This window comes from Chiroxiphia lanceolata, chromosome 2 (genome assembly GCF_009829145.1).
Source record: "Chiroxiphia lanceolata isolate bChiLan1 chromosome 2, bChiLan1.pri, whole genome shotgun sequence".
In the NCBI taxonomy this organism is placed as follows: Eukaryota; Metazoa; Chordata; class Aves; order Passeriformes; family Pipridae; genus Chiroxiphia; species Chiroxiphia lanceolata.
Window position 1 is genome coordinate 91,820,087 of NC_045638.1, and position 116,910 is coordinate 91,936,996.

The window sequence follows — 116,910 nt, forward strand, 5'->3', positions numbered from 1 at the left end:
AGAGAGACCAGGCACATGTCTGAGCAATGAGAACGTGCAGGCTGGTAAAAGGCAATGCTAAAAGTATTACACACAGGAGGAGAGAGCATCCCATTGTGTATGAGAAGAGAGAGCAAACTGCTGTGAGGCATTGAGAGAATATGATGTGGTCCTGATGAATATTAGACAGCTCTTTAGCCCCACTGGGACTCACCCATCTTTTCTCTATCTCCAAAACATCTGGCAGAGAGAGGGGATTGAGCTACAGATCAGTCCAACCTTAAAAAAAAATTGCAGTATTATCAATTGCCTAGGAAAATTCTGGTGCCAAGCTGGATTGTCGTGTGTTTTGTTGGTTCTGACTGAAATTATATGGGATGGTTGAAGCAGACAGGTCTACCTCGTGGCTCTGCTGCATTTCTCTAGGACTCAGTGGAGAAATGAGTGTCATTTTCAGTAAAATACACGGCTAACTGTTTAGCTAAAGAGCTGTGGAATCCAGACATGCTCTTCAGAGTGGGCCAGTTGTGACTTTTTGGATGCTGCTCCACTACCCGCACTCTGAGGATCCCAAAGTGCGTTTGCTAGCTGTGAATGCAGCTTCCCTCTTGGAAAGGGAAGGTGAAAGCTACACACCGTATGCCTGGTGAAATAATGAAAATCTGGCATGCTACTGATCCCTCTTATGCAAGTCAAGAGAACCTTTCATCTTGAATATTGAGAGCTTAATTTTTGTTCCGCTGCCCCCTTGAGCAACCACAACCTGGGGACCCATATGGGAGACACCACATGTGTGGCTCTCTTTATTAGTGAGCTTTCTTCTGGGGTGGCATGTAATGGCTGTTCAAGAGCAGTACTACAGTCCTCCCTGGCTTTTCAGAGAGGAGGTGAAGAGCGTTCTCTGACTACATGAAAGCTAAACACATTAAAGGTCTCGAGAGATGGGACCTGGTAGACTCAGACTTACATTACTAAATACATCCTTAGCAGGAGGAGAGTGACAGAGAGCCCTAACATCAGTTGTAGATCTTTCAGGAACATGTGAGAACGAAAGGAATAAATGAATGAATGAACAGGGACAGCCAGACGGGAGAAAAAGAAACTAAAAAAGACTCTGAAACACAGTAAAAGGGAGAGACTGAACCTGTGATTCTTCTCTAGTGGCATTTAATTTCCCCTTTCCTGCTGTGAAAATGTCAGAAATGAACAGGTGACTTCAGTAAAACAGAACTGAAAGAGAAAGAGAAGGCAGCAAAGGCCTTAGAAATGGCTTCACACAGGCAGAGGTACACCCAGCACTGTCAAATAGGCACAATCCCCCATAAGCACATACAGGGACCAGCAGGCTTTTTTGTCACATAGATTTATTTTCAGTTCTAAAATGAGTTTCTAATAAGTTAAAATGCTCAAAATATGCAACAGGGCAGTGATCAGGGAAGTGCGGGCAGAGGGAGAAGAAAGCAAGCAAGGGGGGCAGAAAACACCATCAGGCTGCAGGAAAGACAGATTCCAGCCATCTCCTGCATCCTGGTGTTCCACCAGAGAAAGACTGTGAGAGGAGCCACGGAGGAGAGGCAAAGAGTAGGCAGAGATTTGGCACTAAAGCAGGCAATAGCTACTGGCTCAAATACTCCCAATAGCTCCAAAGCATCTGTGCTGCTCGCCACCTTACTGCAGCAGTGAGGCTTGCCTTGCCCTGGTAGACAGCTCCCAGCCCCTCTGCAGATACAGAGCTCCCAATGCCTTCTGCATTGTTCATGCCATCCCTAGACCCCCCTGACAGGTCTGCATGGCGCCCATCTCTCTGCAGCACGGCACACAGATTTTCATCCTCCCATGCAGACTAGCCCTGGTGTCCCTGCTCCTGTCAGCACTCAGTTTGTTGGATCTTCCCTTTCTGGTTTTCCTTCATCGACTTCCACGGCCCAGGGACTGCAATCATCCCTTCCAGTGCTGAGAAGGCAGGAGTCTGTGCCTGAAAGGGAAAAAAGAGGCAACATCAGGTATGGGAGGGAGACTGAATGGCATGGTAGACTGGGCTTCTCCTTGCCATGGAAGACATGATCCTACTGCTTGTAACCATAAGGCTCCCATTCCCTCCTAGAGCCAGGGAAGAAGCCACTCTCTGAGACCTGCAGTTTCTTCTGGGGAGTGCTGTCCCAACATGATCCTCAGTGATGTTATGGGTATAAGGAATAACAAAGACAGGACATGCTTAAGGGAGAGCAAAGAGTGATCTGGGCCAATGTCAGGTTTGATGGTATGCCAGATTTTACACCACCTTTTCAGAGAGAAGTAGTAAAGGCGTGAAGGATTGTGCAAAATGAGATAAGAACAAATTAAAGACAGAACTACTTTCACAAGTGACTTTCTAGACAATGGAAAAGATGTAGATCTCAGGGCTTCTGACAGCATAGAAGTATAGGGCAACACGCAGACAATCAGTTCAGCAAGAAGGATGAGATTAGTTGGAGAATAGCATGGTAGGTGTAATCCCAGCTAAGAAGGGACTGCGATTTTGCTGGCATGTTTCTGTCAGGCTGTAGGGAAATGATAAGCACAAGTCTTCAAAGATCAGTCATTATTGGCATAGAGAGTGTGAAAGTGCTAATGAGTTAGGTAGCTGATAAAGCTGAGGAGACTCATTTGGAAGAAAGAGGATGAAAATATCACACAAGACCCAGATATTTTAGGAGAACAGAGCACTAAACTGAGTGACAGGATGAATGAAATGCAACAGTACCAATGGCACGTTGATAGGCTCAGGGGATCAGAATAGGAATTCCTAATGTGTGGGCAACAGCCCATCGAGTGCACATGATACACTGCGGTGAGCATCCGGTGTCCAGCTAATGCAAGGAGAGCAAACGTCATCTCTGAGGATGCCAGCAGAGAGAGGGAGAGAACCAGAGAAGAGCTGACATCTTTGCTTGAGGCATCTCATCTGCACTCTGACAGAGGATGAGCCCAGTAGGGAGTCTGTGCAGAGAAGGGCATGAATCACAGATTCACTGGATGTTGGTGTTGAAAGGGAGCTCTGGACATGATTCAGTCCAAACACCCTGATAAAGCAGGGCCACCCAGAGCTGGTTGAGGACCACCTGTGGATGGAGGACCTGTGCTGCAACACAGGAGCCTTGCTTACTCAGCAAAGCACGGCCATGAGGGCATATGCAAATGTTTTAGGGTGGTAGATATCCTGGCTGCATGAGACTTTAACTAACAGCTGGACACCCAGGTGTCCTATTTCCTGCTTGCTGAGGCCTTAGAATTACACTGCCAAGGGATTTCTCCCAAGGTTTTTGGCCAGAAAGGGTGGTTCTGATCATCTTGTCCCGGACTTGCACAGTCCAGAGAGTCACACAGAAACTGTAGATTTCTGCCTCAGATTATCCTTTACCATCAGTGATGATTAAGGATGGATGATGAAGAACCTGTCATGAGCTGCTCTAGTGATACCCACAGTGGTTTTTAAAAATTCCAACCTTGATTTTGTTCCTATGCTGCTTGTCTTCAGTCTCCAGCCACTGGGACTTGCTAAGACTTTTTATCAGTGCTAACACATCCCTTGTCTTCAGCTCAAGGCAATTCCAAGGCTCCCAGCTCTTTCACCGGGACAAGGTCTTCTGAATTTAGACCGCTCCAATCCCCCAGCCCCCTCTGCACTAGATGGGGTTTTTCACTGTGGACCCTTTCCAAGAAGTTAAGCAGAAGGCAACTACATCACACCTACACTCGAAAGGTGTCTCTTGTCAACAAAAGGATACCTTGAAGGATGAATTTGCCACGTAATTAACTTGCAGAGCAACAGTATGAAAACTGCAGAGCAACGGTCTGACTTGTTTGCATAGCTTTTTTTCTGGGGACATGCTTGGGAACCATTAGCCCTGGCCTGGTCTTTGGGATCATAAAGGTAAGGTAGAGTTTTCGGAGGATGAGATACTGGAACAAGCTGAGCAAAGAGAGGTCAGTAAGTTGCCAGAAGCAGAGGCTGAGATGTGAAGGCTGAGCCAGAAACAACAGCCCTGCATTGAGATCTGTTTCTGGGCACCAGTAGGCATTCATATAGAACAGGAGATTGTTACATTAAAGTGTCCAGATAAGGAATAAGAGAGACAACATATACAAAAGCCTGGAAATTAACCCTTCTCTAGCACAGCGTGGCTTAATCTGTGGGAGAATAAACATGAAGCTTTTCAAGGCTGGGCTGTGGTTGTTTCTTAGGAGGTTTCATCCCTCCTCTGAGGTGTCTGACCTGCCTCCAGACAAACACCATGGTTAGCCAGAGCTGCCAAATAAGGTCAAATAAGGGTTGGTGTACAGGAAAAATAACAGAAATTGGGTGATGGACACTTACCCTTTTCTGTAGGGCCAGAGCCACAACACAGACAGCAAGCAGAAGGAAGAGGGTGAGTGTGAGCCCAAAAGTAACCTGCCCACTGAAGATAGCAGGAGGGCTGGAGACCTGGGCACCTGTGAGGAGGAACCACAGTTAGGAAGGAAGGGAATGTCAATTTTGCACTGGGGTAAGGCTGGGAATGGGCAAAATGGGAAAGAGTGCAGGGAACTGGAAGGAGCAACATAAGGGACTGGTGAGAGCTAAGACAGGATGACAAGAAGATGGGATCCAAGTGGTCCAAGGGAAGAAGGACAGGGTGAAAGTGAGACAGGAAAGGCACCAGGGAACTGAATAGGGCAAGAAGAGATTGGTTACAAATACATGGGGAACAGTACTTGTGATCTGCAGCTCGTACTCCACTCCTCCCAGTTGTCCTTCTGGGCCATATACACTGCATTCCCATGTCCCCGTATCCTTTTGTGACACTTTGGGTATTTTCAAGATAGGTCCCATCTGGGCACTGCTGCTCTCCACGTTTTGGGGGGTGGCCACAGCCAGCTTGCTCTTAGTGGGGACTGAGCCAAGGTGCTTCCACTGGAAACGTTCATGTCCCCGGGAGTGTGTGAGGCTGCAGATGAGCAGCAAACGACTCCCCTCAGAAACTGGTCCTTGGATACTTGGAGTCACTGCAGCAAAGGAAAAAAAATACCCTCAGGAAAGACTACAGACAGGTCCACATCTCTTCTTCATCCATCCTTCTTCTATTACATCCCTTCTTTATTATTTCCTCTAATTTATTTTTTTGTCTTCCCTAGTTTTAAGAGGAATAATCAGGTCACCAAGGAAAACTGATTTCAGCAGACTCCAGTGCAGTGCAGTGCCCTCAATAGAGATCTTGTTTCTCACCCCGAGGTGGGAACTCATGATCAAGGAGCTACCCACACTCACTGCACTAACATGTGGGGAGGTTTATCTGTAAGCACTGGGGGACCCCAGAGGGGTAATGCACCTCCTTGTCTCTCCTCTCACCTGTAACCACTGCCAAGGTCACCTCCCTGCTGATTGTTTTGTGGCCCACAGAGACAGCACAGCGGTACTGCCCTGCATCACCCGGCCCCACCGCAGGGAGATGCAGGGGGAAGTTTCTGTTACTCAGATTTGGGAAGATGTCCCAGTCTTGCAAGTGTCCTCCTGCAAGGTGGCTCCAGTGGGCTGTCACCGTATTTATCTGAAAGGAACTGGGAAGGTAGCTCAGGCTGCATGGTAGATGGGCTGCAGAGCCAGCTGCAGCATAGACCACAGGGTTGGTTGGGCCATCAAAACCTAAGCCAGAGAAAGAGCACAATGTGAGATGGTGGCCGGAAAGATGGGAGATGACTGACCTGGGAAGTGAGGACAGGGTGGGAGCTGGGAAGCTGGAGCTACTGGGGTTAGTCAGTCACATCAAAGGGATTAACTTGGGGATGCTGGAATATCAACACAGAGGTTGAGGTCACCTAGAATTTGCAGGTTGTATGTGGCAGAAATTATCTCGTTATCAGAGTATCGAAGCTGGCAGCGCCAGGAGCCCGCATCACTCATGGCTGGCCGCAGGATGGAGAGAGCCCCAGGTGAAGAGCAGAAGGTCCTGGAGGGGGGGCCCAGGTGCCCGTTATGGAACCAACATATCTCCACAAGGCTGGCCCGGTAGCTGGAGTTGCAGCTCATCAAGAGCAGCTCATTTTCTTCCACAGGATTGGGTGGACTGAGGGTTACTGCAAAAAAACAAAGTGTTGGGATGGGGGGTGAGCTAAGATCACAGGGGAACTACCAACACAACCCTTTGTGTCCCCCTGTCCTAGCCTTGTCCCACAGGCAGGCACCCCTCCAGAACTGAGAGCGGACAGCAGGAAGCTGTGCGCTTTCAGGAGGATGCTGCCTGTACTCTAACCTGCCCAACCAAACACAGCATCCCTACCCCATCCCACCTTTACAACCTCCCCGATCCTAAAATCAACATTCTCCAGGTTTTCTATCTTCTCCTACCTGTAACTACCCCCAGCTCCACATGGCAGCTATGGACCTCTGAGTTGTATTGCACCCGTGCCTCATACAGCCCAGCGTCCTCGCTCCTGACGGGTTCAATCCGCAGGGAGAAATTGCCATTGTGTAAGGCAGAGTCCTGGAGTGACACCCGGGGCTTCATGAGCAGTGCCGTCTTCTGGAGGCCCGAGTACCCCACCTCCAGTACCCCATGTGACTCCTGGTGGACACTGGAAGTGGGATAAGTGAGCGGCTCATCCCAGAGGCAAATGTTAGATCAAGGGAGGGGGTAGGAAGGAGGGAAGATGGGGAAAGAGAAAAGGGGCTCAAAATGTCTCCCACCCTCTCCAGTCCCCCCAGAAGGACTGGAATTTCTTTTGACCCTGACATACCTTCCCCCATGCCTCTTCCACTGCACAGATGTCTTGTCGGGCAGCTGCTTCAAGCTCTTTCTCATTTTTCTGGGGCTCAAGTGGCAGGGCAGCACAGCTGAACTCCCCTCTCTGACCCATATTTTCTGCTCCCTGCTTTCACCCTCCGCTAATCCTGCTAGGATGTGACCAGCTGTAACAAGATAAAGAGCTGAGCAAAGAGTGGGGATGCTGCGTTTGCCAGGGCAAGTTAGAGAGCAGGGCAATATCTGGCCATCTTTGGTGGATTGGAAGGGCACAAACTCTCCCTTCCAGTCTTGTCAGGGACCAAGTAACACCCAGGCTCAGCTTACTGAGCTACACTGCCCTCCCCAATAGGTTCAGCCCCTCTTACCACTGAAAGCCAGCAGGACAAAGGTGAGGAACAGCACCAGGGACATCGGCCTCATGGTGGCATCCAGGAAAGGCGAGGGGCTGCCACCTGCTTGGGTTCGTGCTTGACAAGGTCCAAAGCTTGAAGAGATCAGCAAAAATGAGGCATGGGCAAAGAAGGTGCTAGAGGTTGGTGGGTAAGCAAAGAGGGGTCAGTGGGATGTGCTTGCTCTCATGCTGTCTCTCTCTCTGATCAAAGCACTTCACTAAATGCCCTTATATTGCAGGTGGGCAGCAAATTTCCTCATATCACTAAGAAGATGCGTCACCACCAAGAAACCAGTATAAGCCTGAGGCACGTGAGAGCAGAGGAGGGAGGGACCAGAGACACAGCTGTAAGCATCTTTTAGTGGAAATTCTTTGAGTCGCTGTTGTTTTTCTTACAAATTTCGCTTCTACATAGCCAGTGGAAAAAGTGTAGAAGACACTTCCCAGCAAGTGCCCTTCATGTTTTTCTTTCATCTCTTACCTTTTTTGGTTTGATCTTTCCGTCTCTTACAGCTTCCCTCTAATTGTTTCAGGGCTTTCGAGAACATGATGGTCTTTATTTCTGCTGTTCTTTCTTCTTGGTTTTTTTTTTTCTTCATCTTCTTTTTCCTTCCTTCTTTAATACTCCAAATGAGCTAATTTCTTGGCTTTTTCTCATTGGTCAGTTCACAGGCAGCGTGAGGAAATGGTCTGTGGTGAGCTCCAAGTAGGGCACATGTGACTCATCAATCTAGAGTCCAGGGCCAATATGGGACAAAGCCCGGGTGGTCCAAGGAGATAGAGAGGAGCATCCAGAAGAAGGAATCAGAACTGAAAAGAGGGGCTGAATACTGTGGCATGAAGAGGAGTGTGAGGAAGGGACCCTCCTCCTCCAGCAGTTCTGGGAAAACCCACTCAAGCTCATGCACAGAGGGGGCTCAACCTAGCTGCCATTAAGCTACTGACCTTTACATAGGGCAATACATTTCCATCCATGTGCCTCATCCTGGGACCCATTTTGTCTCAGAGAACCCCCACTGTTGTGGTTCACACTTTCCAGCAGCCCACTGCTCTGACTCTTTCGGACTTAATCAGCCCTTCGTGACATGTGTCAGACACCCAAGCCCCTCGGTGGCTCATCCCCCAAGTGTTGGGGCTTTTCCTCAGGCTGGGGGAAGGGAGGTGACTCATAGTGGCCACTTTTCAACTGTGGAAGGATCCTTGTTTGCTCTCTGGTTTTCCTCAGCTGGGTGGTGAAGGTGGAGGACAAAAGAGGGCCAGTGCTATGCCTCGCTTCAGCAGACCCCTGTTGTAGTGACAGCTCTCATCTCTTTCATCACACATGGCTCTCCAACCTCCTGAGGAGTGGGATTGGTGTGCAGGTGCAACCTCATGTGCCTCCATGTCACTGAGGGACTGCTTTGTAGTGTTCCCACATGCCCTCTTGTGTAAAACAATCCATGGGATCACATGAGAGAGAAAGAGAGGAGCAAAGATAAGGGAGAACTTGTGACAGTTGTCAGGAGGTGTTTTTTTCCTACTGTTCAAGAAAAACAGTTTGTGGTGACCAGTTCAAGCAGAAAGCATCAACCTCTTCTTTCCCTTGAATCAGCAGTGCAAGAATGGTGTGAGTGTGTGGGTGAAGGTGAGAGAGAGAGAAGGGAGTTGGAACCATGGTGGGGAGACACATAGATTGCTGCAGTCCAGCATCATCTTCTTCCCCTCTCCTGGCTTCACTGAGGGGCACACTGAGCTCATTGCTCTCTCCCTCCATCTCAACTCTCTCTGCTCTTGTAGCCTTGGCACCCTGGCACTATTCCACTCTAGCCCTCAAAACCACTTTTAAAGGAATCCATGCTCTAGGAAATGCTTATCTCTTCTAAGACTCAGCAAAGCAGAGGACGTAGTCCCATCCTGCTACAGCTTCCCAAGAGGTGGTCACAAGAGACTGATGGAGAGCTTAGGAAAATGACAGGAGCTGCCTGGCACTGGCACTGGGGAGGGGTGTTTGGGGCCGAGGGGTTATTATGCTGAGTGAGCATGTTGTAAAAGGAAGATTTTAGAGGCACTGTTTTACTCAGCACCAGGCTATCTTTAGCAAAGACACTGTGACGTTTCTCTCTAACGACCCATTTTAAATGCTGACTCCCTCGAATGGCATTTTCGTCATCTCCCAGAATGGGACCCCGAGGCACAGATGACAGTGACCACAGAGAGATCAGCACAGGGACATCTTCTCAGAACTGCCCACGTGGGTCCCCTGGGCAGAGAGGCTGACAGGGATGTGTGAGACCCTGGCAGAGCCATGGGGGATGAGGGGCAGGCTGCAACAGGAGTAGCCAAGGGCAGGGACGTAAAAGCCCAGCTCACTAAATGCTCCTTTGTCCATGTTAGGCATTAGTAGCTTCAGCCAGGTTCCAGACTTCACCGCAGCAGTCGTCTTGTGCACAGCCTTAATACATTGCTCTTCTTGTCTCTCTTGGTATGTCTTATGGATGTAAACTACACTCACCAAGAAAAATAGGAATAGAAAACACTGTTCTGCAGTATCATTGAGTTAGTCTTGCTGAAGGAATTTTCCACTGCGTTTCCAGATTTCTGTAATACCGTGTTTTTCTCTGAGTGATTCCACTTTCATGTTTTGGTCCTTGCACCATCAAATCTGAAAGTAGTCACAATCTTCCACTTTATGCTGACTTTCTCAGGTGCTCTAGAATTTATTTTCAGACTTCAGCTGATCCAGGAAACCATACCATGACTTGAAGACGGGGTTATCAGCTTGTCTGGGCGTTCCTGAGATAGAGTGCTTGCCAGAAGGACCTCATGTAAAACATCCTGATTGCTGTTTGTCCAGTGCTAAAGCAAACACAGCAGGCAAAACCAAGTTCCTTACTAATGGGAGATAACTAATAACTTCATGGCAAGGAACTGTAAACAAAAAGCAGCCACACCTGGGGAAACAGAAGGGAAGGTCTGGCAAGGATGTGGTGTGAGCAAGAGCTGCTGGGCAGGTTGGTACCCAACAGACACCTGCACAGGCAACAAGGTTTTCAGGGATCAGACTGGGATTAACTGTGAGACTTCTGGCACTGACTGGGAAGCTTAGGCAACTAAAAGAAATCTAAGCTCAGCTGCAGAGAGGAAGTAGTGGAGCTGCCCTTCTCTGGGCACTTGGGACAGATGCAGTGGTTCCCATGTCAACACCTTGTTGCTGCAGAGAGGTCAAGCAGCAGAACCGTGAGGCAGAAAGAGCTGGTGTCCACAGCTTGGCAGGCTTTCTGTGAGATGCACAATAGGGTAATGCATCAAAATAGGCACCCCTGAGGTAGAGGAATGCAAGCCACTTTTCCCACACAAAGGGCCATGGTGCCAACCAGAGGTGCATTCTGTATATGAAATTAAGTCCAGGGTGGATACCAAACATGCTTCATGATGCCTGGAAGTGGCATGTTATCTCCCCAGGGGTTGGGTACATCACACATCAACACATCAGAGGGTGGTCTTGGAGAAGTGACGCATTCATCTGAGATGACAGGTCCCAAAAAGCAGTGAGGAGAGGAGCACCGGAAAAGAGAAAGTTTCCATCTCCCAGTAGATCTGGGTAAAACCAAAATGTGCCACTGCAGAAGTGCTAGGAGGAGGCAGAGTGATTGGCTGCCTGACTGGGAGGCTTTTTTGAAAGGGTCCTTTTTAGGGGGGCAGTGCCTGAGTTACCACAGATCTCTGATATGGCACTGAGGAGAGTCTAGCAGTGCCCTGCTTCCCAGAATCCCATGAGAGCACCTTTAAGAAAACATAGCTTTATGGGGTCTTTGGACAAATCTGCAGTCTCTTTCTTTACAGTGCTAGAAGGTGAGTACTCTTTGTATGACAATACTCAGCTCTGAATTAGAAAGTCAGAAACAACATTGGGGGGATCTGAGTAAAGTTGTGGGCTGCATTTCTGCTAAAAACCCCTCCCAAAACATAACAAAAACCCCAATGATTTAATTACTGAAGAAAATCTGCAGCATTCATGGGCATATTTGGCATCTGGCATCTTGTAACTGGCCAGCATTTGCTGTGGAGGACTGTGTAACTATTCTCTTTCAGAAGACCTCCAGATTCTTCCTCAAGGAGAGATGGGACACTTACAGAATCCTTATTGGTCATCACAGCTACCTGTGGAGATGGTTATGGCTATCAGTACCTTGGCCAATACCTAGTTAAGTGATATTTTTGATGCCACAACCTCTGTGTTTTGCAACACAGAGGGTGGGGTGGATTAAATACAAAAATCCATGCAGCAAACTAGGTTATATTTCGACTCCCTTCTCATTGCAGTGTTCAAGCTTCTAATACAATCAAAAAATATGCAATAGCCTCCCAAACATCCCAGGGCTGCACTGGGTTTCCTCAAGAGCAAAGAGGGATGGGAGACACGTGCCAGCTTTGCTCTTAGTTACAGTGACCTTGACACTGAGGTGAAGGAGTCAGGCACTGACCCAACGTGTTGCTGAGAAGCTGGGGCAGCAACTGAGTGGTCCTGATAGATTGCCTTAACTCAGGTATGAGCTGAAGAGTACTTTGATGGGAGCTGAACCTTGGTCTGAGAGTGGGACTCCCAAAATGTGTTTTTCCTGGGGTACCTGGAGAGAAAGAATCTGACCATCTGCAGGGTCCTTGGGATCCAGTGGACTGGAAGCTCCAGTGCCCACAGCAGAGTTGGATGACATACAAGTGCTGGACACCAGGGATAGCCCAGAAAGCAGGTGAGCATTAGCAGAAATATCAAGCAAACAAAATCTCTGAAAATGCCATAAAAGAGAGAAAGGCCAATCCACATGTTCCAGGCTCATATCCTTATTGCTGCTGTTGCTCTCAACTGACAGTACAGTATCCCTTCAGAGAAAAACTGCCACAGAAGGATGTGCCTTCTGCTCATGGGGCTCAAATCCTCTCTGTGTTCTACTCTGGAAAGTAACCTGGGTTTCTCCAACAGAGAAGAGGCACTTTATCATGCTGGAGGATGAGCATTGCTCAGAGCACAGAGGGGTCTGGCTCTAGGCGTATTTGCCTGTGTCCCCAGGAACAATGAAAAAGTGGGTCTGATCCACATGCTGTGTTTTCATGGTGCATCATGGCAGGAGAACAGGAGCCCATATCTCATGGTACATTGGAACTCTGGAAGCTGCAGGCTAAATAGAGAATATGTTGTTTCTTTCTTAGTGGGAAAGCTAGATATGAAAAAGTAGAGGGTAACTAAAGGAGCAGTGATGCTATGAAAAATCATTTGCAGAAGAATACAATCGCTGGGAAAGTTGCTGTGGATGATGGCACAGCAAGGAGGGGCACAGCAGTGCTCCAGAGTAGTCCTGAAGAGAATAAAGTCTCTGATTTGGTGATCCCCAACCACTTTACTTTGAACAAAAAATTGCTAGGGAGGGAGATGGTGCATTTTTAAACTGAAAGGGCTCATTGTAAATCAAAATGGATTTATTCCTTTATAGTTTAGTTTTCAGCTGGATCAATTCTCTGCTGCTCATCAGTGTTGACAAAAGAGAGGCAGCAGGAGAGATGAAAGGGAAGATGGGATTGCCCCTCTCTGCAACACTACGCATTTGTGCTGGATTAACACAATTGTGTGCCAGACTGCAATTCAGAATGTAGTGGCAACTGAGCTGTTTTTTCAATTTCCTCTCCACTTGGCACCTCATGGCAGGTAGCAGCCTACATCCTTTTGTAAGATATCTTCTACTGCCTCACTAAGAAAAACACCACAAAATCAAATAAACCCACTTGTTTGTTAGTCACAGTATCACAGGAAGATTCAGGTGGGAAAGGACCTCTGGGGCTCTATTTCACCCCTCTGCTCCCAGCAGAGTGACTCTCAGACTAGACTGGGTTGCTCAGGGCCAGGCTCAGGAAAATCCTGAGCACTTCCAATTATGGATAATCACTGCTTGCTGTGTTCTTGCCTTTAGCACTGCAAAGAGACCCCTCTGGCTCTGGAGCTACCCCCATTCTCACTGTGCTGGCACATACAGCATGCTTTCTTGGTGTAAGATCTAAATCTTCCTTACCCTCAAAGGAGGCTGGGACCAAACAGATGGAACTATAAATGGACTTCAAAATTCCCAAGAAGGGGTGAGACCTCCTGTGTCACAAGGAGGGCTGGGAGAGGTCTGGTTTTCCAAGACAGAGAGCCAACTAAATGTTAGGAGGTTCTGCCAGGAGCTGGTCACTGTGGTGCAATTGAGGCCACATGCAGAAAACATGGGTTTAAGCTTGATTTTTTTTTTGTTTGTTTGGTGCCATTGATAATTTTCCCTGGTGCTAAGAAGTTTCTGTTTGCAGGTGTCAGGTCCCATTCTACAGGAGATGAACATTCCATGCTGAGCAGAGCTCTCTCCACTCTTATAGGCTTCTCTGCCAGGTTTTTCTCAGAAAGCCACAAAAGACCAAAGGACTCTCTTTAGCTGCACAGCATGTGTGAGAGTAGAAGATAAAGCAGCTAATGCTTTTGTGTTCTGCGTAAATACTTCAGACGCTTTGCTGATGAGATGAAAGTGTCCTAGAAATTCAGACTACGTGAGCTTCCAGTGCTAGGCTGTCACATGATCTGCTCAACATCTAAATGCTTTCTGATGTTCATGGATGTCTTACAATGACAAAATATGGTTAGGAGGGCTCTGCAGGTGTGACTGTCTCTCCTGGCACGGTGCATATATTTGGCCAAGTTAATGGGAAGTAACTACCTCCTAAAACCTCTGGTAAAATCACGCTTAGAATTAAAACATAAGGTTCTACATGGAGGAGCAAAGTATGTGGAATCACACTTCCGCAACATAATACAGTATCCTGGGAAGACAAGGCTCCAGGGAGGGAGATAGATGATACATGCTGTATTAAATGGGATCTCACGGAGTGAACAGATTGCGTTACCTCTGTTTACAGCACAAGTTACTGGAACGTGTCCATATTTTGAAAATGGATGTGGGAAAAGGATTTAGCAGAGTGGTACAAAAATAAAACCAAACCAACTCTGACTTGGGAGCCTGAAGATCTTGCTTTGAAATGAATAAACTTGAGATGCTTGATCTCTTTTACCTAATCTGAAGGAAACAGTGGTGAGGTCAGGCAGCAATTTTACTGCAAACAAGAGGAAATTCATTTTGCATGTCACAAAGACAGCGTAATTATTGTTAGAGGATGTTAGGATGTTATGGAGAGCAGGAGTATAAATGAGTTCAAATACAGATTAGGTAATTTGTGGAGGATCAGTTCCTCACTGGCTTTTGAATGTGATGAACTGGTATGACTGCCAGCTCAGGATGTCCTTGACTGTTGCTTGCAGGAAGCTTCTACATGATGCCTTGATTCTCAATGTCTTTCCTTAGGGATCTTGTATTGGCCATAGCAGAGCACCATAGAGAGACCATTGGTACGACCATTTTTATGCTCTTACAATCCATCTTTGATGTTTTCTTCCCATGAGAAGAAGATGTGAAATAGAGGTAGATTCTCTACTCCAGCAGAGGAACATAAGGAGGACCAGAGGCTCAAAATTAAAACCAAAAATCTGGCTGAAAATTAGGTACGTGTTTTTCACAGCAAGGCCTTGACATGGGAAGAACTCTTGTAGTGGCCTATTCACCACCTGCAGAGTGCTGGCGTGAGAAATGGTCGATGGCATCCTCTTGCTCAGCCCTAGGATATGAGACTCTCTGCAGGAATGAGGGAGCCAAGCTTGATGATCACCATTATGAGAATAAAACACTATCTATTCATATTTCCCTAGGTTTTTCCCTTACTCACAGCCCTGATGAGAGGGCTTCCCTTAGAGTTCATGAGTGCCTTTTTTAAGACTCAAAAATAAAAGCCAGCCGGTCTTGCTCTGCAAGAAAACTCCAGTAGAGGAAAACAGTGGAGGAGCATAACTCCTGAGCTGAGGCACATAACCCACAGGGAAAAGGAAGGAAAAATCTCCTGGACTTAAATGAACTGAGGTGGTGATGGCATGTGGGTGTGGGGACTTTCCCCTGAGTTTGGCAAGGACTGGTTGTTTTTTCCCTAGATACAGGTGCTTAGAGGGCTCATTTTTTCCAGACTTGAAGGAGATAGAGGAGTTTCTATTTTTTCTTTTTCTTTTTTTTTTTTTTTTAAATTACTATAATTTTCTTCTGTGTGTTGCTTATTAAGTCAAAATAAAAGTCACTCTGAAGGACTGGTAACCCCAAGGGCTCTGTATGCCCCCTGTTTGAACTGTAAGACCAGATGAGCTTCTACAGAGGAGGAAATATGGGCAATATGGTCCAATCATGAGCCAAAGTAAAGTTCAGAAGCCTTAATAATGGAAAAAGAGGCTACAGTCATACTGGCTCAAGAGTAGTTATTCAAAAGGAAAAAAAAATAACCATACCAAGAGTAACAGCATTTCCTGGTCTGTGAAAAACAAATGTTTGGGGTGGATATAAAAAACAGAGACATCCTCAAAGTGAAGGGGCATGCTCATTGAAGGGTCAGAAGATAACTTGGAAACTTTGCCAGGTGCTCAAGGATGAGATTCCACCTTACAGCTGCTCTCATGAGGAAACTGACCCAAGAGATTCTTCCAAATTTGCCTTCCTGTCTCAGTGCCACTGGGAATGACAGCCCCTGGCTACATACTCACTGTCCCCTGAACAATTCCTGAAATACGGCTCTTCATGGGGTTCTAAGACAGACCAGTATATAATTTTGGTATTAAAGGAGGAAGAGAAGAAAGTGTGAGTGTGTAATTAGAATAGGGAACAACTAAAATTACTTCTATGGCAGGTTCCCACAGGTAGCTGCCTGAGCACAACTGAGTGGATGAGAAACTGTACTAAGGGTGGAAAGGACAGAAAACTTTCAAAATGCTATTGCTGTCACATAGAATTACACTCAATATGTGGCCGATATCTGTAAATGGCTCTGGGAGAAGTGGAGTGTCCAAGCAGTGTCCTAAAGTGCAATGCAGTGCAACACTGATACTGGGGACAATTGCTGTGAATGTCTGGGGACTTGTGAACCTTCCAGCTAAACCCAGAAGTTTGTTTCCCCAAGGCAGTTCTACAACTGACAACCCTAAAACAGGTTCTCCAGAAAGTTGCAGTGATTTCAGGAGCCTATTCTGCTGTTGGGTGTCCAATGTAGGTTCTTCATAACCAACCAGATTTGTAGACAGTGAGAAAAACGGGCCCCTACTTCCTAAGGACAGACACACTCCAAGGCTCTACCCAGGGGATCCAATAAGGGAGGGAATGCTACTCAGAAAGGGACCAAAATGTATATGTGTCTTTCTAGTGGAGGTCCCTTAGACTTGCCTTGGACTCTCTAGGCAAAGAACCATGTCTCCTGGAGGATAGAGAGGCACTCGTGTGTGTTCAAGTCGACTTGCGGACACTCAGCCAAGACAAATCAGATTGTAACTGAACACACACAGACTTCTCGGTTCTACAGGTTCACCAGCGGTGTGATCAGAGCCATTCCCGATTCCTCCACTCTGAGAGACAGCTAACAGCATGCCCCGTGCTTGGCGTTTTGAGTACAGAGACACGCAGATGAAGGCTTCTGACAATTCTTCGGTTAAGTATTTACAGACATGTCAGATTTTGTGCCACCAGGGGGCCCTTGAGGCAAGAAAGTTATGCTTAGACTCCAGCGATCCCTCTCCCAGTAATAAATCCGTTCGAGAAGATCAAGAAAAGCAACAAAAGGTGCGCCCTCCACGCTGAGAGGTATCAGTCTGAGCTATGTTTGGTTGTGCTGCCTGTTCTCTCAGTGTGGTGCCCTTTTTCAGCACAAGCAGGTCTTGAAAGAAGAGATTGGGGTTCAGCCTTTGTGTTCCAAGTTAAGGGAGAAGGACTTGCTCCTGCTGGAGGTCCCCGTCGGAGTCCTCAGTGAGGAGAACATGTACAGCACTAAGATGTTCTGCTGTATAGCATTTGGGACACTACAGGTGTCACTCTGCATCCCAATTCCATAACACCAGTCTTCCTTTTTTGTCTGCAGTCTGGGATCTCATCAGTGATCTGTCAGCTTTTCACTCTTGGAAATAAAAGCAAAAGCAGCACTGGGGAATACTGGGAACACCTATAGGGATACTGCTGCAGATGGTAGACCTTTAGCCAGGATTTGATCTTTGAACCCTTTCAAGCATAGAGAAACTGAGGTGGAACTGGATCTTCTCCCAAAGAGAAACTACAACAGCACTGTTAGCAGTGCTCTACAAGAATGCTTATTTCTACAGTTATGGAAAGGGATTCACAGACCCTGAAGCAATCTGCATTTTCTTTAGTTATGAGCAAAACCTCCAGACTCATTTGAATTACAAGGTTGGTTTCCCAAACATCCCTACTGAGTCTTCTGTGAAATTTACTTTGTGAAAAAACCAGCTGAAATCTGGGTTCATATTTACCATGCTGCTGCCCTGAAAGCTCAGAAGGTTTGTTGGAGCCATATACAACAGCTTCAGCTGCTTTATAGACTGAATCTGACACAGGAAAAATTTATAAGCACTTTTTAAGAAACTGTCCTTCCCATGAGAAAGCATCAACCAGCTACAAGTTTTCAGATGGGATTTCTGGTGTGCTTATGGACAAACCTAATGGGGCGCTACCTGGGTTCATATTGGGAAGTGCTGCCCAGCAAAGACCTTTTTGTCAAGTCATTTGGATATGCAACAACAGAAAAGCTGCTGAAGGATGCTTCAAGTAAGGGGCTTTGAAAATTTTCATTGCAAATTATGTAACCTAATAAATGCATCCTAAAATGATGCATGACTTGCTGTAAGACCTGGGAAAGTCTAAGACATGACTCTACTGAAGCTGCCAGAGAAGTAGACAGACAGATAATCACAGGGCTCTGGAAACTGACTATTTTTGCTACATCTTACAGCCTTCACTGGCTTCAGGATCTTCCATCTTGAATGCAGGAAGCCCCAGTAACATTTTGGATTTAGGGATAATATTCTCCGTTGCAGGACATGTGGCCAAACACCTTGCTGACATAACACCACTTCATAGATTAAGTGACTAAATTGAGAATAAAACATCTTGAACCCAGATAGGACATTAGAAAAGCTGAATTGGACTTCTTGATATGAAGTGTTTAAGATACACGGTAGAGAATGGGAACAATAAACATAATTTCAAAATACCAGAGGTCTATAGAACATACGGCTCCTACAGCCCCCTGGTGACAAGTAGCATCAGTCAGATGTCATCCACAGCACACACATGGGTCATGTGCTCTTCTGACCTCTCTAATGGTTGACTTGCAAAAAGTCACTGAGCCATCTGCCATAGCCTGTCTGCACAGATACACCTGACAAGGTGAAGCTTGTCTGGTCCAATATCCCAGTTCTATGAGGCTCAGATGAGTAACTACTGCAGTGCATAGATACTTCCAACTGGGATTCAGGCTTCCTGAACAGCCTGAGACTTGAAAGCATCATCTTCTGTGTCTGATAGAAAATGCCCCCCACAAGAGCAAAGCTGTATTTGATGGCACCATACTGGGCCTTTAAGCCATCTTATGTGGCTGATACCCTTGAATACTCACACCTTAGGTCTCTCCTCACCCCTATGACTGCTCATGTTTTGCTAAACCCATAAAAGCTCACCAGGAAATAGTACTGGGTTTGCGTGGCAAGCTGTTAGTCATGGAGGGGCTGCAGGGCTGGTTTCTGTGAAAGCTGCTAGAAGCTTTCCCCGTGTCTCATAGAGCCAATGCCAGACAGCTCAAAGACAGACCCACCCTGGCCAAGGCTGAGCCTATCAGTGACGGTGGTAGAGCCCCTGGGATATCACAGTAAAGGAGTGTGGGGGATGAAGGGTAACTGCAGTGAGAAAGAGGAATGAAAGAGAATATGTGAGAGAAACAGCCCTGCAGACACCAAGGTCAGTGCGAAAGGAGGGGGAGGAGGTGCTCCAGGCATCAGAGATTTCCCTGCAGCCTGTGGGGAAGATCCTGGTGAGGCAGGCTGTCCCCACTGCAGCCCATGGAGGTCCATGGTGGAGCGGAGATCCACCTGCAGCCTGTGGAGGACCCCACAGGTGGATGCCTGAAGGAGGCTGTGACCCCGTGGGAAGCTCATGCTGGAGCTCCTGGCAGGACCTGTGGATCCATGGAGAGAGAAGCCCACACCGGAGCAGGTTTGCTGGTGGGATTGGTGACTCCACAGGGGATTCACACTAGAGCAGTCTGTTCCTGAAGAAGTGCACCCTGTGGAGGGACCTCGCACTGGAGCAGTTAATGAAGAACTGCAGCCTGTGGGATCGACTCCCATTGGAAGAGTTTGTAAAGGACTGTTTCCCATGGGTAGGACCCCACGCTGGAGCAGGTGAAGAGTGTGAGGAGTCCTCACTCCGAGGAGGAAGGAGCAGCAGAGACAACAAGTGATAAACTGACTGCAACTCCCTGCGCTGCTGGAGGGAAGGAGGTAAAGGAAATCAGAAGCAAAACTGAGCCCAAGGAGAAGGGAAAGGTAGGAGGAAGGTGTTTTAAGATTTGGTTTTATTTTCTCATCACCCTACTTTGATCTGATTAATAATAAATTAAATTAATTTTCCCCCAAGTTAAGTCTGTTCTGCCTGTGACAGTAATTGGCGAATGATCTCTCTCTGTCCTTATCTTGACCCATGAGCCTTTTGTTATATTTTCTGTCCCCCATCCTGCTGAGAAGGGGAGCATTAGAGCAGCTTTAGTGGATGTCTGGGGTCCAGCCAGGGTCAACCTACCACTGAAAGAAAACCCAAACTCATCCACTGATGATATACAGCACTCCCATCCTGTCCATCTGCAATATGTCCTGAGTCTGAGCCCACACACGTAAACATAGACTTCTTCCCTGAGAAAACACACAGACTGGATCAGCCATGAGTGTGTCTTTGACTCCACTCTTGAAATAAGGCAGAGAGGTGGGAGGGAACAGTACACAGGCTTCTTAAGGATCTGGGAAGACAAGTTGTTTTGGTTTCCCATATGGCAAATGGGAAGTGGCTGAGCAATATGTCTCCGAACCAGAGGGACTAAAGAAGCCCCTGATCCCAGAGGAAGCAGTGTGTATGTGGGAGAGATAATTGATCTTCACTTTTTTTTTAAAGCTAGTGCAAGGAGGTGATTATGGACTTTCCTGAAGCAAGAAACGTTTTCCTCCCAGACCAGCAGTAGCTGGAGGGTTCACTTTTTTCCAGGTCTGAAGGAGAGTTCATGACTCTTGCCTGTGCGATGGTTTTGATTATGCCAGTCTTGTATCATCTATTGGCTTAAAACTGGTGTGAAAGACCAAGGAGACTGAGTGGAAGGGATCATTCGCCCAAGGGGAAGCGAGGAGGTAACAGCTAGAAGATACAAAGAGCATTCATTTCTGGGCTCAGAAATGAAAATTTCTTCAGGCTCAGCTCAAATTTTCCGTGGCAGGCCTCTATTTCTTCATGTATCGCAAAAATTCGTAGGTGGATAGGGACATCTGAAGATCTCTAGCTGAACCCCCTTAGTCACATCAGAGCTGATTACAAAGCTATGTCAGATTGCTCTGCTTAACCAGAAGTGTCAACTGTTTTTCACCCAACACAACAGCTTTGTTGTTCATCTGCAACAGCCAGAGCTCTCCTGGTAGGTTTGGGACCTTTCAAGGCCACAGCCTTCATGGGGTTTGCTCATCACCCCAGTGGGTCCAGGTCCCATGCATCCAGTGATCCCTGCAAGGAGTGAGGGGACAAGCCAGGACAGGGACCCAGCTCAGCAGGTGGCTCTGCCTGCTCTCTGCACTGGTGTCAGCGTTTGCCTTTCTAAACCATACGAAAGGGCCATAGGAAGCAGAAATTGTCAGCCTAGAGGGAAGTCTAGCAGACCCTGCAGGAGCATGACTGTGACACCTCCACAACTCTCTCAAAGGAAGCAAGTCCAGAGGAGGAGGAGAAAGATGGAATCCTCTGGCACTGCTCAGATGGCAGGATCAGAGCTGCTGTAAGCTTGGAGCAGGTGCCATCGGAAGCATGGAAAGGACAGCTGAGGGAGTTCTGCCCCCAGCTGATGAGGTTAACAGACGGCCACAGAAATTAAATGAAATGAGCAGAGAATTAGCACAAAGCCAAGAAAGGCAAATAAGGCCCTGGAATGTGGTATCATCACTTCTGAGGAATCACTGGTGAAGCTGGGCTTTGTTCTTACCTTGATGACACCAGCACATGATTGATCTCACTGTGGAGAAGAATTAGGCTGAAAGATGAAAATCACCTGCAGGTTCAGACACAAATCAAGCACACAGGCAGGCTTGAAATGCAGTGCACTGCAAAACACTGCAACCTCAACTTTTTTTGGAAATCTATGCAGCTGCTTGTTGTGCTCACTCTGTCATCCAAAATACCACCAGATACAGCATGGATCTTTGCAGGTCTACAGGAAGGGAAGAAACTGTGATTTTCTACTGTGTTACCTGTAGACCTCACCCTGACTCAGAGAAGATGTCCTGCAGGTCACCAAGATGAAAAAATCCCATAACAGATATTTTTCTAACTATTTCTGTATCTGTAGCTATATCTTCCAAATTTCCATAGACAATAACAAAGGTGTTCAATAAAACTGAGTAAGATGGAAGAACTGGTAGAACCTGTGGAATCAAGGGGCCAGTAGAGACATGGAGAAGCTATCTGGCAGTCCTTTGTCACTTCCCTCTGTCTTGCAGTGTTTCCCTCAGAAGAAAAGAAGGCTAGTTGATCATATTGCTAGTGCTGGCCTAACATTCAGCTGCTGCTCCACTTCCTTCTGAATGATTGCCTTGATAGAACCAGCGGTACTGGTGTATCCACACAGGAAGCAGAGATGGAGTTATGTCTCCACAACTTCTCACTGGCAAGTACATTCTTCACTACCCATAGCCAGGCACTGCTGCAGGAGTGGGAAAGAAGCATGAAAATTGTAATCTGCTTCTGCAGAGATTGTATCTCATCCGCTGATATTTTATCTTCAGTACTGGACAATAAAAGGTTACTGCCGAGCAGAAAGTTTGGGAGAGTCCCGAGGACTTGCCCCAGTGTTAAAGTATCTTGAACACAGACTAGAAACCATAATTTTTTAAAATGGAGCAATAGCAGAAATACAAAAATTGTGACAGCATGGCTACGAGGTACATGCAGGTTGAAGCAGCCCGTTGATCACAGCGTCCAAGGCAGGAGGGAGCAGGGAGGGGCGGAGCAAGTCACTCCCAGGCAGCAGCAACCTGCTTTTGAAACCCACGATTCACAGGGGAAGGCACCCAAGCTGGCTGAGACTCCAGCTGCCGAGGGAGCTCCACCAAAAATGGGTACCAGGGGGAACAGTGCACCCACATCAGGCAGTGCAGTGAGATCCCACCCGGCAGGCACGTGCCCCTGGAGACATTCACGGGTGGGCAGGGGCTTGGCAGCAGCCGTGTCCCTCTGTGTCCTGCAGTGCAACTTGGGCAGTTAAAGAAAATGACAGCGGATGCTTTGCCCCTCTGGAGACGAGTAACTGTTTGTGCTTCCAGTATCTGATCCATTGCTGCAGTTGGACAACTACAAAGCCACTGACGCTCGGACAAAAGTTGGTATTATTTACAGCCCCCAGTGGCTCGTTGCGTGATTGCCAAAATACGAATTTAAAAAGAAAGAAACACAGAACAGCAGCTTTAAAGGTCTGCACAGATAAAAAGACAAACGCTTGACAGCTCTCCCCCAGGCAGCTGGTGGGACAAAGAACTGAAGCTCTTGCCTCTTAAAATGCTCCCTGGTCTCTGCGACTGATGCCGTGAGTCATGCCTGAAGCCAGCCAGGGCAGAGGGCCGTAGGGCAGCGTACGGTGAGAGCAACACTGGGCCGTGTCCAAAAGCTGCAGCTTGAGTTTCCTTTCCAACCCTCTTCTGCCCGGTGCTGAGGCCCAACAGCAGTTTCCAGAGCTCCAGGACAGCCCTGGAGCTTTGTCCGGTGTTTGTGCCATGACCTCACTGTAACTGCAGCACGAGGCAGAGAGCAGGACCCAAGCACCCTGCCCAAGGGGCCCTTCAAATAACCAACACATGCCCTTTGATCAACTTCGGGCTCCCCCCTCCACCTACCGCTGGGCAAGCTACCCCTCTCTTCCCACAAGCCAACTCCCACTGACCCCATCAGGATGTACAAACACAGCCATCCACACCAGCAGTTTGAAATATTTTTAAACGCTTTTATTTACAGTGCTTGTTGAAAACAATATATATATTTATATCTATCACCCTCGTGATGTCTGTGCCATAGAAAATGCTGTGGCTATATTGCCTTAAATTTACAAAAAATGGTCACAAGAAAATCTGAAGGGAAAAAATGGAAATCAAAGTTTGGTCCCCAATTGTTTCTCTCTTGATTTGTTTTAAAAAAGCCGCCAAATTAAAAAAATATGCAGCTCAATGAAATTCATATATAAAAGCAACCCTTATGTTCTGAAAAATTCACGAGGGCCAGCTTGCTGTCATGTAAACTTGGAAAAAAAAGAAAAGCTTAAAATAAATTCTGTCTCCGTGTGTCGCTTAATAGAACCATTATTTGCTTGTAATATTCTTTGTCTCTCGGGGTTCAGCGGGAAAGCGGATGAGAAGAGGCCTAGGACCGGGAAACGCACCATGAGATCTGTGCCCGCAGCCTCCTGGCTCAGGGAGGTCTGACAGCAGGGCTGGGGAGCAGGAGCTCTCAAGAATCTCACACCAGTGACAAAAACAGGCGGGAAGGGGAAAAGGGGAGGGAGGGGAAGTGCTTTGCCACGTGAGGGGCCTGGCGAGGTTATGTGCTGAGCCCCAGGGAACCATGAGATTCTTGAGGGAAGAGGATCACTGGTAAGTGGGGCGCAGGTGAAGGGATGTGGGAGACTGGGATAATTTCAGCTGGGGAATGTCATGGATGGGCTAGGTCTTTGGGTGACAAGGGAACTGCTGTCTTCCCTGTCTGAGAGCATTTGTAATCTTTCCTCATCTGAGATTGTGTGAAGCCAGAGGCTAATGGGCAGTGCAAGCACAGGCTGGAATGGAGGAGATGGACGGAACAAGGGAGATGGGAGGGGAGGGCTCAAGCTGAAGAGCCGTTTTCTGTCTTCTGTCTCTTTGGATCCGCTTCATCCTACATCAGACATGGCGAGGAAAAAGGAGTTACCATCAACAGTCACACACCAAGGCACATAATTTCTCCACAAAATTCTTAACTGCTGCTCCTTCCTGCATATGGAAATCTCTGCCTGGCCTGCCCTAAATCCACTCCCCTCTAAAGCACCCTTGAGTGCCTGACACAGCTGTTCTGTTCGTGGTCACAGTTAAGAGATGGACATCTCCATTCAGAGGGACACCCACGCTGTTACTTTTGGGAGGTTTAAGAATCCCAGGCTCACACCATTCCAGAAAGACCCCAAGATCCACCCTTACAAGTCCATCTCCTGGCCTGAAGCCCAGAACACATGGGTGGTTCAGGGGTCATGGCCAAGCATAACCTCAAGCATCTTGACTCTCACTCACCCGGCACTGTGACTGCTGGTGGAAGGACCCGTATCTAACCTGTATCTAAGCAGACAAGGGCTTATTATCCCCTTGCCACATCAGATTTGTTTACCCATCTGCTGCTGAAGCACTGAGACCGGAGGCCAATTTGAGATGCTCAGCAGCGGCATCCACATGGATTTGATCAGCACTCAGCAAATAACCTAGTTCCTTCCCCCCACCATTACTCTCTTACTACTTCTCACCTCTTCCTCCTCTGCAGATCGTTTTTCTGCGTGACCATCCTGCTCTTGCCCATTCTCATCTCCTTCTAAGCACAAGCAAGAGAGAAAATCATGGGTTAACTGAAGAGGTATTTAAGGGAATGTAATCTCACAGTCAGAGGGCTTCGAAAAGGAACTTCCCTCCATGATCCTATATTCCCCCAGAGCCCGATTCCTCCAATTTTCCCTATACCAATTATTCCTACCTTCATCCTCATCACCACCTTCTTCTTCATCCACATCATCAGGATTTTCTTCGTCATCCTCATCAGCTCCGTTTTCCTCATCCTGAATGAAACAAATTGGTCAGAGCAGAAACTGGCACCAGGATGACATTTCCACATGCTCTTTGCTGCAAGTGCAACAATTTCCAGAGCTCCAGCCCCTTCAGACTCCAGTCTCAGACGTTCGAGTGCACTGTTACTCCAACAACATTATTCCCACCACCTCCTCCTGAACACTCCTCCCAAGCAGCCTTCTTTCATAAAACAAATACTTCCAGTCCCTCCCCAACAACAGGAACCTCCTTGACTCCCATGAGCTTACATGCCAACAAACTGCTGCCATGCCATCCCAACAACCAGAACATCTCTCCGGTTACAGGCTAATGACTTAGCCTGTGCTCATGGTACATCTGCTTCCAGATCCCTTCTGACCTTCATCAATCTGGCATTTCCTCACTGTTGCTGCCCCTCACCTTCTCCAGCTCACACTTAGGTACCTCAGGATACTTAAATGGGTGCAGGACCACATCCCCCCCGCCACCTTCTCCCACTTGTTCTCAACTCCATTCCCTTCTTTGATGTTTTCTCTTCACAATGGGCCACACTGACTACACTAAATCCTTCAACAATTATCTGACAGCTCTCTCTCCCTTTACCCCTCACCCTCAGGAGCTCCCTTGGCCTGCCCTCTTTCTTAATCTCCTGTATTCCCTTCGTATTCATTACCCACAGCGAGAACAAACCCATCCTCGAGGTCTCTAAATCTGTCCCTCAAGAGAGTCTCACCTCTACTATCTCCTTCTTCTTTTCTTTGTGGACTGCTTTTTCCTCGAGTTTTTCCTTCTTTTCTTTCCTTTCCTACATGTGAAATGAAGGGAACAAAAAAAAAAAAACCAAAAAAAACAAAAAAACAATCCATCAACATTCCGGCGGTCAGCGGCAATAACAGACAGGGATGCTGAAACAAAGAGGGCTCGGAGGAGAGGCGGAATAACGGGAGAGGAGACATATTAGGCGTTAAATCCGCCCGCCCTGACAAAGAAAAAAAAGCAGCGAACGCGCGTCAGAGCTACTTTTAGCCACCACACGCGTGTGGAAACCAGCAGTGGCACGGAAGAGCCTTAACGATTTTTTTATTCATTTAAAAAAAACCCCCAAAAACAACAACAAAAAAAAATCCCAAACAAAACAAAACAAAACAACCAAAAAACCCAACCCCGTGTTTGTATGATCGAGGCGTTTCTGAACCTCTCTCTCTCTCTCTCTCTCTCTCTCCATTCCCCCCTCCCTCCTCCTTCCCCCGCCACCCGAGGGCCCGCGCTTTGTGTCCACACAACTTTCCCCCTCCACGGCGGTGACACGGTTCTCCCCCCGCGCCTTTCCCGCCTCCCCCCCCACGCTCCGAGCGGAGCCGAGCCCAGCGCGCGCTCGCGCCGCCCGGCCAATGGAGGGCGGGGGCGGGGCGGGGGGCGCGAGGGGCCTCGCGCCCCCTCCCGCCCCGCCCCCGCCCCCCCATTGGCCGGGCGGCGCGCGGGGGACCGCGCGCGCCCCCCGCCGTCCGGGCGCCTCGCGGCGCCCTCCGCCCCCGCCCTCTCCCCCCCCCAGCACGTCCTCAATCCCGTTCCCTCCCTTCCCGTCGGGAGCGGGTCCGCCGGGAGGGATGGGGGGCGAGGGGGGGATCCTCACCTTAGCGCTCAGCTCCGCCGGTGTCTCCTCGACGCGTTTTTCCGACATCCTGGCCCCGCAGTAGCGAAGGGAAGAAGCCGGTGGGAACTGTGCGAGGGAGGAGGGAGGGAGAGAGCGAGGAGGGGTCAGCGGCGGGAGCGCGAAGTCCCAGCGGTCGGCAGGCGGCGGCGGGATCCCGCCCCGGGGGCCAAAGTACCAGGGTCTCCCGCGGTGGGGGGATCCGCCGGGGCAGGGGATTTATACAGCGGCCGGTGACGAGGGAAGGAGGGACCTGGGGAGGGAGGAGAGAGGGACGGGAGGCGGAGGAGGGAGGAGAGAGGGACGGGCCGCTAGAACAATGTGCGCTCCGCCGCGGCCGCCCGGCAGCGGGGGCGCACCGCGGGTCCCCGCCGAGGCGCTGCGCGGCCCCGTCGAGGCCGGGCGAGAGCCCCGCTCCACGCCGAGCCGCGGGGCTGGGGCACCGACGAGCACTGCCCGCGGAAGGGAGCCGAGCCCTGTTCCCGCGGCACGGCGGGAAACCGCCCGTAGAGGCTGGGCGGCTCTCCCCGAAGCACCCGGGGGAGGCGAGGAGCGGCGCTGTGGGGCTGTGTGGGAGGGCAGCGCTGGCGACACGCGGCCTCCTGCCTGGAATTTTCCACTCCAGCTGCCCGCCCTCCCGCTGGAAGCGCTCCCGGCGGCAGGGCTCCTCCCGCCCCTCCCCTCCCTCCTGTCCCCCCCCCACCCGGCGCTGGGCGCTTTTCCCGCGCTCTGCGCGCGGCAGGGTGAGTGGGCGGGGTCTCGCGGGCGGAGTGGGCGGGGCATTGTGTGGGCGGGGCCTCTGGCCCGGGGGGGGCGGGGGGCATATTAGCGATTCCATTCCCCCCCCCCCCCCCCGTCCCCATATAAGGAGGGGCTCGCGGCCGGGACGCCTGATTGGGCTATTCAAATGAGCTCTCTGCCTGGCAACAGGTTTCCTATTGGCTGGCGGCGGCCGGCTCGCGGGGGGGGGCGCGCGGCCGTTTGGTGCAGCGGGAGGGGCCGCTGGCACGTGGGGTAGCGGGAAGGCGCGCGAGGGACCGGGAGTGTTGCCGCGCCCGTGGCCGTGGAACGGGGAGTCCCGCCGGGATCGGATCGGACCTTGTAGGGGACCGCTTTCCGCCTTCGGTGGGCGCCGCGGGGACCTGCCGGGCAGCGCACGGCGCGCAACACTGACCCCTGCCGCCCGCCCGCCTCGGAACCCGGGCTGTGGCTGACACACTGGCAGAGGCCCCCTCCGGGCTGGAAACGATCTCCGCCCAGCTCCGAGTCTCCCTTTAGCTAAAGGTCCTTCCTGCAGAACGGCAGGTGGTGGCTTGCAGCTGCAGGGATTTGTTGCTAACAAAACAGATGTTCCCGTAGCCGCACTTCAGACCGTTGTTTGTCAGCTTGAGAAGACCGGGATGACTAAATTCCCTTCACCTTCCCCAGAAGCTTTATGTTGTCCCTCTCTTAGTCACACACACACACACACAGACAAAATCTGCATACACTTGCAAGCCTACATGCAAAACTAAGCGTGCACGTGAGCACATACGGGTATACACGTGTACACAGTCATTCTCACAGGTACAAGACAAGGTTATTAATCCATCCAGTTGGAAAATGTATTAAGGCACACAAGTCTTCCTTGTCCTTCAGATACAAACTCGGCCTCTGTGCAAAGTCAGGATTTAGGAACTGGTGCTCTGAGTTTAATCAAATGGGTCTCAGTTTGAGCATTTACTAGAAAAAGCAATTGGTATTTGTGGAACAGGGAGGGAACCGAGTACATCTCTCCTGAAGGAAAGTATGAAAGGGATGGGATAAATTATAATCTGTGTGACAGGGAGACAGGAGGTCCCCATCTTGTCATCTCATCTCCTCCACAGCTACAGCTGCTTCTCTGATGATCTGACTATTCGACATTCTTCCCAGCTACACAGTGCATGGTGCCTGCCCCAAAGAAGCAGTCATGTAACTCAGACGTACAGATCTAGACTAGTACCAAAATAAAACATCATGAAAATGCATGCATTAATTATTTTTTATCCCCCAACTGTTTCACAAAGCCCCTCTGGCCAAATTCTCAAGTCTGTCAGCTATCAGCATTTGAAATCTTGTTTGGTTCAAGCACCCTTCTTTCATCCTTCTCTTCTGCAAGAAAAAACCCCTAATTTCCAGAGATACACCCAAAAATGGGAGCCAAACAAATTCTCTAAAGTGGCCAAATGTTGTTCCTCTCTGCTTCTGCTTGTCAGGAGACGCATGGCTCATGGCTCTGCTGTTCTCTTCACCAGTTCAGGATTTTATCCTTTCCTTTACGTTCTCAGCTATTGAAAATGCAAAACTACACCAACACGTATCCCTTGGCAAAGACATTTTCACATTAATGCACAAACAGGCCTTGACACAACATCCTAGAGGGGAAAAAGCAAGGATTATGTTCAGTGATGTCACCGTGCCCAAAGCTCCGTGTTGACACAGATCGCACACCCACAGATGCAAATAGACAAACACCTGTTTGTGTGAGGGAAGCGTGTTTCCAGCAACCTGTAGAATGGGGCTGTTGGGTCAGTGCTACAAACTGGCCACTGGCCATCTCTCCCTTTTTCCCCCAGCACTTGCAGTGTCCCTTTTGCAGCCTCACATTGTCCCTTCCACACTCCGCACCATATCCCCTTTGCAATCTTTGCTTCATCTGCTGCTCCTCGACATTTGCTTCCCACCTCTGTTCTTGGTAGCATTCTTCCCATGGCCCTTTCCCTGGCTTCTCTTTGTGACATCCTGTATCACATTTACAAAATTCATCTTGTATCCCCTCCTTTTGCTTTCCACGTTCCATTTTGCCCTGCGTGCATGTATCAGCTATGCTTTTCCCTTTAAATCCAATGTGAAACTCTTCTTCATGTCTTGTGACCTGCCAGTTTCTGCATTCTGACTCTACTTGCCCTTCAGATCCCGATGGTGAGATTCCCTGGGCTTCTAGTGTGCAGCTGCTTCCCTCGGGCCCTGAGGGTATCCCTTGACTGTCTCACCTAGCTCTTCCCTATGTCTTCTGCTCCTCCACCTGATCTGTGCCACTCCACATTTTGCCTTCCAGATCAATCTGCAGCTTTTTTCTGCTCCCCTTTCCCATCTGTGCTTTCCCCTTTGTTGCAAATGCGAGTATACTCATTGTGCACTCTGCAGATGCCAGTCCCTGTTCAGTATGTTCTGTAGTCTTTGTCTGTAGTTGCTCTGCCAACTCAGCAGAATATATTCCATCCTTTTTGGAGACATGTTCTTAGACAAAATGAGGGAGATGCAGAAGTTACATGACAGTTCATTGTGTGGAACAAACACTACACGTGTCTGTCTGCAGCCTGGACAACAATGGGAGTGTAATTTTCTTTGTACAAAGTCACAATTTTGGTGCTGTTTGTGCTTGGTGTTTATGCAGTGTGCCTGTGTTTAGGTGCAGTACATACCTGTTTGTGTACAGAGAGGATATTTTCCCTTTGTTACGTTCATTTACTTATGTGAGTGTAGAAAGTATGGTTCTTTTCTACTGAGACGTACACTGAGCTTGCAGGCGTGTGTCATCATACATAAGCACGTGGTTGCGATGTGTTTGGGCTTTCATGCGTGGTATGTATTTTTCTGCTACTGGAATAGGCAGGGTAAGTGCACCTAGAAGCAATTATTTATGCATTTTGGGTTAATACCTGGCTAGCCTTGTCACCGTATTCCATGGGGGGGCAGGGGGGACAAGGACTTTTCTGTTTGTGTTGAAGGCTGAACTAACTCTCAGCCATTTTCTGAGCAAAAGCAAAGCACAAGACTGGGTATTTTAAGAATTATGTTTAGTGAACTAACTTGTAAGTGATTTCAAAACTCTCCCAAACTGTTTGCTGAATAACAAAAGAGCAGAAGGATGTGTATTTGCATTAAATTTTCTTAAATTTACATAAACTCAGAAACAGAGTATCTGTCCTTTCACTTACAGCAAGACTAGCAAAATCTCAATGTGCAGAGGGAATGCGTTTGAATGCATTTATGTATTTCATCCACACTGTTCATCTTTCTGTACTGCATCCATTAAAAATCCAGGCAGATAATCAGCTTTCATGATGCTGTATCCTGAAGTTAAGAGGAAATACCCAAGAATTCAACCAGTGGCCAACTTTGCATTGGGAAATGGCTTCCTGAGATGCAGCACATTTAAATAAGCCCTGCAGGAGGGCTGGGAAGCAAGGGTAGGTAACACAAGGAGAGGAAGCAAGAGTAGAAGGGAGAGAGGAGCCTGTCAGAAGACTGGAAAGGGAAGGGATGTTTTCAATCGTGATTTTTGAGAGCCTCTCTTTGCTAACACAGCACAGATGGAGGTCGTGGTTCTCACTCACAGTGTGACAGACGCACTCTTACCACGAACAAAATATTCTGAAAGTAACTGCTGCCACGCAACGCAAGCTGCAGCCACCACAAGCTGGCTCTAGCATCCCAAATATGAATTGTCACATTTGAGGTTCAAATCAGAGCTGTCCTTCACTCAGGGTGCCCTTCATCTGAGGTCAGAGTTAGTTGTTGGGTGACAATTACGTAAGAGGCACAGATGAAGGGAACCAATGAGGAAATGGCTGTGGGTAGCTCTGACTTCTGGTAACGAGGATTTCTTTGTCTTGCAGGCGGCCACAGGGGCCCCAGAACATTTGGATGCGTTCAGAAGCTGTTTCTGTCTTCCTGGCCCAAATGATTGGTCCCTGGAAGCAGCAGGTAACAAGGCATGATTTTTCATCGTTCCCTTTATTTACCTTCACCACGTGATACTCAGTTTGCTTTTCAGACGCTTCCGCCGTGGCTGCCCCTCGGCTGTGCCGCCGAGGGCCATGCGGATGCCGGGGGGGGGGGGGGGGGGGGGAGTGCTGCTGGCAGCAGCCCGCGGTAGGCGGGAGAAGGTGGAGTTGAGGCAGCAGCGCCATTCATCCCTCTTCCATTTTGCCCTTCACTCACCTCCTCCAGGTTGCCTGCTGAGCTCCTTCTCCCGCCCCTTCCCCCTATTCTCCGCTGCTTCCAGCACAACCTGGGCAGCTTAAAAAAAGAAAAAAAAAAAAAGGAAAGAAAGGAAATGGGGAGACATAATTGTTTTTATTTGTGATGAAAAGAGAAGCAGCCTAAATAGAGAATGTGAGAGGAGCAAGATGGGAGCCTTGCTTTTCATTCACACCCCCACGTTGCTCATTATTCTGACCTAGCAAATGGCCAGCCCCTTGGAGCATGTTAGGCATAATGTGGTGAGTACTGTACAGAAACCTCTCCTACTCCTACTGCAGCAACAGCTCCTGCATTCCTGGGAACTGTGGTCTTGTCCATATTCCAGAAAAGGGTCGCCTTTCCAATTCCGCCTTCCAGGGTTTCACCCAGCATTTGCCACCACCACAACTCTCTGCAAACCAGGTTCTCTCAAGGTTTGCTGAGCTGGTAATAGTCGTGTTAATGCAGTCTTTGGTAACATGTGTCCATCAAGTGTAAGGACTTTCTATGAGGCTGCAGAAATATCCAGCAAGACTCACAGCCTCAGCCCTCAGTCTCATGAATTTAGCCCTTGGGGTTGCAGGCCACTTGCAGAAGAGCAGCATTAGGGACAGAAAAAGGATCTGCAAAGAAGTATTTCTCCTTTCCATTATAAACTCCTTTCTATTCCTTCCTATGTCTGTCTTTGGAAGGCAGCAATGCCTGACTTACTATTTGGAAAATAGTAAGAGAACTTTGAGGGAGTCCTACCATCTCTAGGACATTGCAGGAGTAGGAGGATCAATGGTATCTGGGGGACAGCAAGTAATTTTATCCCAAATCTGGGGTAAAGAAGAATGAAATAAGAACCCAGATGTTTACATTCACACTCTTTACCTGTCTTTGAATCCTGACACTTGAGGTCAACTCCACACTCCAGTCAAACACCAAGAGAGCCTCAGAGCAAAAATAAAACTCACCAGACAGGAAAGGTTTTCCAGACTGGAAGTCTCTGAAGGATGATTCAGGGTTGCAGAAGCAGTATCAGAGAGGCTGAGATAGCGCTAGCAGAGGCTCTGTGTGAACTTCAGTGCTCACAGATGAGCTCTGAGCTGGTGAGAGGAGGGTATTTCAGCAGCTCACCCATAAACAGCCTCCCTAAGGAGCACTGCCTAAGGGCTTTGGCCCTGCTTAGCCCATGCCCTGCCCATAAGACCTGTGTCCACCTCACAATCCTGCACCATTGTGCTATCTGCAGCTTCCATGATGCGGACGTTGGTTTCAGCCTGTGCAGAATACAATCACCAGATACAGCAGGGGATTTCTGAAGAGCTTTCTGCATATACACGGGTGTGGGCCTCCAGCAAAAGGTCTTCTTTATGGACACCAAGCAGTTTTGGGACCTTCTGTAGCAAGAAGTATTGCCAAGCCCTCTATGCATTTCACCACGCGAAGCACGTTACTGTGTCATTTTCCTCTGTCGGACTCTGAAATCCAAGGACATGGCTCCTGCCACAGCTCAGGAGGTCGATTTCTCAACCACATCTTGCAACCTGCTATTTCCAGTCCTCTGGCACAGGTTCAGTCTGGCTCCTGCACATAGTGGGCCGGATGCAACAGTCAGCAGAAGCGCCATTAAGGAAGCGAGCCCTGGGCTGGAATGAGTCAGTCTGCTCTCTTCCCTGTAATCCAGTGGAGCTGGTGATAGCTGAAGGCAACCACCATTCCCCAGGGATGGTGACAGAGGTATTACCCTCCCCCCTGATTTGTGGAGATTTCCCACTACTGCTGTAGGTGCCACACACTGAGTACCTGCACTTCGTCTGTGGTTCCTGGTGGCTGTCCAGGGTCAGTGGTGACCCATAGCTGGCTTACAAAGTATTCTCCCTGCTTCTGCCAGGCAGAGCACTGGTGTGTGTGCGCTGTCCGTGCACTCAGCACAGGGAAACAGCTCCATCGGTGCCTCCTACACATCCACACCACAGAGGAAGCCTGGGATGAGTGCTGACCCTGCAGCGGCCGGGCATTGCTGCTGACTCTGGCCAGGAACCAACTGGCCACCAGCCACTGGGGTTATCACAGAATCACAGAATATTCTGAGTTGGAAGGGACCCACAAGGATCCTCGTGTCCAACTCCTGGCCCTGCACAGGACATCCCCAAGAATCACAGCATGTCTCTGAGAGCACTGTCCAAACGATTCTTGAACTCTGTCAGGCTTGGTGCTGTGACCACTTCCACGGGGAACCTGTTCCAGCGTCCAACCACCCTCTGGGTGAAAATTTTCTAATATCCAACCTAAACCTCCCCTGACACAATTTCAGGCCATTCCCTGTCACTGGTCGCCAGAGAGATCAGAGCCTGTCCCTGGGCTTCCCCTGGTGAGGAAGCTGCGTACAGCGATGAGGCCTCCCATAGGCCCCTCTATTCCCGTTACACCCTCACGATCCCTGTCCCCGCGGGGGCCGCCAGGGGGCGCTGTGCCGAGCGGCCCATACCCACCCCCGCCCTCCCCCAGGGCGGGCGCGCATGCGCGGTGCGGGCGCGGCGGGGGCAGCGCGGTCCGGTCCGCGATGGGCGCGGAGGCGTGAGCAGCCCCAGCGGCTCCGGGAGCGCCGAACGGGAGCGCCGCGCCCGCCACCACCGCCAGGCACGGCAGGGCTGGGCAGGGCAAGGCGGGGGCGGGGGGAGCGCTGCCGTCACCTGCCCGGGATGGCGGCGGGGCGGGGGGGCCGGTTCCACCGCTCCGCCCCTCCCCGCCCTCGGCCCCGGCTGTGCTCACCGCCCTCTCCCCTCCGCAGAGGCCGCCCCCGAGCGAGGGAAGCATGTTCCGGCTGATGAGGGATGGCGAGCCGGAGGACCCTATGTTTGCCATGTGAGTCGGGCAGGGCATCCTCAGGATGGGGGGGGGGAAGCGGCGGGAGGGAGGGATGCGAAGATCGTCCTCGGGATCGGCGCGGGGGCAGATGCGCGCTCCCCCTCGCGTCCGGCCGGGCGGGCAGAGGCCCTTGCCGGGCTGCGGAGGAGCTGTCTGGGGACAAACACAAACATCCTCCCAGGGGGCAGCGCGGGGAATAACCTGGTTCGCGCTGGTCCCGTTTCCGTGATATTGGAGCGTGGTCTTGGAGGAAAGCATAATAAAGTAGGCCAAAAGGCATCGCAGCTGCCTGAGAGGAGGAGAGGGCTGGAATAGCTAATCTGTTTCTTTGCGCAAGGATTCCTTTTTCTTATGCAAAGTAGGGTTGCAGTTCGGATAGATAAAATCTGCTGTTCCATCCAGTGTTTGTTGCTGCTGTGCACAGGAACTCATTAATGAAGCTGTTGGAGACTGCTGAAGCAGTTGTCAAGTTGTGACGAACAAAGTAAAGAGAAGCCAACGGGTAGTTTTGAAACACGAGTATTGAAATCTAACAAAGGTCCCGACAACTCTTCCTGGGATTCCTTTTACTGAATGTTTTTGTTTCTGTCCACAGTCCAGAAATTGGATGCTATTGATAAATTTTGGCAGTGACACTAAGCTGGCAGTCCTTGCCAAAGCGGATAAGGAATAGACTGTTAACACAGGAAGAATTTGGTTATGTTAAGCACTGAACTACTAGAAATTTTATGAAATTAACATATTTAGAAGAGTAGTCAATTTTTTGCTGATAAAATTGGTAATAAGCAAGAATTTTATCAACTGTAAGCAAATTAGCAGGAGAGGAAACTTCGTCCCAGTTAGTCACAGGATGACTGTGTGTTCCTCTCATTGATGTGGGAGGTATGAGTCTAGCTTTTATTATGGGAAGCACTTCCAGGAGAGACAGAAAAGTACTGGTTTGTAGTAGGTGCTTTTGTGATCTCAGGAACAGTCTGCTGTTGGGGTTATTAACGCTCAAGAGGGATAATTGCAGACTATAAGATGTGCAGGAAAAGAGCTATGGTATTTCACAGAAGTTTTTTGCTGTGGCCACTGTAAGCTGTGACTCTTTTTTCCTTACTATCCTTTTCTTCCTCTTGCTTCTCTGGCATGTGTGAATGTGTGCAACCCTCAAAGTGGAGGCTGCAAAAGAAGGGAAAACTAGTTAGGGACCCCAGTTATTGTTCCCTTTCCTTCTCAAATCTGCAAAAGCTGTATGTGATCTCAACCCCTTGACCAGATGTTGAGATGATTTGTGGTGGCAGAGGGGTGTCAGGCCACACAGTCCATTCTGGAGGTTTCAGTCTTGCATTGGAGTGTTTGTATGCATGTACGTGGGAGGGGTGAGAAGACAATATGAAGGATCTCATGCTCTCTGGTCCCATTAAGTGTAGTCCTCTCTTTGCAGCCCGGAAGGTCTTAGTGCAGCTCCCTGCAAAATGAAGAACTGTCCTTTTAGAAGGGCTTGATTGTTTTGCGGAGCTCTTAACGTAGAGGGGTTTTTTAGCAGAAGAGGAAAGAAAAACTTGGAATCACAAGGGGTGGATTGTATGGGGCTTTGTCCTCACCATTTTTCTCTCAACCCTTCCAAAAGGGATCCTTTTGCCATCCATCGGCAGCACATGAACCGCATGCTCTCTGGAAGTTTCGGGTTTGGCCCACTCCTTGGCATCACTGATGGGACCACACCAGGGGCTCGCCAGGCTGGCCGCAGGATGCAGGTAAAAGGGGGGCTGAGTACAGGGTAGAACTTCTGGAACTACCTTGTTGGCTTGTATTTCCCACTGTTCCTGGGTTGGGCACCCTCCTCGCCTTCACATGGATGGTGGGTGCAGCACTGATCTCTAAAGCAATGGTGTTCTGGTCCTTCTCTTTACTCCACATCCGTTAATACGTGGAATGCAACTGCATTCTAGGTTGGATGGGAGGAAGGAAATAAATATGTTATTTCTAGAGGACATGAATTAATATAACTGGGAGAAATTTAGGAGCCTTACCTCATGACTGGTTTGTTAGGGGTGAGACGGTTTGGACCACCATGAGTCCATGGGGCACTTTCTTTGATCTCTTTGTAGAGCCTGAGTGTTCCCAGTTCTGTTTCTGAGAAGGATTAGTGTGTTCTGATGAGGATCTAGTGTTTGGCTGTTGCAAAGTCATTCTCTGTTCTGCTTTTCTGTTGTCCTGGCAGGCAGGAGCTATTTCACCCTTTGGGATGCTCGGCATGGTAAGTTTTCTGTTTTTCTGGGTCAAACTGGAGGTTTTCCAAGTAGTGGCTCTGTCCTGAGATTCATCAGTACAGTGTGCAACCAGTACTAAAATGTAGCAATCTGAGCACAGCCACATAGTGAGAGTGGGAATGTCTGAGGAGACCAGGATGAGCTCTAGATTTATAGTAAATGGAATACAGAAGAGGGTATTGAACTGAAACTGGAAGCATCTGGTTTCTCTTGGATCTGTCATTGAGTTGCTTTATAACTTCAGACCTTTACCTTGTTTTCCTCTAATGTTTTAATCTTGTCCACAAGCTGGTTTAGAGGAGAGATTCTAACTCTGTTTATATGGGGAAGTTGTATTTGCACCTTGACCAGAGAAAACCCATAAAGCTGTTATAGCACAATATTTCACGGGAATTGGGACAGTTAATATCCGAGAAGAGCAGGTAGTCCCTTAATAACCTCATATGTCTGAAAAGAAGCTGCAGATCTGTTTGGAGGTAATGGAGGAACTGTGAGAATGCGAGTAAAGGACTTGGCCATCAGTAGGCAGAGGTGGTTATTGCACCTCTTTTGCCAGTGGTGGCGGACGGAGAAGCCAACGGAATACTTCAGTTCAACAGGACTGAAATGAGAATGGCTGTGTGTACATGAGAACATCGCGCTTGGAGCCTGCTGATCTCCATCGTGTACTAAAATAATACAGTGGAAATAGCTTATTCCAGCTCCAGCAACTTTAGCTGTCTTACACTGCAGAATTGCCTTAATGAAAGAGACTTCCATGTCCTGGAATTTTTGTAGCTCAGAGAAGGATTAATAAGACTGCAAACAAATCAAAGCATAATAATGTTGCATGTGAGTACTGCTCTGCTGGAAACGAGAACAAGAGGCTACTCGAGGAAAGGAAAAAAAAAGAAATCAGCAAGTTTGAAGTGACATCGTAATTTTGTTTACATATTGTGCAATTAACCCATGAGACCTGCTGGCCCAGTGTGTTACTGCAGCCCTCAGGTTTACAGGATGGAAAAGGCAGGTGTTTGTAGGGAAAATAAGCAAATTGTTGTTATGCTAGAAAGAATACAATCAGTGGAAGCTTCCTTAAGATCGCTGTTAGTGCACATGCTGAGATTTCTTCTCTTAACTTTGCTGAGTACCTGGACTCACAAACCCCAGTGCATTGGTAGTTGGATCCAAACTAAAAAACCAGCCTTTGCCAGAACACTTGGGCAATGCAACCTGAGAGAATGGAGAGAACAGCAGTCTCAGATTCTGGGGACTTTTTTCTGCACTACTGAAAGAAGGGGAAAAGAACAAGGTTTCTGTTCTTAGGTTTTTGTCCCTTGAAGGTAGTTTTGTTTTTCTTTCCTCATGTCTCTTTCCAAACTAACTAGTCTTGTCTTCTCTTTTGCTTTTTATCAGGCAGGTGGCTTTATAGATATGTTTGGGATGATGAATGACATGATTGGAAACATGGTAAGAACCCTCCATAAACCCTCTGAATTGAAGGGAGTACTGAGGGTGCTCCTACCACCCCCTCTGATGTCTCCCATCTTACTGTGCTACTTGGTATGGGCTGTGCCCCAGCTGTCAAGGTGGCAGAGGCTGTAAGCTTTGCTTCATTGCTGGGGACTGTGACAGAGAACTTGTTCCTGAGTGCAGGAAGAAGAGAGGGATGAAGAAGGAAGTGTAGGAGTAGACTTGTTTAGCAAGAAACAAGTATTAATTTAACAGGAAGATGTATTCTCCAGAAGAATGGACCGATGGCGATTATATTCTTCCTGTAGTAATTTCTTTCTACTTCCTACAGAGAGAATTAACTGCCATCTCTTTTTGCCTTCCATTCCTTCTTGCAGGAGCATATGACAAGTGGTGCTAACTGCCAGACATTTACCTCCTCAACTGTCATCTCCTATTCCAACCTGGGTGATGGGCCCAAAGTCTATCAGGAGACCTCGGAGATGCGTTCGCACCCGGTGGGTAAGGAGGAGGCTGCTCGCTTTGCTGGGGGGGGGGGTGGGCTTTGTTTGGTGGCTTCTGTGGGTGGCCACCCACAGCACTTTGGCTTCACAGGCAGTTGCAGCTCAAGGAGCACATTGTGGTTCTTGTGACTCACTGAACCATGCCAAAGGCTGCTGGGAGGAGATGGGAAGCGCTGGTGGGGAGAATCCACTTTTCAGTCTTCATTGTGTTGTGTTTGATGTGCTGGGAGTGGTGGCAGTGCAAGGTGGCTGAAATACTGCAGGCGGGAATCAGGGTGCTGTGTGGGGCTGGGAGAATGAAGGGAAGTGTTGATTCTACATGGGAATCTGCCCCCAGATCCGTGAGACTAGACGAACTGTAAGGGACTCGGACAGTGGCCTGGAACAAATGTCGATTGGACACCACATCAGGGAGAGGGCCCACATCATGCAGCGGTCCCGGAACCATCGCACGGGTGACCAGGAGGAGAGGCAGGACTACATCAACATGGATGAAAGTGAGTAGTGCCCATGTCCTCCTCCTAGCAAAGCCAGGTGCTACTTCCCCAGCTCCTCCCCATCTGCACTTGTTCTTTCCCTGCGCAGGTGATGCAGCCGCATTTGACGATGAGTGGAGGCGAGAGACATCCCGCTTCCGGCCGCAGCGGGGGCTGGATTACCGGCGTCATGAAGGCGGCGGTGGCCGTCGGGCTGAAGGGACTCGTCTCGCGATCCAGGGCCCTGAGGATTCTCCCTCCAGACAGTCCCGTCGGTATGACTGGTGAACTCAGAGCAGACCTTGTGGGGGGTGCAGCGTGGCCACCCCCAGATCTACCTATGCGCTCTTGTAAGTCTTAACAAGTTTTTTTTCCCTCATCTCCCACTGCACGGTTGCCTCTTAGCCACAGGATTTCCTTTTGTTTGCCCCAATCTTACATTATTTTGAGGTTTCAATTGGAAATGGGTTTTCCCACTTTGAGAGAGCGGGGGAAGATGTGAATATTGAGAAACTACTGTGCTGAATGGGAAGGTGGAAGCCGTTCAAGTTAGCTTTGTTATCAACAAAAGATATGTGGCATCAGCCTTAACTGATGGTTCAAATTGTACGACATGATGTAGGATTGCAATCTGTGGCGTGTTTATACTGTCATTGTATAGAATCTATAGAACAGAGAAACCATTTGCTGTCCATCCAGTTTGAAATACAAGTAAGTGCTGCTGTCTGCTCTCCCATGTTTTGAATAGGGCTTACTAGGATGTGATCTACTGCTTGAAAAGGGACGTTTTTCCCTTTTTTTGATGTCTAGACATCAGGTTTAAACATGTCTTTTTCTGTCTTCTGTGCTGCTTTCTAAGCACCACTTACTCTTTTTATGTTTTCTGTTTCCCTTCCTCCCAGGTACAGACAGTGAAACTCTGAAGCCCCTTCAAAGCACCACTTGGACCCTCCTCAAATTTAGTATTAACCTCCCTCCCACTTCAGAATTGAAACAAAGCAACTAATCTGCATTGCTCTTTTTCACCCCATTTGGGTGCTGCAGTGGGGCATGGGGAATCTCACTGATGTGCAAGGAACACATTAATTGCCCATTCCCTTTCTGCTGTCCCTTGGCTCTGTTCTTTCTGCCAGTAGTGATGGGCATGAGGAGCTGCCACCTTGCCTCTTCCATCCTTTCCACTCTTTCTGTGCTGGGTTGGGCTGGCTCTGAAGTTTGTGTTTAGTCTCCTGCGAAAGGAATATGAGGGAATCTGCTAGAACCTCCTGTCAGTCCCCTTACTGGGACAGAGGCTTCAATTCCTCTCCTGCTCCTTGGTGCATCTATGGAGAAGCAGAGAAGGTTGTGTGTGTTAGAGAAGGGAGGAGCAGAACAAAAGCTGGATCAGCCTGTGGGCCCCCCTGACCCCTCTTCAATCAGCTCCCCCACTTTTTTAATTTGTGAAACTTGTAACTAGATGTTTACTGAATAAAGAAACAAACTGTAAAGAATTGTTGGAGCAGTCTTTACTTTCAGCTGACCTAATTGTGCCTGCTGTGGAATTAAGTAACCTCTTCCACATCCTTGGGAAATTGCTGAGGAGAGACTTGGTGTTTAATTCTAAGGTTTTATTTTCTTACGGAAAATAGCCTTATATCTTTCCCATATAGTCACACAGTGAGATGATGCTCAACATGGAAAGAAGACCCAAGACACCACAGTTTGCAAAAAATACCCTTTAATTGCTGTAGTTTTGCTGAGCACTCAAGGGAAATTGGTTGGTCTTTCTTGCTGCCTGGTCATCTGTGCAGCCCTGAATTGGGCCTCTGGGGTTCCTGCACCACCAGGGAATATTTCCATTATTTTCTTATTATTTCACTGCAACCGAGGCTGATGTTACGAATGACCTTTTCTCAACTTCTTCAGTATTAGGTGAAACTGGAGAGGCATTAGGAATACAGGACTAGGGAAGATCTCCTGGGTTCTTGGCCAGTTTCCTCTTCTGGCACGCACCCTTACACAAACCTTTTCATCATCTTATTTGGAATAGAGGGCAGGAAATTATGCATGGCTTACACTTGGAAGTGGTGTGCCAGAATCTTGCCATGTATCCCCGTGTTTTATGTGTGGGCACTAATACAGAGGCAGGCATCTCGCTGGGGACTGACTGTCTTGCTCAGAAAAAAGAATGCGGAATCTACCCTCTGAAAGCTTAAGGCAGAGTTTGCACATGTTCCACCCTTCAAGGAAGCGCAGGGCAGAACCTTTGCTGGTGGCAGATTCTGTCCCCACTTTGCTGTGCTGTTTTGTCCCATGAAAACCACAGTAGGAGTCATAGAATCATAGAATGGTTTTGGCTGGGAGGAATCTTAAAGATCATCTCATTCCAACACCCCTGGCATGGGCAGGGACACCTTCCACTAGACCAGGTTTCTCAGAGTTCTATCCAGCCTGGCCTTGAACACTTCCAAGATGGGGCATCCACAGCTTCTCTGGGCAACCTATTCCAGTGCCTCACCACCCTCACAGTAAAGAATTTCTTCCTAATATCTAATCTAAGCCTGCCCTCGTTCAGGTTAAGGCCATTCCCCCTTGTCCTGTCGCTACATGCCCATGTAAAAAGTTTCCTTTCAGTCCTGGTCTGAAGGTGATGACTCCACATCCAAGTGCAGTTGGAGAGGTCTCCACCATCTGGGAGAGTGAAAGGAAGTAAATGTTGGGGGGGAGTAAGGCTGCTGCCTCTGAAAGTGGACTGACTTTCTGGAGGTAGTGTAGTCAAGGCAGGCCCTGAAGAGAGCAAGGCCAAAGGAGGAGCTACGCAGGAAAAATCAGGGTTTGGGAGAGGTTTTGTGGGAGACAAGTCATCTTGGGGTTGCCAGACTGTGAAAGAAGGAACTGGAACAACAGCAGCCCTCATCTCTGGTAGTCTTGAGCCAGTGCAAGAAGCGGCATATGATGTTTTGATCCAGCAAAGAACCAGCTGAGCTCACAAAGGTGCTTACGGGTGGTGGTAACCAGCTGTGAGGGCCGGGCCAGTCTTTGAGGCAAAGTCTGAGAGAATAGAGAGGTGGGCATGGTGGTGATGGGGTTTAATGTTGACCTTTAACTGTGAGGATCCATTCCTCTTTGGGCATGGATTTCCTAATCTTGACCTAATCCCAAATCCTTTTATCTGGATTCAGCCTCTGCACCCTATAGGGTGCTGTCCTGCTCATGGATTTAAGACCCTTGTGTGCTCTTCCACTCTGCAGTGGGAGGGTGTTTTGCCTGGCTGCCTGAGCCTTGCTAACTGCTGTACAGTCATTTACAAGATCCTGGCCTTCTCCAGATGTGACAAGGCTCTGGTGGTCTAAGGAAAAGTTCAGGGAGAGGAGGACCTTGTGCTAAGACAGAAGACCAGGAGAGAGTTTTAGAGATGCCAAACACAAAAGTACAGGAAAGTATATTGGTTGGGTGACCCCTTTGCTTGTCCTGTGGCTGACACAGTACATTAACTTCGGACTTTGGAGAGTAGGAGCTTTTTTTCCCAAAGACGGGAACCTCCCTTAATTCTTCAAGTCCTGGGAGGCCCTTCTTCACCTGCTGATCTGGCTTCTGCTGAGGAAATGGCCTCAGCTGCCCCAGGCAGGTCATAGTGGTGCTTTCGGATCAGCCGTTTAGAGACTTTTGAGAGGAGAAGAGAATGTGAAGGGAAGGAGAAAGGGGGCAGATCTGGACTCCAGTAGGAGTAATATGTACTGGCACTGGTGCCTTTTGCTGAGTGACTACGAGTTGTGCTCGGGGCTCTCCCTTTCGCCGGTACCCTGGTTTGATGAAAATTCCCTTGCTAATCACTGTGCAGAGAATTGCACAACCAATGATCTGCTCCTCTTCCTCTGTCTTTAGACAAGCCGTGAGGAGCTTGTAAGCAGGTGCCAGTTCTGTGTGTGCAGCAGTGTTTTAACTGAGCTACCTGAAAACAAGAACACCTGTGCAATCAGCATGCCCACCTATTACACCACCCTAACATCAGTGTTTAGGCCAGACCTGCATCAGGTTAATTTTTTTCTATTAGTTACATTTTCAAGTGAAATGGTTTCCCATAAAAAGTAGTCCATTTATGGTATTGGGGCGAAGGGAAGCCTGGGATGATTCTGTTACACTTCTGAAATGTCTGACAGCTGTTCCAGCAGGATGGAAATAGAGGTTAGATGTTCCCAATATGAAAATCAAATCTGTTTATTTCAGATGCACAGGCTGTGGTTCCAAGTCATCCTTATCTATCAGATGGAGACAAAATCCCTTCTAGCTCCTTCTCCCACAGCTGTCACTCTCAAATTGAACCAGTCGAAGCACCAAATCAATGCATTTCAGTGGTACTTCTTGGATCTTCCTAAGGAGCAAGTAGGGCACCTGAAGTGAGACACAGGGGCCTGCCATGCTTTAAAGAGACAGAGGGAGGGGGAGGGGGGTAGAATGAGATGGAGAGAGGCTGAAAACACTGGTAGAAAGATGGATAGCATAACCTTGGATAAGAATGCATTAGCTACGCGCAAATAAAACAGAAACTTAGGAGGTTTTGTTTGTTGTATATTTAATTTTCCATAATTGAAAATTTATTATGAAAATAAAACCCATTAGAGCTAGTGGGATCTTCGTCCTTAAAGGTTTTTGTTGGTAGCCCTGAAGGTCTGTGCATCTTTCCCTGTACTTTTTATAGCATTGTGAAATACTGGGAGAATTGTAGAACGCTGGGGAAAAAGAAGTCTGGGAAAGTTAACCTGATGCCAGTATTTGTAAAAAAAAAATTAAATTATATCCACAGCTGTAAACCAGGTAAACTGGCATTAAGTCAAGACAAGAGATGGAAAATGCATTAAATTTAAAAACAAAAATATGTGCCTCAGTGCTTATAATATTTATGATCTCACTTTCTCAAAATTGTTCCTGTCTAACAACTGTGATAATTTCTGATTAAATCATGGGTTGGGTTAACAAAGGTGCTACAGCAACCGGAAGTTAAAGGTCACACCAGCACGAGGCATCTTATCTGGCCGCTTAAGACTATGCTCTGATGTGAGATAAATTAGCAGTTTAGGGGCCAAACGAAAGGGCCAATATTATAAATTTTAGTTCACTGACAGATTTCAAGTAATGAGGGGGAAAAGAGACTGTAGAATATGAAATTATTTCCAGTAGGATGTTTTTCTGAAACTAATGCTCATTAGTAACTTGATTAATGATCTGAAAGAAGATATTAAACCAGTGCTGCTGAAGCTTTCAGAGGACCCAAAGAACAATGAAAGTGATAAATGATGGAAAAGGATGCGATGTGCAGAACAGTCGGTAACTATTGGTGTGGTGTTTATTTATAAACAGTAAGTATTTTTGGCTGCACTGAATGCAGAAAAGCCGTTCACCCAGGGACATAAATGTAGTCTGCGCTCTTTCAAGATGGAATACTGTGTTCTGGAAACTCTGGAGGGACTCCAAAAGGAGTTAGGGGATTCGGAGATAACTGAGGAAATGGATGGTTCTTGCATAATTCTTCATCTGTGGGGTTGGGTTACACTTAGATGCATTAGCTCATGTTCACCAAGAAGGGAGGTAACATTTCTTTCCCATGTCACAGTAGTGAACCCATTGTGTGAAATCTGGGTGTTGGACTCCAAAAAGGACACCAAAGAAGACTCAAGAAACAAGGATGACTCAAGGCCTGGAAACACTAGCACTACAGGATAACATGAACTCAAGACTCCTGTGTTTGAGTTCATTCCACTGGAGCACGGACTGGCATCTCCTATATGGGAATGAGGCTTCTGACAGTAGAGGGCTCTTCAACCTAGCAGAAAACCTGCAGCCACCTCACGGTGGAACTGGGATTGAGAAGCAGACCTTCACTTGAGAGCATTAGAGCACACCTCGGTTTTCCAGCTCTGGCCACTCCAAACCCTGATAGGGCATCTTGAAGAGAAGCTGGAGAGTGGGCACAGGAGGAGGGTGAGGTAGCTCTTGGCCAGTCAAGAAACCAAACGATGTGACTACACCTGTCCCTTTGGGCTTCAAAAAAATCTATGAATAAGAGAGGAGAGCAGGCTGGCACAGGGCTAGACTGCAGTGAAAGATGGGAAGGGAAAGAAGAGACCTTGTAACTTGAAAGGGACTTCAAAGCAGGTGGGACCACAGAGCAAGCCATGGGAAACAGAACTCTCTGTGGGCACAATGGTTTGTTTGGGAAACAAATACGCACTTCCATGGGGCCAGAGTGTAAAATCCCACAGGCACTGGCTTCAGTGCAGAAGAACAAAAGGATTTAAAATAGACCTCACTACAGGGTCTAAGTTAAAATTGACTTGTTTGACTTGCAACATTTTTCTACTTTTCAAAGCACTTTAAAAAACTACTTGATTTTATTTTTTAGCCCTATCTTAAATGTAACTTTTTTTTTCCCCTCCTGGGAATCTTCTTTTTTAAAGACAAAACTTCAAAAAATGTTCCCATGGGGAAACTCCACTTAGGTTGTTATTACTTCCACTATCTCCTCACATCTGGCTGAGTTTTTAAATCCTGAGGGTACTTAATACAAACTTAGGGTGAGGAAAAAGGCAATAAAAGGAAGAGGAATAAATAGAATACCTATCTCCAACTGCTGGTGCAGTAATGTTCAGAGGTAGGCTGGAAGCCTCACAATATCCATCCCTTACTAATAAGAGAAAAAGAGAACAAAGATTGCAAAATATAAATAGGTGAGTAAATAAAATGCAGATACATTGCCAAATTGGATGTGGGTATCACACAGGAGGATGTAGGTGGCCTAGAAGGTGCCAGTAACAGCAAAAAGACTAAAGTTCATAGCACAAAGTGAAAGGGAAAAGGAACATAGGACCTAAAATCAAAATTTTTTTAGCTATAAACTGGAACTTCTTCAATTATAACCAGCAGAAAATAAGAACCACTCTGGATCAGCAGTGAATCATTTAATAACTGTAATCACCTGCTGAGGCATTGAGGAGAAGACAGGCAATCTGAGAGGCATTTCTAGTACCTATAGGTATGTGTTACTGCTCCTGTGCAAGACGCTGATCAGACTTCACCTGTGGAAGAGAACTGTGCTCATTTCTAGCCAAGAAAGCTTAATTTGAAGTGCAAGCGAGAGCACTTTTGTACTCTATTTGAAGAGCAAGTAAGAGAGTATGGAGAGCTCACAGTATATATGAGGGGGCTGATTTGGTTAGTTAAGCAAAGTGAAGTCTGTCCTCAAGGGAAATAAACACCAGGGAGGAAGTACAGCTTCAGCTAGAGCTGCGCTGGCACAGGCACAAGAGAATATAAACTAGCTGTGAATTCATTTAAGCTGGAAAGTGGGGACAATAAAATTAGCCAGTTTGGGGTTGGCACTTGGGAAGCTTTTGCTAGGGATCATGAGACCGTACTGGTAAGGCATCACACTTGGTCACCAGGGGCATCCTTCTTGCTTTTGCTCCCACCAACAGATCATCTTCCGGCATCCCAAAACCAGTGCTAAACACTTCAGAGGCAGATGCAGGGAAACCTGCAGGAGACAAGGCAAAGCCTTCCCAGAAACATTTGCTCCTGATCCAAAGGGGCCAGGGCTTCACTTGTGCCTCAGAGCAGGAGAGTTGCTTTTAACACATGCACCAGTGCCACAGGAATTCTGAACACTCTTGTTACTGTATAAAGGTCATGGTTCTCTAATCCAACTGACATTTCGCTGTCATCTACTGAATCCATCGCAACATGAATATAATTGCACAAAGAATTTTTGCAAATGAGCTCCTTTCCTTGGCAGTGGCAAAGCCAGCCACCAGCAGAGAAGGCAGACAAAAGTCCAGCCTCGTTTCACACTGCAACAGCAGGGATGCTCCTGGAAAACTGCAGCAGCTGAAAGAGAAACACCCAAAAGGTGGGTGCCTGAAGAACCAATAGAGAAAGCAGGTGGGTTTTTGTATTTCAGCTAAGCGGTGACTAGTAATAGGAAAAGGGATGAGGAAAGAAGAGCTCTGCTGGTGGAAACACAGACAGACACCCATGGTGAGGATGGCAAAAAGGGAAAGGGGTCACAGAAGGAAAATGAGTAGCTATTCCAGGGCATAAAAAGGAGATAAGAAGGATGTCAGAGATCTGAGAGATGCATTTGCAGCAGCTGACATGGACTGTGAGATTTTCCTGACTACTCTACCTTGCTCTTTTTCAGAGTCCTGCATAGCCAGGGCTTCATCCCAGGAAGGATGGTCCAGCCGTGGCAAGCGGCAGGCACAGCCCTCAGTGGCTGCTGTTGTCAGGGAGCCTTTGTGCAAAGGTACAGACCTGCGAGAAGCAGACCAGGACACTCATCCATCTGTGTCAGTTCATCCAACAGACCAGACACCCAAAAAAGCCTTCCCAGAAGCAGTGAGCCAAAGCCTTGTTGGAGCGGAGGCAAGGCATCCCTGCAGGAAGCTCCAGGGGACCACGCTGCCGCATGATCACCCTGCAGACCGCTGAATGCAGGCTGGCTGGCATCACCATGACCACTGCAGCATGCTCATGGGATGCTGCAGCACCACGCCCCAGCTGGCACTGGGAGCTCACAGGAGGATGGAGGCAGCAGGCACGTACCCTGCTGCTGGGCAGAGGCAGGGCTGCCATCCTCCCTGGTCACCCCAGCCAGTGTCGCCCGGCACAAAGGAGACTTAATAATGTTTGACAGATATTTCAGTGCACACCAGCCCATCCATTCATCCCAAACCAAACCATCCGGCCACAGGTGCCATTTGGAGAACAGAGACAAGGGTGGCCTCAGCAACCCCAGTAAACAAAATGTTGTCCCCCTTTGAGCAGAGGGCCATTAAGCACAAGGACCATCTCTACCTCTGAACATATCTTAGCACAGAGCAGTGGAGGTTGGGGAGAACTTCAAACAAGTCCTGCAGGGCGCTTGCCCTGCTGACAAGCTTCTCCCCTCTCACCAGGTACAGACAGGCACTGCAGCAGACACCAAGCTGCCAGCAGCACAGTGCCTGACACCTCCATCACCTTCAAGCTCCGCAGAGGAAATTGTGCCCCAGGAATGCAACAACAATTACCATCACTAGCCTCAATTCTTAATAAGAATACATGGTTACCTCTTGGCACAGGGCAGCTGGAGGTGGCTGGCAAAAGTCAGACATCAGTGACAGAGCCATTCAGGTCCTGTCCTAACTCCTTCCTTTTCTGAACCCAGATGTGCAAGCCCCATGTATGATACCTGAAGGGGGTTGCAATGAACCACTGCACAAGAGTTGTTACACCTTCTGTATTAGGGCTGGCAGTTGTCCTGTCCTCATGCTGGGATGCACATTTCTCCATACCCTCTCTTCTACAATTCCCTAAACCTCATTTCTTTGCAGGGCTTAGGGTGTCATGTATCCAGGTATTTCTGGTTTACTCTACTCAAGAGTCTGTTTTTTCAGTCTTTTCTTTGTGGAAAAAAAAAAAAGGGTTAAAACACAAAGGCATTTAAAAATTAAAATTTACAATAATGCTCAGTACTTACCTCACTCTTGCCATCTTCAAAATGTTTTTGTAAATGTTAACTAATTAATTAATCTTCACATCTTCTCTGACTGAAATTTAGAGTCACGACTGAAGTGAGTAGGAAAATAAAAAGTGTGGTTTTCAGGGGAAGGGCAAAGGCAAACCTATGCTCCTGCCCTCTGTTTGCCATCCAGCAAGGCAATTTGCAGCAATACTTTCATTCTACACTGCAACCCTCTCATTTATTTTTCAGTCCTACCAAGGGTCTGAAGTAATTTTATGTGCTACCTTCAGCTTCCCTTTTCTTAATGGAGGTCTTAAAAGGTGCTGCCTTTGAAAAGTAAACAAAATGGAAGACTCTGAGAGCTCTGCAGATGCTCCTTGATTAGATGCGTTTATTCTCAAACTCTCTTAAAATCCATAACACAGCCAGTCTCAAGAGGGACAGATAGGAAGGGGAGCGAGGCCTGTGGCTGTGCTTGGCAAATGCTGCTACCAGAGTTGAGCTGACCCTTGGAGATGGGGGCAAACCAAATGCCAAGTTATGGCAGAAGGACACAGGCAGACTCGCGCTGACAGGGGTTGAGCAGTGAGGATCTGAGTCTGGGGCTTCAGCACGGCCTGGGGTTGGTGTGGTGAGCGCCCCAGGACCCCACACCGGTCCACACTCTGGCTGCTGTCACCTGTATGTGGGGGTTTTGTGCTCACCAGCCCGATGCCAATGTGTGTACAGAGCTCAGGGGCTGATCTGCCTGGCCTTGTGCTGTGCATGCCACTCACACAGGCATTATCACATGCAACCCGTGTGGAACTCTCAGTGCTGGCTTCCAACTCCACTCCTGGGATCTGTGGCCTGGATTTAAACGTGGATTCAGGGCATTTGAACAGACCCTTTGTGCCCAACAGCCACAGTGTGTTTAAAGAGAGCAAAGCCCAACAGATCAGAGAGGAGCTGAAACACTCGGGACAAAGAGCTGTTACAGCTGCTCTTCCTAAGCAGCAGCAGAATTCTTGTGGGACACAAATATCCTGCTCCGTTACTGGTAACTTCAGCTCTCCCTGGAGGTGACACTGCTCCAGCCCAGCTCCTGCTGGACCTCAGCCAGTGGCTGTTAGGACACATGCTTTGTCTGGCTGCTCAGCTCCCTCCTGAGCCAGTTCTCACTCTTTCACATCACACCGCAACGGCTTTGCAAGCAGCAAATCTTTCAAAGGCCGTGAGGTGCCAGACATTTGGCAGGTGCTTGACAGGTATCACCTGTTGGCACCTTGGTCCCAGACTAGCCCTTCCCAGGAGGCAGGAAAATCCAGCATGCGCAGACTGTTACTGCTTCTTGCAGACGTTTGCAAACACAGTGCCTTTCCTCACTGAGACAGATGAAGGTGATGTGACACATAAGGAGGAAGGCTCAAGGTGATTTAAACAAAAGCTGGAAGCGTTGTCACAATCTCTCTCTACAACTTATGGAAAACAGGATTTGTCAGGTGGACTCCCTCTTGCTGCAAATTCGTCAGATCTCTCTAGGTGGGTTGAGACAACCCTGGCCCAGCTATACATGTTCCTGCAACCAGATTTGTCTCCCATCTGGACAACTTCACACCAAACCTCTCCTATATGGCACTTCTATGCCAGGCGACTACAGCAACAGGGCTCAACACCTTGGGCCACAGAATGGGGTAAAGGTGTGGGGCTGCCCAAGGCCTTGGGAGGCCTCAGCCAGTGACAGCAATCACCCTGAACAGCCTGGCATATCCCTGTCCCGGGCACAGCCGGCTGGGATGCCCAGCCCTGTGATCATGCACAGAGGGACAAACCTGCTTGGAAGTTCCAGGAGTTCATAGGTTCGGGTGACGGGGCTTTCCCACTGACAGGCAGTGCTGTATTACAGCAGTCTGGAATTAGCAAAGCAGCAATATTGCATAAACCAGCAATTTGTGGTGTTGGAGGACTGAGATGGCACCTTGCTACCACCAAAACAGACACGGTCTCACTCCCCTTCCCACCCCCTTAACATGACCTGCTCACACCCACACTGCCTCGGCTCCAACTCCCACATATCTGCACAGGGAGCCGACCCAGGATAAAACCTACCCCCAGGCCAGTGAACCAAAAAAGTCCCCATACAGACAAAGTTCACGGTTTTCCCTCATTAGATTATTTTTTTCCTGTGGTTTGCTCACACACAGAAACCCAGGTTCAGGGAATCAAACTGTAGCCTTGGCACAAGATGCAGAACCAAGCGGGGGTGGGAGTCATGGTGTCAATTTACATTTCCATCAGTCTGCGCGTAGTCCTGGAGCAGCAGTGAACACTGACATCCGTCTGACTCGGCTCCAAGCCAGCCTCGAGGAGGCATCCTTTGGAGAATCTGATTTTTTTTTTTTTTCCTGGGCATCTCGCAGCAGTCCATTTCGCTAATTTGGGTTTTTTATTCAACCAGACTCTAACAAGAACCAAGAATGGCTTGTGCAGCATCTATACTGTGAGAACTCACACATATGGGCATTGACTCCGTTACTTTTACCTGTCAGATTAAGTCCCCACATTACTTTCTGTTCCAGCCAGGACCAGTACTGACACAAATATGAATTCACTTTTCCTCAGTTTCTGCATCTTCCTCTGAGACTACCTGAAAATCACCTCTTTTGAACAGTACAGATGCAAATCAACCACACAAGAAACTCTGTAAATAAGATTTATGATTAATTCCTGCTTTATGGACTCATCCCAATAGAGCTACTATGGCACTACGCTTTGGAAAGGGAAGTGAGTATTTTGAGGATATTCTACCACAAAATGGGACAGAGGCTCTCAATATCATGCCTTATTTTGGAACCTCCAGAATCAGCATACGAGGCCAAGAGATGCCACCACAGGAGCACAAGTTTGTATAGATATGTCCATAGAACTATTATTTTATTGTTTTATATATATTTATAATATATTTATATTTTTTTTAAAAGAATCCCTTCAAAAACTACCCTCCCACCTAGCAAAACAAAGATTAAACAATCAAAGATGGCAGCTGCATCCTGGAGCAAATTATCCCAGGGGTCTCTCATAGAGCCAAGACGGTTGCTGAGCACCAGCACCCTCTTTCCAAGCTTCTGTGATGCCCTCTGGGTGCCAAGGTGACTGACACACCCTTACGGCTCTTGAAATTGACCTGTCAAAAGACAGGGAGAGAGAAAGAGAGAAACACATGGCCCTGGCGATGGGGGCAACAGCAACGCGTAAACTGGAAGCTCAGAGTGTGAAATGCTGTGATGAAAAGGAGGGAGATACTGCCTGGAAAGTGGGTAAAGAAGATAGGAAAGAGAACAAACATGCAGGAGAGTTAGCTGGTAAGATGGATCTCAGAGAAGAGCTCAGAAGCATCACACTTGGGACCCTTGCTACCCCTCCATCCCCCAAATCTCTTCCTCTCACCCTCCCAGCTGTGAAGGGAGATCCAACTAGTTTGATTTAGACCAAATCTTCGCACTGCCCCGGAGCCTGTGGAGATGGGAGAAAAAAAAGAACATAAATCAGAGTGGACACTCAGCCTCATATCTCACTTCCTTTCTAAGTGCACACAGAGAAGCACAGCTGATGTTCACACACACACACGCTCTGTCTGTCTGCCTGCACTCCTCACCCTTTGGCTTTGGAAGTTTTCTTGCTCGCCTGGCGCTGGTTGGTGCCAGGGGCTGGCTCCCTGAGCTCCGTTAGGTGCTGTTCCGGGTCCTGGGATGTGGCTGCTGCAGCAGCTGCTGTTGTCACTTTAATAGTCTTCTTCAGGTTTGCCACCTGCAATAGCAGCGAAGCAAGAAATGAGGGATTTCATAAGGTTTTTAGTTTGTTTTGGCTATTTTTTATTAATTTTTTTTAGTTTTACTTTGGGGTTTTTTTTTGTTTGTTTTCAAAGGAAGCCCTGGAGCTAAGAGCTGCGAGCTCATGTCAACTAAAAGAGCCAACAGCTGTCCAGGCCCCTGCACTGCAGAGAAGTGTTAAGCTGATTTAGGGCTCTTCTTCAGGCACAAGCCCCTGGGAGGTCAGGCCTAGGGAAAAGGCAATGCCTCACTTCAGCAAGGACTGTAACAACCACAGGGTACTGGTTCTAGCCATTTTAAAGCAAGGGGCACTGACTGCTCCCTCCTGTGCCTCACTCACCTCACTCTCTATCTGCTGCTTCAGGGCCAGCTGCTGCTCTTTGTGCTGGTTGGCCCGGCTGACCTGTTCTTCGATGCCCGACAGGACAACCTCACAGCCCTGGCACCTGGAGAGAAGACCCAGAACTGAACAGGCCAGGGAATTGGCACAGCATAGAAAGGAATGTGAAAGACAGCAGATTTCAGCTCCAGAGGCCAAAAATACTGGAAGGTGGCAGCTACACCAGGCAGGGAAGACAAAGGATCAGAAGTCCGATGTAATAACACAGGGAATTATGTTATTACCCAGGAGTGAGACAGATAACAAAGCCATGCTGGGTTAGGAACTAACTAGAGATAAACACTCAGGAAGCCTCCTGCCAACAGCCAGGACTGTGCAAAGGCTGATGCGGCTTCATCACCCCTCCAGCCAGCCACAAACAGGGGAATTTGGAAAATTAGTTTCGGAAATTACTTTCTACTGGAGTATGGGAAAGGGGATCAAGTAGGCCACCTCCCAACACCACCCACTCCCAGCGACACACAACAGGATCCAGGGAAGCCACTGGCCACTTCTGCAACGTTTTTTGGGTGTTAGCAGTGGGGGCTTCCTTCTCACCACTCCTGCAATGTGCGGGTGATGGTGCTTAGCTCCTCCCTCCGGATGTCCCTCCCAATGCTGTAATCCACCTCCAGGCGCTGGTTCCGCTGATCCAAGCTCCCTCGCAGCACATCTGCATAAACTGCCTCAATCACCAGGTCCTCCAGCTGCCGGACGTTCTTCAGCTGTAATTGCTCCAGCAGCACTGAGTAGGGGATGCACTGTGGAAACATGATGGTAACTAGCATGAGGTAATCCCAGCGTGGGGAGAACTCGGGGAAAAACAGGGCCACTACCTTGATCTTGGCAGCCAGAGTGACAACTGACAGGTGCCTCAGTTTGTTCTTCTGAGCTTCTGTCAAGGGAGGGAGGTTTGCTGCTTCAGCTGTTGTCAAGGGAAAGAACAGGGTATTAAAATTTATGTCTCGTTTTCCATTTCCCAGGTCCGCACAGAAGCATCTGCACCACACCCACCTCTTACAATGCCTGCACACCAATCCTCCAAGTGATGCTTTGTCTTGCCAAGCCATCCCCATCAATCTTTAGCTCAAAAGACCTTTTCTGAGCAGCCTTTCCCCCCATCATCACCTTCAAGTCATTCTCTCTAGCTGTCCCATGCCTTATTTATTGAGGTCTGCCCATCCCAACGGATACCTAAGTCTTTTCCCTCGTCCCTCAAAAACGTCACTGTCAAGATGCTCTTCGGCAGATGGCAAGTGGCAGCGTTAATTACTGTCAGATACCTGGAGGGTCTGGGGGCCCAAACCACAACGAGGCGTGTCTCGGGTCGGTGGCACGGCCCTGGGGGGCTGTTTGGGTAAAGGAGGGCCCTGGTAGTGGGGAGCAGCCTTTCCCACCCTGCGGGATCCCCATCACTGGTCCGGGGGTTCCTGGCCCCCGCCCCGCGCTGTGCCCCGGGCCCGTCCTCACCGAGGTAGTCCGCGTAGGTGCCGTAGGCGAAGATGGTGAGCAGGCGGAACACGGGGGAGAACTCGCTGTCGGCCAGCTGCGGGGACACAGGGTCAGGCGGTCCCGCCGGGCCGCGGGCCGGGCCCGGCAGGGCCGCGGGGCCGAGCGGGTCTCACCTCGCGGACGGCGGGCATGTCCAGCAGCTCCCCGAACACGTAGATGCCTGGGGCCTCCAGCACCTGGTGGATCAGGCTGGCGAGCGCGGCGCCGCGGGCCGCCTTGGCCAGCAGGAGGAACTGCTCCTGGCTCTGCCCCGTCACCTTGCCCTCGGCCGCCATGGCGGGGCCCGGCGCGGCCGCGCTCGCTCCCCCGCAGGCTCAGCCCTGGCCCCGGCGCGGCCCGGGCGCTCCCGGCCGGCCCCGCGCCCCGCCCGTCGCACCACGGCCGCTTCCGCGTCTGACGCGCACCCGCCGCCCATTGGCGAAACCGCCGGCTCGTCCCGCCCTCGCAGCTTCCCCATTGGCGGGGCCGGGCGCCGCGCGGCGGCTCGCGCCCGCCGCCAGAGCGCCCCCTGCCGGCTGGGGTGCGCACTGCCGGCGGCGGCTCGGAGCCTGTGCCGGCCTTTCCCGGCCACCCCGGGCATCCGCCGGACACCCCCGGACACCCTCGGACACCCTGGCACGTCAGGGATCGTATCCCCGGGCCATCCCAGGCTGCGGTGTGCCTGCGGCGCAGCCTCATCGCAGTGGCTACCCAGCCCTCGCCGCGCTGGTCACAGGCACCAGCCAGCCCGAATCGCCATTCAGCACTTTTCTCATGCCCTACTCTGCTCGCTGCCAGCGCCTGCCCGATGTTTTCCTGTTTTTTCACGACCCATCCTCTGTCAAAACTCCCCCAATCAGCCCAGCCGTACTGAGATGTGTCCCATCAAGCTGGTCACGGATGCTTCGTGAATATCCACGTATTTATGGGTCTTTCCTGTCTGGTGAATATCTGCTTTTCATCCGTGCGCCTGGAAGTGTTCAAGGCCAGGTTGGACGGGGCTCTGAGCAGCCTGGTCCAGTGGAAGGTGACCCTGCCCATGGCAGGGGGGTTGGAACGAGATGGTCTTTAAGGTCCCTTCCAAACCAAACAACTCTCTGATTCTGTGATTTATGTTGAAATAACTGATGAGAAAACAGATGCACTACTATATGGAGTGGCGTGTTTCACATCTTAATGATATATTCTATAAGTACAACAGCAGAATTAAAAAAGGTGCATGAAATACCTTGTGTGTGCCCACACATCGCTCCAATTTTTGCTTTCACGCCATTAAGATCTCACTATTTTGGGCAGTGTTTTGGGGATATGTAAATGTAAAATATCTTATGTTGCAAAGCACGGTACTTATGTATTTAAGCTGTGCATTTCTTAAATCCCTGCATGCCTCCTCTCCTCTACTGCATTAATTTTTACAAAAAAATGGCTTTACTATCTGCTGAATCATTAACCATCGCACTTGTCAAGAAATGCATCCCTGATGCAGGCGGGGTATGGCCATAAAAAGATAGTTTAAACGCTCCACAAGGATAGAAATGTTTATGGTGCACCTTCAGTATCTCTTCGTGGGCGTGTGAATTAGAGCAATGCGGTCAGGAGGCATTGCTGAGGGCATGTTTCTCCATGCCAGGTGAGAGAGAATAAAGAGTGGAGGTCATTTTGGGGGAAAAAAAAAACCAACAAACCTTCATAACTCTTCTCGTCTTGTATAAAGCACATGGCAGGCAGAGGTGAGTTGTGAGAGGGACCTGGAGGAGCTCAGTCAGCATGCACTTCAATAAGCAATATTAAGTTGTTTGACCAAGAATTTCCAGCCCAGCACAAACTTCTTTGTGACTGGCTCCTTTAGAAACCAGTGATGATTTTCCATGAAAGCAAAAGAGGCAGCAAATTGACGGGAGCCCAAACCAGTCTATGGTTTTAGCATGTTTAAATCTTAGAGCTATCTGGGCAAGTTTGCACACCAGCACAGAACTGCTAGCAAGAGATTTGATCTTCAGCTGGATCAGTTTAGCACACATTAAAGGCAGTTGACTACTGCTTTGCCAGACTTCTATAAGTGTAACATCTTGAAATAAGTGTAACATCTTGAAATATTCATCTGGGTAAAGTCTACGTTTGTTAAGGTTTTACTTGCCAGTATCAACAACTCTCTTCTCTTGCTTTGACTCTAGTTCTGCTCACACAGCTGCCGTGGCTGAGTTGCGGAGAAGGCTCCTTTGGGGTATGGTGCTGCTCCAAATGCAATTTTAGAGACAGAAAATACAACTCATGGGTGCCTTAAGGAGTTGACTGGTTGTCTCCCAGACTCATTTGAACAGCTGCATGGATTGTCCCTACCCCATCCCCTTCAGTCCCTGAGGCTTCTTCGGTGCTTGGTCTCCTCGCTGAGACTCCCAACAGAAGAAGGGAGCAGTGTGGACAGCTATGGTCAGTGTGGAAAATTGAACTTCTAATGTTAATGGTAATGCCACGAGGATTAGATGAACATCACTTAAAACTAATTCCAGGCACAAGCAGCAAAATGGCTCCAAGTGCCTGGGCCAGGGAGGTGCATATGCCCTGAGAGGGAAAGGTACCCAGGCCCTCAGTACTGTTCTGGTAAGGGCACGTTTTCATTTATGTGCTCTGATGATCTTAGCTTTTTTGATGTCACAGTCTCCTTTGCTGCAAAAATCTGGAGCTGAGCAAAGAAGCTTCTCTGATCAGCTTCCATTGGTACCTGCACATGGGCACAGTCCATCACCTCTCCTAGAAAAGTGCCTCAAACGCAGCAGTTCAGGGTGTCCTCAGAAGCTGTGCTACCCTGGGTCCTCGCTGAACGAGGTGGTAAAGAGCATTTCCTACACTCAGCTCAGGTAAAACGTGACCAAGACACATTTCACCCAATAGGCACTTCTTCAGGAAGATCGTGGTGGCCCAGGGAAGCAGGGAAAGGCTATCAGTCGGTATTCTCAGAGCCAGCAAAATCTGTGCTTCTCCATATATCAGGATTAAAGAAGAAGCAGGACAGGTAGAATTGGCTCAGAGCTGTGAAGGCAGGTTACAGGGCGATATTAACAAGAAGACTATATCTTCTCTAATTTTCCTTCTTTATTTCTGTATTTAGGTCTGATTCACCATAGCCATATACCTGCCGTATTCACTTACACCAGTGCAGAGTGCATTCAAATCAGGTTCAAATGTTTTATTACTCTCTTCCCCACCCCCTTGCCAGCTCCTTCTATCTCAGTTTTATCTCTCTATTGATCTGTTTCTCTCATACTCTCTGACACGCTTGCTGCCTTTCATTATTAGCCAGATAAAGCCCGGCGGCCCAAGCATCCTTGCTACATGATGCTCTCTCTATCTTCCTTCTTCACTTTGGCCCCTAGGTCCTACGTCCGGTGTGCTGGGCCCCCACTTTTTTATCTGTTCCTTCTTTATCCTGCATCAAGGGCAAAGACTAGAAAGTTCTTTGAATTACTCAGATCCTGTGCTCTCCAAATGACAAGGTCACCGTTTTCACGAGTGCATAAGTTATCAGCAACATCCCCATAAGTTAGCAAAGTCTGCCTCATCCCTAGATCGGGGTGCCAGCTGTTGAAATTAAATTCCAGCTTCCTGGAGTCAGTAAATCCCATGCTTTTGCTTTGTTCAAAAAGCAAACGCCTATCTTTATGGTCACAGGGAAACTGTGAAATGTGATTTCCATGTAACCTAAAGAGCCGAAAGTAGGAGGCGAAGGGTGCGGATGAAAGCAAGCCTGTACGACATTTCATAAGTTGAAGATAAATCTTGTGACATGGAGACGTTCTGTGTTGTTATTTCTGAATGTTTGGGATTTCTGATCCTAGCTGTAACCACCCCCTAGCATCATCCCTCTCTTCTGTTCTCGCTCTGATCTTTCCAGAAAGAAACCTCCATTCTCTTTATGCTGTAGATCCACCTTCTTTCCTATGCACTCACTGTCCCACTTTAAAGCCTGTAGAGCTGTACAGGCTCATTCTAGGTTGTTCTTCTCTTCAACACCACAGAATCCAAATAACTTGTCAAAACGCTGGAGATATTTTTTCACCAGTCCTTCTCCAAACATAGCAGAGTCACATCTCATGAGACCATTTTTCACAACTGTGCGTATCGTGGGCTCTGAGACAAAAACACTGTAAGGACAAAGGAGGCTGGGGTGAATCTCTTGGATACCAACATGATCCAGAAGGCTTTTAACCCTTTAGTTTGTACTGGGCTAACGCACACACAGTCATAAGACCTGTACCTAGTTACACCTAAAGTCAGCCCAGTATCAGCTGCTTACAGAGAAGTTTAAAAAACAGTGTTACTGCATGGTAATTCTTCCTCTGATCTGTTCTCACAGCCCTCAGGATTTTGCAAATCAGGAACTGGCTTCCAGACAGGTCTTCAGTTGTGATTCAAAGACTCCAGAAGAGAGAGGATCTTGCACTTCACTTGGTAGTTTGTTTCTGTGATTAATCACTCTCCAGTGACTGGCTCTTGTTATTCTTTGCCAGAATACCTGGTAGACTTTTCTCCAGGAAGGGAGTGATACTGCAGGCAAGTCATGTCTCGTTCTGCTTTTTGATACATTAAACAGGTTGACCTCTTTAAATTACTGAGATCTCCAGCCTTCGGATCACCTTTGATTCAAAGTTATTTTTAAAATATGGAGCATGAAGCACTGTACAGTTTTCCAGCATGGGACTTATTCAGACACAGAGAGAGGATTAATCATCTCCTCACTCCTTGTCCTTACTTCTGTCTTTGCATGGCCAGGGATCACTTCAGATTCATTCCTGCAGCCTGGACCACTGGTCTTGTGTTCAGTTTTCTGCCTGTTATGATCCATAAATCTTTTTCAGATTACTCTTTTCAAGACTGTAAGTTGTTATCTGTAGAAATGGGCATTTTTTCCCTGTTCATGGCTATACAGCCTTATAAGAAGTTTTATGAGAATGATCACCTTACCGAGTGGGGCAAGTCATTCTGTGCTAGTCATATTCTCTTTATTTTTAACACTCTAGCAATATCTGTGCCTTCAGTAAATTGTGTCAGAATGAACTATATCTGCTCACCAAGCACTGAATAAAATGGTGAGTCATACCTGACCCAGGACTCATTCCTGGGCATCCACGTAAGAAACACTGCCACTCAATGGTGGGCTTCCAGGGATGACCTCCTTTGTGTTTGCAGGGCGTTAAATGGAGTTAACCAGCTCACTTAACCTCCTGTTCTATTAATGTTGCATAATGCTGTTTTTTCTCATCAGCATGCTTTGGGAAATTAACGCTTCCAGAAGCCTGGATAGATCTAAGCCATCACCTTTTCCAAACAAACCTGTAGTCACATCAAAGACTGACAAGAACAAAACAAGTTTATGCAGAAAGATCAGTTTTCTTCCAAACTAGGCTGATTGGCATTAACTGGAGAATCTCATATCAGCTCTTTGTTGCTTTTGCCTAGAAACTTTCAGGTCTTGTGTTTGCTCTTTACAAATATTGGCAGGGCACAGCTCTCTTCCAGTCTTCTGGGATGTCTCTGATATTCCAGAGCTTATTAACCAGTTATTTGGTGAGCAACAGGGCCAAGGAAACTGGGTTCTCTATGGACTTCTTTTCTTATATATTCTATACTTTCCGCTACCACACCTTCATGTCTTGACGACCTCCTTTCCACAGCCTGCCACATCTGCAAGCCCTTTCCCCTATAGTCACTGGGCTCCTCCACCACCACTCTATAGCATTATACAGCTTTCCCTATATTTCCTGCTTAATTCTTTTGGCCTGCTGGATGGAATGCTCTGATCTGTGAGGCTTTGCCCAGCAGCATGGCTATGGGCTCTGTTCCAGCATTGGTAGCATCTCTTTCCTCTGTCAGGTTGCCGGTCTTCATACAATTTGTTGGAGCTTATTTACATCTTAGACTCTGGTTCTTCTGTCAAATCCATGGCAACTAACAGGCAGACAGACAGACAGACAGACAGAATTCTGCAGGTAGCAGGGCAACCACATGGGTCTCTCTTGCCTTTGGAAACAATGCTAAAAACAGCAGCACTGGCCCGCTTGCCCTCAGAAGTCTTGGGGGTGAATGATGATATGTATGGGATGATTTGCAAGTGACTTTGCCAGACAGAAAAATCAACCAATAACACCTGATTTGATCTCTCTCCTCAAATTTCTCTGTAATTTTACATTAGCTTTCCCTTGAAAAGGGTACCAAACAAGTCATTCCCTTTATATCATGCAGGAGTGATGTGCAAATGACATCAGTCCTTACACTTGCTGTTCCCATCACCTCTGTGGCTTTCCTGACTACCCCCTACATGTCCCAGTGTTTTCTTGGTCCCTACAAAATCCTCCTCCTCGTTCTCTCTCATATGGCTGACTCCTTTTTCTGCTTTCTGTAGTTTTACTCTTCAGGGGGATTTTCAGTGTTTGCGTCATTTGGATTTTCACCCTTTAACTGACCTTTCCCTGGTTGAAATTTCTCCTCTGTTTTGTGCTTCCCAATTATACTAAACACATTCGTCAGGATTTGAAAAGGTCAGAAAGAGCCTGTGTGCCTGATGTAGACCCTTCCAGAGCTTTCCACCCTCCTCTACTCCCAGGTGAGAAAGCAGGAAAAGAAGTGTGGAGAGCAAGACAAGCTGAATGCTGACTTGTGTTGCTCCACCACGTCTGTACAGGGGGTTTCTTGGGATGGGTGTGCGAGGGCTCACTGAGCAAGCTTTGCACAGATGATTTGTACAAGTCCCATGAGGGCTAGAGATAAAAAGGCTGGAGAATGTAACAGAAGTCTGGATAATCTCTGACATAAACCCCCCTGTACATGAAGGGGACAAAAGCCGGGGCCCTCAGCATGTGCATGGATGTTGACACACAGTGGTGCAGCGTCTCACACGAACCCCAGCAGCACCATCCTCCCACACCCTGACCTCCCAGTCACTGTAAGCCTTAACAGAACCACATCCCCATGCCAATATGTCCAAACACACACTGATATTACTCCCAAGCATGTGAAAAACCTGTCGGCTCTCCTAAACATGCTCACAAATACACACGCAAGACTCAAACGTCCTGGCATGGGAAAGCTCAGAGCAGCCTGGTTCATTAGCACAGGAGCTCGCAGGAGGCCTGATGAAGAACAGGAGACTCAGCCCCCTCAGTATCTGTCCAGAGTTGGCACAACCTGTTCCAGGCATCCTGCCGTGCTCAGGTTTGGTACTGTGTGTCCATTTGTCACCTCTGTCCATTCCTGATGCAGTGGCAGGTTGCTTTACAGCTCAGTGCTGTCTCTACTATTTTTTATTTTTTTTTCCCACGGTCAGTCACAGTCTTTCCTCGTCACTTTATGATGAAAAGTTTGATTGTTTTTGAGGATCTGAGGAAATTACTTTTTTGCTTCCTCATATTTCAAACCCGGGAGTGGAAACTGTCTCTCTGTCATTGACTTTCTTCTCTCACCCGTTGGCTGTTCAGCTGCTCCCTTCGGATTTGGTCTGTGCTTTCTGTTTGGTTCTTGATGGTGGAGGGAGATTTTCCCTGTGAAACACCCGGCCCCTCAAAGGCACATCAGCTTCTTTCTTTAATTTCGCTGTCACATCCCTACCATTTCCAGACGCATCCCATCGATCCCCGGCATCGACGCCTGGGGACACGCTCAAAAGACTTGGGTGATCTCTCCACGGGTAAACCCACCTTGGACGGATCCCCCCCATCCCCATTGCTCCCACTGCACCCGTGTGTCCCACGGGCTCTGCCCGGGAGGCTCGACCGGACCCCGCCGCCCGCCCCCCCGGGGGTTCGCCTCGCCGGTGTCGCCCGTGTGCCGCCCCCCCGCCCGGTACCGCGGCGGGCAGTAGAGCCAGGGGGCCCGAAGCGCGGGGATGATGAATGCAGGGATGCGGGGATGGAGGGCGGGACCGGGGGGTGGCATCTACCCGAGGGTACTGCTGCGGGGCAGAGAGGCGGGGGGCGGCGGGGGTGAGCCCTGGGGGACGGCTCGGAGAAGCGGGATCCCGGGGGGCCTCCACCCCCTAAGGACGGACCCGTCCGGGGGTGGCATTCGCCGGAGCGAGCTGAAGCGACGGGTCCCTTGGAGACACCTCTCTCCATGGCAACCTAATCGCTTCCTGTGAAGATCCCGAAATAACCGACGAGACGAGGGAGCGGAGCCGAGCGGAGCCGAGCCGAGCGGAGCCGAGCCGAGCGGAGCGGGCAGCGGCGGCGGGGAGGCGGCGGGGGGCAGGTCCGGCGGGCGCGGGGTTGCGGGAGCGCAGCGCGGGTGAGCAGGGAGCGGGAGGAGCCTTCGCGCCCGGCCACCGGGGCAGGGGGCTCCGGGGCCGGGGGGATGCTCTGCCCCCGACCGGTCGCTGTCCCCGCCCGGCCACCCCGGCGCCCCCCGCGGGCTGCAGCGGGGCCACGGTGCCGGGCGCGCCCGTGCCAGCAGCCATGGGGTTAACGGGAGGCAACGAGCGAGAGAGACATAGACAGAGAGAGAGAAAGAGGGGCTGGACCAGTCCTCGGCAGCTGTTTATTTCAAGGCATCTCTCGCTCCCTCTCCCTCAGCCAAGGCTCAGCCTCAGCAAACCTTCCTCCTCCTCCTCCTCCTCCTCCTCCTCCTCCTGTTCTCCTTCCTTCGTCCTGGCCATGAGAGGCACGGGCAGCAGCAGCTGTGCTCCCCCAGCCCCCTGCTCCGCCGCCCCGGCTGCGCCCCACTCGTCTCCTCGCAAGGTAAGTTCATCCTCTCGGCCCGGGCTTGGGGGACAGAGTAGGGACAGGGCTGCAGGGGTGGGGGGAAGGGGGGCTCCATGCTTGTCTCCAAGTCATCTCTCCCCGTCTCCTTCCCTGTGTCCTTTCTCTCCTTTTTTCTTTTCCCTTTCCCCATCTAGGTGCTCTGTCTCCTTCTAGCCGGCTGTCTCCTTCCTCCCCCCTCCTTTTCCTCCTCTTTCAGTCTGGGGCAGGGGATGCCCGAGGGGATGGGAGGGAGGGGGCACAGCCGAGGCATCGCTGCCTCTTGCCCTCCAGTTTCGGGCTCCATCACAGACCTGTTGTGCTGGAGCACTGGAGCCTGTGATGAGGAAGGCGACTTCAGCCAAATTGGCGCAGCTGGAGGAAGGAAACAGAGGGCTCAGTCCCTCATGCTGCCTGGCCAAGGGTGCACCATGCAAGAGAGCGCAATTCAGATGTGGAGACTCAGCACTTGAAACACTCAGATGCCCGGGAACAGTAGGAAACTGGGAGGCAGAAGATTGGCAGACTCATAACATGTATTGCAGGCAGGCACTAGATGGCAGGGGACCGGCATCCTAGAGTGCTGCTTGGAATGGGGCCACATTCACAGTTCCCAAATGCAGGGAGACTTAAGCTCAGAGGACCATTGATGGGCTTCACATGCCCATTCCCTAGCTACCAAAATGTCCAAATGCATTATCACCCTTCCAGCCCTGCGTTCTGCCCCAGCCTTAGGACTTCCATACCCAGCCCCTAAATGCTCAGCCTGGTACCCTGGCACAGGAATTCTCACTGGCAAGTCACCAAATGCTGCAGGACCTGCACTGATTCAAGACAAGCAGTGTCAGCCCCTCCATGGTCCTGCTGGATCCTCCTGGGCACTGCCACCAACCCTCTCAGCCTCAGACACCAGGTAGAGCAGCCTGACGTGAGGCACTGCATTCTGACTGCCTGCCCCCAGATGCAGCCTGCTCTGTGAGCTGTTGTCCCCAGCCCCATGTATAGTGGGAACTCTTTCCCCAGATGGGCTTGTCATCTCCCATCCCAGGGTACCAGCATTTGGATTCACACTCCCAGCTGCCAAAACTCCTCCGAGTGCAGCAGAATTACCTCCTTGGGGCAGCTGCCCTGAGATTCCTCCCTTTCCCTGTCCCCACCCAGCTGAATACAGCAGGATGTATATATAACCCTTTTTCACCAACGCTGGGCTTCCTGCTTCCTGTTCCAAACCAGTAACAACTGCACCTCTGGCTCTTGGACCATGAACTCTGGGATGTTCATGACCACTGAGAAAAATACAGATGTGGGATGCCCAGGGCACCGTGCAGTGCATGTCAGGGTCTTGCTGCCAGTGCCTGGACTCACTCTGCTCAGTGCTTGGAGAGAGCTGCCAGGTTCTGTGGTCCCAGATCACAATCTCATATTGGTAGCTGTCACCGTAGCCCTTAATGCTGGCTCGGAGTTTAAAAAATTACAGCCAACCTAACGTTCCTTCTCTGTGAGGTGGGCTGGGTCCTCCTAAGGTTTGTTTTGATTTTTTTATCACTATTTTGAGTGGGGTTGTTGCCGTGGGGGAGCTGGGTGAAGCAAGGATTTGCATGAAGCTCTCGGTGCTGCGGGGTTGCTAATGGCGAGTGTTATTTCAGCCAGCAGCAAGTTTCATAATCTTGGCCCAGCTCCTGTGAATGTTCTGTTTCTCAGGGTCATGAGCCTCTTTAACCTTCTTCCATCCCTTCCCCCTCTCCCCAAACTGGTTGGCAATTTCATTGTTCCAGTGGAATATATCCGTCATGTGAGGTCATCGCTGCATAAGGAGAGGTGATTGATTGCTTAGGTCACTGGGGCCTGTCCCATGCTGGGCTTTGAATGCTGGTTTGGAGACCTTGAACTGGACTCTATGCTCAAAGGCGAGGTGATGTGGGGTACAGAGGGGTATGGTGATGCTTTCCTAGCAGCTTGAGTCGCTGAACAAACAGACTGCTGCATTTTGAACTAGCTGGAACACTCTGAGAGCAGACAGCTTCATTCCTAGAGGCACAGTATCACAGCAGTCAAGCTTGAGATGTTAGAAAAATACAGATAGATCATCATCTGCCAGCTGAGCCAGACAGAATCGGGTGCAACTCTTTTCCCATCCCCAGATGGAAGGCGACTCTACCCGCTTCTCGCTAACACGGCTTGTGTGCGCTCGGCTTCATCCAACTGCTCTCCAGTCAGAGTTGATCTCAGCTAAGCATCGAGAAAGCTGTGCCATTCTAGATTTTAAGGCCGGAGGGACCATTTTGATCATCGAGACTGACCTACAGCACAGCACAGGCCAGAGAATTTCACCAATTTAATTTCCTGCGCCAAGCCCATAACTTCTGATTGAACTGTAGCATCTCTTTTAGGAATACAGCCAAGCAAAGGCTCCAGGCAGTAAGGAACACACCACTTGCCCAGGTAAATTGTGCTGGTGTGTGACCCTCTTTATTAATAGTATTGTTCCTCACTTGAATTTGTCAAACTTCAGCATTTTGTAACAGAAGGTTACAGATTGCGTTTGATGCGAGGGAGCTACAGCATGGTTATTGTCTGCACACGTCTGGCACCTTGGCTCTATTATTCCTGTGACTTTTTTATTTGGACAGGATTTATCTATGGCATGATGGTATACAAGAGTCCTGAACATGGAGAAGGAGTTATCATCAGCAAATCCTAGGGCTTTCCTGGGGCACGGTAGCATCTGAACTTCAGAGCTCAGGGTGTCACATTCAGGGTTTAGTCTGAGCTCTCTGCTCGGAGCAGGAGTGCAGCAGGCTTTGCTCCTAGCCATTAGGTAGGATGTAAATTCCCAGCCCTCCTTGGTGAACTGGTATATATGCTTTGGGGCATGGTTACCGAGATCTGCTCTCTCATGTCCCAGCAGTGGTGGATCCATGCTGCAGGAGACTTATAGAGAGGGAGGAAGCACAGATGGGTCCCTGATGCTGGAGAACAGCAGTGGATTCATGTTTCCATTCTGCAAATGCAATGAGAGCAGCTTCTAACAGATTAGCCCCAGTCTGTACTGATGGTGGGGTCCATATGCAGCAGCAAAGAACAATGTAATTCTTACTCGCTGCTTTCAAGCACCAAGATTCACAAACTGAGCTCAATGAAGTGCCCTGGGGAAATAGCTTTGTCATTCACACTCTGTCATCTGTGCATCACAGGACCAGAACGCTGTGGTGAAGGCTCTGTACCTAGAGTGAAAGTGTACAGGTTCCTCTTCAGACTCTGGGAGTAGCCCTGTCTGGTTTTATTGCAATTAGAGCTGGGAAACACATATGAAAGCAAGAGTTATGTCATGAGGTACTGGTACAGAAATCCAATCTCTCTGCTCTGGTGCACAAAGTCTTCTTGAACGGTGTAAGGTGGGATTTATGCATCCAGGTCGTAAGAGCATTGGTGTCCTCTTTTCCTCTCTGGATTTCTAACACTTTATTCAGGATCCACACTGGGAGCTGCATACAGAGCCAAACAAGGTGCATGTGTTACACTTGCCCTCCAACACAGCAGGGTCTGTGCCCAGGACACAGTCCCAAATGCCAGTGGCTGACCACAGAGTGCCCCGGACATGCTTTGTCTGCTAGTTTTTCAATAAGACACAGGGACATCCATGCTCTGTTTTGAACATAAACTCTCCAGGCACGGTGGCGTCCAGTCTGCACTGGCTGGCATTTCCACCTGAAACCTTCCTTTGGTCCCACAGCTTTCCTGCTATGTGCTGCTCCCAGCTCCTCCACAACCAGGCCTGGGTCTGCCAGTGCAGGACCCATTCACTCTGTCTTCGGCCACGACCTGATTAGCAAACCAGAATGTGTCAGCTAAGACTGACATTGCCTCATTCCTGCGCTCATCTGGAGTCACCTTTGGGATGGGGCACTGAGAGTCACCAGCTCTTCACAGGCAGCAGAACCTGTGCAGAGCAGCGTCTCAGGTCTGAGGTTTTCACCGCATGTCCGGACTGTCACCTCCCCAGCATCGTGTGTACATGAGGTGGTCAGTGCTGGGGGTCACTCCTTCCCCTCAGCTCATTACAGCCATTACCTGCTACGTAGGGCTGAAATTTAGACTACTGGGTGTGAAAGCCATCCAGGATTTGGCTCTGTAGGGTTTCTTATTCCCAGGCTTTAGACCCTGGAAATCCATAATCTGTGGTGCTGTTGCTGGAGGTCACAATCTCAGCTGAGACGTACAACGAGGTCTCCATTATAAGACCTCCCAACAAGCAAGGACAGCGCAGTGACCCAGCACACCTACACTCAATTCATGTTTCTGAGGGTAGAGCCATTGCTGTTAGGAGGAGTGATAGAGGTTACACTTGCACCTCTACCGTACCACACCCTGGAGGACTGGCACTGAGGTCTACCAGTACCTGGAGAAGACCTCCCCTTCTGGGATGGCTGCATCCACATCTGCTGCCTGATGCAAAACAGCCCACAGCCCCTGAAGATTTGAGCTGTGGCTGAGAATGCTGTGCAACAAAGAGAGCACGCTCTTCACCCTAGGAATCTACTATCTCATGGTGAGTGCCAGGCATGGCCCCAGGCACTCCAGGCCACCTTGAAACCAGGTGTGCAGCTTGTGTGCCCTCTAGCCTGGAGACTCACACAAGGAGGTCCTCGATGCTTGGAATTCCCCTCCTTTTCAAAGTCCAAAATAAATTCTGTCACGGATTTGTGTTGCCAGACATGATCTTCCACAGCATCATGATCATAATCCAGATGGCCAAGATCTCCCCAGTCTCTGCCTTTGTAAGAATCTTACTCTATTCTGCTGCCTCTCTGCAGAGCTGCATTTTAACACTGAATCCCCTCCAAGACTTAGAGGTTCAGGAGCAAAGTACAAAGAAATGCTGAGAATAGCTGCTCTTTTCTCCTCATCTTCATCTCAGGATCCCTCCAGAGACTGATCTTGCCCCGGAGGGAGGGGCAGGGCACATTAGCCAACAATTCTTTTTTTTTCTGTGAACTTTGTTTAAATATTTAACAGAAGGAAACTAAAAATATCCTCGGTTAATGCAGCAGGAGCTAGACAGCTACTTACTCTTGGGTGCCCTTCCTTCCCAGCCCCTCTCCTCAGGTGTACATCACAGCAAGCAGCAGGCTCTTCCCTCAGCAAGAGGAAGCCTCCCAGGCAGGAGAGGCTGAAGTTTTAGTTCAGGACATGGGCTGAGCAGGAGCGGATGGCAGTAACCCCTTGGGAGCCGGGAGGTGCAGCACAGCTTGCTCAGGGCTGGAGGTGCAGGGTTGGCCTCTGCATTCACTCCCTCAGCCAAGCATCCCTGTTTCTTCACCCTGGCAGCCACAGGAGGGCATGACCGTGGGTTGTCGGCATTCATGCTTTCCTCTTCACAGTGAAGGAGTGAGCTGAACATCTTGCATGATTTTTTTTTTTCTCCCGTGTGTGCGTGCGGTTGCGGAGAGGATCTGGGGTCAGGCACGTAACAGCTCACCGGGGAAGGACCGGCACCGCGCTGTGCACAGCCAAGGGAAGGGGCAGGCAGCATGAAGGGCAGCCGTGCTACCACCGGACTGATGCCGGAGGGTGGTGCGCGTCCGGTGCAGAAATCCAGCTGAGGGAACCTCCCCTTACTCCGTATTATTGCTGCTCAGCAACGGGAGGCAAGAGAGAAAGGGGAGGAATAAGAGAGAAAGGGAGGGATGGGACAGTGCAGAGGACATTAGGATAAGGAGTGTGGAAAGGTAATTTTATGTTAGCTAAGAGGAAAATAAATACTAAATATTTGATAGGCATAGTTTTTCTCTCAAATTCTTTAGTAAGGCTGGACTTTTCTGGCTGATTCACTCTCTTTCTCAGTCTTCTTGGTTTATCACTCTCGTGCTTCCCCTCTCACTCCCTTGCTCTGGTACACAATGAAGAGGCTCTTTTTTAATAAATGGATTACACGCTCTACACTATAAATAAACACAGGAATTAAGATTCCAACTTGTTCCAGTGATAAGCAAACAAAGATCCCGAATCCCCCTCTCAGCCCTCATACGCTAGAGTCCCTGGGGAAGTTGCGCTTGTGCTTCGGCACGTGTGCTCCAGACATCACTCCTGGCTTTTGTGAGCATATGCTAACACGTGTGTTTCTGTGCAGTGTTGAGATCAGGGGCACGATACACTTCTGTGCAGGAGAGCATGGGGGCACGAGAACAGGACAGCGTGCACATGTGGGTGCATGGACTCCCCTTATCCTGCCTGCCAGAGCCGGGAGCTTGCCTGGCGTGGCACACACTGCCTGCAGGGAGACAGCCATCACCACTGTGTGAGGGGACACTGACACCCCTCCTTTTTGGTTCCCAGTGAAGAAGATGAGACAAGATCCTCACTGAGCAAAGACGCTGTTGCATCTAAGATGGAGCCCAGTGCTTGGTAGGTTCACAGCTTCCCACATTGGCAGGTGAGGAGGGAAGACAACAGGAGTGTGGGTGGTGGGCTGCTTCCAGCTGCCTGGCCTTTCAACAGGAGGGACATTTCAGATAAGGCTGTCTTCTTCCTCCCCCCACCCTGCAGCAGGATGCCTCCACTCCTCTCCTGCATCCACTCCCTGCAGCTGTGGCATCTCCTCCTCGTCATCTCGGCCATCCCTCCTCCTGGCATCTGGTCTCTTCGCTCTCGCGTCCCAATGGCCTCTCGGCCTCTTTGCACCCGTCGGAGCCCCTCAGCCCCACGGCCCATTTGCATCTGGGAAAGGACCTCGCTGCCGGAGCGGGATTCTCGCTCGGCCCAGCTGCGCCAGCGTGCCCTGCCTGCCCGGGGAGCAGAGCTGCGGCACGTCGTGCGGCTGAGGCGTCAGGCGGCGGGGGCCCGTCCTGCCACCCCCTCCGGATTTGAGGACGGCATGCCCTCTTCCCAGTACCCCTGGGCCATCGTGTGGGGTCCCACGGTGTCAGATGAGGATGGAGGGGACACAAACTCAGCCAACCCAGGCTTCCCACCGCTGGGATACACCTTTGTCTCGCCGCACGGGATGGCAACGGCACAGCCCAACTCCCACTCACTCCTGCATAATGCGGGGCTCAACCTGCGGGAGACCCCGGCCACCCTGCGGCCCTTCCTGTTTGGGCCCCGGGGGGAAGGTAAATTTGCCCTTTACTTCTTTCACTTCCTGTCCCTGCAGGAGCAGCTCCTTCTGCAAAACTTAGATGTAGCATCCCTGCTGCTCTCTGGGGACCGGTGGGAGTGGCCATCACACTCCCCTCTCTCCCTTTGCCTCGCAGGTGTGGACCCCCAGCTGTACGTCACCATCACCATCTCCATCATCATTGTCCTGGTTGCCACCGGGATCATATTCAAGTTCTGGTGAGTAGGGTTTGGGCCGCTGGAGGCTCTCACCATGCCGGTGTCTGCAGGTGGGTGGGCAGGAGGACTGTGGGTTTAGGACCCATTTGTCCCACGGGTGCAGATCTGGTGCTGCAAGCCCTTGGAAGGTTTGGCACATGGCCAAGTTGGGCTCTAACACTGAGCATAGTGGGGTCCTTCCCACAGATCTGTCTGTCATTTAGGGCAGGGGCTTGTCTTTTTCCCTCACCCCTTGCTCTCTCCAAAGCTGGGACCGTAATCAGAAACGCCGGCGTCACTCGGGGCAGCAAAGCAGTGGGAGGCAGCAGGAGAGCCAGCAGCCTCTCACGGACCTCTCCCCCACCACCGTCAGCATCCTGGGGCCCTACGGTGACTCCCTGGCCCCCACGCCTGAGGCAGAGGAGTCCAGGCAGGGCCAAGAGGGTGTGGAGAAACTGGGTGGCCATGGGAAGAACGCAGCCTTCCAGCTCAACCGGTGAGTGGCCGGTGAGCCAGGCAGGAGGGGGTAGCAGGGGACAGCAGGACAGGTAGAATAAGGCACGGCAAAGGTGCCATTGCTTAGTGGGGGTTGTGGGTTGGGGCAGGCAGTGTAAGCGTTAATTAATTTCCAATTCTCTCTTTCCCCCAGAATCCCATTGGTGAACCTGTGACGCTCCTGGGAGAGGCTGAGCTCGCTCCCCCCACCCTCCTGTCACAGCTGGCGAGTGCAGATTCCTGCTGCCTCTGCTACCCCAGGAAACAACAATCTCCTTGTGCCACGGCCCACCACCACCATTATTAACTAACCCCAGTGGGATGTGCCTGGGCAAATGGACGAGCTGGGCCTCCTTAGCCTGCTGGGGGAATGCTGGGGACTCCCCCACCCACACAGGACAGGGGGATGGGAGAGCAGGATGCTGGGAGGGAAGACAGCTGGTGGTGGTGCGAAATCTTGACCTACTCAGCCCCTCTCCTCGCATATGTGTGCAGACACACTTGGATCTCCATGACTCTCTCACCAGTGCATGCCTGACATTGGGTGTAGGCAAGGTGGAAAGGCATACCCCTGTCCCCGTGGGCCCTAACCCCTCCGTGTGTCTCCTCCCATGTCGTGTGCTTTGCAGTGAATGTCTGGAGTTCAGTGGCTGCAGGATTGCCCGCTGGGGCTTGGTCTCCCCTGAGCCAAGGTGACTCAGGTGGCAGCAGGTTCTTCTGTTCCTAAGGCCTTGGCCTTCCTGAGATCCCAATGGTGGGTGAAGCTTGGGCAGAAGAGGCTCACACAGCACCTGGGCCCCCTCAACAACCCATTTTTTTGAAGGAAACATTACCTCCCCCTTAGATGGAAAATATTCACATCTTTCCATTTTCTTTCTGCCTAACACTCCTCTGGTTTTTTTCTCTTCAGCTTTTATCTTTCTTCATCTCTCTGTTCACAGTTTTCTTTCCCTCAGTTCCCACCACCCTGCCACTTCTCTTGCCAGTTAAAGCTGGAAAAGATTCCTTTAGCTTTCCAAATATTTTGATCTGTTGAAAGCCTCCTTGCTGTCCCCCTCCACCCCCTTAGTCTTCTTCAACAAGATTTTTCTGAAGAACACAGGTCTATGGTGATGTTCTTCAGAAAATCCAAGGCAAAGCCCTCTGCTGACAACGTTATTTAGCAAGCATCCTGGACACTGCAGCCAAAGCATGGCATGCAGACAAAGCTGGGAATGAGGAACTTGAGTTTTGTGGAGCTGAGGTAGGGAGCTGCTTTCAGACCCTCATGGCACAGGCAATATAGCAGCAGACACTCTCTGTGCCTGGTATGACAAAGAGCAATTTCGAGTTGACTTTGGGAACACTGGAAGGGTTGCCATGTACTGCTGGTAGATCTCTCCTGGAGTGACTGGAAACCCATGAGGCAATATTCACCAAAGGCATGAAAGAGGGGATATCTGGGGTCCTAAGCTTCCTCAGTGTGTTGCCCCAGCTAGTTGGGAACTGAAAGCAATGGCACAGGTGTCTGTCCAAACTGGTTGCCTGTGCATGTCCTTCAGGGCTGTGGTGGTCTGTGGGACAGGCAGCCACACTGTCACTGTGAGCAGGATCCGTGCATCTCACACCTCTTTCTGTGTGTGGACCCAGGGTGTCACTTTGAGGAAGAGTAAGATGGCAAATTTCAGCTTAATGACAATAGTTGCTCTCCCTTGGCTTTTGTGGACACCTTCAAATTAATTAAAACACCACATTGATAGCCACTGAGCTGAACTGATGTTAAGGTTTGCCCCTATAGCATTCAAACACCTTCAGCTGCAGGACTGATGTGTCCAGAGACAGGAAACTCACATACAATTTGAAGACCCTATTGCACCATACAAAATTTCTAACAAAAGTCATGTTGGAGAAAAGGAAATGGCCCTTTCAAACTTTATCTCTGTAGTAAAAGCCTGTCCTTTGTAAGAAAAAGCACAGGGAATTTCATAAGAGGCCTGGTTCTGCCCATTTACCCAGATGAACTATTAGGTGATCTCAGGTCCCATCTGACTCACTGTGAAGGACATTTAAATAAGAGTGTAAATTACAATAAGCTTTGCAAAAAACAGTAGCGAATTGGAGAAAATGACAGGTCAAATAAAATTACTGGCTTATTAAAAGCACTGAATGGCTGAAAGGTGTAGGCGGAAAAGGACTCTGGAGATCTCTAGTCTAAGCACAGGTTGAGTCTGTGCTTATAGCAGGGGATATTAGTGCTTTACCATAGATCGATCTGTTACTGAGCCTGTTCTTATTCAGGCTCCATTCAAGGCTTTGGTGGGCATTCAAGCTGCAGATGGACAGAGAAGAGCCAGGTGGCTGCTGCTGCTTGCTGCCCCATTTGCTGCTGCCCCTGCCAGCTGAGAGCAGCTCGGGGCTGTTCCCCCTCTCACTGGCACATCCATGCTAGGAGGGGAAGGACATCTGCACACAGTCTGCAGGAGGCCACACTCCTGATTGCTGGCAGTTTACAATCTAATGCTTTGAACTGGTTTAAGTAATCTTCCAGACCAGATTAATTAGATTGTTCTTTGATCAACAGTGTTTGTTGAAACAAGGCCAGAGTTTAGACTCTTCACTTCAAGGGCTGTCCTTGGACTTTGTTTTTCCACATGCTGCATGGAGAAAAGGTTTGTAAGAAAGTGGGAGGGGACCATGAGAGGCATAGTGAAAACATTTTCCAACACTTGATTGGAAGGAAGCCCTGCACTCTTCTGGCCAGGCTTTTGTAAATTCTGCAAACAAATCAGATTTCAGTGGTTCGGGGTTTTTTCCTCCCCCTTTTACATGTCTCTGGTTTTGGTAAAAGTATCTCCAGGGAGTGAAACCTTTCATGGATACTGTGGTAAGGGGGAAGCTGGTGAATGCAGTAGAGAAAACTCTTACAACAACAGAAGCTTGGATATGTTGAACATCTTTTCTAAGACCCATTTTCCTAGCCAAATATGTTTTTATGACAGTCATTCACTCTCTCACACAAAACAGGTTAGGTATGGGGAAACAACTTCACGGTTCTGCCCAAACATTCATTGCTGTTTTGTCCCTGGAACAAAACATTCAAAACACATGTAAACACACAAGCTTCTTCCAGTCAATAAATAGTCTCACTGAATCTGTTTTCTCCATGACTGGAGCCTTATAAACCCTCTTCCCCTACAAAGACTGGAGCTGGAGCATGCCTGTAGTCTCTTTCCTGCCCCAGGCTAGTATTTTGTAAGATGTGCACATGGATGTGTTGACAGCACTGAATACCAAGCCAGGGCAAAGGCCAGTCCATTCTGAGGCACAGCTTATCAGTTTTCTCTGGCTTCCAGTTGAACAGAGGAGAAAGGTCTGGATTATTGTTTTTTCCAGTGAAAACTTTACAGAGAGAAAAGTGTGTGGGGAAAACAGCTGAAAATGCTCATAGCTTTTGGCTGATCCTGCCCAACATTTCTCTGCCGTTAAAAGGCAACATCCAGGTGGGCTGAGTGAGTTGAAGGAACTATGTCTCTGCTGAGCTCCTGGAGAGCCCTGGCTTTGTTAACGCAAGGGTGGTCTCTCTGTGAGTGCAATGGGAGGGAGGAAAGGTCTGAGGGAGAATCTCTCCCCTCTGCCCTATACTGTTTTGGAGCAGGAACTGAAGTCTCCCGCTCTGTACCCAAGAGAGTGGTATGACCACAAGGCCAAATCCTGCTTGGGCTTCCCCATCTGCTTGGCTGTGACTGGTAGGCAGGGAACAGACCGCTAGTGTGTGCTTCCACACCTCTCCTCCAGTCCAGTTTCCAGGGACTCACATCCAGCCAAGCATCCCAAAACTTCAGAGAGGGCTATCTACCTCTTCCTCAATGGCACCCAAGTGCCCTTGCAAATCTGGTCCCTTCGTTTCCCACTCCACTTCCCAATAAAGAAAAATGCTTGGAAAGGAGTGGTTTGTTCATTCCCCGCAAGTTCTCAAACACGACTATCTTGAGACTGTTCTGAATTAAACTGGGGTTTTGTTTTTTCACTCTGACAAACTACATCTGTGGCACAGCCTTAGAGCTGAGACCTGCAGCACAAAAGCCCTGGGTCAAAATCCAGCTGCCCATCTGCACCCCTGCTAATGTCCCACTGTAGTGCTGGCCCTACTTTGGCAAGATCATAGAGAGGCATTGCCTTCCTTCTCCAACTGCTGGCTCTCTACTCCTCTTCCCCCGTTGTTTTCCCTCTCCCACTGTTTTCCCTCTTCCCACTCCTGTCCTGTACCATGGTCTCCCTCCTGGGTATCTCTCCCCTCCTACTGTTTCACTTTCCCCACTCCTCTCTTGTTTTCCCTTTGCCACTTGGTCTCGTTCTGCCGCGGCTTCCATCCTCCCCTCTGGCCTCCCTCATGCTTCCCCGCTCAGTCTCGCTCTTCCCCCTCCCCTGCCCTTGTGCGCTGTGATATATATTTTTGTAGGATTTATCTTCTCCCTGTGGTGAAATATTCAATTCTTGTGGGATGTTAGTTTCAACATTTTTAAATAAAACTTTGCAAATTATTGAAAGCAGAGCTCTCGCTGCTGTGGAAGGTGTAACACTGGAAAAGTCAGGGTGGGATGAGAGGGACTTCTCCTGGGGCAGACCCCAGTGGGATGGGGGCTCAGACACCTAGCATCCCACAGTCTCTTCTTTGAGGTAGAGGGGGAAATCTGGCCATGTATCTATCTTGCTTTGGTCTCTTTGCTGACCAAAGAGGCCCTTTGACCACCGCCATGCATTTTCATGGGAAGTGGCCCCTGATGGAGGAAGAGCCTTTCTTCACCCACTTCTCCACCCAAAGCTGCTGTCCTGCCTCTGGAGCTTCTGCCTCCCAGCGGCATGCTGGGGCTGCTTGTCACACACAGGTTCACGCTGGGGGCCAGGGTGTCCAGGAGAGGTGAGAGAAGCTGAGGGGAAGGGAGGGAGATAGAGTGCTGCAGGCACAGAAGCCTCCCTCACTCTGTATCCCGCGGCTGCCTCCGCAATTTCTATTTACAGCCCTGCTACCTCCCCTCCTGGCCACAGAGCTGCTGCTGTTGCTGGTTTCCAGGGCTGCTCTGTAATTAAGCATCCTTGTCTCCTGCAACTCCTCCACTTCGCAAGCCCGGCAGCAATCGGGCTGGGGGCAGGGGGCGCAGAAGAGGTGCTGGAGACCAACATCAGACTTGATGGTCACTCCGAAGGGCTGCTCCCCAGCAATGGCAGGAGGATTGCAGGGTGCTGGGAATGGTTCTTCGCCCCTGCTCCCTCTGTCGTGTTGCTGTTTGAGTCTTTGAGCGTTGGAGGTGCCCCTGATCCTCTGCTTTACTATTGGAGGAAGAAGCAGACTCCCTAAACCATACCTGACCTGAGACTCTGTCCTGGGATCTCTGCCTACTGGAAGGACCCAGGACTGCCTCCTGCTGCAGAACTAGGCCCCTCCACATGGCATCCTGTGCCCTGGACAGGACCTCTGTGGGTTGGAAGCAGCCTCAGGCCCATCAGAGAGCAGATGCGCTTCTGCGATGGTTGTCCCAGGGTACACACACATAAGGGGCTGAACAGCACCTCTTCTGCCCCTGTGCTGAGTGTGAGAAGACGGAGTCCTTCCCCCTGTTGCTTTAGGTGGCTGATCCTCTCCAGTCAGTGGCTCTGGGGCTGCGCAGGCTGGAGAGACTTGACTGAGGAGGCGACAGATGCTCACTGTGCTGAAATTACAGTCATGTACTCATCAGTGCAGTGAAATGTCTTGCACAAACCTCATCTGCTTCCAGGCAGAGCTTCGGCCCTTCTTGCTGACTTCTCTGTCATCAGATGCGTTTCCTCTGGTGCCCTCTCTGCACAGGCTGAGGCTGCAGGCACTCAGTCAAACATTTCCTTTCTTCACCAGGACTCACTCTGACTTACAGGAGAGGCTCCACAAGCTTCCCCTTTTTCTTCTGGCTTCTTGAAACACTGACTCCCTAGTTTAGTCCTCTCCCATCACCACTCCCCACTACATCACTCCTGCCCACCTGTCCATGTTGACTTCCCACCCTTCCAGCCTGGCCCCAGCCCTACCTCCTTCCCCAGCATCTCACTTTCTTTGCAGTCTCCAACCTTGCCTCCTTCCCTAGCATCTCCCCCTCATCCTGTTCTCCAGCAGGGAGCTAGCACTGGGAGTTGCATGCTGAATGAGGACAGCAGAGATGGAAGAAATGAATGCAATAATTTAAATCAAAGAAGAACATCTAAAAACTGTACAATCACTTCAAGACACATAAAAATCACTTTGACCACAAGGAATGGTCAAAAAAACGAGCATGAGGTATTGCTGACCACTGTGATTTCCTGAAAAAGGGAGTAGTTCAGAAATACATTTTGAAAACATCTCCCAAATCTGGGATTCCCTCCAGCTGAGTGCCTTCTGTAACCTGCAATAAATTATCCCATTACAGGGAAAAAAATTCAGGCAACTGTCAGCTAGAAGTGCTTGTATTGCAGGCATGTGGCAGTGAGCAAGAGCTCTTGCTTGCATTCCCTGCTCAGGTAGCTTCTCCAGAGTTGGGGATGGAAGTTAGGACTCCATGTGCTCTGGAGAAACTCAAGTGTAAGCCTTTGTGCAGAAGGAATGGAGAGCTTAAATCAGAGGTAGCTCCACACCCTACTAAAGGGACGTGGCTAAATGGATGGCCATTTAATTAGCAGAAATGCACAACTTGAAACTGCCATAAAGAGTCGCCCTGAAACAACCAACCTCTCATTTCAGTGTCATGTAAAAGAGTTGAGTAGTTCCCTTGGCTCATTCCTGCTTTGATCCTCAGAGGCAGAACTGAATCTTTATTGAGGGCTGCTGTGTCTCTGAGTGCACATTGCACTCAGTGAATAATAGGCCATTCAGTGACGCATTCCACATTGATCCAAAGCCCAGCTTTCTCTGGGAGTGACCAGAATACAAGCAAAACTATCTTCAACCTCAGATCAATCCTCACAAGAGATCTGGCAGGGAAGTAAATGCTAGTCTCTGCTCCAGGGTCCTGTCCTTCATCTCTGTGGCTCCTAGTTAGTGCTCCAGTGGCAGGAGAGCAGATGCTCTAAGGCAGCCAGTCTAGTTTGAAGCCCAGACTTCATCGACAGCTGGACTTACCACAAGGGTTCAACAAACAAGCAAGCAAGCAAGCCTGGGGTGACTTGTTTTCTATCAGAGGAACACAGTTTGATGTCTACAGCATGCACTGGTCAAATCTGTGTTACAGCCTGGCCTGAATGGCGAGATGGTTGGTTTCCTCATTAGTCTGCCTAGGAAAGGATGCATCAGAATCACAGGCATCATGACTCTCTCAGGTACCATCTAAGCTTGGGTAAAGTGACACAGACAGTAGAAGCTTTCTGAGCCCTTCCCAAACCAAGGGGCAGGCAGTGGTGGGTGTCCTCTTCTACTGTCAGGGGAGTCAATCTAGCCAGGTTTTGCACTGTGAACACACACAGTTTTGCCTGAGCATGCTCATTAATCAAAACATGAGTGCAGTGGTAAAACATACCTACAGTGGAGGTTTGTGTCAATCTCATTACATTGATTCATTTGGTGACACCAGGATGTTATCTAAGCCTGACATGGTTTCTCTCCGATGCCTTTTTCTGCTTTGCCAATTCCTTTCTTGTGTGACATATTGCATGTGAGTGAACATCACATAAATGAGGTCCGAGGCTCTCCTTAGCGTTACCCTGCGTTGGCTGGATACACAGCAGGAACTGTAAGAGGTTCCTTTATAATGAGATTTCTCTTACACTAAGCATCAGGGTCTCCATGACAATACTGAAGACCAAAAAGAATGTCCTGAATAAATGAGGGGTTCTTGTAGCAACTCATGTTGACCAGCTTACTTGTAGCTAACTACATGGTGCAGTGATTCTGAGTGTAGCAAATGAGGAAGAGACAGATTTTTCCCTAGTGTACCTGCAATTTAGAGGAGGGCAGGAACAAAATGGTGACTAGGCATAACACTGCCTCTTCCAGGGTTTTGGTGACAGTTCTTTGCTGATGCTCAGGCAGTCCTGCAGAGACAAACAAATTGCCTAACTAAAATATAAGGAGCTGAAGCTGTCAAGCAAAAGCCTAAAGAGAGGCACGAGGGTGCAGGAATATGAGGGAGGACAGGAGGAGAGAGTGGGCAGAACCAGAAATTGTGGCTAGAATTAAAAGATGGGGCTGGAAGGAGAAGTAGGGTCAGAGGAAGGGGTCAGAACAGAAATTTAGGGCTAGGGGGCATTAAAACCACTCGGTAAATAAAGATAAGATGGGTGAAGCAGGGCTCTGGGAACTCATAGGTACCAGAGTGCTGCCAGCACTGAAGCCCCAGGTTAGCCTGAGGGCTTACCCAGCTCCTCTGATTCTTCCGGCTGTTTTAGGAGCAGCAGTTGGATCCTCCTCTGCCTGCCTGTCTCCTGGGGAGGGAAGAGGAAGCACATGCTCATGGGTCAGCCCTCAGAGCTCAGTCTCACTGCTGCAGTGCTGACCCCGCCCATGTGTCGGAGATGCAGGATTGTCACAAAATTAGGTCAGGGTGTGAAAGTCCCTTTTTATAGGTTTAAAGGCCTTAGCCCTCTGATGTTCAATCCATACATTCCCTCTTAAGGCATGTTTTTCCCTTTTCTTGCTTCCTCTTCTGATGTTAGTTGTTTGGTCATCAGTTTCCAGGAGATGAGATGGAGCCCTCTTTGTGTGATCTACAGAGGCATCAAGAACTAAGCCATAGGGATAGGAACATGCACAGCACTGAGAACACTAAAAATGAGGCTGTCAGTGTCTGCCTTTGGGCTGCCAGAGCCAGTCTTTTGGCCTCTGGCCTTTACCACTAAAGGGCAAGAACAGCACCTCCTGGAGCAGTGCGTGATGAGAGACGAGTCCCTCAGGCTCAGAGATGAATGCACTAGAAAGCCCAGAAAGAATGACACATGAGGAGAGTGCTTTGCAAAGTTGAAGCCAAGGATGCAAATGTGAAGGAAGGAGCGAGTAGTGGCATGAAACAGCGAGCACCATCCTCTGCACCAGAAGGGCCTGGTGGAAAAGTAGTGCATGATAATGTGACTCCAAGCATCTATCAGGATGGTGCATGAAGGAAGACGCTGGTGTTTCACAACTTCTGAGCTGACTTTGCATCTTGGGTGGTTGCTGCTATTAGTTTTCTTCTTCTGTGATAATTGTACGTCGTTTCCCCGCACAGTTCACTGCACAAATGATTTCACATACCCGCCCGAGCTGTGCTTTATTGTATTTTGTTTAAATATGCAAAATTGTATGCAACTCCATGTGACGTCTTATGCAAATTGCTTCTTGTGTTACTGTGCATATTTGAAATTAATTTGAGTAAGATCACAGCTCTGACTCTGAAGCCATTGTTTAGGCTGAGCACTCACCCAGCTCCCCTGATCCTTCCAGTTATCTCAGGAGCAGCAGCCTGAGCCTCCCCCGCCTGCCTCAGCCTTGATCCAGAGGCAACATGTGCTGGAGGTGACACAGCTTAGATGAAGGTCATATTCCTGGCCTCTGCTGAGTTTGCCAGTTAGTGCAGTCAGAAACTGAGTATTTAACAGTGAAGTTGGAACACCAGACTCATGTCCTAGAAGGCTCTACAGACATGCACTCATGGGAAGCAAATTTTAATCCCTGCAGAGCCAGGCTAGAGTCTGGATGGGGACACAGCACCCAACGGTTCAACAGCTCACCAAAATATCCAAAGGCATCTAGCCTTAGAAGAAAGCACTGGTGTTACAATGTCAGGAATTAAAGATGCTTTCTGGAGGAACTTCTTAATGATCCACCCTTTTCATCAGTGGATCTGTAGGTATAAGGCAAATGCTCTACATACAAGTGCTCCATCTTTTTAAAAAGATCAGGTTCCATTAAAAACATCTACTAAATACACCAGCCATAACACAGGCAGCAATATATTATCTACACTAATCTCTGAACACACTCAAGCCATTTAAGCCATTTCAGAAACATTCTTCATGCTAATTTTCCCTTTTCTCTTCTGCTTGGTTATGAGTCAGCAGCTAGACTTGAAACCCCTAACCTTCATCACTGAGGAAGCTGTAGACGTCACTTCATCTAGGCCTTAATCGTCTATTAAAGAACAGAAAAAGATACAGTCAACCGCTGAGTTTGCTGTAACTCCTGTTTTATCTCTAGCTCATATAATCCACTGTAATCTGGCAGTGAAGTGTTTCACGCAAGGACTTCTGTGTTGGGCAGTTGAGTGTGGGCACGTGCGGAGAGGCAGGAGTGATTGGAGCTGAGGGCCATGTCCCAGGGCTGCTAGTGTCCAGGGCTGGTGGCAGGAAGGAGCAAAGAAGGAGGTGCTCCAAGGCAGAAGCAGCTGGTTCACTGTAGCAGCCAGCCTGTGGTTGCCCTGGGACAGTCGCTGTCATCTTTCCCTTTGACAGATGCTTCAGGGGCATCCCCTTTTCTCGTCGCCTTTTGCCATCCTGCGCCAAGCTGGTGTCATTCAACTGACTGCACTCTCTGGAAAAGGGAACAAATGATGGACCCTGGCCATTAACCAGTACCCTGGCTGGGTACTAAGCCTCAGTTAGTGAAGGGCAGTGAAGATAGCAGAGGAGCTGGCCTCAAAGCCCCTAAGTGCCCAGCTCACAAGGATGCACATTTGCCTGGGCTGTGGTGTGGAGGAGCCCTCTTCTGCTCATCAGAAATCCCCTCAGATCTGCAAGACATTCAGCTGTCACCTGAAGCAGTTGGTCCTGGGCCTGCCTGTCACATACTGTCCCCTCCAATTTTGTGTGCTAGTTCTCTGCACGCTGGAGGCAGCAGAATGTGCATCCTGCACTCCCCGAGTAATTACAGGCCTACAGCACTCTGCAGTGTCCCCAGTACACCATCCCCACAGGCTCAAACAGCCAGTATCACTTCCAGGCAAGCCTCGGGCACACATCTTGGCTTGTGCTGCTTTAAGGGCAAAGCCATTATGAAAATGTCCTGCATAAGGAGAGAGGACTGGCAGAGATCTCCTCACCTGTGGTAGGCAGCCCCATTGTATCCTCTTGATCAGAGACTTCCAGTACCAAAACAAACTCAGTCTCCTGGCCTCACTGCTGTTTCTGAAAGGCTGTTCCAGACCCTTGCACTAGTAGGTGGGAAGTTCCTTCTAATTTCCATCCTCAGTGTACCCATGGCCCAGCCTATGGTAATTAATTCTTGTGCCAGCATTGTCCTCAGGCTTAAATTCAATGTCAAAACTCTTTGTTAACACAGAGTTAATGTTGCTTGGTGATAGCTCATTCCTTTCCCAGAACATTATGTTCATCAAAACGCAAACTTGTGGAAAAACAGGACATTTAGAGTTAAAGTACATGCCCAGGCAACCTTACTTCTGCTCCTTCTGAGCTGGCAGCTGCCAGAGGGACTGTCAGCTCTCTGTCTACATTCACTGTGTCAAGTATAAAGTGCTCTGTGATGATCAGTAGGAGCATTACCTGGGACCGGAGGGGGTGAGCAAGGAGGGGAGAGCCAGTCCCTCGAGGACAGGCAGGGGCCGGTGCCTGACTGCAGTCTCTGTGATGAAAGACAAAGTGTTACTGCCCATGGGATACTCAGGCACTTTCAGTGCACCGCTTTCAAGGACAGAAGGAGATTACATGTGATTAGGACGTCCTAGGGTAAAGATTTCACCAGGCACTCCATTCTGCAACAACACCGAAAGCAAAAACTTTCTGGTAGGCATCAGCTCACAAAAATGCAGCCGTGTGGCATCAGTGCTCTGGGAAGAACACAGCAGTGCTCACTGAGAGAGCTTGTCCCGGGCCACTGCACTGCAGAGTCACTGGGGTGGAGGAAAGCCATCTCCAGCAGCAAGTTTAGCTAACCAGGCAGATTGGGCTCAACCAGAGCTGGAGAGAACTCACACGATTCCTGGCAGCAGCAGGCTGTCTGCCCTTTTGTGTAGTTGCAGTCATGCTGTTTCTACCACAGAGGCTGCTGTGTCTAAGGTGAAGGACGCTATGAGGTTGCCATGAGGTTCACCCCCATCCCAGGCTCCATATTAAGGGAATTCAGACCAAAATTGCCAGCACAGCTACAGAGATGCACAGCACATAAGAGCCAGGGCTGAAAATTTTGGCAGTTTTAATACATGGTGATTGCAGAAGCTTCAAGAACAGAAGCAAAGAATGGCCGGAGGGACTCCCTCTATACACTACTCCCCTGTTATCCATGCTGCTGCTATCTCCAGCTCACCTTTCTCACTGCATTAAAACACTAGTGCTTTTGAAACTTCTAATGTTTAAAACAAAGTTTCTTGCAGTCTTTGCTGCTGGGTATGTATTTCCTAATCACCGACTTACAGGAGGTTCAGTACGAAGTGTAGCCACAAATCCTGTCCCAGACAGGCTGATCAGCATCCCTCTGTCCAGCCAGGGTTTGGGCTGGGCTCCTGATCTCCACAAGTTTTCAGGAGTTAAGCAGCATTTCTTAGATTTATTGCCTACTTTCTGTAGTTTTTTTGCTGTGGATTATGTGCAGGGCCTGCCCTGTTTCTAGAACAGTCCCCTTGCTGACCCCAAAGGGCAGATGGCCATACCTGCCATGACAGGGATGTGCAGATGATGGGAGATGATCTAGAGGAAGCTAAGGGCTGTTAGCTGGCAAGCCTGATGAGCTCTACTCCAGAGAAGAAGAGAGGAAATAAGCACAGAGCAATTTCTCAGGTGGCAGCTGCTTTTTAGACAGAGCCAGGGCTTCTGTGACAGATGCTCACTCTGCCTGCAAGGCTAGAGGAAGCAAAGCCCCAGGTGACCGTAGTGCTGAGGGAGTTCCTGAAAAACACAAGCATCCTTGCTAAAATGAGACCCAGCAATGATGCAAAAGATTTTCTAGGAACTCTTGAGTATCTAGGTGACACTGAGAACTGCCCTGAGGATGTGGAGATCATTATGCCAGCCTGCCTGGGAGGAGGAGCTCAGCCAGTTGAATGGGAAGGAAGCACTTGAATCTGCAGAATACTACCTGCTGCAGCTCTCAACTCATTGCCCTGACCCAGGGACTCGCTGCTTCCAATCAAGGACTGAGCAGGAAACATGTACCTCTGGGTCTCACATTCCTCCAGGTAGAATACCTGGCCATGTCTGGATTGTCTAAAGCCCTATTCAAAGTTAGAGATGCTTCCACCCAGAGAAGCAGTAAATAATTCAGGAGCTTTTGGGTCTATCAAGAGGCCCCAGGAACAAGTTTGCAACTATTGTGTGCTCAGCTTGAATAGCAGAAAATTACCCAGAAAGCAGACTGCACTGTGGAGTGTGAGAAATATAAAGATGGAGTGTGCGAAATGAGAAGAGGACAGTGCTCTGTCAAACAGACAGAACACACTTAGTGATACAGGCAGCTGGATCTGCTGCCCTCTGAAACAGAAGAACTACACTAAATCTTGATGGGATACACCCACAATTGAGCTGGCAGAAGTCATTGCAAGGCCTATCTCGATAATTCTTGATTGATCATAGCAACTTGGAGAAGTACCTGAAGGCTGGAGGAAAGCAAACATCACTCCCGTCTTCAAGAAGGGCAAGAAGGAGGACCCAGGGTCAGTGTGCCTCACCTTCATCCCTGGGACGATGATGGAGCAGCTAATCCTGGAAATCATTTACAGGCTCATGAGCAACAAGAAAATCATCAGGAATAGTCAGTATGGATTCACCAAGGGGAAGTCATGATTGACCAACTTGATAACCTTCTATCATAGAAAGCCTCACCTTCAATAGGGCCTTTGACACTGTATGCCACAAGACTCACAAACAAGCTGCTGATGTATGGGCTGGATAAACAGAGAATGAGGTGGGTTGAAAACTGCCTGAATGGCCGGGCCTGGAGGATGGTGATCAGTGGGGCAGAGTTGGAGGCCAGTGCCTAGTATTGACTCCTGGTTGATGGAGGACCCCTGGGTGATTCCTCAGCAGAGAGAGGTTGGACCAGATGACCTCCAGACCTCCCTTCCAACCTCAACCACTCGATGATTCTCTGAAATTAACGGGAATGGTCTCTGAAGTGTGCTACCCCAAGATGTACCTGGGCTTTTTCTCAAGCAGTGATAGCTGGACTGGGCTAAAACTGCACCAGCAGTGCGACAAAATGGGTAGTTGCAGGTCTCCAGTCTGCCCTGAGTCCTGGGGCTGTGTAGTCCAGCACAAATACAGTCGTGGCTTCTGCGAGACAATCTGAGGAGATGGCAAGTTGAGGCTGCCCGCAGTGGTACCATCTAGCAACAAGGGCAGGGTGACTTCTCCATCCCAGGTGGAGGTGGAGTGAAGGACACGATGGCAGGGAAACTATCTTCAATTTGCTCTGCTTCTCATCAGGAACTGTTCCCTCTTGCCATATGGCTACATGCCTTGTCTGCAGGGGAAAAAGTAGTGCCCAGGTATGTGATACGGGGGAGAAACAGTGAAAAGCTCACCAGATGTGCTGTGAATAGCTAACACTACTGCTGTTGAGCTTAGCTCTTAGGGAACTACAGCATGAGGAGGACGATGAAGTAATTCTGGGAGATGAGCTGCCCGCAGTACAGTGAGAGGAAACAAGGCAGCTGGTGAGTTCTCCCTGCTGATACTGTAAACGCATCTAAAAAATTACTTCCCTGAATATGATGTTTACCTGAAACTTGGGAGCCTTGCCCAGAGGGATCTGCTCCAGATGCTGTGAAAACTCTGGGATACAACAAAGGCGCAAGAGCTGCTGAAACCTGAAAAGCCACTCAGAGTGATGCAGCCCAAGCCTGCTAACTCTGAAAACCTCTCAGCATGTTTTAATCTGTAATGAATTCCAGAGGGGTTCACAGTGCACAGACTTGATGCATCTCTGATGTTACAGACTGTTAAAACACTTGTAGAAGACTGTCCTTCCATGCTTTTGGTGCTTACCCAAGGGGCTCCTGGCAAACTCTGTTATCCCTCGAACCCAAACAGCAGACTATTTGTCTGCATTTTATCCTGGTTGGATTTGACTCCTGGCCCTTCAGCTGGCCACAGCCCCAAGCCCCTCTCCCCCTGCCCCTTTCAGGCAGCAGCTGCACATATGAACCAGCTTCTCCTCCAATGTGTACTTCAAACCTGAAAAAATCCCTCCAACGTCAATTCATCAAGAAGATCACATTAAGCCCATCTAACCTCACTGTCTGACAGGGGGATGTAGTAGATGTGATATGTCTTGACTTCTAAGTTTTTGATAGAGCAAAAGGCACAAAGCTTTCATAAGCAAACAGTGGGAGAAAAAAAAAACACTTAGAATTGCCAAAAGGTGTAGACAATTGCCAAAAATTATATACAGCTGGTCTGGGGAGATTGCACTGTCAGAGTGGAAAGGCACTTTTCAACAGGGCTGTGGAAATTGGTAGATTCATTTTCATCCCTGAAAGCTTAAGGTGTGTGGTAGGAAAAGCTTTTTAAGTATCGAGCACTAAAATGCTGGACTAGATTTGCCAGGAAGCCCTGTCACTGTAGGCTGTTGAGAACAGGTTCAACAAATATCTGTCAGGGATGAGTTGTGCTTACTTAATCTTGTCATCGGGTCAGGAGGCTGAATGAATTAGATGACTGCCCGAGGTCTTGTCCCAATTTCATTTCCCCCAATTAAATTAAATAAACCTCAGAAATTATTGTCAGAAGCAAGCTGCAGCAAGCTGTACTTACTGCATCCCCCCTGAGTCAAGTGTTAGATCAGCGCTAACCCCATCCAGGTGTAAACCACATTCAAGATCTACCATTCTTCCCCTGATCCTGAAAACCAGGATGATGAAACCCTTTCATCTCTGCTGTCTGCACAGGCATGTGGTACATTGAGTTCAAACTGGCTTTTGTGTATTTCTCCAAAGAACTGAGCCTTTTCTGAGATGCTGGGTTTTAAATTTCTTTCCTGAGAGTGCTTATGGGAGCGGACATTGTGTGGGAGAAACACCAAGCAGTTGCCTGTGTAGAGAGCACAAGACTTTGGACTGATCTTTTACCCTTGAAGAAAAGATTCTTTGGGGGATGAAGCAGAAAAATGTGGGCTTGTGGGGCTGTGTTCAGTATATCTTTTCTTACAATGCTGTGCTTGTTGTGCTAACCTGCTCTGCCTGCCAAAGAAGCATAGCAAATTTCAGGGAGAGGTAGATCTGTGCAGCCTTAGAAAGAGCCAAACTCTGAAGAGAAAGGGACTGCCCAACTCAATCATGGTTGAGCTCCTTCCTTTCTATAATGGCTCATTTAGTTGGGCACATCCCTGTGTGTAAAATGGATTTCTAGAGAGAAGTTCATCCATTTCAGCCTTTCACTAAGCTAAAGAAGCCAACCCTTCTCCCCGTCTGCTCACACGGAGAGCAGGGGGAGGCACGGAGACAGACTCTGTTATTCCAGCTCCCCCACACTGCTGCCAGCCCTGAGCCCACTTCCGAACATGAGTGACAAATTGTATATAGCATCCTAAATAAGATTAACATAATGATCTCTTTAAGGCTGTTGTCTTTGTGATCGCGTCACATCGGAGCTTCATAATCACCTCGTGAATGATGAATACACCCAGATCTGTCTTTTCTTCTGTCATTTCTAACCAGCGAATCTCTGTGTGTAAGACATTCCTGTTAGCGGGAGCAAAGAACAGGACCTCACACTGCTCTGCTCTGGACTGTGAGTAATTCTTCTAAATGCATTTAATCAGCAAACTTCCTCTTCACGCTGCTTTTTGCTGAGCTAGAGCCATTACTGCAAGCAGAATTATTCCCAAGGCCAGTAACGTTCCTCCATGGTGGCAGTTCCCTTTTGACTCCACACATCATCTGCCTCTCCCCGGCATTTTACCCACCTAAAATTGTCCTACTAATTCCTTTTGCTTCAGCTTATTCAGCTGCCTTCCAGCCCTTACTGTATCAAATGCCCTGCTGAAATCCAGCTAGATTAGGTTTACCGATTTTTTTTTTCCACTCAGGTAAGGGAAAGAAGGTGAAGAAAAGAATCAAGTTTAGGGCACACAGTGCTTTTGTTGATAAATCCATTCTGTATTTGATTCCATTTCCCACTTACTGCTGTAACTTTAATTTTGTTTTCCTTCTGTAATTCGTTCTTAACCTTGTGCTCTATTGAGACTAGACTAATGGGTTTGCAGCTGCCCAGAGTACTTTGTTTTCTCTCTTCCTGAAATATAGCTCCCTTTTCCCAGCCCTGGCATGGTTACCCTGAATTTGATGGATATGCTGCAAATCTCTTCTCCCAAAACTGCTGTTTCCTCAGCCAGTTTTGAAAAAGAACCCACAAATATCCAAGGTAACCTGGTGAGCTCCAGTCTTGCTGCAATAGAGCTTCTCGAGGTTTGTTTTTCCTTTAATACAGTAAGTTACTCTTCTCCATCCTTTCTTCTATCTTCTTCTCTCACTTTTTCATCATCATCCTTCTTATTGAGAGGCAGCTGTAAAGACCTAGAGGTGCTTTAGCAGCACTGTGGTGAGTACTGAAGGTGGTGTGAGGAATGCACCAGCTGAGCACCCACCACTGCTCCCCTGGTGGGCTTGAAAGACACAGTTTAGGCTATCAGAGAGGCACATTTCTCAAAAAGGGGGGACTTGTGAAGTGACTATATAACTTCTGAAAGAGAACAGAGATCCCCTGAAACTCATTGCAGATTCTCTGACTGCACAGAAACCTTCAGACACCTAAACCAAGAATTTAAAGGATTTATTAAAGCTTCTCTGCTTCTGAAGAGGTGAAGGTAGTGTGTAGGGGGGGAACTCTTACGTGCTGCAATATAATTTTAAATGACATTTTGGTGACTGCTGCTGTGCAGAAGAACTTGGGTGTCACAGCTCAAGGAGTCACCCCCAAATCAAGCAGGGCCTGCTGTTAGGAGATTCATCTGTACTTGGAACAGTATAAAAGGGGAAAAGTTGGACCACAGAGGGTGGCAAGCCAGCTGGAGAAGAGATTTTAGTGCCGAAGGGCTTTACACATGCTAACGCTGCTGTCGACACTGGGCCATACGCATACTGCGTTTTTGGCTTCCAGCATTGTGTGGACACTGAACATTAGCTCATGGCAGATCAGCAGCACAAAAACACCGACCCACAGAAAACAAAATCTGGTGGGAAATGACCTCTAGAAGTCTCTGGTCCAATTCTCTGCTCACAGCAAGGTAACTTCAAAGCTAGACCAGGCTGCTCAGGGCCTTGCTCACACAACTTCTGAACATCTCCAAGGATGGAGATTCCCCAGCCTTTCTAGGCATCTGTTCCACTGCTACCCTGCTCTCAAGGAGAAAAAAATTTCCCTTATACATGTTTAGAATTTCTCTTGTTTCAACATTTGTCCATTGTTTCTTGTCCTTTCACTGTGCTTCCTTCTCAGAGTCTTGCTCCATCTTCTCTACAGTTTTCCTTTAGGCGTGAGCAGACAGCAATTAGACACCCCCTTGGTCTCCTCTCTTCAACAAACCCAGCTCCTCCAGCCTTCTCCTTGTGCGTCGTGTGCTCTAGCCCTCCACTGTTGGGGCCTTTTGCTGGCCATGTTGCAGTTTGTGAAGATCCATCTTGTACTGAGGAGCCAGTCCTGGGCATAATCTTCCAGGTGGGGCCTCACACCTCTCAAGTGGTTGGGAATAATAATTTCCTTGTTCTGCTGACTACACTTTTGTTAATGCAGCCTAGGTTGCAGGGATCCTTCATTTCTTGAAGGGCTCACTGCTGAATTATGTTTAAAATACTTCTTGATACTTTTTGTGGTGATCTAATAAAATAATTTTGGTGTAAACCTGTCAGGGTTATTGCCACAGAGAGGTTATTGTCCCACTAGAACAGGCTTCTGAGCTGACTATGATTTTTGCCCTGTGCTGAAGGTCCTCAAGTACAGCCACTATGGCTGTCTTGATACATCCAATGATACTTTTTCCTCCTTCTAAATTATGGGATTTGTATTCATGGCACATTGGCCAGAAGTTTCAGTAACTGCCTTCACTATACTACAGTGGCCAAATGAACTCAGCCTGGAGCCAAGGCTGATCAATCCCAGCTTACTACCTTCCTGCCCAACAGGGACCCCCAAGTTCCCAGTTCAGAACAACCTACTTCTTTCAGTGAAAAAGCATTGGATCGCTGTTGCGTATGCTTCAAATTCCAAAGTGTATCCCAGGTGTGTGCTTTCTGTTCCTTGCCCTTAAGAGAGCAAGATGCAATGGTTCAGGCAGCCAAGCATGTGCAGGATAACGCGCACCTATAACTCTCTATTACTGTGTGTTTCTCAAAGCTTAAACAATGTTAAGCAGAGAAGTTACCAAGCAGGGGAAAATGCAATCTATTTCCATGCAGTGGAAAAAAAAAAAGAAAAAAAAAATCCCAGGAATGACGTGCTGAAATGCTCTCTGCTGTGTGCTGCCAGGGGATTTAATCAGCCGATTGCCAAAGAGATGTCAGTTCCCTGAAAGAGTGAGGACAACACGCCTTGCTGAGAAACGTACTCACAAGATTAAAATATCAGCTGCAGGATAAACTAAATATTGTTCTACGAGCAGATAAAAATTTGGGTGAGAATGAACAGTCTTCATCCTTAAAATGTGTGTCACTACACCATCACAATTTCCAAGCCTGTCTGTCCACCTCTGCCAACTGGTCAGGTACCCCCAACAAATTCAGGTACCTCTAGAGCCAGCTGGCTGAACAAGTCAAGCCAGGTGTACCAGCCCTAGAAGCAAGCCAAGCAGAATCCCATGACACGAAGTACCACCTGTATTACTGGAATGGCCACCATGGACAGTGCAGTTTACACACAGACAGTAGACAAAAGGTGTTCAAGCACAGAGAGTACAGTGGTACCACAGGAGGATGGTCTCCAATCATTACTGAAGGTCCAGGGGTGGGTGCCTTGTATTAGGGTGGTGAAGGAGGAGAGAGAGAAAGAAACTAGGAGAGTAGATAAAGAAGGAAAGAGCTGAGGTGGGAACGTGACAGTCAGATGTGATCGTGGAGGAGGCAACAAGGATGGAGGAGGCAGCCTGCATGGAAGTGTGCGTTTGCCACCCTCCTGGGTCAAAGCTGCATAGAAGAGCTTATTACAAAGGTTGTGAGAGAGAAAGTGTCGTGGTAACTTTGGGCTCAGCTGGCTTTCTCCACACGTTTTCTTTTCTGAGCTTGTCAGGAGCTGATGCCCTCAGCAGGAGGTGGGAACCTGGCTGTGCTATTCCCATGCTTCTGCTCCCGGGAGGGAGGCCCCACTAACCTCCACCTACTACCTGCTCCAGGGCTCAGTTCCCTCCTGCAGTCACTTTACATTGCTCCTGGCTTGTTTTCTTGCCACACAATTATAAGTCCTCTGTCACCCTCTTTCCAGCTCCCAGGCCAGGCTGGCAGTGCCCCATGGCTGGTGCAGCGTGGCCACTCCTCCTCATGCAGGTCTGAGCTGAGATGGCACACTCTGAACAAGTTGGGTAGATGGAGGCTGTGCCAAAGCCGACCTTTCTAAAGAAATAAGCCGGTCTGGAAGCAGCTACTGGTCCTAGTGGTCACCACTGAACACAACATGTTACTTGCCAAGCCTGTCTGTGCATCAGCACAGTGTAAGGAGGGCACCTTTTCACCCCACACTGCTCCTCCTGCCCCCAGCACCAGCAATTATACCCAGGTTTTTATTCACCACAGTCCTCAGCTGAGCCCAGCAGGTCGCTGTTAGGAAATTCCAGAAGCCCTAAACATACACACGTGGGATATGGGCATGCCTCACCAGGGAGAAACCGGCAACGGTGACCACCAGGGTGCTCTTCCATGGTGTGGAGAGGAGCAAGGGCAGGCGGGATAAGTAAAGGGGGGCAACAGAGAGCTGGGAAAGAAGGTGAAGAGATCAGCTGTACTCTCCAGAGATGCACAGCCGTGTTTGTCTGACTTTGCCTCCTCCTAAGGAGATAAGACAAATCAAGTGTCTGTGACAGATGTTAGTCACGCTGCCTCACGTGCTAGTGAAGAGTGCTTGGCAGTGTGGGGTGGGAGGGGGAGCAGAAAACTCCAGGCACTGTAAAAAAAATTAGCCACTTTGCCCCAACCCTCAGGTGACAATTACCACTTTTCCTTGTCTGGTATAGGGCATTCTGACAAGCTCTCCCAATTACCAAATCCAGACCAGCCCCCTTCTTCGAGGAGACTCTCGATCTTATTTCTTTCTAGGCAGCTTGCAGAGAGGGAGGAGGAGAGCTGAGAGGCTACAGAGAACTCGCTGGCAAAGAGAGAAGCAAAAGGGATGTCAGTGCCAGGCTGGAGTTCCCCTTCCAAGGCATAAGATTGAATACATTTGCTGCGTTGCAGAATGAGGAGAGAAATGTCACCTTCAGAGGTGATCTGACAATCACAAAAATAAATTACAGAGAGGAGGAAAAAAAAAAAAAGGACGAGCATTTGTGAATATTCATGAGCAAGTCAAAACGCCCAAATTAACAAGGAAATTAATTTCCAAACTGATTAGGCTGCCAACTCCTTTTATTTAAATAAATCAACAATTGCCATCATGTGACTCTTGCTGAAAAATGCAGAGCTAATCCTGGCTCCTCCCAGGAGGAAGTTCTGTGCTGCCTGGGATGACCAATACCCCAGCACCTTCTGGGGACAGGCAGACGCTGTGGCTGGAGCTGCCTGCCTCTCAGCCGCCGGGAGATTTCCCTCTGCCCACTGCTCCGGATGCTGCGGTTTCACGATCCCCCAAGCCAATCTAACCACTGGCTGCTATAGTTGTGCTCTCCCCGGTCCCACCCTCTTACTCATGCTGGCTCTGAAAAGCTGTTCCAGCATGCCAAGCTGGCATAAAACCCGTGCAACAATTAAAAAAAAAAGAGATTTCTCTCAAGTCGGAGCACTGAAACAGATCAGCCAAACACCCAGCGCGCTACGCCACAGGTGAGGAAGGTAACCTAACCTGACCTGGGAGGTGGGCCCAGTGCCAAATTAACCCTGCCACGAGTAGCAGAATTAAATATATCATATCTGAAAGTCTCTTTCCACATGAATTTTAAGGGTCTAAGACAGAGTAGAGCAGCAAGAGCCAGCCTGGCTTGGCTACAGTCTGGTGTGGGGGCGAGCAGCCAGCCCAGCTCAGCTATGTCACGGAGCGCCCCTGGGATGCCTTCTCCTGCCCCGTTCAAGGGACTGTCTGCTGCTTCTAGCAGGAACTCCCGCTGCACAGCAACACACCCAGCAGTGCCAGCGCACGGGAGACAGCAGGAACTGCCAGCCAAAACTTGGGCGGGTTGGATCTGTGAGAACAAATTCTCAGTGAGTGAGAACAAGGATGAGTTGCAGACCCCTCTGGGGTCAAGTTGTGAACGGTCACAAATAAAAAAATATTAGTATTCGGGTGAGGTTACATTGAGCCTCTGGCTGGCAACTGCGGGAAGAAGGTTATCCTGCTAGCCTCCACGCCTGGCCGTGCCCTCCTGTTCCCTTCAGGGAATGAGATGGTCCATGAGGCAGAAAGCCAGCTTGCTGGAAGTCCTTTCTGTCGGGTTAGCAGGACAAACACGTTTAGCCGCGTACCGGGGAAGCGCCCGAGCCAGCGCAGGCACAGGGGCAGGCCGGGAGCCCCCCGTACCATGACAGCCAAAGTCTGAGACAAATCCTCAGGAACAGCCCGGGACCGTCCCAGGCGCTGGCACCCACAGCCTTTGGGACAACCCCTCTGGACCAGCCCGCCTGTCCCGTCTCGCACGCGACGGCAGCCGAGTTATTTATTATTCATGAGGGCTCATGAATATTCACGACGAGGCCGTGTCCCGCGCGCGTCACGTGACGGCGCGAGGCCGGAAGCGGCGCTGCCGGCGGGGCTCGCGGACGGCGCGCGCCCGCCCCCGCCCGCCACAGCCACTTCCGCCCTCGCGCCCGCCAGCGCCGCCTCGCGCGCCGGCGCCCTCCGCGCTTCCGGTAAGCGCGCGCGCGCCCGGCCCCCGCCCCGACCCCCGCCCGCGGGGACCCGCCGGTGCCCCCGCAGAGGGCAGCTCTGCCCCGGGCTGCCGCCGCTCCGCCGCTCCGCTTTCACACGAAACTGCCGATGACGCCGTTCCGCTCCGTTCGGCGACCCGGAAGCACCGAGGCGCGCACCGCCCCCTGACCCGGAAGCACCCCGCCGCTGCTCTTTCCGGTGAGGAGGCCGCCGCCGCCGCCGGAGCCGGGTCGGGGCCGCCGCTGGGGGGGAGCCCGGTAACGTGCGGGGCGGTGGGGCTGCGGGCGGGGGGCCGGGCCGCGGGGCTTCCGGGGCCGGGGCGATCCGGAAGCGGAAATGGAGGAGGGCTGTCTGTGTGTCTGTCTGTCCGTCCCGCCGTCCGTCCCGGTCTCGGGCGCTCCGTCGCGGGGCAGCCGCGCTCCGGGCCGGTCCCGCTCTCGGCCGGCGCGGGGGGAGGTGGAGGTGGGTGCGGGCCCCGCGGGAGCGCCCGTCCCGCACATGGCCGAGGCCAGCCCGGCCCGCGGGGCCCGCGCAGCGCCCGGCGCTGCCATGCGGGACACCAGGCCCCCGGTAACCCAGGCGGTTTGTTTGCAGAGCCGGCCCTGGAAGGAGGAGAAATGCAAGAGGAGGGAGAGTGAGAGGGGTAAGGAGCTCCCGGAGCTGCGTGAGTGACTCTCGCCCCTGCCCCGGGGCTCCCGCCGGGAGGGACGGGAGGGAATGGCTCGCGGGTCCCGGAGGTGGGGAATTGAGGGCTTTGGAGCTCCAGGGTGCGGGAGAAGGGATTGAGCGCCTGGAAGGAGCTGAGGCGCAGGGTTTGCCCTCTGCCAGGCACCTGTTCCAACAGGCGCTCGGTGGGTCGGGGTGGAGGCTGCACGTTACCAGGGAACGGCACCAAAGTTCTGTGTCTGGGGTGCGGGTTTGGGATCCAGGGCTTTGTCCTGCACGTTCGGGGCATTCCTGACGTGAGTTTTAAAGGTGTAGCGGTGCTTGAACGTTTTGGCCCTCTTGAGTTCTGTGGAGGTATTTTTGCTTTTGATCTGACAGCCTGTGTGGCCTTCAGCATCCCTAGTGTTTTGCTGCAATTAAGCCTAAAAGCTCCTTGTTATTGAACAAAGATCTTGGGCAGACATAAAACAAAGTTTAAATCTTTCTTGAGTGTCACACTCAGGGCCTTTTGTCGACTGAAAACTTTGCTCCAAATAGAAAGTAAAAGCCAGGTATCTGGAGAATAAAGAAAGCCATGTTAAAAGTCAATCTCTGAATAAATACCTGCGTATCCAACCTTGATTGTGCCTTCCAGAAACACTGCCTCTACCTCACCGTGTACTTGCATGTGTTTTTATCTATCTGTTTATGATTAAAGTGGTGACCCGCCAAGATGTATAAATCCAGCACGTTAAGTATGTGATTCTGTGAAGTACTCTGTGAGATCTAAACTCCAGATCCCTTGTCCCTTGTGAGTTCTCTGGTTCACTGGGTTGTTTATTTGGTGTTTGTACATTTGTGGTCTGTACATAGAAAGTGTTTTTGGTTTATATCAGGAGGGTACGTTGACATCTGTCTGATACTAGACTGGTGAATAGGAAGAAGGTCCCATCTCTGGCCTGTTTGTGGAAGCTGGGATGATGAAGGCACTGCAGTGGGAACGTGCTGTGGTACAGGGTTGAAGCTCCAGCCCATGTCTGGTAGTTATAGAGCAATTGGAAGGGTTGCGTGCAGAGTTCTGGTAAAGTAAGTGTGAGCAGCGTCGAAGTGGGGGCTGCAAATAGGGGTGCATGTTTTCAAAATATCCCTCAGCCTAAAAGCGGGGTAGGGGAGGGACAGCTGTGGGTACGAGGACAGTAGTTTGGTGGAGGAATCTTACCTTTGTTTTCTGCCTTTGGAAGACTGCCTTGCTAGTGAAATTGCATGAAAGCTTCAACTCTTACACCATTTCTCCTTTTCCTCCACATTCTTATAACTCCAACACACTTCAACCCTTCCAGCCAAAAATTTTGAGGCCTGGTAATCTGCTTGAGTGTGAAGATTTTTGGACGGAGAGCTGTATTCCGAGAGAGTTTGACAAAAACAGTGTAGTCATCCTTTGAAGAATCAGAAAGAGCCTTATTTTGACTTGCACACATTGTAAACTGAGCAAACAAAAGTTAGATGCTCTGTTAAGCTCTGGTAGGGGGACTAGATGGAGACAAGCAGCCACTGAGTGCCCTGGCCTTTGCTAGTCTGCGTTTTGGAATCTGGAGAGGACTTGCCTTTCATTCCTTGTACTCTTTAAATAAGAAAGCTGCTGTGAGATTTTTGCTTAAATTGGCATCTTTCTGTTTAACTCCTGAAGTTTGCAGTTGAGTCCAAAGGAGTCTTGGAGAACTACAAAGTTTTTTTTGAAAATGCATCTAATTATTATATAAGACTTTATGTTTTTAGAGAATCAGGTTCACTTTGATGTTTTTGATGTGGAAGCTAAGAAAATAAGGACTTACTTATTTTAAAAACAAACCCAAAACCAAGCAAAAACCCCAAACTTGGAAATTCCAAACAAAATACCCTTCTTCATTCAGGTGGTACTCAGTTGCCAAGAATGTGTTCTCTTCATGTGTGCCCATCCTGTGGAAGAAAAAAGTCATGTAATTAAGCGTTACATGCACAGGGCTTTGCTGTGGGCAGTGTACTTAATAATTAATTTGCCTCAGAAAAGAAAGCAGAGGAAGGAAGGTAAGAGTGTTGCCCCATCAGACTGTGATTGAATCACAGCAGTGTAAATCCAGAGTAATTCAGTCAGGCAGCGAGCAGTCTGACTGCATGCCATGACGTAAGGTAAATAATTTATCCTTAAGTGTGTTTATTGGTTGATTTGCACTGAGTGAGTGAGGCAGGAATACTTGGCCTTGCTGTTGCATGAGCAATTCATAAAACCAAAATTATTGGGTAATTTAGTTCATTTAAATACTGCTTCTCTACATAGAGGAAAATTATCTTTGCATTTTGGCTCACATGCAGCAATTCCACATGTATTTATTCTGCCCTGATGTGCTTCTGTGAAGTAAGTGTTTCATGCTACTCGAGGCATGCCTCTGAGCTTCCCTGATGGTTGAGACAGGCCATTCAGAAACAATATTGGTTTGTTAATTAGGCTGTAGCAGAAATAGGAGTGGGATGGTTTGCAGGCAGCTGCATGAGAAACCTGCAGCGGTTGCTTTCTCTGCCAGATGTACCCTGAGCATAGTTTTTACCACGTGTATTTTACCCACCAGTTTTGTCATATTTGTTCAGGAATAGGTATATCTTCTACTTCAGGAAATATTCTTTTGTTAATTTCTTTAGTTTTTGAATAGCGTTTTTGCAAGTGTAACAAACTTTGTCCACTAATACTTATTACACGGAGAATGTAAGGATTAGAAAGGAAAGTGCTTCTTCAGTCAGGTGTTCCTAAAGAGGTTACACCTCTGTGTTCAGGAGACTCTCTTTTGATGTCTAACTGGTCCTCTCAATGCATGGAGAATTGAGGTGGAGCAGTGGGCACTTGGCTGGGGAGAGAGTCCTACAGAATCTTGTCCCAAAAGTGGGAATGAAGTGGGCAATAGAGAGCCATGACATGATCTCACTTGGAAATAGGGTATCTCAGGAGCAGGGGAGTCAGTTATTTTCCCATGGCCTAGTCTCATTGGATGAGAGCAGGAATACTGAGTGATATTTCTGTCTTTCTTTCAAGATTGGGGCTGGGGTGGGCAGTAGGAAGTGAGGAGCCCCAAGTTTTTGATTTCTTGGTCTGCTGTGGCTGTCTGTTATCTTGGGCAAGTCTGTTTCCCTCTCTCTGCCTCTCTTTCTTCCTACGTAACATAATACTAATGTCCCTTTGCTGCATCTGGGTCCTTAGTGTTGAGCTGGGGTGGAGGGACAGGCAAGGTACAAAATTTTCACTGCTTGTGGGATCAGACTGTCTGTGACAGTGAAAAATGGCTTTCATCTGTATTTGCCTGGTTGCAGATGCACAGACTTCATTTATGCCATGTACTTGGGTGGATGATAATTGGGAAAATTTGGAGGTCTTCTAGGTTTCTAGTCAGTCCTTATTTTGCATGGAGGACTACTGGGCAAGAGGCATTTGAGATGGACCCAAGCCCATGGGAATAGGAGATGCCTTTTTCCCCTGAAAATAATTTTTTGAGTTGGGCAGATAGCTCAGAAGGGGGGAGAGGCTGCTCAAGAATGACAGGGGAAATTAAGGAACTGTCGCAGCATTAGACTGAGTCAGTTCCATGTTGGAGTCTCTTTGGGTTTAATGGTTTTTTTTGTGTGTGTCTGTCTGTCTGTCTTCCTTATCCTCCATTCCTCTTCCCTTCCCCTTTCCTCTTTCCCCCTGTGCCCAGCTAGGATGGAAGAATCTCATTTCAACTCCTCCCCGTACTTCTGGCCAGCAGTGCCCACTGTCTCGGGACAGGTAAGATCTTCCAACCTATTATGTTGGTCTTGTTTCCCATTAGAAGTCAATGTATAAGTGTTTCTGTTGCATTTTTTGCTCAGCCAAATGCTGGGTGAAGTTGTGCCAGGGTGTCCTAAAATCTGTCCTTCCTGCCTGTTTAGATTGAGAACACCATGTTTATTAACAAGATGAAGGAGCAGCTATTGCCCACAGAGAAGGGCTGCAGCCTGGCTCCCCCCCACTACCCTGCCTTGCTGACAGTACCCACCTCTGTGGCCCTGCCCACTGGCATCTCCATGGACTCGGACACCAAGCCAGAGCAGCTGACACCACACAGCCAAGCCCCTGTGACTCAGAACATCACCGTGGTACCAGTGCAGTCTGCTGGGCTCATGACAGCAGGTAGGGCACTCCAAAGTCTCTGGCAGCATACAGAGGAGACTCTGGAGCGGGGAGACAGGAGGGCCTGGAGAATCCTTCTCTGGCTGTCGATTTTTCTTAGCCTTATTGATGGTGTGGATTGCCTGGGTGTGTTTTCACTGTAAATTCTCTATGGAAGTTTGACTTCCAGCAGTGGAAACTGGGAATGCATTGGGAGGGGAAGCTACCCTTCTGTTTGTGCAGTAGTCAAAAGTAGGTGCTTCTGTGGGATAAGGATGTTGGGCATAATTGGAGATGTAGTAACTGACTTCCTCCATCTTCCTTTGTTTGCAGGTCCTGGTCTGGTGATAACTTCCCCGTCAGGTTCCCTGGTGACCACAGCCGCCTCTGCCCAAACCTTTCCCATCTCAGCTCCCATGATTGTCTCTGCACTACCCCCTGGCTCCCAGGCAGCCCTCCAGGTGGTTCCAGACCTGTCCAAGAAAGGGACAACTGCCCTCACTGAAGGTGGTGGGGGTGGTGGGGGTGGGGGAATTGCCCCCAAACCACCCCGGGGCCGGAAGAAGAAACGATTGCAGGAGTCAGGGCTGCCAGAGATGAGTGACCCTTTTGTGCTGACAAACGAAGATGATGAGGACCAGCACAAGGATGGCAAGACATACAGGTGGGGAGCAGGGTTAAACCTTGACTGTAACACTGCATGGGGATGGGGATGTATTTAACCCTTCAGAGGGTTACATGGGGAAGAAGAGATCTCTGCCTTTTTCCTAGAGAGTCTTTAAATAGAGAATCTTTGAGCTGCAGAAAGAGTTGAGTTTTCTTTCTAATCAGGAATGTTTGCAAGCTGGTGGGTCGACCCAAAACTAAGGATCTCCTTAGTAGACTTATATAGTCATTAATGTTCCTAGGTTAGTTAATGGATGTTATGGAGGCCAAACTGTATCCTTGATGCCACAGCCAGATAGTAAGGCTGGTGTACTGCAGAGTGCAGTGCTGTCTGGTGTAGCTGAGAGCCCTGGTGTACCTGGGTGCTCCTCAGTTAGGACTCCAGTCTGTCCAGTGTAAAGACTACAGACTGGAGGCACACAGAGCAAGAAGCGAACTGTCGTGCGTGTTTGCTCCTGTATGCATTGCCCCATGTCATCTCCTCCTATTTCAGCATTCTAAACAAAAGAGGGGAAAAAGGTGCATTTTTGAATTAGTTGTAAGGGTGTTTCTGAACCATGAGTGTATTGGATAAGAGGGAGGAGAGTTCTGAGCCCTGAGGTTGGATTTCTGAGCTTGGAGGGATGTGGCTTGAGTTTATGAGTGGTGGGAAAGGCAGTGATTATCTAGGAGGGACTTAAACCAGAGGATAAGGAGTATGGGTGTTTTAGAGAAGGTGGGAACCATACAGAGCAGACAAGTGGTAGGGAGGAAGTGTGACGGTCTGTGTTGGGTGGGAAGCACTTATGTGATTCAGAGATAGGTGATTCTGACAGATGATTAAGATAAATAAGAGGTGAAGTAGTAGCCAAATGGAAACAGAAACAGTAGATGGTCCTATGTCTTCTCACTTCCCTACAATGTGCCCAAGATCCTGTCTCAAAGTTTCCCTTTTGCCATCCTAAGCCCTTTTTTTTTTTTTTGTACAAATTTAATTATGTTTCTAGAATTAAGCCATATCAGTATGAAGTCATCTACTCAGAATCGGTGCATCCACCTTGGGCACTGTTTCACTTTAAATTATAGCATTTTTTAAATGTTTACTTTTTTTAATCAATACAGTTAGTTAAATGGATATAAAACCAGAGCTTGGATCAGCCTTTTTATTCTCTTACCCAATGTCCCAGTTCTTCCACTTTGAAAATATAATCAGCGTATGGTGAAGAGGGGTGGGAGTGTTAGGTAGCTTGCTATTTGTAATCCCACCATTTATTTTGGGCCATAGCCACAGTTCCACACTTCTCAAGCTGCTTACAGTCTGGGTTGCTAATTAGGTTGTTAAATATGTATTTACAGGGGACACAATTGGCAGTGAACACTAGAATTAAAGCTGAACCAAGGCTTTAATTATAGCTCCTTGTTTACTTGTAAGTTTGGAAAAAAAATGCCCAAGACCAGGTGGAGTGACTCAGCAGAAACTTTATGAACATGCATAGTCTGTTTAACAGCTCATGGAATAGAATTTGCAGGGAAAAAATGAATGAGTTTATATGTAGGAACATGTAATCGGGAAGATTTCCTGTTGTTATGTTTAGTCTGAGTGTGGTACCTCTGCCTCTTCCTCCAGCCCCCCTCCCAAGCAGGCCTTCCTCTGAGCAGTGCTAAGGTGTGGGATAGCTAAATTGAGATTTATTGAAGACCACCAAGGAGTACTTCTGCCTTCCTTGGGGTTTCCTCGTTGGCTGATGCTTTCTATGTGCAAGTTTGGAACTAAAAATGATTGTTGAAAAAATAAAGGAAAACGCTCGCTTTTCTTGGAGCTGTGGGAGAGAAAACCTTTGTGAAATACAGTAAAATTGTTGCTCCATAATATGCATATGAATAGACTCGCAAGTTAAGACTTTGAGGACTGCTGGGTTCTTTCTGTATTCTAGAGGATGATTTCAGTAGTTCCCGTCACTACAGAATGCAGACATATCCCAGCTAAATTAAGACTGTGGGTGAGGTTCATCTACTCCTGCTCCCTTCTCAGGCTGGAGGAGGAGTTGGTATTCATATGACTACATTTGTATGATTTCACTGATTCCTATGATGAGACACTGAGAATAATCTATTCAGATGCCTGGAAGGAGTTTTACTATATTGATCAACATGACTTTTTTTTTAATACCCAGTTCCTAAAGCCTGAGATTATTTTGTCAAATTTAATGAATTTTTTTGTTTCACGTTTTCTTTTTGAGCTCTGTGAGCTCTCTTGTCTTGAGTGTCTGGGCATGTGGCTAATATCCATAATTCCTGACTCCTGCTGTGGTGATAAAGACAGAGTAAGGCCTTGAATGGGGAAGCACAACCAGGCAGATGCGGAAGGAATTGGAGCACAAACCTTGATATATTGCAGCTCATCTCATTCTCTGCTAAATGTAGAGATTCCTGCTCCAGCACATGGCAGCTGTTTTGCTGCTGTATCATCCCTAGAAGTGAATTAGTAGGCTGCTGTGAAAACTGTGCAAGAATCTTTGTGACTAGGTCTTTCTTTTCAAGAAAAGGCGTGAGGCTTTTGCTAATGGTGGCATTGCTTGCATATCTTGGACATCTAGCCTTAGGATTAGTCTGGCAGAGTCCTTGGTGCTTTGCTTTGTGCTATTATAAGAATGTTTGCACCTACAGGGGACAGCATCTAACCCAGTCCTGTGAAGCATTTTCTGTCATGAGTAAGTCACTTCAGTCTTGTCTGTATTTGTTGTCAGCTCTTCGTTAATCTTCCCTGATGTCTTTGTAGAATTCACTTTTTCTGTGAAAAATGAGATCAGCATCAAGATTCTTTCTAGTAAGATGCGAAGTGTGAAGCACGTGGCTGCTTCTCAGTGCTGAGGAAAAGAGAACAAACAGGTCCTGGATACAGTAGTATTGTTTCTTAGTATTGTGGTGCCTGTACCTCTGTGCTTTAGAAGTCTATGCTGTGATGTGATCAGTGGACGACAAGACTGATGAAGTGATTCAGCCTCTCTGGGCCAGATGATCAGGCTTCTCTGACAGTTCTCTAAATAGTTTCTTCTTTGCAAGAGAAAAGAGCTCTCTATAGATGTTGCTTGGTTCCAGTATAAAGTTTGTAAAATCTAGGACAAATACCAATTTATAGTCTGGAATGGTTTTGCGAGCTGTGCTTTGGAGCCTCAGATACCAACAGAAAGGTTGTAGGCTTGGGAAGGGCCTGACCATCATAGTGTGATTGACAAGCTCTCTCTTACCCACCTCAAGTTCTGAGTTTCCCTACTTTCACTGGGAGACAGCAGGGGGTTTGGGAGACAATAAGCAGCTGAGGGACATGGGAAACTTCCAGAGACAAGTCCAAGGTGCAAAAGTGTACAGAAGCCTTAGCAAGTTGGGCTGTAGAAGGTGAGGAAGCTGGATGGAGGCCCTCATCAGTGAGAAGATTACGTACACCTGGGTGCCAGTGGTTTGAATACAGCAGGTGGGCATATTCTCAGACATGTCTGATTTCAGGCCTTTTTTTCTGCCCTGGATTTAGCTATGGCTGTTTGGGCAATTTCCCATGGTTTCGAATAGACTTTGAAATCTGGCTTTTGTGAGCCATGTATGTCTGTGAGAACATTGTAGAATTTGCCCATTTGTAAGCTTGGAAAAAGTCTGTTAAGCATGCTCTGAGATGCTTCATAGTTTTGTGGTTGAAATATGTGAAAGTTATGTCTTCTTTGACGTTTCTTGAGGGTTGCATGGCTCCAGGCAGTGACCAGACTTCCGTCTCCACAGAAAAGATTAACACACTCTAACTTTTCTCAGTTTCTGTACGAGGCTGGACTACATGTGTACTCTCTCTGGAGCCATAGGCATCTTCTAGGCTAGCACTGAAGGGCCAAGCATGCTTTCCCTTCAGTCACGACGGCTCCTCCTGCTGCTTCAGAAGGAAGTCTTTAGTGCCCAGTGTGGACAGCAATCTCCCCCCTCTGATGGGCACAGAGGCAAGGTGTGAGAAGACACCACTTGGTTCAAATGCAGTAGGGATGAGAATGAGATATGTGCAGGGACTGGGGCTGTTTGTGTTGAGGAAATCTGGATACTTGGTAGATAAGAGATGGGAATCGGAAAGGAGGAGAGAGAAAAGATAAGAGCCTACAAACTAGGGAATGCAGCAGAGGATGGGGAGCCTCTTTGCAAGGGAGAAATGGGGGAGGTAGCACAGGGATGAGCTATGAAGGGCCAAGACTAGCAGGAGGAAGAAAGACCCAGATCTGCTACGTGCTGGAAAATGAGGATGGATATACCTAGAACTGGCAGAACACAGAGGGACAAGAGTATGGGATATGAACAGACAAATAGAAGCATGGGGTAGAGGAGACAAATGTTAGGCAATTCAGGGAATGAAATAGGGAAGAGTCCCTGCAGAAAAAGATAAAGAGGCTGGCGCATGTGTGTAAAAAGCTTGAGCCTGGGTCTTGGTGCGGGAGAGGGCGGATTGCTACAGGCTAGAAGGCTAAGGGCAAAGGGGGAATTAAACTTGGAATGTCAGGCAGAAAGTTTGACCACATTCCCTCCAAAGCCTAGAAATACTAAACCCAATGTTTCTAAATTTTGCCATGTCTTTGAGGTCAACACAAGAATATGACCTCCTCCGGCAAAGAACCTCATCTCCCTCTAAGGCTAGAAAAAGGTGACAAAGTATTGTTGCTGTCATTTATCATCCTAGCTGCAGTGGCAGAGGTCTGTGCAGTGGATCTTAAGATTGCTGATGACCAACATGGGTGTCAGTATGATGCCACATGTTGGAATTTCTGTTTGCTTTTTTTAACAAGTGGTTCCGTGAGCAGCGGAACTAATGAAGCCTGGTTTCCAGCGGCTCTCTCCTGTGTGGATTCTCTGATGTCTAATCAAGGGTGAGCTTATTAGCCTTTCCCTCAGCAGAGGGCTCCAAGAGAGTCTCTCTTCTTTCCCCAGATGCATATTTTTGAGACTTGTATTAACTTTTAAGATCCTTACCCTTTTTCCAGATTGGTTGTAATTGGCTTATGATCTCAAAACTCTTAAGGAGGACAGGTGCACATGCACATCTACAGCTACACACATAGTTTGTACACATAAGCTTTGCTTTGTGTATGAATACAGTGCTTGGAGGTTAGAAAATGGCAGAATTAGACTGGCCACATGCCTCACGATATATAATAAGGTAAAAAACTTGAGTTATGGTAAGTTCTCTCCCTTCTGCTGAGATATTGTAACTGTGTGTGTGTGCATGCATGTACGTGCTCTCACTTGGCAGTTCATCAGAATGCCAAGCAGAAAGAATTAATAGGAAAGGTTCTGCAGTCATGATTTTAACTTTGGCAAGTTACTTCTGTGTCGATGGAATGAGTGTGTGCAAGGGGAGTGAGGGGGACAATTACAGTTTCAAACAGGGAGAGAGAACTTTGAAACTATTTTGTTGCACGTCTTATCTGATCACACCTTAATTTGGCCCTATTGAGTCAATGCACTTTGATACCATCCTTGATTAGTTATTGGTAGATGGTGGCCTATCAGAGTCCTGCATGTTTACTCAGATAACATGAAAGGAATATTCTACTAAAAGAAAACAAAATGCATTGACATGGGGTTGCGGAATTGAGAAGGATGGTTTGGGGAAGGCATTTTACTGCTGGTATGAAGAACTGTAGATTATGCCTGCCTCTGCCTCAGGTTGCTGTGTTATTCTACAGTCATGAGGTTCAGGTCTGTAGATAATCTTGCCTTGAAGTGTGTGCAAATACGAGTTAGGTCTAGTCTTCAGTGGATTTGCGTTTGTCACAGGCTACGAGTGACCACAGACAGTTATCCTGAAATAATTAACATTTGGTCTTCCCAGAACTGTAATCTCAAGTATCACTGAATACAGGTCAGACCCTGTCTTGCTTTGCAAAAGGTTTGCATCTCATAGTTACAGCATAGACACTTAAGTGAGCTGTGATATGAATGTATATAATATGAATTTTCCTTTAAAGAAAAAAAAGTGCTCACAGGTATTGGTTTGGCCACTCGAAATTAGTGGATATGTCTCTTTTACTGTGTTTCACTCCCTTTGCTTACAAAAAATAGACCAGGGACATTGTGGGTATAGATGAGCGTTTATGAAGCACTGGTATTTCTGTGATGGGCACAACAGATGAGTGATTCTGCTTCATGAGGTTGGAATTGCATGTGGTCGACAAGGCTCGAGGCTGTTCAGAGAATGGTGATAGAAAACAGTGAATGCTTGTTTGTTAAGTATCTGTCTGTGCAACATAATAAGGATGCAGTTCTGTGAAAACAGTCAATAAGGTTGTATCAGAATGCACCTGCATTGCAGAGCCAAATTATGGTGACATGGATGAACTTAATCCTGGTGTTTCCAAATTTGCTGTAGTGCTTTCTAATGGGCTTTTTGTATTTTTTTAATTTTATCTTTTGTATGTTATCACTATATCAGGAAATACCTTATTGTGTTTTATTGTTTTGTTGGTCTTTTATGCTAATGGTGACTGATTTCAAAAATCGGTAGACTGTCTTAGGCCTGATATTCAATGATTTGAAGGTCAACAGAAAATCATGACTGATAAAGATAAAAGCAATTCTGGTGGATCGCTGAAAGAAAAGGGGATCTTTATGTGGTTGTAAACTAGAAGTATTCAGATAAAATATATTTTAATACAGCCCAATGGAAGACTTAGCCTTTTGGGTAATACTGAGTGACTTTTCCAGCAGTCAGGGATTGAGGTGCAGGTATTTGGACACAGTGGAAAACATTATCAGACAAAAGTGTCCTGTTGGATACTATTGAATGTCTTTGATCTAAAGATAAGGAATATGGAGGAACAGTATCCCAGAACGCAATGACTGTGGAAAAAACTTTTAGGAAGTAAGTGAAATCATGAAAGCTCCCAGTGCGAAACTGTGACAGAAAAGGGTAAGTGCAACTGTTGAAAGCATAAATAATGGAGTCATTAAAAGAAGGCAGGCAACTTGTGAAGTATGCTGAAATACCACAAAATTCTGGGTCTGGTATTTTTAAGGCCATTTGAAAAATGGACAAAATGCAGGAATGCCCTCAAATCTGAGAACTGGAAAAGTGCCGTATGATGAGAGCATTTAAAAACACTCACTGCTGTGCCAGGAGAATGTGCTTTTCTGCAGCCTTATCAAGCCACCAGGTGACTGAAGGCCTGTGGAAATAAGTTGACTGAGATTTCTGAGCGTGGCTGATAGATTTGATATACATGCCAGTAGTGTAAATTGTTACATGGAGGTGCAGTGTTGCCTTTTGAATAGCAGCTGATGCTGGTTGTGCCAGTGTGGAAGCAGAGGTACAGTTCACATGCTTTCATTTGGCATCTTACTACTCACTGACTTTCTTTAGGTGTTACCCAAGTTTTCTACCTGTGTAGCTTTTGTCTCCTTTCCCTTGCCTCTTACAAAATATTAACAAGAAAATGTTTAACTTCAGCTTTAAGAAAAAAAAATCAGGGGAATGCGAGGTTAAGTTAGCATTTATCATGAACTGTGCATCCATTATTATGCTATGCTTGCATTAGTTACTTCATTAACTCTGCATTGCAAAGACAGTACGTTTGTTTCCTTGCTAAATGAACTGCTGACTCTGACAGCCTAAACTTACTCTTATCATCTAGTTTAACTTCAGACCTTCCTGTTTTGATTTTTATTTTAACTTGTGGCCTAACTTGTATTTGTAGCCTAACAGAAGGAGCAAGGACTCAAACTTGTAAGACTAATCTCAGCAGATACTAAGAATTTGAACTCTCAGAGCTATGTAAAAGCTTACATAGCTTTCACAACTGTGATACTAATTAATTAAGCACTTGATTGAAAAAGGCTGTTAATCCACGTCAGGCAAATTTTACTACGAGCTGGTATTTCAGATGGTATTTTATCTCCTAACAGCATCGGATGAATGAGGCGGAACATTCCATGAAAAGTGGAAAAAAATACAGCACTGTGTGCCACAGAGTTGTAGTCTAGTTGCTATAAGCATCATTTTGTTTATGACTCATCGTGATGACTTTCATATGGGAGCAGAACTAGAATTGTACATACACCTTTTATTGGCATTTCATGATTTTTGAGGGTGTTTCTGTCTAACATGAACATTCTCTGATGTCTCCCTGTATTTCCCTGCAGATTCCCTATAAAAAGAAAGCATTATAAACATTGGAAGGGGTTAATTTTGATCTCTGGCATATGGCTGAATGCTAATCTGACTATTGATATGAGCCTCTGTATTATTAAGGATATTTTCTCAAGGCTCTCTGAATTTGCAGAGCCATAACAGGCAGCTGCAGGGATGTTGTGTCACACTGTCAATGGGAATGCTGCAGTCATTTCTGCTACTTGCTCTCAGAAAGAATACGATGAAAGGAGTAGTAGTTTAGAAGCACAGTGGAGAGACAATATTAAAAATGGATATTTTTTTTAAAAAATGGAAGGGGGGGGAAAAATCAATTACTTCATATGGTGCTTCATTCATGCTTAGCAAGGAGCATTCCCTACTTTTCCTCTCTCCAGCCAGGAGAATTTCACTGAAATAGAATACCGAAATGCTGCTAGTATCAGATGGGATGTTCTCATTATCCATATAAATTTAACATTTTTTTGAATCCATATTTGCCCACTAGAGGGCTGATTGCATCTTCCCCTTTAATATTTGATGTTGTCTGAGGGAGAATGCAAAGGCCTTAATTAAATGGATCATTTGTTCCCTTGAAAAAATCTGATACCACACAATATAAAACTCTGAAATAGAGGTTTCTGCTGTATTCCATGGCTTGTTTTAACTCATAAGGCTCATGAATTTGTTAATGCTGTATAACATTCTTGCTCTCTCAGGGTCGATGCTAATTAGATAATTAGAAAATGAGTCCTCACAAGATTTTCTTTTTAAATGTTGTTTGGAAAACAGTATCAGAATGTCTGTTGCTGTTAAATTCAGACAACATGGCTTTGTTTGTTTGTTTGTTTGTTTCAGGGTTTTCTTTTGATTTTTTTTTTTTTTTTTAGGGATGATTTTGCTAACAGGTTTATCATTTTTATGCAAGTGCTGGGGAGGCTTTGAAACACCTTCATAATTTTATTTTGAAAATAGAAAAGGATGTTTCATTAAACTTTCATTTTATGGAATTTATGTCCTGAAGGCAGGTACCTGACAAAGCAAATAAGTAAAGGATGCACAGAAGTTATGGAAGATAAAGTAGATGGCTTTATGGCACTGCAGATGTAATGCATGGGACTACTTAGACTTGATGGAATTGTAAAGTTCATGAATTTTTCAGATCGGAATAGACTATTTAAAATATAGAGTCATGTGCCCAGCACAGATGAGATTAATGCCCAGCATTCTGTTTGAACTAGAGCAAAACCTTTAGAAGGGCATTTCTCTTAGAAAGGCAGCTGGATTCTCAAAATGTTGATTGTAAGGGCCAAGTCATTGATACCATGCTATAGCCTCCGAGTGTTGTTCCAAAGATGCATTATTCACATGGGAAAAGCCTGTTTCCTCTTAGGTTTTTAACTTCTACTGTCAGTTATTGTTTCTCATAATACCTTTCTTTGTTCATAAAACAAGCTTCTGATAGTTGATATTTTTCTCCTTAGAAAGATTTATTCGGGTATTGACCAAGTTATCTTTTAAGCTTTACTCTAAACCTAGACAGGAGTTGCTGAATCTTTCCTGCAAAGCCCATTTTCCACATGCCATCATTCTTTAAGTTTGCTGAGCCTGCTGAGTTTTTCAGTAATTGTTGATGACATGGACTTCAGAATTAGACACGCTGTTGCACGAATAGTTGCTCCACTCCTGTTTACAAAAATGATACCTGCTATTCCCCTTTGTTTTGGTGAGCCATATTAGCACAGCATTACACTGGGAGGTTGTTCTCAGCTGAATGGTTCCTTGTCAGAGGAATGATGTTGTGGAACGGGGTTCGGTTGAGAAGGAGCTTGATAAAAGTTACGCAGGGGATTATGTTGTAATTGCTTGCATTAGCAGTGAACTGGACTTGGTGACTCAAAGGTAATTTTCAGTTCAGTATTCACCTTAAAGTTCTTTCTAACGTTGCTGCTTTCAAGGATACACAGTCATCATCCCTGTAAGTACTACTTGATAACTGCAAGATACATAGGCCGTATTCAAGTCCGGCATTTCGGGAAGTCTAGAACAAACTGCACAAGTGTTTGATTTATAAACCAAGAGCTACATTTTTAAAAAGATCATTCTGATGTTCCTTTTTACTCCTTATATCTCATAGATGTAGGGTTAAACAACCAAATTGCTTCTGTTTGTTGATTTCAGGAGGGATTGGTGTGTGTGTGAGGAGGGATTTACCTAAGGACGTATTTAGCTCGCACGTTCTGTTAGGGTTTGCAATTAAAACGGATTAAGAGAAAGATGAAGGTAGGACATGTGGGAGCAACTGTTAGAGATTATAATGAATGTAAAAGAATGATGATGGAGAGGAAGAAAATGTTACAGCAGTTGTGTGTTGGAGTGCCTGCTAGGGAGGCATGGCTTTCAGCTACATGGCTTGAAATCAAGCTGTGGCTTGGAAGGGCCAGTGGAAGTTAAGGTAGGTGCTGGATAAGTACTGCCTACATTACATGCACTAATCAGACTGCACACTTCATAAAGCTTCTGGCTTCAACATAAACAGTCACAACAGTAGATGTAATGAAGTATTTTCCTTCAAGGAGATGGATACGGGAAGAGCAGGACCAGCTCTCTGTGGCTTGTAATACCTGCAGAGACTTTTGTGACTGAGCAGTTTTGTAAATACTTGTAAAACTAGAGGAAATTCCCAGACAAAAACACTGTGAAGGTTGAATTCATGTTAACCAGACTTCCTCTGCGTGGCATTTCTTCTCTCAAAAGTGACCCGGGAAGTTAGATGTGCAGGTTCAATTTTTGTCTCTAATTGAAAAGTCTGAAAATGGGAAACCTATGTTCAGATAACCCTTAACTATGCCCCTTGGTTGACACAGATTTGAGAAGTGGCAGGAGGGGGAAGTCCAGTAACTTGGATGCAGCTTCTATCTCTCTGTCAAATTATCAGCCACAAAAGCTTTTAGCATCTTGAATTGTAAAACAGTGCGAGCTTCTCTCAACAGCCTGGTGACGTGGTGGAGGAACAGTTTTTAACGGCAGCATCCATAGCAGAGAGATGCCAACTGCTTCTTCCTGTTCAAAGAGTCAGTGTTTTACCAGATATGTTTCTGATCGTTATGGGAACAGATGGATCCAAACTCCCAGGCAAAACATTTTGCATCATATCAGTAAGACTGAAATGATGAAAGCCCATTAGACCAATGAAATACCACATTTGGTATCCAGAGTATCTTTGTGACATCGACTAGGAAAGCAGCACTGTTGTTATTCTCAGCATTTTGTATTTTAAATTCTCCAGTGTTCTTCTCCAAAAATGGGAACAGAGTTAAGTGGGTTTGGTCATAACTGCTTTTGTGGACTTGGCAGTACATGGAATTAACTTCTGTTATGAAGATGAGCCTTAACCTGGGATTTCCAGGTTTTCCAAGCTTTTTTTTGACTGAAATAAATCGCAGATGAACAAAGTAGGGTTTTTGTCTAGGAATTATTCCTGCCCCCTTAGGATTGCTATTGGAAAACTTCCAAAGTAGTGCCCTGTCTCTCTTGCAAGCCTAATAAATTGGCCTCTTGGTTTCTTCCAAGACCTTTACTTGTTTGGCTGCAAGGTATCGTGTGGTCTGTTCTGCCAGTTCCTAGCTTAAATTTGTGCCCTTGGAGTACTTGCAGCTGAGCAGTGTCCCAGGTGAAACCTCCCCAGAACCACATAGTGAGAAAATATCCCTTCTTCACTCATTTGGAAGACCCCATCCAGTTAGAATTGATCCATATTGGGGCTTACCCCCATGTGACACTGTCTCTTCCCCTCACCCCGGTCCCAGGTGCCGGATGTGTTCGCTGACCTTCTACTCCAAGTCGGAGATGCAGATCCACTCCAAGTCCCATACGGAGACAAAGCCACACAAGTGTCCTCACTGCTCCAAGAGCTTCGCCAACAGCTCCTACCTGGCCCAGCACATTCGCATCCATTCAGGGGCCAAGCCCTACACGTGCAGCTACTGCCAGAAGGCCTTCCGCCAGCTCTCCCACCTGCAGCAGCACACACGGTAAGGGCTGGAGGAGGCTGGGGGCCCTCTGCACTGCATGTTGCCGTCATCCCAGCATGCTGTGAGCACCCTCAGTAGGCGACTGCCTGGGGAGACCTTGCTGGTTTTCACAGGCCGGTCAGGTCTCGTACTCGACAAATCGGCAGTAGCGGTATCTGACACATGAGACTTGGCCCTGGCTGTGAGGGGCTGGGTGTGCTCAGAGGCTGGCGCTGCTCAGCCTGAGGGGCATCTGCAGTGGAGTGACACCTTCTGACAGGAGGCAGGGCTGGTTATGTCAGAGTGAGAGTAGTGTTGGCATAGGAGGACTGTTGCCTGTCGCCCCAGCATAGTTCTGCCAAACATCTCAAGTCCAGGCTTGCAGCCCCCCTGCTATTTCAGCTGTAGGCTTCCCACACACGGGTCTGCCAATGCCCCTCAGTCCAAGCTCTATGGTTCCTCTCTCTGGATCCTCCCCCGGTGCAGACAGACCATGGTCTCTTGAATCCAAGGGGAGCACGGTTTGAGACCAAGCGAGCTCATGCCGTGTTTGGAGTTCCTCTATGTAGCAGATAGCCTGGTGCTGTCCCACCCCCTTTGTGCCCTCATTCCATCAGCACTAGCCAGATGGCGGTCATGTCCAACTGCTGCTGCTCCTCCTCCTCTTCGGCAGGATCCACTCCAAGCTCCACACGGCGATTGTCAAGCCGCACAAGTGTCCTCACTGCTCCAAGAGCTTCGCCAACACATCCTACCTGGCCCAGCACCTCCGCATCCACTCGGGGGCCAAGCCCTACACCTGCCGCTACTGCCAGAAGGCCTTCCGCCAGCTCTCCCACCTGCAGCAGCACACACGGTAAGGGCCAGAGGAGGCTGGGGGCTGGCCCTGGCCCCCCCGCGCTGCCGGCATGCACCTGTGGAGCACGCGCGCCAAGCATGCGGGGGGCGGGCGGGGAATGCGGCCGGCTGCACCCCCAGGAGGAGGTGACCCACCAGAGTGGACGGAGTGGAGGCTGCGCAGGAGACACTGACCACGTCAGGGCTGAGGTGGGCACGTGCTGTCCCTGGGGATCCTTGGTCTTGCACCGTGGGTGGCACAGAGAGAGAGAGCGATAGAGAGAGAGGCATTGGCTGTAGGGGATCCCAGCCTGGCACCACGGGGGTTGGACTGAGTGTGTGGAAGCTTCTCCTGGCATTGCAGGGGGACAGGGACAGATTAACACTGTAGGTGATCTCAGCCTGTTATGTAAAGGGAAAAGTGTTGGAGTGTCTATCCTGAGAAGGAACAGAGCTGCTTTCTTGGTACTGTGGAAGCAAGAGAACAGGTCATTTGGGACTCCTGAGCTTGGAGCAGGGAGCCTGGACCTCCAGACCCCTTCCCAACACATTTTCAGGTGGCCCACATGCTGAGCTGGCAAGCCATTCATTCATAAGCTCTTGCTCCTCAGCCCTGGTCACTCTCTGAAATCTGCTTGACTGCTTGTCTTCTCTAACTTCTACTGGACATGGGAGCTGGGCAGAGCTCTATGTCCAGATAGAACAGCATCTGGAAGCAACATCACCCCTTTCCCTGCTCTCCTGAGTGGCTGTGAGATTTGATCACAGCATCAGGCCCTGGCAGCCTGCCCTGCCTGCCTGCTCACTGCCTCCCATTTGTGCTCTTCCTCCTCAACAGTATCCACACCGGGGACCGACCCTACAAATGTGCTCACCCTGGGTGTGAAAAGGCTTTCACCCAGCTTTCCAACCTGCAGGTAAGGGACTGGATGTGTCCTGCTTGCCAGTGGGGGTGGCAAGGATGCCAATGCTGGGGGAGGTGGAAGAATTGGGGCAGCTGGGAAGAGAGTGAAATAATACAGAAAAGCTATTGAAGCCCTGGGCCCAGGAGAAATTCCTGACTTCTGTGGCAGTAGCGACCCAAAGAAGTCACATAAATCGTTGCATCCTGTAAAACTGTAAACTTGACTTGAAAGCAGTGAGACCTTGATAAAGTCCCTCTCATCTCTTCTGCAATTTTCTAACTTTGTTGGAGCAAGACTTGCAAAATGTTTGTTACACCAAATAAAGTCTGGGTATTTGGTTGGGTTTTTTGTCTGTTTGACAATGATATGGAGTGCATAACGGTAGGGATTTAGGAAAGCAGAAGTGGTGTGTCCTGTTGCAGTATCCTGGAGGAGGGGAACTACAGGGTGCACCAAATAGCAAAGAGCTGTAAACACCTGCAAGCAGTTTAAGCAAATCCTGCCCTGAAGGTATCAGATGCAGGGAGCAAATGTGTATGGAGGCAGAAGAGGAGAGACCAAGAAAAGGAAAAGACTGAGAAAGAGTTGCATGGAAACTAAGATAGGGGTTGTTGAGCGTTAGGAGTCTGCTGTCCAGAGGTGCCTACTATGTTTGGGAAGAAAGGGGAAGGTGTGAATGAGGAAGGTGCGGTAGGCTGGTGGGAGAAGCTCTGTCCCCTATGCTAGGAGCCATACTTTCCTCAGCAGTCGGGAGCCTAGGGAGCTTGGGGCCTGTCTGGAAAGGGATGTCAGAGATAAAGCCATCTCCAGTACTAATACTGACTTCCTTCCTCGTGCTTGTTTTCTCTTCACTCCCCACTGCTGCCGCGCAGTCCCACAGACGGCAGCACAACAAAGACAAACCTTTCAAGTGCCACAACTGCCACCGTGCGTACACGGATGCTGCCTCATTGGAGGTACACCTGGCTACGCACACGGTGAAACACGCCAAGGTCTACACCTGCTCCATCTGCAGCCGGGCCTACACCTCGGTGAGTGTTTGCTGCCCTGGGGAGTGGCAGAAATGGGCACACTTCCCAGGGAGCATCTCCTCCAGATCCAATGGGAGCAGCCCCCTGAGCTGTCTATGTCCCTCCCTGTTGACCTTGGCTTTTGTGAGCATTGTTCCCTCCTCTCACACCGTTCTTCCCGTTGCAGGAGACGTACCTGATGAAGCACATGCGGAAACACAACATCCCTGACCCCCAGCAGCAGGTGGTTCAGGCACAAGCCCAGGCCTCGCAGCAGCAGCAGCACTTCCAGCCACAGGGCGGGGGGGCAGCAGGGGGCCCTTCTGGAGACACTAACCAACCCAATCCTCCCCCCCAGTGCTCCTTTGACCTGACTCCTTACAAGACTTCAGAGCATCACAAGGACATCTGCCTCACTGTCAGCACCAGCGCCATCCAAGTGGAGCACCTCTCCAGCTCCTAGAGAGACCTCAACCCAGGGAGCAGAACGCCTCTTGTGCATAGCTGTGCCCAGGGGCACCGCCTGTGCAGCGGCCCTCCTTGTGCAACAGTCTCCGGCCTCTCCTCCTGCAACAGCCTCTTCTGGCCGTGTAACCCTGTTCATGGCAGCCCCTTGAACAACAGCCTGTCTCAAGGGGGTGCTCCTTCTGTGCAACAGCCTGCCTGGTAGGAGGATGCTTCCTTGTGCAAGAGCCCCTTTCCTGTGCTGGGATCACTTCCTCATGCAAGAGCCCCTCCTTTCAAACCCAAAGAAAGGCCCCTGTTTTGCCTTCTCTCTCACTGTAGGATGCGTATGAAGGGGGGTTGCGTGTTGAGACACACAGTGGATGGGATGGAGAGACGGCCCTTGTACATACAGGGGCTTGGACACGTTTTCAGCAGGCCACAGAAGAATGTGGCAGGGTTCACAGCTGGATGGGGTTCTTTGAGGATTGCCTTGAGTGTCTAAGAGAGAAATATCCATTCCTGTCCTTCCTGCTTGAGAAAGGGAGGAGGGGTCGCTCGTCCTGCCCCAAGGACTGGATGGGAGAAACCTTCTCCCCAGTGGAAGGTGAGACCAGTGGAGGGGGGAGAGGTGAGGCATGTTCTCTGAGACGGACAGGTGCCTGCACTGCTCAAGGGCTGTGGAGTATTGCATTCTTTCTCCTCCCCTGGTGGAGAGCAATAGAGGGGAGTCTGTCTGAACTGGCTGCTGCCTCTCTCCCAGCTGTCTGAGCAGCATGATGGCCAAGGCCCCGTAGGAATGTGGGTTCCTGCTCATTGCTCTTCCTGCCTGTTGTGGATGATATCCTAGCAGCTTGTACTCCTCCTCTCCCTCCTGCTTTTCCTCCCACCTCCTCAGAAAAGCCTGCAGGCATCAACAACAAACCAAAAAGCAACTAGAGGGGGGCTAAGAGACTGCCAAAATAATCATCATCCTTCTCTCTGCTCCCTTTCCTGTAAGGTGGAAATGACAGCAGTTCTGGCACTCACACACCTGTCCTGCCCTCAGTTTCCCAAAGGGAAAGAGGAGGAGGAGGAGGAGGAATAGACCAGTCTTTTCAAGGAGCCAGCAGGAGGCAGGGAAAGGCTAGCTTCTCCTGCTCACCTCCCGCCAGAGTGTTCTCCCAGGCTCCCTCTTGCCAAGACGGGCTGGACTCACACGGCAGTGGTGGCCTCTTCTGGACCCTGGTCATGGGAGAGAATCCCCAAAAGGTGGACAGTGGAGAGAAGGGGATGAAGATCCCCACAGAGAGACCAATCTAATGAGAAGGGGGAGCCAACAAGAATAAACTGAAGGCCCCTTGAATTTATATATATATATATATATAAATATCTATTCCCCACCCCTGGCCCGCTCTGTCCTTGCTGTAACTGTTTCTATCTCTGTGTTTATAAAACGCATTATCCTGGCGAATTTTTATTTTCAATCTTCGTTTGTTTTTCCCTTTCTCTTCGTCTTCAATTCTTCTTCCCCCTTTTTTTTTTATTGGTCCACATGACTGCTAGTCTTGTGTGTCACTTGTTAGTTTCTTTGGATCATGGAGGCTGACTCAGAAGAGAATGAGAAGGCAAGGGAAAAAGCATGTTGTTGGGTTTTAAAATCAGTCACCCACCCAAAAGCATATAGAATCCCAGACTTCTGTATGAACAACCAATAGGGGCTTCTTATTTTTTTTTTTTAACCACCCTGTATGGAAATAAATTGGTGTAAAAGGCTTCTTGAAGGTGCTGCTGTGAGCACCCTGCCCCTGTGACGTGTGTTCCTTCCCCCTGCACCAGACCACTGCACGAGCATCTTGCTGCCGTGAGTCCCGAGCGGCTGTGTGGGTGGATGCGAGGGCAGCACATCCCTGCCTTTGGGCAGTTTGCACAAGGAAAGCAAGGAGCTCTGCACCTGTGGAGCCTGTGGCAGAAACCTTTTTCTCTGTGTTTAGTCACCAGGGTTGGCTGTGAACAGTTGGAGTGTTTTGTAGATGTGTAGGTTAGGCTAGAAGAAGCTGTCTGACTTGCCTCCTGCACTTCACAGGTGACATTTCAATCCATTTATCCTGTAGTGCGCACCAAGAACTGATGGGTATTTAAACTATGTGTTGACAAAATCTATTGGCTTGATTTTTGAGGCACTGGGACACAGAATCCCTTCCATTGGTAGCCTGCTGCAA

The 116,910-nt window shown here is 48.7% G+C and overlaps 6 protein-coding genes across 25 annotated transcripts; 3 read left to right on the top strand and 3 right to left on the bottom strand.

Annotated features, from left to right (window-relative positions):
* Positions 1 to 1,338: 1,338 nt before the first annotated feature.
* Positions 1,339 to 26,199, bottom strand: LAG3 (lymphocyte activating 3). 5 transcript variants are annotated; one of them, XM_032678525.1, is made up of 10 exons: positions 26,192 to 26,199; positions 24,796 to 24,802; positions 7,106 to 7,386; positions 6,733 to 6,904; positions 6,344 to 6,570; positions 5,815 to 6,072; positions 5,348 to 5,641; positions 4,714 to 5,004; positions 4,337 to 4,452; positions 1,339 to 1,954 (listed from the first exon to the last, which is right to left on the bottom strand). In XM_032678525.1, the coding sequence occupies exons 3-10, from the start codon at positions 7,158 to 7,160 to the stop codon at positions 1,847 to 1,849; spliced, it is 1,521 nt and encodes a 506-aa protein (XP_032534416.1). In that variant the 5' UTR covers positions 7,161 to 7,386; positions 24,796 to 24,802; positions 26,192 to 26,199; the 3' UTR covers positions 1,339 to 1,846. The 5 variants fall into 5 exon arrangements, with proteins under 5 accessions (XP_032534416.1, XP_032534415.1, XP_032534417.1 ...); XM_032678524.1 differs by lacking the exons at positions 24,796 to 24,802; positions 26,192 to 26,199 and adding an exon at positions 18,737 to 18,831 and having other exon boundaries at positions 7,106 to 10,633; XM_032678526.1 differs by lacking the exons at positions 24,796 to 24,802; positions 26,192 to 26,199 and adding an exon at positions 7,613 to 15,548 and having other exon boundaries at positions 7,106 to 7,224.
* PTMS (parathymosin) lies at positions 23,278 to 27,037 on the bottom strand. Its single transcript, XM_032678529.1, has 5 exons — positions 26,766 to 27,037; positions 25,866 to 25,937; positions 25,062 to 25,143; positions 24,838 to 24,902; positions 23,278 to 24,221 (listed from the first exon to the last, which is right to left on the bottom strand). The coding sequence occupies exons 1-5, from the start codon at positions 26,811 to 26,813 to the stop codon at positions 24,171 to 24,173; spliced, it is 318 nt and encodes a 105-aa protein (XP_032534420.1). The 5' UTR covers positions 26,814 to 27,037; the 3' UTR covers positions 23,278 to 24,170.
* A 4,458-nt stretch (positions 27,038 to 31,495) lies between these two features.
* On the top strand, positions 31,496 to 40,807 carry MLF2 (myeloid leukemia factor 2). The gene is made up of 9 exons (XM_032679273.1): positions 31,496 to 31,514; positions 34,552 to 34,625; positions 36,244 to 36,370; positions 36,838 to 36,873; positions 38,282 to 38,335; positions 38,716 to 38,898; positions 39,179 to 39,338; positions 39,427 to 39,667; positions 40,220 to 40,807. Exons 2-8 carry the CDS (start codon positions 34,576 to 34,578, stop codon positions 39,603 to 39,605), a joined length of 789 nt encoding a protein of 262 aa, XP_032535164.1. The 5' UTR covers positions 31,496 to 31,514; positions 34,552 to 34,575; the 3' UTR covers positions 39,606 to 39,667; positions 40,220 to 40,807.
* A 10,668-nt stretch (positions 40,808 to 51,475) lies between these two features.
* COPS7A (COP9 signalosome subunit 7A) lies at positions 51,476 to 54,865 on the bottom strand. 2 transcript variants are annotated; one of them, XM_032680525.1, is made up of 8 exons: positions 54,609 to 54,865; positions 54,454 to 54,529; positions 53,820 to 53,908; positions 53,542 to 53,744; positions 52,945 to 53,050; positions 52,430 to 52,581; positions 52,222 to 52,287; positions 51,483 to 51,958 (listed from the first exon to the last, which is right to left on the bottom strand). In XM_032680525.1, the coding sequence occupies exons 1-7, from the start codon at positions 54,768 to 54,770 to the stop codon at positions 52,248 to 52,250; spliced, it is 828 nt and encodes a 275-aa protein (XP_032536416.1). In that variant the 5' UTR covers positions 54,771 to 54,865; the 3' UTR covers positions 51,483 to 51,958; positions 52,222 to 52,247. The 2 variants fall into 2 exon arrangements, with proteins under 2 accessions (XP_032536415.1, XP_032536416.1); XM_032680524.1 differs by having other exon boundaries at positions 51,476 to 52,287.
* A 7,627-nt stretch (positions 54,866 to 62,492) lies between these two features.
* Positions 62,493 to 75,540, top strand: PIANP (PILR alpha associated neural protein). 4 transcript variants are annotated; one of them, XM_032680236.1, is made up of 7 exons: positions 62,493 to 62,715; positions 63,036 to 63,200; positions 69,537 to 69,605; positions 69,747 to 70,312; positions 70,454 to 70,535; positions 70,783 to 71,010; positions 71,164 to 75,540. In XM_032680236.1, exons 3-7 carry the CDS (start codon positions 69,589 to 69,591, stop codon positions 71,183 to 71,185), a joined length of 915 nt encoding a protein of 304 aa, XP_032536127.1. In that variant the 5' UTR covers positions 62,493 to 62,715; positions 63,036 to 63,200; positions 69,537 to 69,588; the 3' UTR covers positions 71,186 to 75,540. The 4 variants fall into 4 exon arrangements, with proteins under 4 accessions (XP_032536127.1, XP_032536129.1, XP_032536128.1 ...); XM_032680238.1 differs by having other exon boundaries at positions 62,497 to 62,715; positions 69,537 to 69,633; XM_032680237.1 differs by lacking the exon at positions 62,493 to 62,715 and having other exon boundaries at positions 62,752 to 63,200; positions 69,537 to 69,633; positions 69,750 to 70,312.
* An 18,374-nt stretch (positions 75,541 to 93,914) lies between these two features.
* On the top strand, positions 93,915 to 116,175 carry ZNF384 (zinc finger protein 384). 12 transcript variants are annotated; one of them, XM_032681084.1, is made up of 12 exons: positions 93,915 to 94,106; positions 94,503 to 94,572; positions 95,450 to 95,639; positions 98,277 to 98,343; positions 98,487 to 98,727; positions 99,040 to 99,370; positions 104,163 to 104,243; positions 111,310 to 111,534; positions 112,187 to 112,369; positions 113,189 to 113,267; positions 114,128 to 114,286; positions 114,453 to 116,175. In XM_032681084.1, the coding sequence occupies exons 3-12, from the start codon at positions 95,587 to 95,589 to the stop codon at positions 114,726 to 114,728; spliced, it is 1,695 nt and encodes a 564-aa protein (XP_032536975.1). In that variant the 5' UTR covers positions 93,915 to 94,106; positions 94,503 to 94,572; positions 95,450 to 95,586; the 3' UTR covers positions 114,729 to 116,175. The 12 variants fall into 12 exon arrangements, with proteins under 12 accessions (XP_032536975.1, XP_032536982.1, XP_032536974.1 ...); XM_032681091.1 differs by having other exon boundaries at positions 94,503 to 94,551; positions 98,273 to 98,343; XM_032681083.1 differs by having other exon boundaries at positions 94,503 to 94,551.
* Positions 116,176 to 116,910: the final 735 nt, after the last annotated feature.

What these genes read in the sequence shown, in the direction of transcription:
- LAG3 (XM_032678525.1), bottom strand. Translation starts at nt 7,160, where the DNA reads ATGAGGCCGATGTCCCTGGTGCTGTTCCTCACCTTTGTCCTGCTGGCT. An exon ending in GACCTTGGCAGTGGTTACAG is followed by an intron (nt 5,005 to 5,347) that starts GTGAGAGGAGAG and finishes CCTTTGCTGCAG; the next exon opens with TGACTCCAAGTATCCAAGGA. An exon ending in CTCTGGCCCTACAGAAAAGG is followed by an intron (nt 1,955 to 4,336) that starts GTAAGTGTCCAT and finishes TTTCCCTTTCAG; the next exon opens with GCACAGACTCCTGCCTTCTC.
- MLF2 (XM_032679273.1), top strand. Translation starts at nt 34,576, where the DNA reads ATGTTCCGGCTGATGAGGGATGGCGAGCCGGAGGACCCTATGTTTGCC. An exon ending in GAGGACCCTATGTTTGCCAT is followed by an intron (nt 34,626 to 36,243) that starts GTGAGTCGGGCA and finishes CCCTTCCAAAAG; the next exon opens with GGATCCTTTTGCCATCCATC. An exon ending in ATGACATGATTGGAAACATG is followed by an intron (nt 38,336 to 38,715) that starts GTAAGAACCCTC and finishes TCCTTCTTGCAG; the next exon opens with GAGCATATGACAAGTGGTGC.
- ZNF384 (XM_032681084.1), top strand. Translation starts at nt 95,587, where the DNA reads ATGTCTGGTAGTTATAGAGCAATTGGAAGGGTTGCGTGCAGAGTTCTG. An exon ending in GCGTGCAGAGTTCTGGTAAA is followed by an intron (nt 95,640 to 98,276) that starts GTAAGTGTGAGC and finishes GTGCCCAGCTAG; the next exon opens with GATGGAAGAATCTCATTTCA. An exon ending in TGCTGGGCTCATGACAGCAG is followed by an intron (nt 98,728 to 99,039) that starts GTAGGGCACTCC and finishes CTTTGTTTGCAG; the next exon opens with GTCCTGGTCTGGTGATAACT.
- PIANP (XM_032680236.1), top strand. An exon ending in GGGATCATATTCAAGTTCTG is followed by an intron (nt 70,536 to 70,782) that starts GTGAGTAGGGTT and finishes CTCTCTCCAAAG; the next exon opens with CTGGGACCGTAATCAGAAAC. An exon ending in GCAGCCTTCCAGCTCAACCG is followed by an intron (nt 71,011 to 71,163) that starts GTGAGTGGCCGG and finishes TCTTTCCCCCAG; the next exon opens with AATCCCATTGGTGAACCTGT.
- COPS7A (XM_032680524.1), bottom strand. Translation starts at nt 54,770, where the DNA reads ATGGCGGCCGAGGGCAAGGTGACGGGGCAGAGCCAGGAGCAGTTCCTC. An exon ending in CACCTACGCGGACTACCTCG is followed by an intron (nt 53,909 to 54,453) that starts GTGAGGACGGGC and finishes CCTTGACAACAG; the next exon opens with CTGAAGCAGCAAACCTCCCT. An exon ending in CTCTGGCTGCCAAGATCAAG is followed by an intron (nt 53,745 to 53,819) that starts GTAGTGGCCCTG and finishes ATGTTTCCACAG; the next exon opens with TGCATCCCCTACTCAGTGCT.
- PTMS (XM_032678529.1), bottom strand. Translation starts at nt 26,813, where the DNA reads ATGTCGGAAAAACGCGTCGAGGAGACACCGGCGGAGCTGAGCGCTAAG. An exon ending in AGGTGGTGATGAGGATGAAG is followed by an intron (nt 24,903 to 25,061) that starts GTAGGAATAATT and finishes GCTTGTGCTTAG; the next exon opens with AAGGAGATGAGAATGGGCAA. An exon ending in GATCTGCAGAGGAGGAAGAG is followed by an intron (nt 24,222 to 24,837) that starts GTGAGAAGTAGT and finishes TGTCTGATGTAG; the next exon opens with GATGAAGCGGATCCAAAGAG.